At 53.4% G+C, this 128,547-nt stretch overlaps 44 protein-coding genes across 44 annotated transcripts; 23 read left to right on the top strand and 21 right to left on the bottom strand.

Moving 5' to 3' along the window:
• Window positions 1–6,059: 6,059 nt before the first annotated feature.
• Window positions 6,060–7,231, bottom strand: BDZ83DRAFT_652584 (uncharacterized protein; the record flags this gene model as incomplete). Its single annotated transcript, XM_060510537.1, has 2 exons — window positions 6,060–6,331; window positions 6,394–7,231. The coding sequence occupies 2 exons, from the start codon at window positions 7,229–7,231 to the stop codon at window positions 6,060–6,062; spliced, it is 1,110 nt and encodes a 369-aa protein (XP_060364073.1).
• BDZ83DRAFT_364980 (uncharacterized protein) lies at window positions 6,906–8,406 on the bottom strand. The gene has a single exon (XM_060502607.1). The coding sequence runs from the start codon at window positions 8,240–8,242 to the stop codon at window positions 7,349–7,351; it is 894 nt and encodes a 297-aa protein (XP_060364072.1). The 5' UTR covers window positions 8,243–8,406; the 3' UTR covers window positions 6,906–7,348.
• A 1,459-nt stretch (window positions 8,407–9,865) lies between these two features.
• Window positions 9,866–12,534, bottom strand: BDZ83DRAFT_579587 (cora-like Mg2+ transporter; the record flags this gene model as incomplete). The annotated part of the gene is made up of 3 exons (XM_060505260.1): window positions 9,866–10,142; window positions 10,202–12,130; window positions 12,188–12,534. The coding sequence occupies 3 exons, from the start codon at window positions 12,532–12,534 to the stop codon at window positions 9,866–9,868; spliced, it is 2,553 nt and encodes an 850-aa protein (XP_060364071.1).
• Window positions 12,535–14,582: 2,048 nt separating this feature from the next.
• BDZ83DRAFT_624401 (CBF/Mak21 family protein) lies at window positions 14,583–16,735 on the bottom strand. The gene is made up of 3 exons (XM_060508442.1): window positions 15,944–16,735; window positions 15,014–15,887; window positions 14,583–14,945 (listed from the first exon to the last, which is right to left on the bottom strand). The coding sequence occupies exons 1-3, from the start codon at window positions 16,567–16,569 to the stop codon at window positions 14,805–14,807; spliced, it is 1,641 nt and encodes a 546-aa protein (XP_060364070.1). The 5' UTR covers window positions 16,570–16,735; the 3' UTR covers window positions 14,583–14,804.
• A 212-nt stretch (window positions 16,736–16,947) lies between these two features.
• On the top strand, window positions 16,948–18,055 carry BDZ83DRAFT_652580 (ATP synthase subunit 4; the record flags this gene model as incomplete). The annotated part of the gene is made up of 4 exons (XM_060510536.1): window positions 16,948–16,978; window positions 17,094–17,548; window positions 17,688–17,910; window positions 18,030–18,055. The coding sequence occupies 4 exons, from the start codon at window positions 16,948–16,950 to the stop codon at window positions 18,053–18,055; spliced, it is 735 nt and encodes a 244-aa protein (XP_060364069.1).
• Window positions 18,056–18,792: 737 nt separating this feature from the next.
• BDZ83DRAFT_752999 (Man1-Src1p-C-terminal domain-containing protein) lies at window positions 18,793–20,992 on the bottom strand (the record flags this gene model as incomplete). Its single annotated transcript, XM_060514288.1, has 2 exons — window positions 18,793–19,390; window positions 19,515–20,992. 2 exons carry the CDS (start codon window positions 20,990–20,992, stop codon window positions 18,793–18,795), a joined length of 2,076 nt encoding a protein of 691 aa, XP_060364068.1.
• A 738-nt stretch (window positions 20,993–21,730) lies between these two features.
• BDZ83DRAFT_579586 (ubiquinone biosynthesis mono0xygenase COQ6) lies at window positions 21,731–23,269 on the top strand (the record flags this gene model as incomplete). Its single annotated transcript, XM_060505259.1, has 2 exons — window positions 21,731–21,920; window positions 21,975–23,269. The coding sequence occupies 2 exons, from the start codon at window positions 21,731–21,733 to the stop codon at window positions 23,267–23,269; spliced, it is 1,485 nt and encodes a 494-aa protein (XP_060364067.1).
• A 323-nt stretch (window positions 23,270–23,592) lies between these two features.
• BDZ83DRAFT_652577 (NADH dehydrogenase) lies at window positions 23,593–25,129 on the bottom strand (the record flags this gene model as incomplete). Its single annotated transcript, XM_060510535.1, has 3 exons — window positions 23,593–23,609; window positions 23,669–24,410; window positions 24,473–25,129. The coding sequence occupies 3 exons, from the start codon at window positions 25,127–25,129 to the stop codon at window positions 23,593–23,595; spliced, it is 1,416 nt and encodes a 471-aa protein (XP_060364066.1).
• Window positions 25,130–25,472: 343 nt separating this feature from the next.
• BDZ83DRAFT_624386 (uncharacterized protein) lies at window positions 25,473–26,865 on the top strand. The gene is made up of 2 exons (XM_060508441.1): window positions 25,473–26,109; window positions 26,159–26,865. Exons 1-2 carry the CDS (start codon window positions 25,720–25,722, stop codon window positions 26,624–26,626), a joined length of 858 nt encoding a protein of 285 aa, XP_060364065.1. The 5' UTR covers window positions 25,473–25,719; the 3' UTR covers window positions 26,627–26,865.
• Window positions 26,866–27,177: 312 nt separating this feature from the next.
• On the top strand, window positions 27,178–29,805 carry BDZ83DRAFT_579506 (kinase-like domain-containing protein; the record flags this gene model as incomplete). Its single annotated transcript, XM_060505245.1, has 1 exon — window positions 27,178–29,805. One exon carries the CDS (start codon window positions 27,178–27,180, stop codon window positions 29,803–29,805), a length of 2,628 nt encoding a protein of 875 aa, XP_060364064.1.
• Window positions 29,806–30,066: 261 nt separating this feature from the next.
• Window positions 30,067–33,160, bottom strand: BDZ83DRAFT_579584 (telomere length regulation protein; the record flags this gene model as incomplete). The annotated part of the gene is made up of 3 exons (XM_060505258.1): window positions 30,067–31,757; window positions 31,810–32,252; window positions 32,307–33,160. 3 exons carry the CDS (start codon window positions 33,158–33,160, stop codon window positions 30,067–30,069), a joined length of 2,988 nt encoding a protein of 995 aa, XP_060364063.1.
• Window positions 33,161–33,517: 357 nt separating this feature from the next.
• Window positions 33,518–35,362, top strand: BDZ83DRAFT_624380 (NEDD8-activating enzyme E1 catalytic subunit). The gene is made up of 5 exons (XM_060508440.1): window positions 33,518–33,710; window positions 33,775–33,876; window positions 33,931–33,936; window positions 33,988–34,067; window positions 34,121–35,362. The coding sequence occupies exons 1-5, from the start codon at window positions 33,652–33,654 to the stop codon at window positions 35,191–35,193; spliced, it is 1,320 nt and encodes a 439-aa protein (XP_060364062.1). The 5' UTR covers window positions 33,518–33,651; the 3' UTR covers window positions 35,194–35,362.
• Window positions 35,363–36,693, bottom strand: BDZ83DRAFT_624377 (RNA polymerase Rpb3/RpoA insert domain-containing protein). The gene is made up of 2 exons (XM_060508439.1): window positions 36,597–36,693; window positions 35,363–36,532 (listed from the first exon to the last, which is right to left on the bottom strand). Exons 1-2 carry the CDS (start codon window positions 36,642–36,644, stop codon window positions 35,462–35,464), a joined length of 1,119 nt encoding a protein of 372 aa, XP_060364061.1. The 5' UTR covers window positions 36,645–36,693; the 3' UTR covers window positions 35,363–35,461.
• Window positions 36,694–37,888: 1,195 nt separating this feature from the next.
• On the top strand, window positions 37,889–40,857 carry BDZ83DRAFT_624373 (uncharacterized protein). Its single transcript, XM_060508438.1, has 3 exons — window positions 37,889–38,248; window positions 38,333–38,786; window positions 38,835–40,857. Exons 1-3 carry the CDS (start codon window positions 38,108–38,110, stop codon window positions 40,559–40,561), a joined length of 2,322 nt encoding a protein of 773 aa, XP_060364060.1. The 5' UTR covers window positions 37,889–38,107; the 3' UTR covers window positions 40,562–40,857.
• On the top strand, window positions 40,705–41,215 carry BDZ83DRAFT_364644 (uncharacterized protein). The gene has a single exon (XM_060502606.1). It carries the CDS (start codon window positions 40,848–40,850, stop codon window positions 41,142–41,144), a length of 297 nt encoding a protein of 98 aa, XP_060364059.1. The 5' UTR covers window positions 40,705–40,847; the 3' UTR covers window positions 41,145–41,215.
• A 306-nt stretch (window positions 41,216–41,521) lies between these two features.
• On the bottom strand, window positions 41,522–43,124 carry BDZ83DRAFT_552937 (uncharacterized protein; the record flags this gene model as incomplete). The annotated part of the gene is made up of 2 exons (XM_060503502.1): window positions 41,522–42,563; window positions 42,775–43,124. Coding segments are annotated over 2 exons (1,392 nt in total), but the record flags the coding sequence as incomplete, so codon positions are not given.
• Window positions 43,125–44,462: 1,338 nt separating this feature from the next.
• Window positions 44,463–44,969, top strand: BDZ83DRAFT_720236 (uncharacterized protein; the record flags this gene model as incomplete). The annotated part of the gene is made up of 1 exon (XM_060512258.1): window positions 44,463–44,969. The coding sequence occupies one exon, from the start codon at window positions 44,463–44,465 to the stop codon at window positions 44,967–44,969; it is 507 nt and encodes a 168-aa protein (XP_060364057.1).
• Window positions 44,970–45,146: 177 nt separating this feature from the next.
• On the bottom strand, window positions 45,147–48,838 carry BDZ83DRAFT_579518 (ATPase; the record flags this gene model as incomplete). Its single annotated transcript, XM_060505248.1, has 2 exons — window positions 45,147–48,665; window positions 48,722–48,838. 2 exons carry the CDS (start codon window positions 48,836–48,838, stop codon window positions 45,147–45,149), a joined length of 3,636 nt encoding a protein of 1,211 aa, XP_060364056.1.
• Window positions 48,839–49,268: 430 nt separating this feature from the next.
• Window positions 49,269–52,484, top strand: BDZ83DRAFT_701057 (DNA replication licensing factor MCM7). Its single transcript, XM_060511440.1, has 5 exons — window positions 49,269–49,549; window positions 49,619–49,863; window positions 49,919–50,043; window positions 50,097–52,044; window positions 52,116–52,484. Exons 1-5 carry the CDS (start codon window positions 49,501–49,503, stop codon window positions 52,185–52,187), a joined length of 2,439 nt encoding a protein of 812 aa, XP_060364055.1. The 5' UTR covers window positions 49,269–49,500; the 3' UTR covers window positions 52,188–52,484.
• A 212-nt stretch (window positions 52,485–52,696) lies between these two features.
• BDZ83DRAFT_652568 (mitochondrial ribosomal death-associated protein 3-domain-containing protein) lies at window positions 52,697–54,202 on the bottom strand (the record flags this gene model as incomplete). Its single annotated transcript, XM_060510534.1, has 2 exons — window positions 52,697–53,487; window positions 53,557–54,202. 2 exons carry the CDS (start codon window positions 54,200–54,202, stop codon window positions 52,697–52,699), a joined length of 1,437 nt encoding a protein of 478 aa, XP_060364054.1.
• Window positions 54,203–54,731: 529 nt separating this feature from the next.
• BDZ83DRAFT_579603 (ribosome biogenesis regulatory protein) lies at window positions 54,732–55,325 on the top strand (the record flags this gene model as incomplete). The annotated part of the gene is made up of 1 exon (XM_060505261.1): window positions 54,732–55,325. One exon carries the CDS (start codon window positions 54,732–54,734, stop codon window positions 55,323–55,325), a length of 594 nt encoding a protein of 197 aa, XP_060364053.1.
• Window positions 55,326–56,249: 924 nt separating this feature from the next.
• On the bottom strand, window positions 56,250–58,603 carry BDZ83DRAFT_579569 (RhoGAP domain-containing protein; the record flags this gene model as incomplete). Its single annotated transcript, XM_060505255.1, has 3 exons — window positions 56,250–57,016; window positions 57,075–57,851; window positions 57,991–58,603. The coding sequence occupies 3 exons, from the start codon at window positions 58,601–58,603 to the stop codon at window positions 56,250–56,252; spliced, it is 2,157 nt and encodes a 718-aa protein (XP_060364052.1).
• A 6,079-nt stretch (window positions 58,604–64,682) lies between these two features.
• Window positions 64,683–65,739, top strand: BDZ83DRAFT_579564 (prenyltransferase and squalene oxidase; the record flags this gene model as incomplete). Its single annotated transcript, XM_060505254.1, has 2 exons — window positions 64,683–65,055; window positions 65,111–65,739. The coding sequence occupies 2 exons, from the start codon at window positions 64,683–64,685 to the stop codon at window positions 65,737–65,739; spliced, it is 1,002 nt and encodes a 333-aa protein (XP_060364051.1).
• A 3,061-nt stretch (window positions 65,740–68,800) lies between these two features.
• Window positions 68,801–70,637, top strand: BDZ83DRAFT_364530 (uncharacterized protein). The gene is made up of 3 exons (XM_060502605.1): window positions 68,801–68,962; window positions 69,358–69,807; window positions 69,856–70,637. Exons 1-3 carry the CDS (start codon window positions 68,924–68,926, stop codon window positions 70,303–70,305), a joined length of 939 nt encoding a protein of 312 aa, XP_060364050.1. The 5' UTR covers window positions 68,801–68,923; the 3' UTR covers window positions 70,306–70,637.
• A 1,327-nt stretch (window positions 70,638–71,964) lies between these two features.
• Window positions 71,965–75,336, bottom strand: BDZ83DRAFT_579510 (muts domain V; the record flags this gene model as incomplete). The annotated part of the gene is made up of 1 exon (XM_060505246.1): window positions 71,965–75,336. The coding sequence occupies one exon, from the start codon at window positions 75,334–75,336 to the stop codon at window positions 71,965–71,967; it is 3,372 nt and encodes a 1,123-aa protein (XP_060364049.1).
• Window positions 75,337–75,780: 444 nt separating this feature from the next.
• Window positions 75,781–76,964, bottom strand: BDZ83DRAFT_752981 (Alpha/Beta hydrolase protein; the record flags this gene model as incomplete). The annotated part of the gene is made up of 4 exons (XM_060514287.1): window positions 75,781–76,070; window positions 76,130–76,397; window positions 76,459–76,857; window positions 76,908–76,964. 4 exons carry the CDS (start codon window positions 76,962–76,964, stop codon window positions 75,781–75,783), a joined length of 1,014 nt encoding a protein of 337 aa, XP_060364048.1.
• Window positions 76,965–77,778: 814 nt separating this feature from the next.
• On the top strand, window positions 77,779–78,153 carry BDZ83DRAFT_752980 (cysteine alpha-hairpin motif superfamily; the record flags this gene model as incomplete). Its single annotated transcript, XM_060514286.1, has 3 exons — window positions 77,779–77,803; window positions 77,862–77,920; window positions 78,013–78,153. 3 exons carry the CDS (start codon window positions 77,779–77,781, stop codon window positions 78,151–78,153), a joined length of 225 nt encoding a protein of 74 aa, XP_060364047.1.
• Window positions 78,154–79,353: 1,200 nt separating this feature from the next.
• BDZ83DRAFT_624334 (uncharacterized protein) lies at window positions 79,354–80,671 on the top strand. Its single transcript, XM_060508437.1, has 3 exons — window positions 79,354–79,461; window positions 79,533–80,541; window positions 80,601–80,671. Exons 1-3 carry the CDS (start codon window positions 79,439–79,441, stop codon window positions 80,625–80,627), a joined length of 1,059 nt encoding a protein of 352 aa, XP_060364046.1. The 5' UTR covers window positions 79,354–79,438; the 3' UTR covers window positions 80,628–80,671.
• Window positions 80,672–81,183: 512 nt separating this feature from the next.
• Window positions 81,184–81,816, top strand: BDZ83DRAFT_752978 (uncharacterized protein; the record flags this gene model as incomplete). The annotated part of the gene is made up of 1 exon (XM_060514285.1): window positions 81,184–81,816. The coding sequence occupies one exon, from the start codon at window positions 81,184–81,186 to the stop codon at window positions 81,814–81,816; it is 633 nt and encodes a 210-aa protein (XP_060364045.1).
• Window positions 81,817–84,320: 2,504 nt separating this feature from the next.
• On the top strand, window positions 84,321–85,664 carry BDZ83DRAFT_779880 (uncharacterized protein; the record flags this gene model as incomplete). Its single annotated transcript, XM_060515524.1, has 1 exon — window positions 84,321–85,664. A coding segment is annotated over one exon (1,344 nt), but the record flags the coding sequence as incomplete, so codon positions are not given.
• A 213-nt stretch (window positions 85,665–85,877) lies between these two features.
• Window positions 85,878–87,205, bottom strand: BDZ83DRAFT_624329 (uncharacterized protein). The gene has a single exon (XM_060508436.1). The coding sequence runs from the start codon at window positions 87,035–87,037 to the stop codon at window positions 86,051–86,053; it is 987 nt and encodes a 328-aa protein (XP_060364043.1). The 5' UTR covers window positions 87,038–87,205; the 3' UTR covers window positions 85,878–86,050.
• Window positions 87,206–89,941: 2,736 nt separating this feature from the next.
• BDZ83DRAFT_624326 (thioredoxin) lies at window positions 89,942–91,423 on the bottom strand. Its single transcript, XM_060508435.1, has 3 exons — window positions 91,290–91,423; window positions 90,517–91,064; window positions 89,942–90,461 (listed from the first exon to the last, which is right to left on the bottom strand). Exons 1-3 carry the CDS (start codon window positions 91,363–91,365, stop codon window positions 90,111–90,113), a joined length of 975 nt encoding a protein of 324 aa, XP_060364042.1. The 5' UTR covers window positions 91,366–91,423; the 3' UTR covers window positions 89,942–90,110.
• A 702-nt stretch (window positions 91,424–92,125) lies between these two features.
• BDZ83DRAFT_752974 (uncharacterized protein) lies at window positions 92,126–92,884 on the bottom strand (the record flags this gene model as incomplete). The annotated part of the gene is made up of 2 exons (XM_060514284.1): window positions 92,126–92,232; window positions 92,311–92,884. The coding sequence occupies 2 exons, from the start codon at window positions 92,882–92,884 to the stop codon at window positions 92,126–92,128; spliced, it is 681 nt and encodes a 226-aa protein (XP_060364041.1).
• A 1,060-nt stretch (window positions 92,885–93,944) lies between these two features.
• Window positions 93,945–95,056, bottom strand: BDZ83DRAFT_752973 (uncharacterized protein; the record flags this gene model as incomplete). Its single annotated transcript, XM_060514283.1, has 3 exons — window positions 93,945–94,621; window positions 94,701–94,832; window positions 94,897–95,056. The coding sequence occupies 3 exons, from the start codon at window positions 95,054–95,056 to the stop codon at window positions 93,945–93,947; spliced, it is 969 nt and encodes a 322-aa protein (XP_060364040.1).
• An 858-nt stretch (window positions 95,057–95,914) lies between these two features.
• BDZ83DRAFT_752972 (uncharacterized protein) lies at window positions 95,915–97,092 on the top strand (the record flags this gene model as incomplete). The annotated part of the gene is made up of 2 exons (XM_060514282.1): window positions 95,915–96,290; window positions 96,344–97,092. The coding sequence occupies 2 exons, from the start codon at window positions 95,915–95,917 to the stop codon at window positions 97,090–97,092; spliced, it is 1,125 nt and encodes a 374-aa protein (XP_060364039.1).
• Window positions 97,093–98,294: 1,202 nt separating this feature from the next.
• On the top strand, window positions 98,295–99,044 carry BDZ83DRAFT_752971 (uncharacterized protein; the record flags this gene model as incomplete). The annotated part of the gene is made up of 1 exon (XM_060514281.1): window positions 98,295–99,044. One exon carries the CDS (start codon window positions 98,295–98,297, stop codon window positions 99,042–99,044), a length of 750 nt encoding a protein of 249 aa, XP_060364038.1.
• A 588-nt stretch (window positions 99,045–99,632) lies between these two features.
• On the bottom strand, window positions 99,633–101,475 carry BDZ83DRAFT_624321 (uncharacterized protein). Its single transcript, XM_060508434.1, has 3 exons — window positions 101,062–101,475; window positions 100,738–100,996; window positions 99,633–100,682 (listed from the first exon to the last, which is right to left on the bottom strand). The coding sequence occupies exons 2-3, from the start codon at window positions 100,982–100,984 to the stop codon at window positions 99,811–99,813; spliced, it is 1,119 nt and encodes a 372-aa protein (XP_060364037.1). The 5' UTR covers window positions 100,985–100,996; window positions 101,062–101,475; the 3' UTR covers window positions 99,633–99,810.
• Window positions 101,476–102,434: 959 nt separating this feature from the next.
• On the top strand, window positions 102,435–102,883 carry BDZ83DRAFT_364301 (uncharacterized protein). Its single transcript, XM_060502602.1, has one exon. It carries the CDS (start codon window positions 102,581–102,583, stop codon window positions 102,842–102,844), a length of 264 nt encoding a protein of 87 aa, XP_060364036.1. The 5' UTR covers window positions 102,435–102,580; the 3' UTR covers window positions 102,845–102,883.
• Window positions 102,884–102,921: 38 nt separating this feature from the next.
• On the bottom strand, window positions 102,922–104,058 carry BDZ83DRAFT_579554 (chaperonin 10-like protein; the record flags this gene model as incomplete). The annotated part of the gene is made up of 1 exon (XM_060505253.1): window positions 102,922–104,058. The coding sequence occupies one exon, from the start codon at window positions 104,056–104,058 to the stop codon at window positions 102,922–102,924; it is 1,137 nt and encodes a 378-aa protein (XP_060364035.1).
• Window positions 104,059–104,165: 107 nt separating this feature from the next.
• On the top strand, window positions 104,166–104,996 carry BDZ83DRAFT_364307 (uncharacterized protein). Its single transcript, XM_060502603.1, has one exon. The coding sequence runs from the start codon at window positions 104,274–104,276 to the stop codon at window positions 104,895–104,897; it is 624 nt and encodes a 207-aa protein (XP_060364034.1). The 5' UTR covers window positions 104,166–104,273; the 3' UTR covers window positions 104,898–104,996.
• Window positions 104,997–106,000: 1,004 nt separating this feature from the next.
• Window positions 106,001–107,956, top strand: BDZ83DRAFT_779877 (uncharacterized protein; the record flags this gene model as incomplete). Its single annotated transcript, XM_060515523.1, has 4 exons — window positions 106,001–106,719; window positions 106,792–106,921; window positions 106,985–107,063; window positions 107,120–107,956. The coding sequence occupies 4 exons, from the start codon at window positions 106,001–106,003 to the stop codon at window positions 107,776–107,778; spliced, it is 1,587 nt and encodes a 528-aa protein (XP_060364033.1). The 3' UTR covers window positions 107,779–107,956.
• A 1,452-nt stretch (window positions 107,957–109,408) lies between these two features.
• Window positions 109,409–113,358, top strand: BDZ83DRAFT_579540 (uncharacterized protein; the record flags this gene model as incomplete). The annotated part of the gene is made up of 7 exons (XM_060505252.1): window positions 109,409–110,319; window positions 110,369–110,408; window positions 110,467–111,206; window positions 111,260–111,776; window positions 111,831–112,295; window positions 112,364–112,831; window positions 112,906–113,358. The coding sequence occupies 7 exons, from the start codon at window positions 109,409–109,411 to the stop codon at window positions 113,356–113,358; spliced, it is 3,594 nt and encodes a 1,197-aa protein (XP_060364032.1).
• Window positions 113,359–116,270: 2,912 nt separating this feature from the next.
• On the top strand, window positions 116,271–117,488 carry BDZ83DRAFT_364270 (uncharacterized protein). The gene is made up of 2 exons (XM_060502601.1): window positions 116,271–116,364; window positions 116,460–117,488. The coding sequence occupies exons 1-2, from the start codon at window positions 116,361–116,363 to the stop codon at window positions 117,098–117,100; spliced, it is 645 nt and encodes a 214-aa protein (XP_060364031.1). The 5' UTR covers window positions 116,271–116,360; the 3' UTR covers window positions 117,101–117,488.
• Window positions 117,489–127,460: 9,972 nt separating this feature from the next.
• BDZ83DRAFT_364184 (uncharacterized protein) lies at window positions 127,461–128,086 on the bottom strand. The gene has a single exon (XM_060502600.1). The coding sequence runs from the start codon at window positions 127,958–127,960 to the stop codon at window positions 127,628–127,630; it is 333 nt and encodes a 110-aa protein (XP_060364030.1). The 5' UTR covers window positions 127,961–128,086; the 3' UTR covers window positions 127,461–127,627.
• Window positions 128,087–128,547: the final 461 nt, after the last annotated feature.

The raw sequence follows: 128,547 nt of genomic DNA, 5'->3' as shown, positions 1-128,547 counted from the left end.
ATTGCCTTATTATAGATGGTGCTCCGGAAATTGGAAGGGCGTCGATAGCGTCCAAAGCCAGGTCGACTCAATGACAACGACTGATTAGCGATAAAAGGTCGAGGTGTCAAGTGATAAGGTATAGCGAGATGCCGGTGTGCGTGGTCTTAGGCAGCGAGTGTAAAAAGGTGATTCACTGTAACCCTGCAGGTGTTGAGGCAACGAGGTGGATTAATACGTCGTCAAGTGTAGACGTGAGTGAATTGGGCGAGACCTTTTGGCGGTGCAACAAGGCCGAAAACATACAAATGAATAGAGTCCAACGCAAAAGCGTGGCGGGAGACCTAGGGTATCTATACGAGCCTCCAACTCAGACGGGCCAACGAAGAAAGAGCCGGCGACAGAGTGTGTGAGTGCGCGTGTGCGTGACTGGAGGGAAGACCAGCTGAACAAGGTGGTGTGCAGTGACAAGTCGATGATGATCTCGACGACTAAAACGTAAAGGTGTGGCCTGTCCTGGTCTGGCCTGTCACGACATGGCATGGCAATAATAAGAAGAAGAAGAAGAAGCTCCGGTGGTACCTATCGTACCTTATGGCCCTTCTCTCACGGATACCCGTAGCTTCCTGCCATCAGGTATCCGTACCTCAGGTACTTAGTAGGGAAGGTACTTCATAGTCGTACGAAGCTTTAGAGAAGGTCGGCGCCGATGGGTCCCGCACTTACTGGACGGTAAGGGAAGGAAAGAGTGAGGAAATTTTTTTGAGTTCGGGGATCTTTCTTTCCCAAGGTCCGTTTATGGCGTGGCCTCATGAAAATACCTAAGAAAGGTAGCCATGTACCTTTAGTACCGTACGTAGGTAGGCATACAGGGAATGCCTATCAAGGGATGCGGCCTAGCAACTAACACAACCACACAACGTACCTACGACACTCCCTTCTCAATGTTCTCTCCGAGCATGGGATAGAAGCTGTACTTCGAACAGATACACGGCTCCGTACAGCCCTGCCTGCCTCGGCCGCACCCTGTTCGCAAATGCCGAGCTTTCCATCGAATGACAGGTGACCGCGGGCAGCGATATCAAACCTTTCTGACCTGTCTTCCAGTTGACAAGGGGCCAGGATCTATGGAGTCAGAAGATGGCACCTAGAAAGATGGCCGGTATCGAGCACTGCTCGGATGCAATGCGCCAACGTCGCCAACATTCGAAAAAGTCCCTCCCCCGCCGTGCCGGTCTTGCTGGGAACACAGCAGCCCGCCTGGCACAAGTTGCAATTGCAACTGGCCGCGAATCGACGCAGAGGAAATCAAAGGCCTGGCCTTGCATTCCATCTCAAGTTCCAATCATTATTGCCCGCCTCTCGTCGACCTCCACCAGTCTTTTCCACCTTTGCCGTCTCACGCCCACCTCCCACAACCTGTCACAACCTCCCCAAGCACGTTCCTGGCCTGGAACTCGAGCTTGACATGTGTTGCCCTAAGACTCCAAACCGCGTGCGTGTACCTTTTAGGATCAGACGCAAGACAAGCACAGGTCAATCAACGGACTCTCAACCATTGGCAATAAGAGGGTTGCTCAGGTGGAGGGGAATTCCTCAAGCCCGCGCCATTACGCGTTTCGCCCCTCATCAACCATCCCACCCGTCCAACCCGTCCAACCCCAGCACAGTTACGAGGTTCCATCCAAGAAAACCTTAGCCTTAGTCCTGCAAGCTTGTAGACGGACGACAAGACCCGATCAGCCACCACTGCCACTGCGCCCAACCAGGATCGACACCCGGCCAGCCATTACTCTGCTGTCACTATTGAAGACAACCGCACACCTTCGACTACCTACGTAGCACGGTACACGGTATCTGTACCTACTGTACGCGCCTGTTTGGGACTTCGTACATGCAAATCAGCGAGGTCGCTACCAGCCGGGCACGACGGGCTTTCGTCATCCCCATTCCGCCGCTTTGTTTCTCTGGCTTTAAATCGATGCTACTACAAGCTCCCACCTTCGCCGTACGACATACACGGCCTTCCTTCCCACTGGCCAGCGATTTTGCTGAGCAAGATGCGGCCGCATGGGAGGCGTGCGTCGAGGAAGCGGAACAGTGGTTCAGTCTGAAACTTGACTGCCTCTCATCATTCAAGCAGGCAGTCAATCATGACTGCCCTTTCCGATCCCGAACGTCGATTCCCTCGGTCAGTACCTCATGTGGTTTGTCTGTCTCGCGGGAGCGGGACTGCGCTGCGACTCATGGAAATTCTGGCACAGCGCCTCAAACACAGTCAGACAGCATCTTTCATCTGATCCTCGATCCTCAAAAGCCATGAGGACCGAACAGCATCTCGACAATGGACCCTGAAGGCCGAGACACACAGTCACTTGGGTTGGACGCCAAAGGGCAGCGAGGATCATGCCCGTCCCACCGCCTCTTCCTCTTCAGTGCTCCACGTTGTCAACTTTTGCCCAGCCCGACCTTGGGGTGGGCCGTCACAGTACTGCGAGCCTGCAAGGTCCACTTACAACCGAGAGTCCGGAATATCAACTTGGCTGCCAGACTGCCGCATAAAGCGTTAGTCTTCAGCTCTAGTCGTCAACTCCCGCGGATTCCATATTGCATCGTTGTGCTGCGCCTCAATCACAGCTGCACACATGACGCGGATCGATGGCTTACGGTACGCGCACAACAGATACGTGGACGTGTGTACGAAGTACGGATACTCGACGGGGCCAAGTTGCCTCCACAAGGCCGTGAAGTCTTATCCGCTCACTCTTGTACAATCCGTGCCCCGTTCCACGACACCGCATACCAGCCTGTAAATCGGGTTTGATTCGCCTGCACTGAGTCTCACAATCAACGGTCAAGGGACCCCAATTGTATCTTTCTGGGAACTCTTCTATTCCTTTCAGATTTTTCTGTTCATCTCCAACGTTCTCTAATATCTTCTGCCTCCCCGTATCAAAAACGTTGCGCCTATCTTGGTGGAAGACTATGAAGGCACAAGGTTGCACCAGCTTTGTATTCCTTCAAACTGGCGCGGGGTTGCTACTTTCTTTCGATACCATGTCTGATATCTCCATGCTTGCCGGGTTAGCAATACCAGTACCAGCCTGCACTTGGGGTCGACAAGTCACACTCGCCTTTTACACACGCGCGCGCGCACACACACACACACACACACACACACCACCACCACCAGACGGTGACAAGCGCATCGAAGGAAGGAAGGGTCTTGGGGCCCGAGCTTTTGGGTAACTCTCTCCATGTTTCTACTGATCGGCCAACAGCCTTCCAATTTCACCGCAGAACACCTAGGTTTCCCCGTCAAACCTGAAATTAAAATAGAACAACGCTTGCCAGCCAGTCAGTGACGCTTGCTGGTTTTGCCTCGAAGCATTCTCTGATATCAAAATGCTTGGAACAGATACGTCAAGGAGGAGATTCATTACCCTATTCGTCTCATCCTAGTCACCTTGTATCTTCACGGATGTTGAGTAGTGTTGCGGCCTCGAAAACCGGAATCTACGATTGATACCATGCTCACGCCGACATCCTACACCAAATAACAGGAAAAGCAGAAAATAGACCAGAAGTCGAAGGCCAATGGCATTGCGCCGAGCTAAGACGGCCGGGGCTTCCGACGGCTGGTACGGTGAGAGTTTGTAACCCTCTCCAAGCTCGCGCAATCGAGCTACAAGACATGCCAGCAACTGCGTCTATGCTGCAGCTGGGCGGGCTTGAGCAACAGCCCCCTCCCACCATATGTGCGAGACCAATTGACTGGCCGCAGAATGCAGGCTCAGCCAGGTTCTATCAAGATCCCGTCGTTCTTGGAGGCGCAAGTTTGGTCTTTACTGCACGCTATTCAGACAAGGTCGGGACGGGTTTACTTCCGTTGCACACCACATCCCTGGCTCTGCACCCTCCTCGGCCTGGTTCGCACACCACGCCTATCGTGGATTTTGAAAGCCCCGATTGTTGGTCGGGAAATCCCTCCTCTCACTGCTGGGTAGGTTGTGTCCTTTCCCCATCTCCTCCCACCTCCATGATTCGACTCCATCGTCGCCCTGTCCTTGGCGTTTCGCCCAATCTCCAAACTTTCGCCTTGCCTGGGAATACTTTTCAGCGTGCCCGGTTATCAACTTGTCTTATCGCCCTCGTCGATAGCCATCCCCGCGCGAGTGTAACCTCGACGACTGTCAAGTGATTGAGTTTCCAGACTTCCCGAATCAACTTGTTGATGCCCGCGATCCCTCTCTCAGAATGGCACGCGCAAGGCACTGATCTCGATCATCCGAAGCCTCAATGGCGCAGGGCAGTGGAGGGCGGTAGTTGAGCCCCAACAGAGACTGGAAGTGGTTGCGTCCCCGAGTGGGGTGTGGAGGGACAAAGTGCCTGGGCAGAGAGAGACCGGGGGTTCCCACGGACAGAGCAGAAACCAAAACCTTGGCGTCCGACGTTTCCCAGATGGGCGGGCTGCTTCAGCCCGACGGGTCTTTTTTTTTTTTCTCAATCCCATCTGTTTAGTACTTTTCACTTTTTCTTCTTCTTTCTCTTTTCCTTCCATGACTTCTTCCTGAAACTCGGGGCTCTGTCAGTCGAAGCGCCGCTCAAAAAACATGGGACCGTCATCCTAGCAGACCGTTGGCCCTCAGATCGCGAGGCTGTCGCGGTCGGTCTCTTCTCTTTCCTCGCTCTTTGACTTTACACGATACCATTGTCGCGTACACATGAGTCCTTTTCTCCATCTTCTGCTGTTTGAGAAGACTTCAGACGATATCGGTCCTTCCGGGGTTGGCCCTATGTGGTTGTAATGACACAATCTCAGGGTTAACTTTCTGGCCCTTTCCCCTTTCCCGCAAATCGCCTTACTTTTTCCGGATCCTTGCCAAGAACTCTATAGTCGAGTGAATTGAGTTTTGATCTGATAGTAATTTTGACTTGATTCCCAAGGGGGAGCGGGGGAAAAGGGAGGTGACGGTGACCTGACTAGATGACTTCATTCTAACTTTGAAGCGTGCGTGTAAGTGTTAAAATTTTCTGCCCCTCGTCGGATCAGAGTGCTGCGGAAAAGGTTGATGGAAGTTAATTTCCTGTCTGTTGCTCCAGCCGGATTCACTGTCGAGAGTCTCGAAAATTGCGTGACCTCCTTTTTTTCCCCCCGTGAACGTCTCATAATGAGGTCTGATATGGGAGCCGAGGCATCTCTGGTAGGCAGGTAAATTAATTCAGATGAGCAGCTGCCGGTTTCCGATCACCGCGTACGTAGCTGGCTTGCTGCCTATGTGCAACTTCTGCCTGTAGAATTTCTGGTGCCTGCCCGTCTGTCTGCGCTCAAGAGCATTGCCTTCAAAGATATCATGAGTTGTAAATCAGTAAAGCAACTTTGGATGCTTCCTCTCTATGATAATCCCCGAACGTAACTCACCAAGCCTATTGCAGTTTATAGAGATTATATCTCGCGGTCAAGCCAAGATAAGGAGACACGCATTGTATATGATGGAGGCAGCTTGACATCTTGAAGACCTTTTCTTGATCAATCCTACAAGAATTTCACAGTCTGTAACAACATACCGGCAACTGAACTTGTGCCAAAGTACAAAGCATAATTCGTTCAAGTTATTTAGCACAACCGTAAAGCGTAGTATGTCATTTGACATAGTTGATGATAGTCATTCCATTCTTGTGACATGGAGTCATCACTGTATTGCCGGACTACCTTACATGGATGTATGATGGATGCATAGTCCAAGTCTTTTCCGAAACTCAGTTTCATTTCGCTTCGTCCGAGGAATTCCGATATTACAGACAAGAGCCACCAACTTCTAGAAACATTAGGAGAAGAACTATCAAAATCATGGGAAGAGTGAGAAAATCAATAGCATCACTTCTAGGTCAAAGTCACCATGTCCTGTATTCCACGATTGACCCCGTCTGACTCTTTGGCTCTTTGCTACGCGTCCACATGGCTTTGCCATGAGATTACTGTCGTAGTAAGGGTACTATCTGTTGGGGAGGGCTGTTAGTTGTTGTGGTATTTCTAGGGTTTCCAAGTCACTTTCGACAGACACACCTCGAATTGTTTCTCAAGTAGGAGGATCACCATGGAAGAACGGGCCACTCGCGGGGAACTGATCCCAACCATAAGCATCATCACTAGACGAAAACCCCCATTGCCCGTCCGTTTCCCCCATGGCCACTGAATAGTCGGCGATAAGCGGACCGTCGTCTACCATGACATGGTCGCTGGCGGCACCACTCATGACGGAAAGCAGGTCGCGAAAAGATTCGAATAAGGTCCTTTGACTTCTGCTTGGTGATGTGATAGCCGGCAACCTCCTAGAGGAAAATGCTGTTCCTGTAGATCCGCGTAAGTCTCTTATCTAGAGAAAGGCCTCGACATCTTTGGAACCGGATTACCTGGGCTACCATCCGAGGATGAATCCGAAACTTGCTCTCCCTCGGCACCTGAGCTGTGTTCCTCGATGAACCGATTGAAGAAGGTTTCCATGAACGTATTCAAACCGCTAATCATCTGTTCCCTGGCAATGCCCGGCATGCCATCAGCATGGTCGACAAGCATCTCCGCTTTGGTTTCCTGCCAGTAGTTTCGCATATTTGTTGCCACCTCACGGGTAGGGCTGTAAACATAGGGTGAGTCTGGTGGAGGTATACCGGGGAATACGATGGCCCAGACAGCGAACCACTGCTCCTTCACGGCGAGCTTGCGGTCTACCCTCTCCTTGAGCTCCTTCTGCTGGTCATGAGTGATGCCGTCGGGCGGTTGGTTGGCTCGCTTGCTGCAGTCTTGTTGTCTTGTGTGACACCTCTCCTCAGTCTGTGTCTCGAATTGTCGACCGCACCTAGAGCAGTAGTGAGGCTGCATGTGTTTCCGATACAGATGCTGCTTCACATCTCTGATCCTATTCAGCTGTAGTAAAGAGCACCGGTTGTGGGTACGTTTGTCTGCCTTGTAGAATGGACAGGCCAAGCTGAGACCATTATCATTCTTGTCAATCGTTGAACTTTGGATTCGCGATTTCTTCCTTCTGGACTCATCCGGGACTTCGTCGTCGTCACTATGATCCTGGCCATTGGTTTCATGCTGGCAAACGCCTCTTTTGCGATGACTTGGCGAGCTTCTGTTTCCACTCTGGCGTTCTGAGGGCTTTTCCTCGCTGGTTTCGCGACTATATTGGCATGTATTGCAGGTCGGGCCTGTCTTTGTTTCTTGTCGTGAAGGCGATGGGCAAGACATGTTTTCCATATCTGAGCCAAGTTTCCAGCGACCAGACCAGTTAAAAGGCTGAGCATCAGACTCAAGTAACCACTGCAGATAGAATACCAGGCCTCTGCAGGTTTCAAGAGACTTCGCTTAGAGCCATTGATATCCTGTCGACAATGTGCTCAAAGCCCTTCTTTGGAAGTCAGTCCTGTCTGCAACTTGAGAAAAGGCCAGGCTTATATCCCGATAATAATTCCGAGGTCTGGAAACGTGAAGCCTTCGGGTTCCGATGGGGATCGATGAAGAGGCATCTCGTCGCTTGATGACTATATCTCCCCCGGCCGAGTTCTCTTTGGGAACTCCAACGAAGGGGATGAGTGAGGTCTTCCGACCGGTCTTTCCGGGAACAAATCCAAGATTTCGATCCTGAACGACCAGGTAACGGCGCGTAATTCCAGGCTTTCCGCAAGACCTGATCTCTGGAGGAAAGGCACGCTGGCCCGTAGTTCTGGGGCGGGAGGCCCTCTGGGTAGAGTGCAGCCCACAATGGACAAACTCGAGGAAAGCTTCCGAGTGGAACACCGTGGCAGGAGGCAGCGCTTCCGTTGTATATCTGCCACAGTCAACCAAGCGTTCTGTTCGGAACCTGGGTTCATCAGAACGGGTTATTGACTGGAAGTTCGGTTGTGGTAATAGCCTGGTGCCGGACTTCTCGGAGTTTAGATGAGGTGCGTTGATCTGAAGGCGATCCGCACGGTCAATGTTATCATGGAACTTCGTAATCTTCTTGTCGTGTAACGTATCTCGCGATGGACGCGGAAGTTCTGCTTTTGGACGTATCAAATGATCCATTGGGCTTGTGTGGTTTTGGCCAGGGGTGACAGACCCAAGGTCGCCGAGCTGTCGACTAGCTGCTGCCAGTTTCGTTGCAGAATAACCTAAGAGCACTGCGTCCTGATGTTTGTTAGACGTAGCAGAGTTGGTAAGAACCAGAGTCGCTATTGAATTGGCCAAGGCAGGTGAACAGCTTTTGGTTGAGGGCATAGATCCCGGAAGTTGAGCGAAAGGTAATCCACGATGAGGTAAAAGTCCGAGGCAAACAGAAATGTCTTCTCATAGACTGGTATTATCCGCAGGGCAGCAGTAGATGTGGTACTTCTGGCTGATAATGCGTCCACGAATCGGTAGTCCTCGCCGACCAAAACCTGTGGGAGGTTTAGGGCCACGATGAATTCCACGGCGATTTGTCCGTTCAAAGTACAAATTAGCATGTAGGCAAGTCAACGGACTTGATGAGACCTGAAAAAGGGAGTCCACGATAGGATGAGTCCACGGTAGAAGGAATCCACGATAAGGGTAGTCCACGTTTGAGATTATCCAGACAGAATCCAAGTTTGGGAAATTCCAGGGCATCCAACGGTCATCCACGATTCCCTGTCCAGGGGCACAGGGTCCACGTATACGATCAGGCGTGTAGTGCCTGTAGTGAGTGTTCGTCGGCGGGTCTTTGGTGTTGCTGTCGTCGTCGTCGTCGTTACAGAGAAGGGCGTTGATCTATCGCAAGACATGAACATAGAAAGGATGGGAATAAGAAGTCAAGAAGCAAAGATCATGGATCCCAACTTTCCGGTGCTTAAATATCAAACCCAAAGAGGCAGGCCCATGCGAAACCCAACGGCTCAAACAGAGAGAAAGAGCACAATTGTGCTCCCATCATTCGTTGCAGCTCCTGCTTTCCCCTTCCCTTTCCCCGGGCTTGCTTTGCATCGTGCATCACGATGATTGGCCTTGCCCCCAGTTTAGGTCATCAATCCTTCGACACACACCACCCATCCAGATCCCCTGGACACGCAGCTTTCTTCCACTTCACCATCAGGCTGCGTCTAGCCCAAAGTAAGGTAAGGTAGGTGATAGGTGTCCGCTGACGAACCTGACATCATGGGCGTAAATTTCCAATTCAAATGGTAAACGGGCGCCTTCGTCCCCAGCCAAAAATCCCCTTTCCTTCTCCCCAGGCCCTGCGCCCTGATGCAATGCCATGCAGGCTGCGCCGAGAGATGTGAACACCAACAAATATTGGCTGATTGTATTCTCTCGTCCAGCTGGAGGAAGAAAGTTCTGGCAACAACGTCAGGGGCATCTCCCATGTCTCGGTAGCCTATTGCCATTGACGAGCACCCATGGTGACGTTGTCTAGAGCCGGCATTACAACAGTGGCAGGCAAGGAACTCGATAGTCGCTCCCGGATTCAACTCTTAATCACGGAAAATACCCTGTGAGTTCGTCTGGGGTCTATACGCAAGTGATAAGGCCCAATTGAAGTGTCCGCACTGCCAGCCTTACATGCTTAGCATCAGCTGGCTTCAAGCTCAACCACATAAGTTTCCATCCATCTCATTCAAGTCACCCTCATTTCCCCGTCACCAGATAGATAAACCACTGAAACAAAAAAAACAGAATTTGACATTATCAAAACGACCGGTGTACATTACAAATTGTCCCGTTTACCATCCGTGAATGCACCGATCAATCTAAACCAACAAACGACTCGAAACGTATGCTTTTTCAGTTCAACAAAAGAAAACAACTCCATCAAACGCCATTAACAACGGCCCAATATGTCCCTGAAAGGAGTAGTTCCTTCTTTTCGCTTTTCTTCCTTTCCCCTTAGACAATGTTGTAAACTCGCTTGGCAATCAGGTAACAACCCATGCCGAATGCCAAAAGACCCGCGGTAATCGCCCAGAACCATTTTAAGTCCCCTTCGTACTCCTGGCCGGGAACCCATACGTTCATGCCCCACAGACCAGTGATAATGTTCATGGGCAAAACAATGGTACCCAGTACGGTTAGCTTGCCGAGGACGTCGGCCGTTTGCTCCTGTCTCTCGTTCATGCGAATGTTGATTTGGGCCAGGTAGTTGCCGTGAGATCGCGCAAGGATTCTGGAGATAGGTAGTCGGTTAGCTTGTGTTAAATTGGTCCTCAAGACTGAATGACTTACTTTTCGTAGTGACTGAGATTGGACGTCATGGTCACAATATGATCCTGAATATCGCCCAGGTACAATCCAATATCAGACTTGGGAGCGACATCCCAGCGTTCGTTGCAGCGCTTCGCAAAGCCCTTGATGACGTCTGCCTTGTTGCCGAGCAGACGATACAAGCTCATCACTCGTTTACGGCAGTCGCCGACTCGGCGAAGCATATCGCCTTCAGATCCCACAGTTGTTCCTGTGTTGCTTGCCTTTTCGTCAAAAACATCGCTCTTGGAGTTGCCTGTAGAAGAATGCAGCCTCAAGATTTCATCATCAATGTCGTCGACTTCATCCTCGATGTTTTGAATCAATGGCACAAACACATCAGTAATGTCGTCAATGATTGCGTAGGAAATCCAATCGGAGTTGACGATAAGGTAGTCCTTGAGTTGACGGATACGGCGGCGGACATTGGCGGGATGCGGCGTCATGGAGAAGTGGAAGCTAATAACACCCTCGCGGAAGACAATGACATACATGTTGACGGGTTCCAGGTAGTCCTCGCTGTTCTGATCCTGGTCAAAGGATCGGTAGTTGACAAAATAGTAGTGGCGGAATAGTTCCACCTTTTCTCGTGCCTCCTGGACCATGATATCCTCAGCTGTAAGCGGATGGATACCAAAGGCCTTGGACAGCACCTTCATCTCCGCTTCCGTTGGAGAGAGTACATCGAGCCACCATACAGGTCGCTCGCCAAACCTCGGTGCGTTGACGAGCAGCTCTGGCGTCTGGGTCGTCTGGTTGCCAACAACCGGCGATCTGATGCCGGTAGGCGTGCGATGGATCGAACCGGCACGAGAGCTACCACCCGAAGTTTTATCAGGAGACTTGATGCCTTCTCTTCTCTCTTGTTCAGATTGAGTATTTGCGAGTGATGGCTGTCTTGTGGGAGCTCTAGACTCTCCGTTCTGACCAGTGTGAGAGTGGTGTGTAGATAGGGGTGGCAAACCACCATCGTCTTCACTATCCGTGCTCTCATCGTCGGAGAGAATACGCGGATCCGGGATGAATAACTCTTGGAAGTTACCGCCGGGCTGTACAAGTTCCGAGATTGTCTGACTGTGGATGGTGCTCTGGAATTCCTCGTTGAAATAAGTGAAACGATAGGGAGCATCTTCCTCGGCACGGTACCACTCCCGAGTAATCGGTCGTAGACGGCCGTTGATGAGCTGAGGTTCGGTGATCCGCTTGGCGCGTCTCTCGTCGCTGCGTCCTTCCTTTTCGAAGCGACTCCATTCTTCCAGGATACCAAGGTCGGGCCAGCGGCGGCGACGACGCCTCGGGCGCTGCTTGGCAGCTGGGTCTTGGGAATGACCTTCCTCGTCACCAATTTCCGAGATCCCGCTCGGGAAGCAAACATCCTCCTCAGCCGTCAAGGCAATGGTGTTCCTCCGTGCTAGATCGGGCGACGAGTGGTTATGAACATCCCGGTCGGAGTGCGATCCTATGCTGTTTCTTGGGCTTCCACGCGGCGAGGTACGGATATCAATCTCGTCTTCGTGAATCATTACATCCCCAAAGCTCAGATTCAGCGGGTCGGATGGTCGGAAGGTGGGCGACCCAGGCATGGATGGTGGGTAGTTGACATTATAGTTGCTGTCTTGGAATGGGGTTGCAAGCTTCGTCCTCGAGGATCTGCTGGATCCGCGTCGACTCACTCGCTGGCGAGGATCGCTCGAACCGTAACCAGGGAACATGGGTGCCGTGGAGGAGCGCTGAATGGATCTTGACAAGAGAGGGGCACCCTCATCCCACGAGCCGTCCTCGTCGCCACTGTCTCCCACGTATGCGTTGCGAAGTCTGCTGCCGGTTTGTGGTGTTGTCGTCGTCGCGGGGAAGGGGGCCGAGTTGTTCATGATGGAAGGCCTGCGAGGTCGGAGCGGCTGCGGTTGATCTCTGCATTGTGTAAGTTAGACCGCACCACGCTTGGCAATAAGCACCACGAAGACTCACCTATGATCCAGGAGTTCCTGGCTGTCAATGCTCGTGTTGCTTAAATTCGTGCGCTGGCGGTAAAAGCCGTCTCTCTCGGGTGCCGTTGGCGGAGCTTCGTCATGAGACTCCTCGGCGAGGACGGCGAATGACTTGCGCCGATTGCGCTTCTTCTTGGCACCGCCGCGATGGTTCTTTCGCCGACGAGGCTGCGGTTGCTGTCCGTTCTGATCATTCCCGTTCGCATGGCTCGAGGGTGTTGCTGGCGGGGGCGGTGCTGTCGAGCTCGATCCAGGAGTGTTGGACTGTCTTCGGGACGTCGGTGTCTGTAGATGAGCCGCCAAGGGCTGGAAGGGATTGCCAGACATGTTGAAGGCGATATGTCACACCGTCTCTTGCAGCGCTTGTGCCGACTACTACTAGAGAGACCGGACCAAGGTGGGTGCCGCAGGTCGGCGTCGAGCAGACTGCAGACGGCAGACTACCTTTGGCGTGGGTCGACGACTCCTGGTGTGTTTTGGTGGCGACTGGGGATGGTTTCCACGTGAAGCACGAAACGAACTGCGGGCGAGCTGGGGTAGATTTCAGCTGCTTTCTATTTTGAGTGGGCGTAGGCGTGGTGCGTGGGTCGAGCTCTGTTGGAGAAGTGGCAGCGCGAATATCGGGTCGAATGCACTGTATTGTTTGAACGTGAAGATAAGAGATGGTAGAGGGAGGTCGGGAGATTCAAACTATGCAGCAATTGACAGTAAAGCTGTTAACGAAGGCGATGCAGCGCCGATATCAGGCGGCTGAGACTGAGGAAGAAAAGTCTGCCGATGGTGTTGGAATTGGGGAGAGGGCGAGAAACAGTCTAAGGAACGGCCCAGACTTGAGAGATAGAGCGATGCATCCGTTCCGTTGGTTACTCTCGGTGATGTCAGTGGAAGGTGGAGCAACAGAGACTGAGAGAGAGAGCCTTTTCAAATGCTAAGCCGCTTTGAGGAGATCCGGCCATCCACTGCGTCCAGCACACGCACAGCACAGCAAGACGCACGGCACACCTGGGATGAGACCCCGCCTTGATGCTTCCGTCACTTGTCATTGGTCGCTGCGGGGTCCGAGAGCTTGCCCCCTCCGAAATTTAGCCAACCAGCGGCCACCTCCAAAAGCCTGGAAAGTCTGGCCGATCTCTTTTTCTTCTTTTCTGGGGCTTGTTTCTGGGTACACAGGTACGCGCAGGCATCGGAGCTCCAGGTCCTCACACTCCTCCAAGCCATCAGCCAACACTTGAATACAGGGCATGCAGTCAGCGAGGACAGTGCTGTTCGCTGTCAGCTGGTCGTTGTCCATCCCCACAGTGGACCGAGACCTTTAATGCTCAGCGCGTTGTTCTCCAGGTGTTCTCGACTGCCCACGTCCTTCCCTGACGCATGACACTCCACAAGTCTCCAGGCCGTCGCGCGACGACTGATAGGCAAGTACCTTAGGTGCCTCGACTAAACAAATCCAACGCCTCATAGAGCTCCGACCAGCGCTCGGCTCACCGCTGAGCCTGTCGATCGATTGCGGCAATTGAGCACACGACCTCTTGACTTTTTGGCCTTGTACGTCGGGGCGCCGAGAATTCCTCTCGACATTGGTTGGTCCATTTCCAGGACGGTACCTGATCCTCGAGCCGTATCGGGCCAGACACATGTGTCTTGTGTTTTCATAGGTATTACTGGTACCAAGAGCTGCGATAACGAAGTGGGAGAAATCCTACTTAGGTACATTACACACCACCTCACACTAAGATGAGTAAGTGAGTGTGCCTGAGAACTGAAAATTCGTCTGAAATCGAATGGCTCTTTCAAGGTGTGGCCACATGGATGAAGGAATGGCTGCAGCGGGAGCTAGGTCAATGAGAGATGGAAACAAGGTACTTGGATCGAGATATAATTGCCGTGCTCTAATGGCAAAGTTGAAATGCCAGGACACCCACCTCATCGGAAAGCGGCACGAACATTTATGCTGGAGAAGACCGGAAATTCGGCAAGGCGGACATCTCCAAATGCGCACTTCCACTGCACGACATGACTTTCTGCAAACTCAAATCGTAAATCTCTACCCATCAAATTGTGAAGAGGCCTTCCATGTTTGACTTTGAAATGACGGGTTTGTGCAGTTGTACTATTATCCATTGAGATGAGCGAAGTACTCTACACAGATTCAGGGATAGGCAACCCATGAGCTTTCCAAGGCAACTGAACCAAGTATACCAAACCTCAACTTCGGATGACTTACCATGCTCCTCAACCACCTTTATCGGATCATTTCAACCACGAAATACGCGCTTCCATGCATAATATCGGTAGTAGATCGAACGAGTCAGCTATTGACTCACGATTAGCAATCTCCAAATGCAATCGCTCACCAGCTAGTCGCAAGCAGAATCATTTACATAATGGAAAAGCAATACAGCTCACAGAGCGCCTTGTTTTGATAGCAACAATGTCTACCTGTGATGTCTAAACTTTTCAAGAACCACCCATGCCTCCATGCCGCGCCCGGATATCAAGAATACCAATCTTTTCTTTTTACAAGGAAATACCATCTTTCGGCCTCGATGGCATTTCTCCTGCCACCTCATGCTCATCCATTCTCCTATTACTGGATCTTACTGGAAGTTCCACAGCTTCGCCACAAGGCTATCTTGGACCCCGGACTCTGGCTCATTTGGAAGGAACACCTTCTTGGGGATCTGGAACTCGATCACAGGCGGCTTTCTGACTTGCTTGCCCATTTCGGCTTCGAGCAACTTTACCAATTGTTAGCCGGAGGTTCCTATCATGGTCTACCTATCTCGGTCTCTGGGGGCCAACTTACACTACTGTATGAGTGGTCGAGGAAGTCCTCAATGTTGTAGGACTGCTTGGTGAACTGCTCCGACATGATCTTGGCAATCGTCGCCACGTTGGGGTGGTAGTGCGACTGCAGCTGCACAATCTCCCACAGACAGCTGTCAATGGCGTGCGTCTCCATGGGATCGGCCTCGTCTGCCAGGAATGGGTCTTCCACGCCCTGCGTTTCCATGAGAGCCTTGATCGCCGGGTCTCTCGTTTCCCTGTGCAGCATGAACGTGCACAGAGGGTGCCTCTTGAGAATGTTGTACATCCAGGGCACGATGAAGACGATGGCGCTCGGGGGAGCATTCAGACTGAGCCGCGCCAGCCTCTTGATGAAGCTCGCCACCAGTACTGCGGGCAAATGGGTTGAGTTGAGGAAGGTGTCCATCAACCGGAAGAATTTCGAGCGGTACTTGGAGTGAAGGATGTCCCGGTCCAGGAGCGAGTAGAGCTTGGTGTAGAATGACGGGTAGTCGAGGTTGCGTTCCTGGATGAGGTAAAAAACACCGGAAAGCGCGAGCAGCGAGATGGAGCCGCCCGCATCGTAGGAATCCGTCAGGAAATCGGCAAGCAACTCTGGGCGGATGAACCACGGGGCAATCTCCTTGGACATGACGTCCAGAATCTGCTTCCGCTGCTCCCGCGTCGCCGCCAACTTCAGAACCGCTAGCCAGGCGTCTTGGCCCTGCTTCTTGTGCTGGTGCACAGAGTTGACGTTGTGCGACTTCTTCTTGGGCTTTTCGGCGTAAAAGTTTCCTAATTCTTTCGGCACGTCCCCAATGTATGAGAGTAGCTCGAAAGCATCATCGAACACCTCCTCCTTCGGCAAAGACCCAGGGTTCTCCGCGATAGATCTGTGAGTCGTCAGTTTTGTGAACCTCAAACGTCTCTTATGCTCCAGTATACATACTTGACGGCCTTTAGTGTGAAGAAGCGAATGTCGTCGTATTCTGTCAAGTATTTCTCGACAAACTCGACGCGAACGTCATCACTGTCTGATGCCAACAGGGCCCTCACAATCTGCTCAATGAAGGCGTGAGGGAATGTGTACTCCTCCTTCTCGGTGAAGTACTGAGCCTCGGCCTTGAGACACCTCATAGCCAGCGTCAACGCAGTCGACGCAAGATCTTCCTCCTCGAGAAGCGAAGCGAGAACGCCCTTGTACTCGAGGTACCGCTCCCTCAGCCATTGCACAACCACCTTCTCCTTCTCAGCCTGTCCTGGCCTAAAGGCAAATGCTCCCGCCGAGAGCAATCTCACAAAAACTCTGCATAGGGCCACACAAGCCAGAGTTGGGGCTTCGGGCTCATCCTCTTGAGTTCCGGCGATCTGGATCAGTTTTGTGATGTTGTTGTAGTGTTTCTTGGATTCCAAAATCTCATTTTCGAGCAGCAGGATCTCAGCCTGAGGGTCGTTGCTCTCATCGCTCTCTGCTTCCGACTCAGACTCGGATTCCGATTTCGCGCGCTTCTTTGACTTCTCCTTCGTGGGAACTCGTTTCCTCTTCAGGCCGTCACCCGAAACTTTGGCAGGCATTTTCCCCTTCTTTTTTGGCGTAACTTATAATGTGCTGAGCTTTGGATGTTGATATCAGTCGTCGTCGTGAAAACCGAGTTCAAATTTACAGCGGGTCCCGATGAGATGGGAATTTTCATTGAGGTACCAATGTACTTCCAGGCGCCGGGGTTCCACTTCAACTTGGATGGATGGAACTTGGAAGCCCAAGCGCCAGTCGGTCGTCCTGTCCCAAGTCTTCCCCCCAAATTCCCGCAGCCACTGCATCCGCCACATCACGTGACAAAGTCATAGCCGTCTCGGGAGTAAGCGGTATCCGTAGACAAAATCTAACCTCACCTTGAGCAGCTCCGAATGACCTCAAACCCATAATACCCGCAACCCCCCAATCATCACACAATGGCGTCCCGCTTGGCTCGAAGCGCTGTCGGTATGTCCAGACGCATCCCTCGAAGCTTCGGCGTGTCAATTGGCTTGCCCGACGACAGCAGACAAACGTAAACGTGGTGGCTAACGCGCAGGCTCTCCCCTCCCTTCTCGAACAGGCGCGAACCTCCTCAGGCCGACCCTGGCCCGCCGCACTCTGCCCGCCATCTCGGCGTCGATCGCCGGTGCTCGCAACGCCTCCAACGTTCCCGCCGAGGACCCCAAGAAGAAGGCCCAGTCCATCGTCGACGCCCTCCCCGGCAACTCGCTCCTCTCCAAGACCGCAATCCTCTCCTCGTCCGCCGCCCTCAGCGTCTACGCCATCAGCAACGAGTACTATGTCGTCAACGAGGAGACCGTCGTCGCGTTCTGCCTGCTCGCCGTCTGGGGCGGTCTGATCAAGTACGGAGGCCCGATGTACAGCGAGTGGGCCCAGGGCCAGGCCGACAAGATCAAGGGCATCCTCAACTCCGCCCGTGCCGACCACACCCAGGCCGTCAAGGGACGCATCGAGGACGTCCAGCAAATGTCCGGCGTTGTTGACATCACCAAGTCTCTCTTCGCCGTCTCCAAGGTACGACTCTCTATAATGTAATCGATGGAAGAGGAGGCTATTTCGGAACAAGCTCGGTCGGACGGAATAGTTGGGCACAGCTGGAGAGCACCATCAAAAGAATCATCACAGAACAGCAGCTGACATGTCAATTTAATAGGAGACTGCCCAGCTTGAGGCTCAGGCCTACGAGCACCAGCAGAAGACCGCCCTGGCCGCCGAGGCCAAGGCCGTCCTCGACTCCTGGGTCCGCTACGAGGGCCAGGTCAAGGCTCGCCAGCAGAAGGAGCTCGCCGAGACCATCATCGCTAAGGTCACCAAGGAGCTCGAGAACCCCAAGGTCCTCCAGCAGATCCTCCAGCAGAGCATTGCTGATGTCGAGAGTACGTGCTCAATTTTTCTTCACCAACAACCTCCGTCATCGGATGGCCCTCCTCCCGGGGATCTCCACCCGAGCCATCAATCAAGTCCTTGTTGCTAACATTCATTCCCTTCGCAACAGAGATCGTCTCCTCCAAGGCCCAATAGATTCCCCACCCTTACTAGAGTCTGAGCGAGAAGCTTTTCTTTGTCCAAGGGGTCCTCTTCCCCTTGCGTGTCAATAAACACCCTGTGCATTAGCCAAATTCAAGAACTTGAGATAAGAACGAGACTGGACCACCACCGCCCATGTGTCGCGTAAGTGTTCAATTAGGAAAAAAGCTCATTTTACTCGACAATTGATTCAACGATCTTCAACATTTTATTTAAGGTTTCTACAGAGCTATCTTGGTTGGCATGTTGAACGCCAAGGCTTTTTTTATCCCCCGGGTGTCCTTAACCGTTGTTGTGTTGGCTGCACCACCTCCGCTCGCAGATCCGATCGCTCCGACATTCTCCGCCCGAGTATAGCAACGACTCAAACCAGTGATGACAACGAATGAACCAACCATTTCACGCACGAAATTTGACCAGTGAGTAAAAAATCACAACGCAGCAGAAGAACCATGCAAAAGGTAAGAAGTATGTTCAATCTCGGGGTATGAAAACCATCACCGCGTCATGTTACGAAACCGTGATTCTGTCCCTCATATCCGTGCTCTGTACAGCATTCCTGAACGCCTTTCCGTCCCAGCTCATGGGCAAGGTATCGAGAGAGAACAGCCACCAGAACCTTCCTCATCGCGTCAAATCCGTTCTGACAAAGAAAATATTACGTGTGATGGTGCCTAGGTAAGGTATGATGACTGATTGACAGTGAATCTCCATCGACACACACACACAGCTCAATAGATCGGCCGCGGCTCATCCCACTTTGAATGAGCAGCAGCCTTATCCTCTGACGTCCCCGGGGTATCTTCTGTCTTTACATCCGCTCCATAGGAAATACGTCCGCTCTTGCGCCGTCTGGCACTGTCCCCTGCAATCGGTCCAATCCACTCCCACGCGCGGCCAACTTCGCCGCTCCTTCCCTCTCTTTGACTGGTCCGCACGTTACTGTTCTGCTCCACGACCGCCTTAACCTTGGTCCAGATTCGATCTCGTTCTCCGAGCGAGTGTACCGATCGAAGTACGTCATCGCGGAGATTGGGCAGGAAAAGCCAAGGATCATCAATATCCTCCTCGCCGAGCTCCTTCTGCGTCGCCAATCTCGACAACACAAGGTCGACTAAGGCCGGAACCTGCGCCACAGTCGCCTTGTGAGACCTGTACTTCCGCCGGACGTAGAAGTAGGCCGAGATCAAAAGGATCACAGATCCAATTGAGAGTCGATGTCTTGCCAAGCCGAGTCTGACTGAGCGCTTGAGGGTGCAGCCGATCGGTAGCCGAGCGAGAGAGGTAGACGAGAGGTAGGCGTCTGAAATTGAGGTGGAATTGGCCTTTCTACTTCGGGCACATCCGATCTGGTTAGTACACTGGTCAGAATGGTGATTTGACGATATTGATATAAGAGCGAAAGGGGTTTCTGGAAAGGACCCTGACAAATGAAAGAAGTATGAGTACTTACGGTGCCACTTCGACTTCCTCTCGGCCCTTGACTTCTCCTATCGCGGCGACCCAAAGGTCGTCGAACTCCTGCTTGTTCATCTTCTTGCTCCGCTTTGCACTAATCGCAGCTTTCAGCTCCTCTTCTGCGATGGATGGGGACGCTGGCGCCTGACCAGCATCTACAGTAGAATCTCCACATTCGAATTGCGCGCGGCGCTCCCGAAGTTCCTCAACCGCCTTGTCCGCTACAGCCTTCACTCTTCTGACCTTTTCTCCATCCGGCTCACATGTGGGCGGAAGGGGAACCAAACCACCCAAAGCCAGAGGGTGAGGCTTCAAGATGAAGTCAGGCTCGCAGCGTACAGTGAAATCCTCGTAGCAATAAGCGTGCTGTGGGCAAGGCTCGCACTGGGGCTCCGCAAGCTGCACTGCCCAGTCGGGAACTGCGACCTCAGGAGGGATGATTTGCGTGGCAGGTCGACCGAGTCCGCAATATCCAACAGCAACCTTCTCCTGTCGGTACCACGCACCGTACGCTCCGAACAGGGAGATCGCAAGAGCCCAAAGGGGTTTGGAGAGACTACGTCTCGGGCGTGGAGGCGATGTAGGCCGCGGGGCTAGTGCTCTTTCACCACCAGCAGCCATCTCTTGTTCCATCTCGAACTGTGCATCGGGGGTGAACTCTTCCCCAGCCTCAACCTCAAAATCTTGGAGCTCGGGTGTTTGCTCGCGAAGAAGATCGCTGACAGGAACCTCGAACGCATGAGACTTTCTCGACGATTTGGGGCGATTCTCGGCGTAATGGCCATCCGTTCGTCGGCGAGGGCTACTCTCAAGTTTGCCCTTTGCGAAATCCAGGCCAGTGGTCTTTCTTCGTCCGTTGGGGCTGGTGATGAGCTGCGTTGCTGGGCTCCCACTCTGGAAAGGGTTCTCTGTAGAGAAGCACTGCGACTCTCTACGGTTGAAGAACTCCTCTTCAGACTCTTCCTGTTTGATCTTCGGAATCTTGGGAGTGACAGCTCGCTTGCGAACAGACTTGGGCGGCTCAGGCTCGGTGTAAGGTTCGACATAAGGTTCAGGTTCAGGCTCTGGCAATTGTCGACTTGCAGCTCGGACCTTCCGCTTCGTCGGGCTGACTGGAGCCGGCACTTCTTGCTCATATTCCTCGCTTCTGATCCGAGTAGAAGCTTTGCGCGGCGATCTCGATCTCGTCACCCTTGGCGGGGGAGGAGCAAGGTCGTAGTCGTTATCGAAGTCGTCAGTGTCCTGAGAGCTCCCGGCGTCGACAATGCCGTAGCTTGATCTTTTGGCCTTGGCTTGTTTCGCCAAGATCTTTTTGGCTTGAGGAACAACCTGGTCTTCGAACAGCTGGATGAGCTGAGGCTTTTTGGCTGTCGCGGGGTACTGGATGTCGTGTGCGACGAGGATCGAGCGGAGCCGAGGCACTGTCAGTGATTTGGGGTCGAACCCAGGCTGAAGGTATTCGTAGTCATCCATGTTGAAGCAGTTGGAGATGCCGTCGAAAGTTGGTTGTTTGCAAATGAGAAAGCAGAGAGTATAAGCAGAGAAACTCAGAAGTTGCAATGAAAGAAAGGTTGGTGCTGGATGACGGTATCAGAGCTTGGACACTTTGCGACAAGACGTCAAAGGAAGCTCACAAGGCAGCCTTTGAAGCCCTACAGTATGAAACCTTGAGTGATAGAGCAGGCAAGGAAGGAGTGACTGGCGCGTACAAAATGCAGTCGCACAGAGAATTTGGGCCTTGCTTTCTGCGGCCGTGGCAGGTGCACCAAGGTCTGAGCGATGGGGTGTAAGGTGCAAGTTGTGCAAAGGATGCGCCCAGTGGACAGATGTTGATAACGTCGGACGGGATGGATGAAAGACATGGGCGGGAGCCCACTGACGCAACAAGCAGGAGCATCCGTCGCTCTGGGTGCTGTGGCAACAGCAAAGGTCATGTGGAAAAAAACAACTAGTGTGGGGGGCGACTAGGGAAGTGACAGGGGGTGTGCCTTCCAAAGTTTCCAGTCCTTCCAGACTCCGAGGTAAGAGCAGGGGGGAAGAAGAAGCACGGACTCGAGGGGTCTTCTCAGCCACACTCAAGCTTGTGTAGAAATGTGACTGGGTGTGGCGAATTATTTCGAGCTTGACCATCATTTCGACTGATCGTTCGTTCCATGTGATACCAATCTCAGCGAACTGCTCAGGAACCCGCCTCTTGACGGCTTAAACAAAATGGCGACCACCAGAGTCCTCTTGGCCACAAATCGTTCGGTCTGCAGGTCTTGCACACGTAAAATCCAGACCCAGGCCCGCCGATCCTATGCGAGTGTAGGCGCAACATCCTCAGCCTCCGAGCCAGACATCTATGATGTCGTTTGCGTAGGAGGTGGACCAGCAGGCTTGAGTCTTCTGAGCGCTCTCCGTACGCTACAATCGACTGTATATGGGTACATAGAGAGGGACTAACATACTCCAGGAGCTAATCCAGTCACATCCCGTCTCAGAGTAGCACTCGTCGAAGCTCAAGATCTCTCCAAGATTCGCGCGTGGAACCTCCCGGCCGAAAAGTTCTCGAATCGATGCAGCTCCCTCACGCCGACCTCAGCACAATACCTCAACACAATTGGAGCGTGGAGCCACATCAAGCGCAATCGTGTCCAAGACTACAATGAAATGCAGGTTTGGGACGGTGTTAGTGGCGCGAGAATCGAATTCGACTGGCCGGCGGGATCGGCGCCGGGCAAGACAATTGCATACATGTGCGAGAACCTCAACTTGACCTCTGGTCTGCTGAGTCGTCTGGAGGAGCTTGGTGGGGTCTCGGTATTCGACAACGCCAAGGTCGAGAACATCAGCTTCGGAGAGGAAACGGAGGACTTGGACCTGACGCAGTGGCCTGTCGTTCACTTGTCAGGCGGAAAGCAGCTGCACGCAAGACTGCTGGTCGGAGCTGACGGCGCAAACAGCCCAGTGCGGACCTTTGCTGGTATCAAGGCGCAGGGCTGGGACTATGGTAGGCATGGCGTTGTCGCGACGCTTCAGCTGGAAGGAGAGGGATGGGGCGGGGAACACAACAAGATTGCGTACCAGCGCTTCTTGCCCACTGGTCCTGTGGCAATGTTGCCGATGCCTGGCAACTACTCAACGCTGGTATGGTCAACAACACCTGCCAACGCCGCGCTTTTGAAGAGCCTTTCGCCGAAAGACTTCATCTCCATGGTCAACGCTGCCTTCCGACTGAGCCCCGTCGACCTGGAGTTTATGCACAAGCAGGAGTCTGGTCATTCTGAGGAGCTTGCCTGGAGGCTCGAGCATACTCCTTTTGACCACCGTGCGATACCTCAGCAGGTCGTTGGAGTCCAGGAGGGCACCGTTGCCTCTTTCCCGCTCAAGATGCGGCACGCAGACACTTATACCGCCGAGCGCATTGCCCTCGTTGGCGACGCGGCACACACTATCCACCCCTTGGCTGGGCAAGGCCTGAACCAGGGGCAAGGAGACGTCCAAAGCTTGGTCAAGACCATTGAAACAGCCGTTTCTACTGGCCAGGACTTGGGCACGACACTTTCTCTTGAAGCCTACAATGCAGAGCGCTACGTTGCGAACCACATTGTGTTAGGCGTCTGCGACAAACTTCACAAGCTGTACTCTGTGGAGAGCGGACCTCTTGTCCCATTGCGATCTCTTGGTCTCAGCGCGGTGAATGCTCTCGGCCCCTTGAAGAAGTTCTTCATGGACCAGGCCTCAACTACTGGCGCCAAGCTCTTCTAGAGCTGTACTTCTATGTATTACAACCCCAAAAATGCTGTACTATCAACCCATAAAGCCTGGTCTGCATAATCGGGCCATTTGTATCTTTAGTCTAAATGTCGAATCCATGGCCATTATCAAACACTTGACCGAGATTTTCATAGACAAGCTTATTCAGTGAACGTAGACAGGAGACATTTTGCATGCCATGGTCTGTACGAAATTCTTCTAGAAAAGAGAACAATGCGGTATATACGTCGGCGCTCTGTCTCTTCACTCTACAAGTACACAAAAGGAAAGAAGTTCCTCAAAGTCATTTTGATATCCATCCTCTGATACACCCTTTACCGATCAACCTCACCTGGGGTAATAGTTAGCAATCTGCGCCACGAAAAGCCTCATTGAATGAAATAAACTTACCGAACACCAAATCCATCGTACCGATAACCGCCACAGCGTCAGCAAGCATGTGACCCTTGGAAACATGGTCGAAACCGCCCAAGTGAGCGAAACCAGGAGCTCTGATGTGGACACGGTAGGGTCTCTCGCTGCCATCACTGACGACGAAGACACCCATCTCACCCTTGGGGGCCTCGATGGCGGAGTAGGTCTCACCAGGGGGAACAGTGTAACCCTTGGTGTAGAGAAGGAAGTGGTGGATAAGGGCCTCCATGTTCTCCTTCATGGCAGCACGGGGAGGGGGCGAGATCTTGTAGTCCTCGACACGGACGGGCCCAGCGGGCATCTTGTTGAGGCACTGGTGGATGATGCGCAGGGACTGTCTGAACTCCTCCATGCGGCAAAGGTATCTGTCGTAGCAGTCACCGCGGACACCGACGGGGACGTCGAACTCAACCTCGCCGTAGGCGTCGTAAGGCTGACTCTTGCGGATATCCCAGGGGACACCGGAACCACGCAGCATAACACCGGTGAATGACAGGTTGAGAGCCTCGGCGGCAGAGACCACACCAACACCCTGAAGACGCTGGATCCAGATACGGTTGTCCGTCAACATCTCCTCGGTCTCGTCAATGCGGTCACCGAACTGGGTAGCCCATTGGTAGATGTCGTCGAGAAGACCGACTGGGATGTCCTGGTGGACACCACCGGGGCGGACGTAGGCGGCGTGGAGACGGGCACCGGAGACACGCTCGTAGAATTCCTGACAGACATGCGGGTTAGCCGGAATTCGCACAATTGACTTCGTCATTTCCCCCAACTTACCATGAGCTTCTCACGCTCCTCGAAACCCCACAGGAAAGGCGTCAAAGCACCAACATCCATGGCGTGTGACAGAACGGACATGAGGTGGTTCAGGATACGGGTGATCTCGCCGAACAAGGTACGAATCCACTTAGCGCGGTCGGGAATCTCGACGTTGAGAAGCTTCTCAACGGCAAGGGCGAAACATTGCTCGTTCGTCATCATGGAAACGTAGTCGAGACGGTCGAAGTAGGGGAGGGCCTGGAGGTACGTCTTGTACTCGCAAAGCTTCTCTGTACCTCTGTGAAGCAGACCGACGTGAGGGTCGGCTCTGATGATCTCTTCGCCATTGAGCTCGAGAATCAGACGCAACACACCGTGGGCGGCGGGATGCTGGGGACCGAAGTTGACCGTGTAGTGGCGGATCTTTCGGTCCTCGACAGACTCCTCGGGTGTCGTGTCCTGGTCCTTCGGCGGCGTCAAGCTGTAGTGGTCCTCGGCGCGAGAGAAGTCGGTTGAGACAGGAGTGAGGCGCGTTCCTTGGTATTCGGGGGCGGCATCGGCGTATCGGCGCAGGGAGGTCGTCGAGAACGGGCGGGCGGCGAAGGAGGTGACTGCTGCCGGGCGCAGACATAACCTCTTGGCGCTGTGGCCAGCAAGTCGGTAGAGGCCTGACATGGCGATTGTAGAGTGGAGAGACGGCTGCAAAAGAGGTCAAGGAGATATGCTGCCTCCAATTGAGCCTCCTTTATTATGCCAATGGCTAAGGGCCGGCTAGGTTGGATAGAAGGGATTCGCCTTCGAAAGTGTGTAGTGTGGCCGTCATGTCCCGAAAGCTCGAACGCATCGATTCAAAATGGGCCTTCGCTGATTGGCTCAGCGGAGCACGGTTTTGCCGCAGCCCTTGGAGGTGCACAACAGTACCTTATGTACAGTACGTACTGTATCACATACGGCTTATGCTACATGGATGTTGATTCAATTGAGTTGCAGCTCTCTCACAAACTAGTCTCAAGCTGCAGCCGGTATCAAACGAGGTAAGCAACTGTTTTCTCAATTTCAACTTGCATTGCGTATGCACAGGACATCAATGTCTAGCATAATCGGATTCAATGATGTTGCGACCAAGACCCTCCCTGACTTTGCCCTCTCTTTCATAGGTTGCGCAAACGCAATAAGCTGATGAGAAGCTCTAGACACTCGCTCGGTCTACATCTCACCGCCGGTGAACGTGTGTAGGTTCAGAACTCCACTAGGAGTCCTCGAAAATGCCATGGCCGTTCAGCTCCTCCAGCTCAGGAAGACCGCCCACCCCGAGCAAATCAGAAGATGATGCGCGCGTCTTACCAACATCATGGAACGACCTGCTGCCACAACCTGAGCCGCCATTGCAAGCTGCTAGAGAGTGGGCTCCCGTTTTCCTGACATCCGTCGCATCGCTGGCAGCTTTCATGTTCTGGCAAACCCGGCTGCGGAGGTTTCCCACAACGAACCACATCCAGCCAGAGCTTTTCAGAAGGCGGACTCTTCTGGGCCGAGTGACGAGTGTGGGAGATGGCGATAACTTTCACCTATTCCATACTCCAGGTGGCAGACTGGCAGGCTGGGATTGGCTGAGGAAGGTCCCCAACACCAGAGCCGCACTCAAGGGAAAGACAGTAAGTGCAACCTAAGCGGTTGGAAAACCAGTACTGAGACTCAGTGCAGATACCGGTACGGATGGCTGGAATTGATGCTCCCGAGGGCGCGCACTTTGGCCGGCCGGGGCAGCCAGGTGCGGCCGAAGCGCTGCAATGGCTGAGAGGCTACATACAGAACAAACGAGTCTGGGCTCGGATTCACAGGCGCGATCAATACGAACGCGTTGTTGCGACAGTATACGTCAGACCCTTTCTATTCAAGAAGGACGTTGGGCTAGAGATGCTGAAGCTTGGGTTGGCAACGACATATGAAGCGAAAACGGGAGTCGAATGGGGAGGGGCTGAAGAGGCATACAAAGCTGCCGAGGCTAGGGCTAAGTCGAAGAAGCTTGGGATTTGGAATGGCAAGGCAAGTGACTTCGAGAGTCCAAGGGCATACAAGACCAGAACAAACGATACGGAAGGGAAGCCTGAGGGCAAGCCTGAGGGAAAGACGGAGGGGAAGAAAACTGGCTGGTTGTCACGCTGGTTGTGAGGTGTAAGTCGAGAAAGAAGTTCTACCACTTCGAGGCCAGCCACGTGCAAACACAAGCCATTACCTTACGCAGCGATACCGAATTAGCACTCTTTGTATGAAAAAAAGTGCTGCTTGGGCTTACGAGAGCGACTTGATTATGAAGTGAGAGAACAATGAATCCTCCAGCTCTGAGTGAGTGAGATGGTTACATCGATACACCGCTTTATTGAGTAGGGGCTTAATTGCATATGATGGACTACGGGATGCTAACAGTGATTGGCTGGAAATGACTCCAGTACCTGCCACTTTCACCGTGCTCGCAACCTCACCCCCTGTGTTTGACCCGAACTTGGACGTATCAGATTGCAGTATGCGTACAACCCAACCTCGATGAATACTGTAACTTCTCATAAAATCTGGCCCTAATCGGCAACCTCAGCATTGAATGCGTAGGGGACTGGGCTCTTTCTCTTCGACCGCTGCTTAATCGGATTCTTTTTGTTTTTACCGACCTGAGGAAGAGACATACAGCTTTTCAGGCCGTCCTTAACGGTCACAACTCACCCAAGATGTCACTCCAAGTCAGAGGCCCTGACTTCTCCGTGACGAAGCAGAAGGCCCTCGAAGATGCGAAAAAGATGCAAGCTGCGGTGGACGATGAGGTGGCTAAAGCGGGGCAGGACAAGCCGCCATATCTTCTGAATGAACTGATTGGCAAGGGAAGTTTTGGTCGCGTCTATAAAGCAACCGACATCAACACCAGCATGCTTGTGGCGGTCAAAATCATCGACATTGAAGAGAGCGACACCGTCAACCCCAAACTTGCCGACACCTTTAAGGAATTTTTGGCCGAAGTCAATGCGCTGAAGCTTCTGAGCGACAGCGGCGCAAGGAACATCAATCATGTCATTGATGCATTGCCTGTCGGCCAATCCATGTGGATGATCACGGAGTATTGCGCCGGAGGAAGTGTGGCGACACTCATGAAGCCGACCGCTCCCGGGGGTCTGCAAGAGAAGTGGATCATCCCAATCCTCAGAGAGGTCTCTGAAGCCGTCTTCTGGGTTCATCGGCAAGGCATCATTCACCGCGACATCAAATGCGCCAATGTTCTGGTCACCGAGGCGGGCGGAGTGCAACTTTGCGATTTCGGAGTGGCCGGTGTCATTGAGACGAAATTCGATAAGCGATCAACCTTCATCGGAACCCCTCACTGGATGGCCCCAGAACTTTTCGATCAGTCAACTTCGTACGGAACAGAGGTAGATATTTGGGCATTCGGCTCTATGGTTTTCGAGATTGCCTCCGGCCTACCGCCGAACGTTATGGCTGGCGTCGACGTTTATCAGCTTGGAAATTATATCAAGGCACATACGCCTCGATTGGAGGGCGACCAGTACTCCGACCGACTGAAGCATTTGGTTGCCTACTGTTTAGAAGAAGATCCGACGAAGCGACCAACAATCGAAGAGGTACAGAACCACCCTTACATCGCCAACTCGGCACAAGAATACCCTGCAGCATCACTAGCATTACTAGTGAGGGGATTCAAGCTTTGGGAGTCACAAGGTGGCAGCCGTAAATCACTATTTGCTCCTGGAGGAGCCCAGGGCATGTCCGGCATGGATGAGTCCGACTTTTCATCCACTGCCATGGCCAACGACGAATGGAACTTCAGCACAACGATGGCGTTCGACCAACAGGTCTTCCAAAATACGGATGCTCAGGCAGTCTACGATGTGTATGGCTCAAACGTGGAATTCGACCCTATGCTTCTGGACGATATGTCTCGATCCAAGCCGAAGTCGCGGCGGAGACCGCCACCTCAACAACTTGCTGCCATGAAGGCTCCCTTAGAAAAGGTGTTTGACCCAAACACTATCTCCAACTACGAGGATAACTCTCGAGCATACTATGGCAGGCCAATCCCTCCACCAACTTCAGATCTTCCGTTGCGAGACGACTCGCTCCAGTCAACAGCAGTGAGAGAATCACTCATCGACCTCGACGCTTCACTTCACGGCGGTGATCTATCCAACTTTGTGGATATGAACACCATCAGAGCCGGCGCGCCGCGCGTATCTGTCGATTATCATATGGGCGACGAGCCAGACTTCAGCAAAGCACCTTCGAGCGACCCGGCGGATCTGAATCCGAACAGAAGGACGCAGGACTGGAAGTTCCCTTCCATGGCACCTCCGGCTTCCGCCAACCCGGAGATGTCGAGGTTTCCCTTCAATGAAGACCGCCCTTTCCACGAAGACAGGCCCTCGTGGGATGACCATTCGGGACCTAATTCTGCGTCTCGCCCGCAAATGTTCCACCACCAGACCGATCCTGTCCCCGCCCCTAACTATGGCGGCGACTTAATGGTTCCCCGGCCTGGCTCACAAATGAACAACAGAGAGTCAATGGGGAGCTTGATAGATCTGGATGAACTCATGGTTCCGCCTCCCAGCAACCAGAATAACCGCGTGTCTACCGGCAGCTTGATCGATCTCGACATGGGCTTGGCCGATCCCATGCCGGAGCTCACCCGTCCTTCAACAGCAAACTCGGACGTCGCATCTGTCAGCGGCTCGGAAATGGGAATGGCGAACCCCTTCGACCTGGAGCGTCATGCCTCCCTTTACGTGCCCACGTCAAACCGGGAGCCTTCCATTTATGTCCCGGTATCGAACAGGGAACCATCTCTTTATGTACCATCATCGAACCGAGAACCGTCAATCTACGTTTCGGATGACTCGGATTTCGCCTCGCGCGCTCCCAAAGACGATGATCAACTAAGCCTCGTCGACCTCAACCTAGCCGAGCCTGGTGCTACCGTTCGGCCCAACGGTCAGGGCGGGCTACGACTCAACACCCATCGCTCATTTAACAGCGTCAATAGTGCCGACTACTCTGATCCCGAGTACCTCACTCCACAGCAGGCCGCTCAGCCGGCCCTGCCGCCAGGCATCCCACGCTCGGTAGCGAACCGGGACAGTGGCACTATCCCGCTGCCTCCTCCACCAGCGCCGCCGTCCGTGGAGGTCATGCAAGGCTCAGCGAGTGCAGACGCTGTGAAGGAAGAGTTGAGGAGAATGGCGATGAGCCTGGGTGAGCATTTAAGTCACGCAAACCAGTACCTGTCAACGCTACCTGTTCGTAAGGGCGGAAGACAGGACCTACAGGATCTGATGGGTGAATCCACTTGATCGGTTTGGAACGTTTGGCTTTGTTTTGTACACATGAAAGCAGCATGAAAACACGGAAAGGACCTGCTTATGTATTCACGGAGCATCGGCGTTAGAGGGGTACGGATTGTTGACAAGGGATATGTATAACTACTCTAAGTTGGATGCTAGGTAGGTTGGCATGGGCAATGTTTGTTTCGAGCGAGAAGGCACATGCCAGATATCGTTACTTACAATGACATCCATTCCTTTTGAGAGCGTACCTCCTTTCTCCATCGTACTCTATGAGAATCCTATCATGTCGCCCAGCAGCAGGGCCCGATACTTCTCCGTCGCCTCCTGCAGCTTGATGAGCACCGCGGCAGAGAGCATCTTCACATCATTCTCCTCGCCGCCATCTTCGCCGCGCGTGCCGTTGAATACACTGCTGACCCACTCCTGCGTCTCGACAACCTCGCGCGGATGCGCTTCGCACAAGCGCCGCATGTCAGACGCCTCATTGACCTCGAGCATAGCCGCCAGCGCGACCAGCAGCGCGTGGGTCCCGGGCACGTCGCCGTTGACGTGGGCGCGGACACCTAGCAGAAGATCCCAGAGCTCGGCCGTCATCTGCGGGAGGGCCAGCGTTGCAGGTCCTGCTGCGTGGACGAGCACGGCTAGGGTCTTTAGGTAGAGGGAGAGGAGGTACGGCTGGATGAAGATGCCGGAGCGGGCTGAGTGGGAGCGCAGGGCGTGTTGGAAGCGGGCTGTCAAAGGGAAGAAGAAGGAGGTGGCGAGCAGGGAGGCTGTTGTGTTGGGGATGGAGCGGATGCCGGGTTTTTTGGTGGACTTTGAGGGCAGACGGGAGGTGAAGGTTGAGAGCTTGAGGACGTCTGGTCCCGTTGTTGCGTCTGCTGCGTTTGCGGCTATGGGGGCAAGGAAGGAGGATGTCAAAGAGTTGGCGATGGTATCGAGGGCGTTGGCGGGAATGGCCTTGAGGTTCGACGAGGAGGCGAGGCGGGCCTGGGCGGTGGACGGGTCGAGGTAGAGCGCTTCCATCTTCTCCGGGAGGCGTTTGGAGGGGAACGAGGAGGCGGCGGCGTATTCTGAGGTGTCGAAGCCGGCGAGCTCGCGCGCGCTGAGGCCGAGGACGATGAGGACCGCGGCGCGCTGGGAGATGGAGTAGTCGCCGTCAAAGAAGGTCTTTGCGAACCATTGGCCCATCTTCTGTGGCTGTGCTGCGACGATGGCTATCATGCCCTGAAGACGGAGGTCATTGAAGTTTTCGATCTCGAACTTGTCTTGTAGGCCGACGAGAAGCGTGGCGAGCTCATCTGCATGGGAGGAGACCTCTGTGCCAAAGTTCGCTTTGCGGCGGATCAGGGGCGGAGCCGTGGTGAGGGCCAGTTTCTGCTTGTCGTAGTTGTCAGTGTCGCGGAGGTAGGTTATGAGATCACGGACGTAGACTGGAGCTTTTGGCTTGTCGCGGCGGACGAGCGTGGCATCTTCGTCTGAGTCTTCTGTATCATCGGAGGGCTTGGCATAGGGTATAAGGTTCTCGTCCTCGCTTTCGGAGTCTGAGACTTCTTGTATGATGAACTTTGAGGGCGCGGCTGTTTGCTTGGGTTTGGGTGCTGCCTTTCGGCGGGAGGACGTCAGCGGTTGCGGCTGTCTCTCCTGCTCCACCTTGGGGGTGGTAATCAACGGATCGATGGGCCCTGCACTATCCAGCGTTTTGACGAGATCTTTGTAGAACTGGGCCTCGTCTGTTGCCATTTCCTCCATTTTGAAATCCAGTTTCTTGCCACCGCCGTCGATTAGACTTGAGAGGGCCTCGCCCACTGCCATACCCAAGAACCTAGCCCTCTCTTGTGAGGCGCCGATCCGGTTGGACACGGTGTCGAGGTAGCTTGAAGATCGCATGAGCATCTTGAGCTTCAGGGGTGAGAGCTTGTTGACATAACTAGCGCTTAGGAGAAGAACTTGTGCATGGGCTTTGTCATAGTCAGTCAGTGCTAGAGGGTGACAGAGGTGGTAGAGTCATACCTTGCTGCTGCATGATGGGAGAGTGCTTAATGTACAGCTTATCGCCGAACTGGTGAAGGCTCTTCTCGAATACCTGAGTGACGCATTCTCTGTCCTGTGCAAGCGCCGCTATGGCTGCGCGCCTAATACCTATGCCATCTCCCAGGCCGGCACCAGTTGAGCTAGTCAACCAAGAGATCAAATGCGCCTTTCGGCTTTCTTCTTTGGAGACTATCTTCTCGATGATGCCAGTCGCAGCGGATATAACCGAGTTCAGCTTCAGAGGTTCGACATCGCCCAGCTTATTGAGAAATGTCTCCGACAAGTGCTTGAGAACAGCAAAGATGACACGCTTCTGCTCAAGTTGAGAGAATTGGCCGAAGAGCTTGAAGAAGGCGTTTCGACTTTGCTCGGGGCCTAACAGAAGTTCGCTGATAAATTGCTTCATCAGGGCATCTACAAAACTGTTAGTGACATCTCTCGAGCTACCAAAGGGGATGGCGGAGAGGATGGTGGACTTGCCAGAATAACCCAAGCGAAGTGATCGTATGAAAACCTCTGAACATAGCTTCACATCGTCAGACGAGTTGTCACCCTTCGCCCACGCCCCGATACTTCGACCCAGCCACCTGCTGTATTGTTGCCCATCTGCGATCCAAAGTTGATTCTTGTTGATTCTGTCCGGGTTGGCAATGGCATCTGCCTCGGCTGCAACTGAAATGAGTCGTCCACCAGCTATTAGTGCCATGAATTCATTCGCCATCGGTCGTCTTCTCGCCGCAGACTCCAGCCCAGCGCTGCTCGACGTCCATAGTGCAGCAAGGTAGTCGTCCTCACCCAATACTGCTGAGCTGACCTCGATTAGTACGTTCAGGTTTAGGCTTAAATCTGGACGCTTCACATCCTTGGCGCTCGCCTTGGACTCTTGGATCAAGGCCTTCATACGGGTGATAATGGCGTTGAGACCCGTAACACTCCTAAGGCACCTGAGCAGCAACTCGACGTCTTTTGGGCTATCGACATCTTGTATACCAGATCCTCCGGAAGCATCTTCTTTGAGCAAAGGCCAGTAGTTGGGAACAATCTCCGAGACGAGACACTGAATAATTTGCGCAGCCTCGGGACTGGGCGTCGCAAGCCTGAGTCCTGTTGCAGCAACACTGCCGTCTGTGAGGGACTTGAGGACCCCAATCAGATTATCATAATCTGGCTGATTCTTTAGAGTCTCTAGAGCATTCTCTACAGAGAGAGTTTCGGCAGCAGCGGATTTCGATGATTGAGGCTTGTTGCTTGTGGCTGATTCTTCCAAAAATGGTTCGTCTGGCCTTGCCTTGAGGTAGGTAGTGCTGACTGGGGTGAAGAAGTCGTCCATGCTTGATAATCCCTTCTCTGGTCGTAGACTATGGTCCTTGCATGGTACCGCGAGGAAACGAAAAGGGCTGTCTCAGGTTGTCACCTCAAAGGTCGACAATCCAGAAAGATGTCGAACCAATTTTCGCTGATTGCTCTGAGTTACGATTGCAATATTAGATGCGAGTTCTGTTCGTTTGGAATTATATATCACTGACTGCATCCATGGATGGACAGACACCCAAGCCCAAAGAGTGAAGGACCGTTGGGTAGACACCCCCGTGAAAGGCGCCAAGGTAGGTGCTTAGGTAGGTAGGTATGATTTCCATTGAGGTATCTTATCGATAACAAGCTTACCGATAAGCCTTATCCGGCACGGACATAACGTAGGTATCGTCATGTCGGCCCCTCCACCTCCCGAAGCTCACGCAGATTGAGAATCCAAGGATCAAGCAACAAAGTGATTGCCACCAATATCACCTACAAATCAATCCAATTTGAACGCCCCTCACGATGGCTACCGAAGCACCTTTGCCGGTAGCGACACATCAAGTCGATGAGGCAAAGAGATGGTTCGCCTCTCATGCTCCAATCCGTCAGTTGCCGCATTCAATCGCTGACCATAGCATGGTGTAGGACCTACCTCGACAATATTCGCAAGACCCCAGGACCCTTCAGCGACCCTGATGTGGCCGGAACGGTGGAGGCCTTTGAACAGTTTGACAAGATCAAGGTCTTGTATGATATTGCATGATCCAATGAGTCGATGCTGTCTACTAACACATTGTGTAGGGTAATGTTGGTGATCCCCTCCTCGAACACGATAACATGCGACTGACATTGTACAAGCGGCGCCGGAGGTCTTGGATGCGAGATATTAAAGAACTTGGCGATGTCAAAGTTCAAGGATATTCATGTCATCGACATGGGTAAGCTGTACTCTCCCGCCGCTCTACTCAAGATCTGACATTTGCTTGGCCAGATACTATCGACATCTCGAACCTAAACCGGCAATTCCTCTTCAGAAAGTCCGACGTCGGCAAATACAAGGCTGAAGTCGCGGCTCAGTTCGTCATGCGTCGTGTCAACGGTGTCAACATTATAGCCCACAACTGCGCCATCCAAGATTTTGGTCAAGACTTCTACAAACAATTCCAGTTCGTCATATGTGGATTGGACAGCATCGAGGCCCGCAGGTGGATCAACGCGACCCTTGTACAGATTGCCGAAGAAGGCGAGGATCCGGACTCATTGATTCCCATGATAGATGGAGGCACAGAGGGATTCAAGGGCCAGGCTCGAGTCATCGTACCTTCGATCACATCTTGTATCGAATGCCAACTGGACATGCACGCACCGAGAGCCGCTGTTCCTCTCTGCACAATCGCCTCAATCCCCCGACAACCAGAGCACTGCATTGAGTGGGCGCACGTCATCGCCTGGGACCAGGAGAAGCCGTTCCCAAAGCTGGACAAGGACGACACTACCCATGTGTCGTGGCTGTACCAAAAGGCTCTTACACGTGCCCAAGAGTTCAATATTACAGGCGTCACTTACGCCCTGACCCAGGGAGTCATCAAGAATATCATTCCCGCCATCGCATCCACAAACGCCATCATTGCGGCGGCATGCTGCAACGAAGCCTTTAAGCTCGCCAGCTCGGCCGCGCCAACGCTTGGAATGGAGGAAAACTACATGATGTATTCTGGAAATGACAGCATCTACACTTACACCTTCAAGCACGAGAAGAAAGACGACTGCCCCGTCTGTGGACAAGAATCACGGCCGCTCGAGGTCGACCCTGACAGCACACTCCAAGACCTGGTGGACTCATTTGCCATCCGCCCCGAGGCACAACTTAAGAAGCCTTCATTCAGAGCCGCCAACAAGACCCTGTACATGCAGTTCCCGCCCAGCCTGGAGGAGAAAACACGGGCCAACCTCGGAAAGACCATCAAGGAGCTCGAGCTGGAAGATGGACAAAACGTCATTGTCACGGACCCTGCTTTCCCTCTGGAATTCAACTTCTACCTGCGGTTCAAGAAGGCCGCATAGATAGACACTCAGCATTTACGTGGGATGATGATGATAATAGCATGGATGGTGTCTTTGGGAACGTCAAAAAGGCATGGGTGGTGTCTTTGGGAATGTCAAAAAGGCACGGCATATCAAGTGTACTCGCACCAAAAGAAGCAAAAAGACGAATCTAGAAAACAAAACCGAGTGTCATTATGAACTTTTTTCTTTCTTTCCATTGCCAGCCAGCCCTTGCAAAACCAGAAACACGGGATATCTAAAAGTATGGTACATGTGCAGTGATGCTTCATCTAACCATGTTGATGACCTGCTGCTCAAGACGGATACACCTCGTCTTGAACTGCTTAACCGACTCCAAAAACAATTCGTCGCTGTCCCACTGTCCTGTGCTCTCAATGGAGAAGATGAAGTGATCACGCACCCGGCCCAACTTGACCTTGCCCTCGAATTCGGGGTGGCGCAAGCACTCACGACTGACTGTATCCCTCATGGCGTCCTTGACCACGGCCTTCTTCTCGCCCTCGTGACCCTCGTATCCGCTGCCGGCAACGGCGGCCTCCTTCTTCGTGACCTTTTCGAATCCAATGACGCCTTGGGGGAAGCACTTAGCAAACTTGTCCGCGTCCTGGCCGATGATCGGCCGCGTGATGGTGATGGTGGGCATGAGACGGTACGAGGCGGTAGCGACGGGGGAGAATTTTGCGTGGTCGGAGCCGATGCCCTTGTGCATGTGCATGTCGAGCTCGATGCACTGGCCGGGCCGCAGCTTGGCGATGAGGATGTCGGGGTTGACGGGGCGGATGGCGTCCTCGCCGGAGAAGAACTCGACCTGGCGGCCGGTGGGGACGAACTCAATGTCCTTGGCGTAGACGCTCGCGTGGTGGAAGGCCTTTGCTGGGTCCGTCTCGCCGGGTGCGGCGTCCGGGTTGCGTGTGCACTCGATGCGCAGGCGCAGCTGGACGGTGTTGTAGTCGAAGGAGCCCTTGCCGGCCTGTTCGGGCTTGCGGTACCACTTCAGGAACTTGTGCAGGCCCTCGGGGTTTCCGGTGAAGGGGATGAGACCGAGACGGTGAGCGAGGACCTCGTCCTGGATCACGGAGGTGTTGTTCTCGATGTAGACGTTCTCGATGGCGATGGTGGGGATTTCGGCGATGAGGGTGCGGCGGAAGGCGTTTGCGATGGAGGCGTCGACGCCGATGAGGGAGAAGGAGGCTTCGTGCTGGGCATTGTGGTGGAATTGGACGCGGAAGTTGGAGGCGAAACGGTCGAGGTCCCAGGCGTGGTCCTCGCCGGCGTAGGTGCCCGGGTAGTCGGTCGAAGTCACATCGGTGACAGTTTCCTTGTTGATACCGACTATCTGCGAGGAGCGGTCAGTATGGAGGAATTGCGCCTCGAAGACGAGTTGTACTGGATTGACTTACCCTCCGCCGGTCCAGCTCGGCTTGACTGGGTGTTGAGGAGGGCGCCATGGTTGTGTGTGGTATGGCTGGACTGCGACTGCGAAAAGTTGCGATCGATGGAAATGCAAAATAATTTTTTGGAGGACCCCTCTATCTACACCGAGACTATGCGGCTTACGTACACGCCCCCTGAATCGTTAATACCAACCCCCCTACTCCAAATGCGTTCTGGAAGAAAAAAAATCTGGAGAAGCTATGTGGGGCATTGCACGTCACGACGACAGTACCGATGTACCTTATTCGCGACTCACGAGATCATCACTCAATTCCACGGGACGGTCTGTCGTTCAGGATCACGAGAAATCACAATGCTTGATATACCGGCTCGAGTGTCTGCTGAGACACTTTTTGCGTCTAGCTGTTTTAGGTCTTTCTGATATTCAATTCTCGTCAGTGACATCCAGGTGTCGCTAGATTCTTTTCTTGGTAGTTGCTATTCGTTATTCAAAAGGACCAGACCATGAGGCTATCGCGAATGAAGATGGCATTCACTGAAGATTTACAATGATCACTGCGACCGCGCACCCAACGAATCTTAACTCCCTCTTTGACCTTTGACTAGTACCAGAATTGGTACCTTACGTAGTGAAGGGAAGTTCGATGGCTCTTACGGAGTAAGGTAACTTGTTTGCATATGCTCCCTCCATTGCCATGGTCAATCTCGGCTACATGACGTGGCAGGCATCTCAAAGTTGGTAATGGGAACAGGTCTTGAGTTGATGTGAGTCTAAGAAAACAATGACGGTATTCCGGTAATCTATCGACATTAAAAAGCAATACCAACATAGGTACCATACCATTTGACCTTGGATAAGGTAGGTGGCTGCTTGAAGAGCGCACTGGATGAGGACAATGAGTCTTCTCCTGTCTCCTATTCCGTCTTATAAGTCGAATACGTATCTGGCAGAGGAATACCTGGTGGGAAGGAGCAAGTGTAGCAAAGGTAAGGCAGGTGCTAAGGGAAGTAAAGTTTCGGAGGCAAGAGCGACCTAGACTTGCCGTACCTTCCTCCCGTCAACGACATCTCTCCTCCCGCAGACATATTTCCTGCAAGGCTCGCTACTCTTCTATTTTCCCGCTTCACTTATCCCTCCTCATCGCATCTCAGTTCAAGTTCGTTGCCTTTCATTCTTCCTCCCGATAAGACAAAGCTGGTCTCAAGCTTCTCATCCGCAGGTGTACTATTCTCACCGTTATCGTTGAGATTTGTGTCCCTAACACAAATGAATCATATTCTCCTGTTCGAGGTAAGAGACGAGACTCCCCAGATACTCATCGTCTATTCAACCCCCATCAAAGGCTTCCGTTGACCATTGTTTAGATTCGAGGCTATTTTGCGATTGTCGTGGTCATCACAGACATCACAGACGCCACCACTCGATTCCGCATTACTACTTCCTTTATTTGGGACTGAATGCTTGTACGAGCTTTCTCTCACAATCGACTCACAGACACCGCCCACTCCAGCAGCGATGGTGGTGAATGTAAGTACCAGTGTGTCGCCTTGGCGATGCGATGCCTCGCCGGCAGATGATGTCCATCCTCAATCTGCCGCTCCAGCGTTCCAGCAGCAGCACATGTCGGACCCGCGTTACTCGAGGGAGATTTTCGAGGTCAGTGGAAGCAACAATATCTCTCCTTTTCCTTCCCGTTGTTTTCCTTCTTCCCTTTTCGTACATTGTTTTGACTCCTAGCAGACTTGCTCCATCCCAGTCAAGATCGGAAATCCTCACCTAGCTCCCAAGCCCTCGTTCGCAACCACGATGTCGAAGAAAAAGTTGCCTGGCAAGCAAATTGCCTCCTCTGACTCTGCCGGTCGCAAGAAGAGCCGTAGAGGCCGTCTATCTGCGCTATTCGGCCACAGCCCCGAGCAGGTTGGCGATGCTGCTGACGACAAAAACGCCCCTCAGGATGAAGCTACGCCTACCAAAGCCACCGCAAGCAACCGCCGTGAGAATAGAAATCATCTTCAGAACTCTGCCGCTACTCTCAAGGATGATCGCAAGGACAATGGTACTCGCGACTCTGTCGTTAGCATTGTTACGACTCGTTCTGTGACTACTGAAGACAAGGATGCGCATGAGTCTGGCGCCGCGGCTTCGGCGGACAAGATTGACACCATCGATTTCGCCAATAAGACTCAGATCCGAGGTAAGACCCTCGCAGTGAAGCCTTGTACTAGACTGACCATCGACGAAGCAATTTCGAACCCGTCTCCGAGTCGCATAACAAAATTGCCTATCCATCGCCACAAGAGAGCTTCCAGCTCTTTCAAGATTGTCGACAGGGACTCTGCTGACGCTGTGCTCCTCTCTGCTTCTTCTTACAGTCCATCCCCGGAGAAGAAGAACAGCGCTGTTGCGAAGCCAGGCACTCAGGCGTCTTCTTCTACTCAGCTTCCCCAGTATAACCAGCGCTATGATCAGCAGGCTCCTTTGCTGCCATCGTCTACATACTCCGGCCCTACCATCCACAATAGTGGACCTCGGAACAAGCACAGTCAGAGCAAGCTCAAGGGCAACTCTCATGCCAATCATGCCTGCGCTCTCTCTTCTTACACAGAGCCCGGTCCTGCGATCAAGATTACCGACACCGACGAGGAGATTGCTAGAAAGCTCGAAGCTATGGATTTCACTCCTGCTGTAGTGTCCCCTCCTGCTACTCCTCTACTCAGCGCGCTGAAGACTTACGTCTCCGATAAGTCTCCAGGTGAGAAGAAGGTCCGCTTCGCCGCGGCCTCTTCCATCAAGTCTGGCGATAGCGACATTGAGAGCGGAGTTTCGGACGATTCGGACAAGACCATCAAGCCTGGTATTGGAGGCATGAAAGCGGCCCCGAATTCTATTCTCTCGCCCACAGTCTGGGACAAGAGTGCTGAGCCTAAGATCTGGGTCAAGAACGGCAAGCCCACCCTCTTCCAGCCTCAGAAAGATCCCGGCTACTACACCAACCCGCTTTGGTCCCGCCAGTATCCTGAGATCCTCTCAGATGACCCCCGAGTTAACCCCTATGCTGCGAGCATCGCTGGAAGCACCACGTCCACGGGTGGAAGCCAATATTCCGACACTCCCACAGCCCGCGCCGTCACCGACTTCGAAGTGGGTAACAAGCTCCACTCCAATGGCGAACCCAGCACCAACGTGAACTTCGGCACGGATGCTGCGCCTGCTCGCACTCCCTTCACTAGAACCACTCGAGGCACTATGCCTTCGCCCCCGGGTGCCAACCGGAACTTCGTCGGCCGTGATTTCCCCGAAATACCTTCTGTCCCCGCTGGATTCGGCATGCCACCTCTTTATAGAGGCCAGATCAAGTTGGAGATTGGTGGACGCCGCTTCGTTAGCTCTATGGATGTCCTCGAGAGAAGCCCCTGGTTCAAGTTTATCTTCTCCATCAATTTCCGCGATTGGTACCGCGATGGCGTCTTCCACTTCGACAATGATGGAGATCTCTTTGCTCACATTTTGCGCTTCCTTCGCACCGGCATGTATCCACTCTTCTGGGATGCGCGCAACGGCTTCGACTATGCCATGTATGCGACGATCCAGCAGCAGGCTCGCTACTACATGCTCTACGACCTTGAGGCTTGGATTGCGCAGCAGAAGTACCACGACGTGGTGGAGACTCAGGTCATTCACCAGAAGTTCATCATCTCGAACTCTCAGGGCTGGATTCACGAGCAGAGTCTCACGGGTCTTGACACCTCCGAGATCTCTGGCGTCGCTGAACACCCCAATGTGGCCTTCGGTGGCCAGTCTGAGAGCGAGGCCCCTGTCGCGGACATGTTCTTTTCTGAGAATGGAGTCAACTCGAAGGGAAAGGCCAAGGCTATCGCGCCTCAGCAAGACGGCCCTGAAGGTGCCGTGGCGCTTTTCACCACCGAGAAGGTCGTCAAGGTTCACATGGACCAGCTGCGCCCTTTATAAGGTTTGAGCTCGTCTCACTTGTAACATGTCGGAGTATTCGGAAGATTTGATCATGAGAGGTAACGGAAATTGGCACTGGATTTGTTTTTTGAGAACCTTTGCTGCTTCATATGCAGCTCGTTTGGCCATGGTAATGAGGGGATGGATATGGCCCGACTTTTGTTCTCTAGGAATCCAACTTTTTTCAGTGTGTAGGCCAAGAGTCCTTAGCCAAGGATTGCTTGAGCCGTTCAACGCAGGTCAACGCAGATAGTCTCAACCCAAATGAAAATTGCAATTACAGAAAATGAGGTATCACCGTGCTCATCATACATTGGCCAAGATGTTCATCATAATCCTAATTCTGGCAGGAAGCATTCGCTCCTGTAAGACCTTGTTTCCTTCCCGAGCTAGTGGAAACGTCCGCTTTTTGGTTTCGATCTCGCCGTCATTGGAGTACACAGCTGTCTCCTCAATGCTGTACACCGTATTCTTGATGGATACTCCCTCAGGACAGTATGTCTTTCTGATAACGGCATATGATGTTCTGATCCGAATTGGACGTTGCTTTCTCCTGGGCTTACTTCGCCGATCGGGACTTTGAGACTGAATCCTGGTACCATGGGATATTCGAATGGCAGGACTTATGCGTGGAGTACGGTCTTCTTGGACTGGTGCGGCGTTTCTCCGGCCCGGAGAGGCCTCTGTGGTTCGAGCTTCATCATCTTGGCCAACTACAGTCGTGGCTATGCTGTCTTCAGCGGCCTGTCCCTGTAGGGTTTCCCTCTCTTCTTCTTTCTGTTCAATATGTATCCTGCTCTCTACTGGTTCGTCTGGTTGACTTCCTTTGTTTGGGATCTCTTCGGCGTCGGATACGATCAGCCCTGATGTTGACTCCTGTTGGCCGTTCTGATTCCCTTCCTGCGGCTCCTCTTGGATCATGTTCTTATTTTCAACAAAATCATTCTGTGCTTCGAGATCTTGAGGTACTTCTTGATTCTCTGTTTCTTTCTCAGTAGTCACGATGACGACATTTATCGCACCTGGAACGGTCGTTACTGATGGCTCCTCTGCTTCTGTCGATACCGACCAATTCAACGTCGAAATCGTGCTCTCCGCTGGATCTGCCTTGGGGCAGTTGGCCCTGAACCCAGCCAAGTCACCATAAGCGCTGATTATTCTGCCCTTCAATAACTCATTAAACCTCTGAGCTAGGTCGAGGCGGCTGACGACTCGCGGTAGTTTCCATGACGGGTATAGCCTCCCATGGCACCGGGACGTGTAGAACGTCTTCTCGGCTTTAATGAAAGCGTTGCAGAGGTAGCACGCGTCTTTGCTGGATCGGATGACTCTAGGAGGAAGGTCTGAATGGCGGCTCTTGAGATGATAGTGGTATATTAGCTGAACCTCGGCGTGAACCTTTGCGCTCTTCAATGTGTTGCTAGTCTTGTTCTCGAAGACATGCTTGACGTCCTTGGAAGGCGAATGTGCATTCTTCCAAATGCTTCTGAGTTTCCGGTCGGGCAGGGCCTTGATTTCGTTCCTTGACAAAGCCTTGTTCAATTCTGGGTATCTTGAACCCTCCGAGACTCGTTCGTAAGCCCCTGGTTCTGAGGACGCAAGGTTGACGATCACTACTTCCACACGTCTTGCGATGTGGTATTTCTTGGCGGTCCGATAAATATGTCGAGCTATCTCTCTATAGCGCGCGATCTTGGGGATCATGTTGCAGAGACTCGTTTTCAAGCCTGGATCCATTGTGGTATGAGGAATCATGTGAACAAGTTGCTCAAACTGGCCGACTCGCGAAAGCTGGAAAACTTCCTCGACCAATGGCTGTAATGCAAGTGACTTCTGGTAACTTTTCCACTTCCTTAGTGATTGCGTAACGTTGTGAGCTCTTTTCAAGAGCTCTTTCAATGAATCTCTGAAGGTTCGCAAAGAAGATAAATGCAGTCGGTCTTTGAAGTAGGCATCGAACGTTGTCAGTAGCCTTTCGATAGAATGCCGCTGCCTCGTTGGCCTAAGATGTGCTCTCGGCTTCCCTTCTTCTGTACCTTCTTCAATTCCGCTCTCTTCCGGAATATTGATCCGCATGCGCTTCAGAATCCGCGTATAGCACATCGCCACAACTTCTCTAAAAACCGAATCCTCAATCTCGGACCCTCGGTTCTCGAAGTCTATCAACCATCGAATCAGCTTTTGATTCTGCTCGAAGAAGGCACATTTCTAACTTGCCATCGAGGCCCTCCAACTGCGAAAAGATTTGTTCGAAGCCACGCCTGATTTGCTTCAAAACGCCCTCACCATCTCTCGGGCTTTCTTTGTTCACAGCTACCACAACCTCCAGCTGTTGGGACTTTGTTAGTTCTTCGATGTAAACGGCGGGAATGAAGTCCGGATTTCCATCAATGCTGGCCAAGAACGCGAGTGCGCCGCAGAGACTCCTCTCCCTACAGAATGGGAGCATTCTCTCCTCTTCTTCGGCCGGTTGTGGGACTGGTCTGTTGGGCTCGGACATGTGCTGGAGCTTGTTCAGGAGGAACAAGAGCGATATGTTCTCGGCGCAAGCAACGGCCGCATCATCAGCGTCAGCTTGAGCGTCGTTGGGCCTACTCATCGTGGTTTGAAGGCTTTCTCATTGTGAAGCGATCGCGAGGGGGGTATTAGCTTCAATGACCGGTACCTGACGAGCACGTTATGACTCAAAAGTGTTGAAGTTGCGGCATCCATAATGTAGAGCCTTGCGCACGGCAGGAGCCCAAGGCTTCTTGTATGGGCGAGCAGTGGTAATCTAGAACGGAACCCAGCGTGTGCAGTAAGTCACCTTAGCAACTTAATGGTTATGTATGCTGCATACCAAAATGTATGAGATGAGGTGTTCTGATATGACACAAACGAATCAGCAACAGTTGCATCCCTCCCTTCTTCCAAGATTCTGCAGGAGGCCAACCAGACCGCGGTCCAATGGTGAGGTGTGCTTTCCAATAGACAAACGACCCGAAAACCTTCTGCATCTCGTCATTTTAGATATCTGGAAGGCATGAAAAGATGACATGACACAATCATATAGAAGAACTCATCGACATTCGTATCACGGCGATGAACTAGCATGCCGGAGGTCGCTCAATGAAGAAATCTACTACATCCCCCGTATCCGCATCCGCATCCGGGTCCGAGACCCACTGGTTCGTCCCGCGTGGGACTACGCAGCTCCGCCGAGCCCCATAATGCCCAAGACACACAAGACACTTGGAAAAACACCGATCGTAGTCACAACCATTGGCGCCACTTGAGGGCCGGCTGCATTTCTGTGCATATGGGATTTGGGAATGGCATTCCCCTGAGGTTGAATTTAGCTTCTCACACCCGAGTCGCTAGGCTCATAATCCTTTGTCCTCATCCACCGATTCCGGATCTCCCGCGTCTGCGGGGAACCATCCTCACGGGCGCTGGCTCCATGACTGGCCTGAGGAAACAATACGGGGGAAACAAAAAAAGACTGGATTAAGTAAAGAAAACACCCCATCATGCAGTGGGCACCTGTTCTCCGAACGCCCGTATTCGGGTCCGTGGGACGCAAATGGGAGGCTTCGTCTGATACATCAACTGTATCACATGCAGCTCCTAGAGAGCGGCCTCTCAATTTGACGCATGAGGGCAAGCTCGGGAGGGCGGCATCATCGTCTTCAAATTTGAGTTTCTTTGTCTGGGGCATATACCTTGTCATTTCAGCTGCGGGTTCCTTTCTCACACTACGCATCTTCACCGCGTATTCAGACTTCAATCTCATTCTGACAGAATATACCTCATCGCCCTCATCAGTATACCTAAATCTCAAGACATCGTAGACTGCAAATTCATTTTGACATTCAACCCCAAGACATCAAAACTCCATCACCAAACACAACACCTCGCAAAAATGTTGAACACCACAGTAACCGTAACACACACCTCCCCCATCCCCTCAACCCTCTCTCGCGAAGACGCCCTAGCCCTCATCCACGACGCGGAGCACCACATCAAATGCGACCCCAACATGAAGGACTACACGGCCCGCACGCCCGCCATCCCGCCCACCGTCCCGAAAGACATTGACCCCGTCGCCGCGACGCAGTGCTTCTCCGTCACCGACAGCGTGCCCTCGATGCTGCCCAAGGCCATCTGGAGCGGCGACGCCGTCAGCGACTACGATTTCACGTTTACGAAAGACGGCAGCTTCGTCCGCACGAGCTGCCCTCTCAGCGTGCTGCTCGAGACGCGCTGGCGCGTAAAGGATGCCGAGGGGGCGGAGGGTGAGGGCGCGTTGGAGCTGGAGGAGGTTGTTGAGATTCGGTGCTCGAGGCTCTTGGCTGGGGTTGTCAAGTCGCAGTGCGAGACGAATTGGAAGGATTTCCACAAGAAGATTCTGCAAGGAAAGGCGGCTTGATTTTGTTTCAAAGACGAGCTAGTGTAAGAAAGATGATATGTCCATAAGTAATGCACAGAAGCAACTCGCGGTAGACGGCAGACGTGGATATGTAGCACAGATAGATTCACTTGTGAACAGTGTCTGATTTTGAGAGGTGTACTTTCAATTGTACGGTAATGTGACTTTCTTGATATCTCACATCAAACTGCTTCGCCCACCAATTTCCATGCTTCCCTGGCCATCCTTCATCTCACCACTTCGACCGACAACAAATTCCCGGTAGATTCTCTGCAGTCTGGCCCGCTCTTGCGTGCTGATACTCGATCTGGTGTTTTCCAGGGCCTTCATTAAGTGCTCCAGCTTGACCACGACCTCCTTGTCGTTGACCGGTTTGCCATCCCCTTCTGGGCGTTGAGATTGCTTGACCCTCTTACGGGCAAGTTTGATGCTCTCCAATTTAGCGAGGATTGCGGCGTTTTCCACGAGTTCTTGCTGCCGGCTGATCGGCTTCGCGGCAGGTGCAGCGTCTTGACCGTAACGGAACTGTACGAAGCTGGGGACAGAGCCTTGGGAAGACGACTTGCCATTGACCTTGCCGTTCGTTGTGGGGGCGTGACTGACATCGTCTAGAACATCATGGATCGCCTCTAACTGCGAGTTGGACACAAGAGCCTGGAGATCAGCACCGGAAAAGCCTTCGGTTCTCCGTGCGAGATCAGTCCACGCGTCATCGGACTCTGTCAACTCCTCGCCGAGCTTGACCTTGCTGGAAAGGGATTTTAGAATGTCGACTCTGTCTTCCAGCAGCGGCATGTCGCAGAGCAAAGATTTGTCCAGTCGTCCTGGACGGAGAAGAGCAGGGTCGATCAAGTCTGGCCTGGATGTTGCTGCCAGCACGTAGACACCGGAAAGACCTTCCGCTCCGTCCATCTGCGTAAGAAGCTGGTTCACTACTCTGTCTGTGACACCAGTAGAGTCGTGGCCACGCTTGGGGGCTATAGAGTCAAACTCATCAAAGAATAAAACACACGGCATCGCAGCCGACGCGCGTTCAAAGAGATCGCGGACACTCTTTTCAGACGCTCCGATGTACTTGTTGAGGATCTCAGGTCCCTTGACGCTGATGAAGTTCAGGCCGCATTCTCCAGCAACGGCGCTTGCAAGTAGGGTCTTGCCACAACCTGGGTATCCATACAACAGCAGGCCGGACCGTAATCGCAGGGGGCACTGCTCAAAGATTGGTGCGTACTTCGTTGGGTACTGCAAAGTCTCCAGGAGAACCTTGCGAGTTTCTTGCAGACCGCCGATGGAGCTGAATGTGGTGGTTGAGTGTTGCAGAGACACACTTCTCAGCGAGGCAGGCGTGAACCCCTTGAGAGCATTGTCGAAGTCGACGCGACTCAGATGTACCGCACCTCCCTCGCTATCCGTATCGTTGACAGACCTGATAATGGCTTCATTCCTTGCTCTCGCCACAAGTAAGGTGATGTCTCCTGGCATGTAGCCATCGATGAGACCAGCAACGTCCAAGAAATCCAAGTCGGGGCTGATGACGAACCCTCCACTGGTGCCATTGTGGTTCTCGCGGCTGCCTTGGCTGCCGGCATCCATCCATGCGCTATCCTCCCCTCCGGCGCTTCCGTCAGCCGTGGGTGGACGGCTACCGTTCTGCGGTGGCCGTGGAAAGTCCTCCGCGGAGATAGCATCTCTTCTGACAATGCTTTCCATGACCTTTCGTCTCGCTTCCTTATTCGGCGCCTTCAAATCAACAATTTCGCGGACGACATGGCCCCCAATGATGACACTGTTCAAAGAATCTTTACCCTCCGCAACAGCCAAAAGGACTACTCCAGTATCCACATTGCAGTACTGGCGTACCATGGAACCAATGATTTCGCTAATCTGGCGGCTTCGACCGTTGTCATTGCCCACTTGTAATTCGGTTTCCACAGGGCACAGCTTGTCGAGATCGTCCAAAACTACGAGTGCCTTGCCTCCTAGCCTAGCACCCCAGCTGGCTGACATAAATACTTGGGTCAGGGTATCCTTTATGGTGGCAATTCGAGTCTCGTCATTGACGAGCTTCCGGCATGGGAAGTAAGTCGTATGGAATAAAAGATCTCTCCCAAGTTCCTGCGCCAGAGACCTGGCAACTGCGGTCTTGCCAGAACCCATAGCACCAGTCAGGAGAGTCGAGGAAAGGTGCGAAAGGTGGCTTCGAAGGTCTTGAAGGAGCTTATCAATGCCTACTAGCTGTCCGTCATAGGACGGCTGTAACTCGGCGATGCTGTCATCGTTCATCCATGACGGTCGAGGAACTGGGTCTCGAATATCGACGGGGATTTTCTCGCTTAGGCCCAAGACCCATCTCGTTGATGATCTGAGCGGATCACTGTTAATGGCTGGCGGATCGAACTTGATTACTCCTCCTTCCCATCCTTGAGGAGCCTCGAGGCCTTCGAAAAGGCCAATTACTGATCCATCTGTCAAAGGTCCAGTGATAAGAGGGGCGACGTCCTTGCGAGCGTACAATTGCCTAAATTGCTTGGCTGCCTCCTCTTTACCGGCCTTGGACTCGCCCCCGAACTTCAAGCCATCCGAAGACCTTTTGGAAGCGGCAAATGGTTGGACTATCAACTTTGTAACAGCATCCAGCGGCCATTGTTGCGGCGCCGGCTCGATCTTGACAATCCCTCCAACGGATCCTGTAAAGCCCAAAGTTGCACACAAAGCCGGGGACAGGGCAGTAGTCTTGCTGTCGGGTGGATCGTCCCAAGCGCGTAGATGTGCGACAACCTTTGTAGCTACTTTCGATGTGCTTGCTGATTGTTCGGCATCTTGCGGTTTCTGGGTAGAACTTGCTTGTGGTGTAGGTCGCAGAATATTGACCGAAACATAGTTCACCCCTCGGAAGTCTTTAGTGTATAGAATGTCGCGGTCTACCCAAACGCTGAAATCCTGGGTAGTCAAGTCCTCGTCGAACCACTCCCCGCAAGCCGAATGGGCGATACCACGCAGACAGAGGGCAGGCTTGCGATCTTCCCGCGCACTACGCCGCCTGACTGTGCTTGCGCCGCTGCGCTTGGACTTGGAAGTGCTCGCCACACTACGATTCTCTCCTAGGGAGTGTGCTGTCTTGGCCCGAACCTTTGGCGCAACAATAACTTCAGCGTCGGGGGATATTTTGACAAAAGGGACTTCGGCGCCAGGGGCGGGATCGAGAGAAACTACTTTGACGTTTGCTGTCGATGTTGGCGAGAGGTGTAGGGTCAAGGCATGAGGAGCGACCAATGAGCCAGAGCTGGAAGTAAACGCGGGGTTCGGCAAAGCTCGTACTTGGGAGAGGAGGTTGAGTTCGAGGAAGGTCGCATGCAGCTCAATCATTTCCCAGTCTTCCGGAGTCAGTGGCTCAATGTTGATCGTGTGCGCAACGGGCGGATCGACGTGTATTGAAGCCGTCACCTTTTGTCCGTCGGTAAGGCCAAGGGTGTTGGCCAACGTCGCGTCGATTTCGACCTGCGCCACTTCCTGGTCGCGCCCCGAAGCGCCTGGTCTACCTCCATTGATGCCATCGCGCCCGACTATGGGTGCAACCTTGCGCTTACTCGGCATGCCCGTCCATCCGACGAAGACGGATCTTTGTTGTGATGCGCCGGACCCGGAGGTGCCCGCAGGGGGTCGGTAACTGAGTTCAACAACGACATTTTGTGCAGGCTGTAGGAGATTCTATCAGAAGAAGACCCATTGACAATGGGTGACTAGAGACCTACTGTGTTGACGTTCACGAGGAGTGAGACCAGCGATGCGGGGAGATTGACAAGACAGTTCTTGAGGTGGGCGAGGGAGATCTCCGCCGAAGTCGACTGCGCATTGCGCCGGGACGACATGACTGCTGCAATTGAGTGTCTAGAGGTCCATGTGAAGAGGCAGAGGAAGAGAGCGACAGACTCTGCGACGAGAGCACTAGGCAATGACTACAGATATCGTTGCGGAGAGTCACCGGAGCTGGAGCTATTGGAGCTGGAGATGGGAGTTCAGCCGAAAGTGACCCTGGCATGTGCCGACGCCGAGGCATTCCCGGCATGGGAAAGCCACCTCCACCCCCATTGGGTCCGAACACGGGGTAGCTGCAGGCGGTACGTACTCTGAGATTACTGCAGGTGCATCCAAACACCTCAGCTTGCGCCTCAGGAAGCAGCTAAAAGTACGACAGTCAGGTACCTGCAATGTGTGGCTAGAAATCAATTAAACCCTGTGGCTCAACGCGTCCCCCTTTCCTGACCGCGACGCGTTTCCTGCGTGTCGCCCGGCCAATTTCTGAACCCCTGGTCGCATTGATCTCACATTCGATTCTTCCCAGCCCCCCACCCGGCGCCAAATAATCTTCAATCCGATAGTAGCAGAACCACACAGTCCACACTCCCCGCGGTTGTCGCAGAGACCAAGCGAAGCAATCTCATCACCGCATCATTGCTGTCGAACACACGATTCGTACCGCAAGACTGAAGGAAACCAACCCCACAGCCGAGATCGCACAGATTCTGTCAAGATGGCGCTCCGTCAGTTCAAGGCGCCAGTAGCGTACGAAGCGCAGCAGAGTATGCTCAACCCTTTGATGATCTTGGCTGCTCGCGCACCGCCAACATGACCGTGCTGACCTGCAATAGATGCACTTGAATCCTTCCTCACAGACTTCAAGGCGTCCCCCGAGCAAACGATTTCGCATGCCCTGGGAAATATCACGATAGACGAGGATGACTTTAGCGACGATGAGGTGATGGAGGATGACGAGACACGCGGCACCCGTCGCCAGGCCAGGAGTCCGCCTGGCCCAAAATACAAGGTCATGATGCAGAAGCTGGCAGACCGCAAAATTGATGAGGTCTTGATTGACCTGGACGACTTGGCGAGTGTGAGTTGCACTGGCTCTCCATATGAAGCCCATGGATTGAGACTGACTTCCGCAGTTCGAATCATCCCTCGGCGATGAACTCCAGCTTGTAAACTCTATCGAGATCAACACCAAACACTATGTCGAGCTTATGTCCAGAGCGGTCGACAAGCTTATGCCTCAACCCAGCGAAGATGTCACGTACGTTTCCCCGTCACCTGTCGCCCAGGGGCAACATGGCTAACAATCTATAGTTTCAAGGATGATGTGCTGGATGTTCTCATGGAGCGGAGAAAACAGAGAAACGACATCCTGCAAAGGCAGGCTACTGAGCCTGTTGACGGCCAGCTGCCCGACCCCAGCATTGCCGAGGACAAGTTCCCCGCCGAGCTCACGCGCCGGTATACCCTCGCTTTCAAGCCCCGATCCGAGACTCCCTCCCACCCCGCCAAGGCACTCGCCGTCCGAGAGGTCAAGGGCGAGCAATTGGGCCATCTCATCACCATCCGAGCCATTGCCACACGAGTTTCCGACGTCAAGCCCATCGTACAAGTCAGCGCATACACGTGCGATCGCTGCGGTTGTGAAATCTTCCAGCCCGTTAACGACAAGTCATATGGTCCCCTGACCGTATGCCCGTCCGAGGACTGTAAGACAAATCAAGCCAAGGGCCAACTGCACCCTTCTTCAAGAGCATCAAAGTTTTTGCCATTCCAGGAGGTCAAGGTCCAGGAGCTGGCTGAACAGGTGCCCATTGGCCAGATCCCTAGAACTCTGACCGTTTTGTGTTACGGCACCTCCGTTCGCAAGGTGAACCCCGGTGACGTTGTCGACATTTCTGGCATCTTCCTCCCCACACCCTACACCGGCTTCAAGGCAATGAAGGCCGGTCTCTTGACCGATACTTACGTGGAGGCACACCATATCGTTCAGCACAAGAAGGCCTACTCTGAGATGATTGTCGACCCTGCTCTGGTTCGTCGCATCGACCAGTACAGACAGTCTGGCCAAGTCTACGAACTTCTCGCCAAGTCCATCGCCCCCGAAATCTTCGGTCACCTTGACGTCAAGAAGGCTCTCCTTCTTCTACTCATTGGTGGTGTGACAAAGGAGGTCAAGGACGGCATGAAGATTCGTGGTGACCTGAACATTTGCCTCATGGGTGACCCTGGTGTGGCCAAGTCGCAATTGCTCAAGTACATCTCAAAGGTCGCCCCTCGTGGTGTCTACACCTCTGGTCGTGGTTCAAGTGGTGTCGGTTTGACGGCTGCTGTTATGCGAGACCCTGTCACTGATGAGATGGTCCTTGAAGGCGGTGCCCTCGTCCTGGCCGACAACGGTATCTGCTGTATCGATGAATTCGACAAGATGGATGACAACGACCGCACCGCCATCCACGAGGTCATGGAACAGCAGACCATCTCCATCTCCAAGGCCGGCATCTCCACCACCCTCAACGCCCGCACCTCGATTCTCGCCGCCGCTAACCCTATCTACGGCCGCTACAACCCCCGCATCTCCCCCGTTGAGAACATTAACCTTCCCGCCGCCCTTCTGTCTCGTTTCGATATCATCTTCCTTCTCCTCGACTCACCGACACGCGAATCCGATGCCCAGCTCGCCAAGCACGTCACCTACGTCCACATGCACCAGCGCCACCCGGACATCGGCACCGACTCGGTTGTCTTCTCTCCCCACGAAGTCCGCTCCTACGTCGCTCAGGCCCGCACGTACCGACCCGTCGTCCCCGCCTCCGTCTCCGAGTACATTGGCAAGACGTATGTTCGCATGCGTGGCCAGCAAAAGCGCGCCGAGAAGAAGGGCGAGCAATTCACCCACACCACCCCACGTACCCTCCTCGGTGTTGTCCGTCTCGCGCAGGCTCTCGCTCGCCTGCGCTTCAGCAACGAGGTCACCCACGACGACGTCGACGAAGCCCTGCGCCTCGTCGAGGCCTCCAAGGAGAGTCTCGCGGCCGAGCAGGCCGCCAACGGACGCCAGCGCCTCAACGCCAGTAGCAGGATCTACAACCTCGTCAAGACTCTTGCCGACAGCGGCGCCTGCCGCGCCGACGACGCCGAGGATGACGACGAGGAGCTCGGTGTCGAGCTCAGTCTTCGCAAGGTCAAGGAGCGTGTCATTGCAAAGGGGTTCACTGAGGACCAGTGGCTTGCGGCTCTGGAGGAGTACAATGAGCTTGATGTAAGTTTCTTGCGCCAATTATTATTATCCCCTTTCATTTTTGGAAACAATGCTAACAATGTATCACATAGGTCTGGCAAACGGCTGGAAATGGTACGAGGCTGGTCTTCATCACCTCCAACGGCGCAGAGAGGGACGAATGAGAATTTTGAGTGGGCATGTGGGGGCAGTAGTCTTGTCGCGCGGCGGTGGTTAGCTCAAATCTTGTGTTGTTTTCTCATAGCTTGCTTCGTAAAAAAGAAGCATTTGGGACTTGGCGTTTGGTTTCACATGATTGAAGAAGAAGAAGAAGAGCGTAAAGGAGAGACATTCTGGCGGAGCACTCTCGAGTGGACTAGCTGTCCAGTCCCGTACGAAATGAAAACAAAAGATAATGAACAATCAGCATCACATGTGTCTCTCGTTTCCACATGGGACTGATACTGGCTTGATTTCGCACTTTCTCTGGTATTGCAAACATTGTTGTGATAGATTGGAATTCCCATGAACTTTGGATGATATGGTTGTATAATACAAAATTTTGTTATCCCCCCCTTCTACAGGCAGGCATCTCTTGGTACACTAGTACATGGATACACGTTCTCTCTCTTTACACCAGTTTCCTCTCTTCCCCTCAGACTGCTCCCCTTGGACAGAACAAAGAATCTCGTTTTTAGTACTGCAACACGCGCGTGTTGAGCAAGCTAGCCCGCTCCAGCTCGCCGAGGACACCACCGCCAGCAAGAGTCCACTTCTCCGCGACGGACGACTCGTCGATGCGCGAGCGCATGAGGCCGCTGGCGGCCCAGTACTCCATGACGGCGCGGGCCTCCTGGCGGCTGATGCCGCTGACGTCAAGGGTCTCGACGCCGCGGACGGCCTCGTAGACGCGGTCGTCGTAGCCCTTGAGGTAAGGGTCGGGCGTGGGGACGAACTGGTCCGCGGCGGCGGCGGCGGACTGCGCGAGGGCGAGCTCCATGGACGGGGAGCGGGGCGCGTTGCTGCGCGAGGTGGCGGCGATGACGGCGCCGCCGTTGGCGAGCGGGGTCTTGCCGGCGAGGGCGTCGGCGAAGAGGCGGACGAGGGTGAGGTCGTGGGCGTGGACGAGGTTGTAGGCCGGGTCGCGGTAGGCCGAGATCTTCATGATGTGGGAGAGGCCGTCGAGGGCGAGGAGGACGGGGGGGCCCGTGGGGTTGGTGGTGAGCTCGTGCCAGAGGGTCTGGAAGGCGGGCCAGGCGAACTCGGGCTCCTTTGCGGCAGTGGCGATGTCGAGGAGGGTGCCGTCCTTGGGGACGTGGAGGAGCTCGGGGTACTCCTTTGAGATCTTGTACTGCTCCAGAACGGGGCCGCTGGTCTTGACGATGGTCTGGAGGAGGTTGAAGGTGTAGGTGGGCTGGTAGAACTGGAGGGGCTTGGTGTTGGGCACGGGGCTGTAATCCGCGTTGGAGTTGGTGAGATCTTGGCCTGGTTTACTTGGTTAGTGACGGACGCTTTTCAAGAAGTCCTCGAGTTGTTGGAGGAGAGGGTAAGTACCTTCGGGGATGTTAATGACCACCCAGTTGTTCATCAGTGAGTGAGCCATGGCCTGCAGCAATAGCATGCTCTTTCCTGCAATCTTGCCGCCCGTCAACGCCAATCTCAACGTCTGCTTCTCCTTGACGGCAGCATCCAGCCGGCTCGCGAGCTTGACAGTCTCCTCCCTAACCAGCATATGCGGTCTCCTGAACAGGCCCCAGTTCTGCGTCGTCTTGAACGCCTCGAGCGTCCGGAGCTGGTCGACCAGCTTATCCGGCAGGCCGACGACGGACCCCTTGCTCTCCGCCGCGGCGAGCGTCTCGTTGGTGATCTCCTTGAGGCCCTCGACGGCCAGGGCGTTGTTGTTGCTCAGCGTGATGCGCTTGCGGAACGCCTTTCTCTCGCCAGGAGCCGGCTTCTTGACCCTGACGTTGTCCCTCTTCTTCTTGGAGTTCTGGTTGATCTTGCCGCGACGGATGTGCTTTCCGATCATCTTGAGGGTGCGCGGGGCGGCGTCGGCCGATGATGTCGAAAAGAGGGCCGCAGAGGCGCCGGCATATGCGGTGATAACGGGGACGATGCGCTGCGAGAGGATTCGGGGGGCTGTTGCTGCGGCGATCGTGGGCCTGGTGAGGCACCGCGCGCAGTTCGCTGCGGAGGCCATTGTGTGCGATTGCCGGTGGAAGGAAAGGACGCCGGTTTCCTGGGTGGATTATTGGTAGGGTGGGTATCCGCTCTGGTTTATTTTGATGCCATTCGAATGGGTGCCGGCTAGCGTTTTCGTTTTCCGTCCGACGCAGCTTCGCCCTTGGAGTCTTGCTGCTTCGTCGTGCGATTGGAAAGCTCTCCCCAAAAAATTCGATGGTAAATTCTCGGGACGTTAAAGCCACACCCCCTGGTAGCACACAACGAACGGGGGAACAAGGTGTAGCGGCCAATTTGCAGTGTTGATTGGCTGCATCAATCCCCGGCGTGGCGGTGTCAGTTGTTCCGATTCTTATCGCTATCGCCCGTCGAAATTTCCTAAACCCAGCCAGCCAAAGGAAAAAAAAGTTCTAGAGTATCCCACCCTACCTAATTGCGCAACCGCCCGGACAAGACAACTACCACGTTTAACCCATTCGAAGGAGGGAACCAAGCGCAAAACACTGAAAGAATTTCATCCCGATTTTGCGACACAACACACACAAAAAATGGCGCTCCCCATCTCGCGCCCCAAGCTGCCCGTCGCAGTGAACAAGCCGACGCCCTACAACTTCGACCTCGGCCTGCTCCTGGCCAACGACCCCAACCCCCTCGAGCTCGACAAGTCCGCCATCGAAGACTCCCTCGCCGCCACCGCCCGCGACGGCGCCCAGGCCCTCATCAACCAGCTCCTCACCACCTGCCCCCTCCAGAGCACCCCCGAGGGCGTCCTCCTCTCCCTCCCGGACCCCTCGACCCCTCTCCCGCGCGAGAAGCCCGTGCCGGTGGCCAAGGAGCCCACCAAATGGGAGCGCTTCGCCGCCAAGCGCGGCATCAAGCCCAAGACGCGCGAGCAGCGCCGCAACCTCGTCTTTGACGAGGACACCAAGGAGTGGCGCGCCAAGTGGGGGTACAAGGGCATGAACAAGAAGGGCGAGGACGACTGGCTCGTCGAGGTCGATCCCAAGGAGGAGGCGAAGCGCAAGGAGGGCACCACCTGGCAGGGCGACAAGCGGAGGGAAAGAAAGGAGAGGATCAAGCGCAACGAGAGAAAAATGAGAAAGAACCAGCGCGAGGCCGGCGAGAAGCGGGAGAAGCGGTAAAGCAGAGGAGTGAGAGGAAAGGCTTGGGATGCGGAATATGTAATGCTTCGGGTTTCGGCACATGGTTACGGCGTTCATATGGTGGTAAAAATCATTCTTGGCATCTTTTTGTCCAAAGGAAGAGGGCACTGGTATCTCAAAAGCAAATGGAAGCGCTTTGTGGCCCACGATTCGGCCCGCTACAACTCACGTTACCACGAGCCGTCAGTTTTGCTGTGAACTCGCCCTCCGATTTTATTTTGCAAAATGGGGGAGCATATGACGTGGCTGTCGCCGCGCGCATCCCCTTTGTCCTACATACAAGAGTCCTATATTGTACAGAGATTCCACCAACCCCTGCAGTCATGTTGTTCGTGGCCCTATGAATCGTCGCCCGTCCCCCATTTAGCATCTCGTGAATGCTCCTCGCTCGCCCAATTCCTACGATGCTACTAAAGACCAAACCACGCTATATCCGCGGCACCTCACCAAAGCAAATGAAGGAAGAAAAAATTAGGTACCCAAACCTAGAGCTACTACTGGTGATTGCCACTCTTAATGTAGCTCTGGTTGACAAGAACCTGCATGTCGATGAGAGCTCGGCCATTGCAGTTTCCTGAAAACAGTAAAATCGACGGCTTTTGTGATACGGTTCGATGCCCTGGGGGTATACCAAATAGCATAATGCTGTGTCGCAAATGAAGAGGCACCCGGTCTGTGGTTCAAAGTCATCCGTTCATGCCATGACTTTTGGTGGCATCCGATGTAGGCTTGGCACAGGACCGGGGCTGGGAGAGACGCTCGGAGGAGGAAGAACGGAAGTCGTCAGTGGCGTGATGTCGTCAGTGATGTTGTTGTTGGTGATGCTGAAGTGTTCCCTATACACACGAGTTCCGCCTGGGTATTCGAGGAAGAAAGAAACTAAAGGAGACTCAAAATGGTGTTTTAGAAACCGAGTGGTGAAAGAGGTTTGATGGGTGACAAGGGCCGCAAGTCATTCGAGCCCCGCGGCTCACGGCCACTGTCAATCGTCAGCGTCGTACCCATTGTCGAGTTGGATGCGACGCTGCCGTTTGACTCAGAAAGTTGGAGGGGCTTTTTTTTTAGCCGTCTGTCTTTCTCCTTGGTCTGCTGCTCGGTGACAGCGCTGGACTGCTTACTGCTTTCCGAAGACGATCCCGCCCGGTCGTCCAATGTAGTAGGAGTGTGCTCTTCCTGCGCTACGGGGGCTGCAGGCTCCTCGCTCGTCTCACGAGAGGGCTTGCGCGGTTCCGAGAGGCCTTTTGGGGGTGGCTGATCGAACAGTTGATATTCCTGCTCAATGAACTTTGCCTCGTTCTTGCAGCCCTTCCAGCAGTCGCGCCAGTCACAGACCAAGAATCTGAAACAGAATGCGTCAATCTTCATGCATGGCTGGAAGCAAATGCAGAGGTTCCTGAAGTCCATCTTGTTCTTGTCGGAGTGCGCCAGGAGCAAACTGAGGTGGCAGGTGATTGCGAAAAGAAGGTAGTAGTTGAATGGCGAGAGGTTCGACAGCTCTTCGACCAATAGTGGGGGCACAGTTTCGTAACCGGCGCATTCTCTCGCAACTCGTTCCTGAGCCGCCTTCGGAAATAGCTCATCGGGAAGCTCTCTTAGCCAAGCCTTGAGCATGGAGCCTATAATATTGATATCGTAGAGGTCCGGCTGCTCGAAGAGGTTTACATCGTACTCTAGAGAGAGACGGTTAGCTAGGCACTAGCTTTGCGTGCGCATTTATAATGAACAAACCTTCGTCAAACTTCCTCTGCCATTTCTTGATTTGCGGTCCGCTGCCAGGCACACGGTACAAGCCTTCCACATCACAGCCCTTATAGTTCAAGTAGTCGATCGCGCGCCATGGGAATGCGGGCATCCAAAACTCTGTCTTGTCTCTTGAATCCTCCAAGCGCTTCGAGATGCGCGTGCGACGCGTCTGCTCGACGAGAGGCAGATTGATTGTCTTGAGCGTATAGTGCTCATCGTCGATGACAGGCTCCCTCTCTGTCGTGCTTCCACTACGGCCACCCTTGCCGAATAACCGGTTGCTGATAATGTCTCTGCCACTCTTCAGTCCTCCGAAAAAGCCACCATTTTGTGAAGACGAGTTTTGCCGAGGATGGTGGTCTTTCTCCCTATGGTTGTCCCTGTGGCTCATTTCCCGGGGCGACGCGCGGTCTTCCGAGCGATTCCGCCCGGTAGAGTTCACCATCTCTCTGGCAGACCTTTCGGGTCCAGTGCTGGCGTTGTTGAGCGAGTGGTTACGGCTCGTCGAGGTATGCGACGGTTCGGGTTCGACAATTGTTACGGGCACCGGGCTAGGTTGCTTGTCTCGAGAGCTTGAGCCGTCTTTGTCGCGAAGCGACTTGCTGCGGCTCAGAAGACCAAATGGCTTCGATTTGGACTTCTTAGACGAGGAGGGTTGGGCGGGAGAAGTATCGTAGTCGGCAGCAGAGGCTAAAGACACGTCGGAGCGGGACGGCAGGGTGGGTGCGGGCTTTTGGACGGAGTGTTCAGCATAGGACGGATCTGCTGGTGAAATGGCATACGGGTCAGCGACTGAAGAAATGGTCTCACGATAGGCGAAACGGGGGATGGATCAGGTAGTGGGCCCCAGCTGCACAGGCAGTGGACACTGCGGTCTCAAGAAGGAAAGTTATCCTCGTACCTAAAGGTTGGGTGGGTTGGCTGCTCATGGGAGGAGCATTGTCGGGACCCCTCGACATACTTTCGCCTCTCGAGTCAGGGTACTGGATCGGGCTCTGTTGATGTTGCTGGTGCTGGCGCTGAGGGTGTGAGGGCGACTGCGCGGGGGAGACGAGAGAATGGGACGATTTGTTGGCAGACTTTGTGAAATTGAAGAAGAAGCCGGCGGCCTTGGAGGGTCTTCGGGATGGCTCGTTGGGGCGGTGCTGTTGTTGACGAGGGCTGATTGGGTTGTGCTGATGATGCTGGCGAGGGGGCGTGTCTTCGGAGGCGCGATGGAGGGCGGAGGAGATGGCTTGATACTGCTCGAGGTCGTCGTCGTCGTCGTCTTGGTCTTGAAAGTTTCGATGCTCGTCGGTCAACTGAAGAGACTGCTTGCCACTTGCGCTGGGCCTTTTCGGAGTGAACCTAAAGGGAGAGCGCGGAGATCTGGGAGAGGATTGCGATTTAGAGCCAGCGCTTGGAGGAACGGCAGAGGCGAGGGTTTCAGCAGAGCGTGGCACGTCTTCAGGCTGGTCGGAGGAGGCTTGAGATTCAGACAGCGTCAGCGGCTGTGGTGCATGCTTCCGACCCATGGTAGGAAATTAATAATGTGCCTCTCTCTTTTTTTTTTTTTTTTAATTCCCCGGGTAGCTGAATGAAATAGGAGATTTTGGGGGCCCGGTCAAGGATGATACCCAGAGGGCGCGGCGACACAGACAAGGCGGTGGTGGGCGGGCGGTTGATGGGTAGTGGCAGAGAGGCAGCGTAGGAGCTCCTCAATCAGGTCAGGGCCACCCAGCTTGGGGATCCGTACGGTACGAATCCAACAGCCCAGGGTAAGTAAGGTGGTGTACCGGTATCCGTGAGGTGAGGTAGATGAGGTGAGGCAGACTCCAGAGAGAGAGCACCAGGCCTGCATGGGCTACCTCAGGGCTCAAGCTGTATGAAGTGTTCGTAGTGGTACCCGTAGAGAGACTGTGTGTATGTACTGGTGCGGCGAGGAGAGAGAGTAGTGCGACGGGGGAGACAGGCACACACAGGGCACAGGACAGGATCAGAATCAGGATCGGGATGAGATGGGATAGGTTGAGATGGGACGGGCAAGGAGGCCCAGAAACGGTCCCTATCCTGATTCGTTCTCTGCCGCAGGAGGGCCAACTGTTTCGGTGCGCGCACTGGGACCAGATGGATCACGCATCTGTCGGGGATACCTATGAGGAGGTGGAAGGGGGTAAGTGCCAGATGGAGGAGACAGGCTAAGGAATGGAAATCTGTAGTAAGGTAGATGGGCGATTGGGGGAATAGAGATAGATCACCTAACCTAACATAACCTAAGGTGCGGGCGGGTGATGAAAGTGCGCAAAGTAGTGTAGAGAGGAAGAGGGATATGAAGGGTGAGAGAGTGAGTGACTGTGTGTGAGTGAATGAAAGGAGGGGTTGAGATGGTACCTGAGTGAGAGAGAGAGAGAGAGAGAGAGAGAGAGAGAGAGAGAGGGTGTGTGAGAGTGAAGGTAGGGAAGAAGGGGGGTAAGGTAAGGTGAGGTAAGGCTCCTTGAGATAAGTACAGTATGGCTACAAGGTGAAAGTAGCCCGTGTTGGAGAGACTGGGGCGTGTAAAAGGAGGATGATGCAACTATGGGATGGGCGTTGCAAGATGGGGGACGATTGAATCAAAGATACTGGCTTTGGCTTGACTTGCTCTGAGTTGTTCCCTATTGTGTTCTTGTATAAGAACGGCCAGGTGGCTGAAAAATGCTGGATGTGAAGGAAGTTTCAATCACTAGGTATTGAACATACCTTCAACAACGGGCAGAATGACTGAGGGGAAAGAAAGAAAGAAAGGAAGATAGAAGTTCGTACCTTGGCCAAGGATTGTTTGATGGGTACAAAGTTGCAAACTACCTACTCACAATTCCCCTACAGAGTGCCCGAGGTGAGGGGGAAGACCCTACCAACCTCAGAGGAAAGGCACGGCGCTTGCTTTCGTCGAGTTCCTGCCTGCAAGGAAAAGAGAGGAGACTCTGTGGAGTCACCAGGTGTTACCTCAGACAGTGGTGAGAGACGTCCGAAAAGAGGCGTATTTCCGCTGCCTCTGAGTGGATGGGAGAAGAGTAAGTACGGAGAACACAGCCAGAGGGGTGACTCGGGAAATCTGTCACTGGCAGGAAGGAGCCATGACCCGGTGTGGATCCGACCCTGAACGGGACCTGGCGGAGGAAGGCAAGAGGGCCGGGGTGGTGGTAACTGGTGACAGGCATCGCCTTCCATTCGAGTCTCGACACCCGGCGGAGAGCTTGGAGGCAAGAATGGGGGGTACGACGCGGCACGACAGGGAGAGAAGGCGCTCCGGTCGCAGTTGCCAGCTTGCCAATTGGTCTGTTGGTGTCAATCCCGACAGGCACCGGGTGAGAACGTTGGGCAGTTCGCTGTGGGGGGCCTCGGGCTGTGCTGAATGCTGATTCCTGAATGCCCTGGCCTTCTTGGGTTGGTTCTCTCTCCCAATGGCCTGACACCGCATCACACTTCATTTGCGGCTTACCTTGCTCCAACTAAACACTAACATCATTTGCGGCGCTAGTCACCGCCTCGTGTTGGCCATCCGCTACCTTACCTTGCCATATTCAACACGACATATCGGAATACCCTCATCTTGTTGCTCAACTCTCTTTGATTACCATGTCGCTCATGTCGGCCTCTACGGATACGGCGTGCGTGTCTACCCTGGTGCATGGATGCCGTAGGTACAGTGCCGGTTAGGCCTCATTTTGGCTCTGGCGATTGAAACCGATACATTCTTCAGTCTGCCTCCTTGCTCTATCCATTATCCCTCAGCACTGCAATTACCTCAAGCGGTCTTCTACCACCAAAGAGGTCCAAAGGCCCGTGGCTGCTTGCGGCCTAGTTGCGTCGACAGCCTTAGTCGACCGACAACGAACAAGGCCAACGGCTTGCCGCTTGCCAGTCTCATCCGCCAGTCGCTGCGCACAGATCGGAGTCCGGTTCTCCTGTAGTGTCGATTTGGGCAGCGCACGTCTGTTTGACATTGACATTGCTCAAGCTATTGGGAAGCCATACCTGCCAAGCACCATTCTGGATGAGCCGTCTGGGATCGCAGAGTCAGCCATGCACGCCTCGCCATCAGGTTACCTTCACAAGTGCCGTCTTTGTGGATTCGCGACAACCAACAAGTCGTTCATCAATAGCGGCCACCAGCTTGGGCGCATCGGTTGTACCAAAAAGGGAATACATATCCCAAATCTATCAGTGGTGTCTTCGTCCGTGTCACGATTCGTATTCGCAAGCGGTATACTAAGACTCAGCAACCAACACGACCTAGGCCAATGAAGTAAATTTATTCCGATAGCGATGACAGCGTCTGTTCTCTGCCTTTTGCAGATGATTCAAAAACATCAAGCGAAAAGGCATATCGCTGGGAGTCGGCTCCGTCGGTGTCCCATGCCAAGGCATTGAATTAATACCCTATTCAACTCGACCTTTCGAGGACATTGCCTACTGGACTGCCAGGCAGCCAGACTCTTGAAACACAGTCGTTTCTAGGATTGCCACGTTTTGTATCGCCTGCAATGTGAGCGACGCCAGGGGTGCTCACTGCTTGCAGCCGCCCATGTAAGCTTCAAGCGTTGCATTACCTCATGACACAGCTTGCGGACACCCCTTAGAAACGGCCGTCTTTCCAGTCGTCTATCTCGGGATACGTTGATTGGCAATACCAAGACGGTCAGTGCCTCCGCAGCAGTACGGCCGTCTGTGGTCCCGCCGCTCGGGCATCAAGCTGTGCGCCGTTATATGTCGTGATGACGGCACCTCCGAACTCCGATAGGCGCTCCGCAAGTTCAGGTGACTGACCACGAGCGGATTACCTCAAAGGTGAGGGAGGGGATGAAGCCTGAAGCAACCCGTACTATGGAGCACGACGTGGTCAGAACACCAGAAAGTGCACTCGCAAGACGAGGCTAGGCGTTGCCGACAGAAAACGGAGCAACAGACTGATCTGGCATGATGTGACAAGTCGCGACACAGCCAGCACGCTACCGATGCACTCTATGCGGTTCTTCTGCACGTTTAGACCCTTCCAGAGTGTTTGGAAGCCCGAGTCGAAGATCCCCTTACTCCGTCCAACGGTGAGCTCAGCTCGACTCGCTCGACTTACCTCCCTGGCCCGACAAAAAGACAAGAAGCTTGCCGGCTGCCCACTGATCTGACGGCAAGGAGTCGCGCTACTGCGCGTCCATCTGCAAAGCACAGGCAACACGAAGCCATCTAGCATATCATCGCCTCCCAAGTCGTAAGCCTCGGACTGGTTGGCAACCAACCAATGCACGTATCCTGGCTTTCGTTTCGAACCGAGCACGTCAAGTGTTGCCGCAACGTGCCGGCTCAAGCCTTATCTCAAAAGATTGTGCCGAAAACGTGCACTCTCTTTGGTCAGAGGGCTATTTTTGAGCAAAGTTATCCAGAGGGACGAGACGACGGGTCATGGCGCAGAAGAAGTAGAAACTCTGCCGAACTTTACGCTGGAGCTGTCGTCATTCTCACTCGTACCAAGTCGCGCAATGCCAATGAAGGTGGTCAGAGATCGTGAGAAAGGAAGCGTGTGCAAGGATTTAAGTATCATTCTCAGCCAGTATTCGGAAGTCGTTGTTCGCTATATGGCTTCTCGTGGAGAAGTGGCCTCGGCATCAACAACTGAAGACGGTTGGGATTACTTACGTTCGATACTAGGTACTCGCAGATTCACTTACCCAATGTGTCTTTGGCTCTACTTCCGCGGCACTATAATCAACTCCGAGCCCACGTCGTGTCGTCAACGGTCAAGTGCCTCGCGAACGGATAGCGGGTTCGGTATCTAAATATCAACGATGGGTTACCCACTTGCCGCGGCGATCTCTCTCGGTTACGAGTTGACAGACTCAAGCCTAGTTGAGGATACAGCTAGCTTGAGCCTTGTCGCAAAGCAGCTTTACAGCCATTACTTCCGTACACCAGTTCTGGAAACATGAGTGACAGGACATGAACGAAGTCTCCCAGAGCCTTACCATGGAAAGAATATAGCACTCTGCGTTCAGGGCCTACGAAGTAAGGTACTTGATCTCCGTCAACGGTGTCAAGGTTCGCACCGGCCTGACTTCTGATGTACACCAACGTGGTCCGAAAGGAGTTTAGTCCAGGCACACAACCGATCACTCTGAAACTCGGTAGTGTTTCTTCGACAAACGCTGGGAAAAGCCCCGCAAGTGTGGGCACAATGTGTAAATGTCACCAACGCCCCGAACGGTGTCCGGACGGGAAAGACCCAGAAAAGAGGGTTGGTACGCGCACATGGCAGCGTGGCAGCGTGGCAGCGTGGCTTCGCCTCCGTTGCTCCTGGCCGGGCACAAGCCTGGATGATGGCTCCAGGTCTCAATATGGAAGTGGCACGTATTTTGTACGGATACTGTGTTATGCCCGCGAGGACCCGTCTTTAGAGTCTGGATGCGCAGATTCGGGCCCAACAACGCTGCGTTCTTCCTCGGGAGAGCTGACTCTGGCCCACGCCATCTCAAAAGGGAGGGTGCCCGATATGTCATAGTTCGCCCGCCGGGCGTGAGGTTATTCGCAGGATCAAGCCTGCACCATTTTCTTCCCACTGCCCAGTCTCGGGCCCCCTTCCTACCTTTCTATGTATGTACCGTAACCCTTCTGAGCGGCGCTGGGTAATCCCGTCTGTACCTGCCATTTTTTTGATGATGGGTCTTGCGTAATCCTCATTCATCCAAGACGATATCGGGAAAGAGCGCTGTATTTATTCTTCCTTGTCGTCGATCCTAAAACTCAAAGTACGTTACTTCTCCGCCATCTCGCTACCTATCCAGGACAAGTACAAGATTTTACATTGATTGGACGGCAAGTTTCTGCAAGACGGAGTTTCAGCCACTATCAATAGCCGTCCCAAGCATCACTCTCCTCATTTTGTTATTCTTTACCACCACTCCTATTAGATGAGCTGCCATGAATGGATTCGAGAAGATGATGGGATCATGAAGAACAATCTGATCTACCTGCGGTGCTTTGCGACTTGTAAGTCTGCCTGGTAGACATGTAGTATGGTGCCAAGGATCCGGCCTAGTCCTATCTCATGATCACAAGTCGAAGACGAGCTTGGTTCTTGATTCTACCTCTCGGTTACCTACTAAGTTTCTACAACCTTTAAATCAAACTCCTGGTTGACATTTCAGCTAGCTGCATTGCAAATGGAGTACTCACCTGGATAAAGTGATGCTGTATCAATACATACAGTGAGCAAAGTTATCACTGAGCACCTCAGAGGGCGACCATAAATTTTCGGACTATCAAGACGTCACGGACGTCACCTTCGGCTCCGTTAGCATGGCGTTGGGTTACACACCTCGGTGAGGGCGGCGAGACCACCCCACACTGGATGGACTTCACGGCCCGGCAGTCGGCGGAACCTTGCGTAGCGGCCCTGCACCACCATTACCTAAGCGGACAACCTCACCTCTTCCATCCTCCCACGCCTGCCTAGGTATTACTGAAAAGGCCTGGTTCTGTTTGAATGTTTATGAAATTTTTACGATTTCTCATCGGCTAGGCAAACCGGGTGATCAGCTACCAAGAAAGGGATCAACACCGGAAAAAAAAAATCGCGGCGTCATGGCGGCCCAATTTGAGAACCTGCCAGACGAGCTCAAGCTGGCGACGGCGGCGCACGTCAAATACGTCCAGAGCCTGGACACCCGCAAAGACGAGTACGACTACTGGCTGACGGAGCACCTGCGCCTCAACGGCCTCTATTGGGGCCTGGTCGCGCTGCACCTGCTCGGCCACCCGGAGGCGCTCCCGCGGGACGAGACGATTGATTTCGTGCTCTCGTGTCAGCATGAGAGCGGGGGGTTCGGGGCCGCGCCGGGCCACGATGTGCATATGTTGTACACTGTTAGTGCTGTGCAGATTCTGGTCATGATTGATGCGCTGGATGAGTTGGAGGCGAGGGGTAAGGGTCAAGGGAAGGCGCAAGTTGGCAAGTGTAAGTTATTTAAACCACTCTCATCACTTCGCAGGTCTAACATATGTCATCTCAGTCATTGCGGATCTCCAGAACCGTGAAAGCGGTACATTTGTGGGAGACGAATGGGGCGAGGAGGACACGCGCTTCTTGTACGGCGCCTTCAACGCTCTCTCCCTCCTGGGCCTGCTCTCCCTCGTGGATGTCGACAAGGCCGTCGCGCACATTGTCGCCTGCACCAACTTTGACGGCGGCTACGGCGTCAGCCCGGGTGATGAGTCGCACTCGGGCCAAATCTTCACGTGCGTGGCGGCGCTCGCCATCGCGGGGCGTCTGGACCTCGTGGAGGCGGATAAGCTGGGCCGGTGGCTCAGCGAGCGGCAGGTTGCGGGCGGAGGCCTGAATGGCAGGCCGGAGAAGGACGAGGACGTGTGTTATAGCTGGTGGGTGCTGAGTAGTCTCGAGATCATCGGGCGGACGCACTGGATTGATCGGGGTAAGCTTGTTGCGTTTATTTTGAAGTGTCAGGATCAGGAGTTGGGGGGCATTTCGGATCGGCCGGGGAATACGGTCGATGTGTGGCATACGTGCTTTGGAATGACGGGGTTGAGTTTGTTGGGGTATCCGGGGACGGTGGAGGTTGATCCGGTGTATTGTATGCCGAAGCCGACGATTGATCGGGTGCTGGGGAGGAAGTCGTCGTGAGCTGTTGAGAGGGGATACAGGAAGGGTCAGTGGATGAAGCACGGCTTTTGGTCGAAGAACGCCTGGTTGTTTGATACAAACGTCCAATTACGGCTTGTGGACTTTCAACCTGCAATGGTAGTAGATATGGGGATACAGGGCGAGAGGGAAGCAATAGTGTCGGCTTCTTCCAGTCTGCGTGGTCTCATTCACGACTTGCTGTGAGATAATCCCTAGGACACTCCGAAGGCTCAGATACCCATGAGAACAACTTAATGATATATGAAGTAATCCATCATCAGCTTTCACATCGCAGTCAGGTTCTTTCCTGATGCATGTCTATCGTGCCTCTCGTGAAGCCATGAGCAGCTACTTTGTCCATGCTGCTTTAGTCCACACATTCTAGGGCTTGGTCACTTATCTGCTCCTCCTATTGAGCTATCCTTCTTGAACACACTCCCATTACTTCAAACAACGCAGCTTATTCTGTTCTACTATCACGGAGCATATGATTTGATCTCGCCAAACCCCCACGCACGAAAACCGAAGCTGGGTGCCCGGCCCGCTTCACTGGCTAGCCTAAGGTACTAAACCTTCATCTTGAAGCTTTGTAAGGTACCAGGACTTCTCTCACCGCCCGACCCTCATCCCATATCCTATTTCGGCATGAAAACACCCAGTCACGTGCACCGCGGTCGGTGTAGGCTTAGCTCCGTGGTGATGCCCTCCACTGCGGAAGACCACCCACCCGCTCACCGACCGGCCGCCCCACCACACGCGTCTGTCTGCCTTTCTCTCGTCTCTCACACTTCGCCCTCCACCACCATCACAACAAACCCAACGTTCTACCTCCACATCGTCGGAAGTCTCGATATCTTCAATCTCTTGGAGATTTCACCAACAACCACAACAATCCCTTGGACTTTGATCGTCTCATTTGGTCGCCGGTCCAGGCTTCCATTCCTCTCTGCTTTCGATTACAACACTGTCACAACACCTCCACCTCTCTCGAAATACACCCGTCTGTACAACACCGTCGCATCTGTATTTTTCTTCCCGTCCCAGAGTCGTCTGTACGACCATCATCAGATCGCCTTTGCCCTTTGCGAAATCCCTGTTCCAAGAACTGCTACTGGATCAACATCCTCATCCTTCGCTATTCATCAGGAGGATTTCATCAATCAACACATTCGCGTCGACAAGAAGCACTTGGACTACCCGGTTCTTCTTCTACACCCTTTTTCTTAAGGGAATTCGGGAACTAGGTACGTGGTGTTGTTTATCTTCTCGTCATAATCATCACCGACACCTTCTTTGGCTTTATTTTTAGCTTTCCCGTCTTTGTTTTCCCTTCACGCAATGCTTTTCAAATTGGTCACTCTTTTTGTCTCCTTCTGCTTCGAATCATTGTCTTTTGTCTTGGTTTCACTGCTATTGTTCTCCTGGGCAAGCCTCACCATCGAATATCATCCTCGTCACAGTCTACTTTTCATCAAGCAATTGCTTTCATCGCACTGCTTTCATCGTCCCAACCGTTCATTCCTCAGATGCTCCGTCCGTCCGAATAAGGCTCTCATCGCAAGTTTTCTGTTCTATTACTAGTCTTCATATACCATTTCCGTCTCTACACTTGAGCATCAGAAGATTCTTCACGACCTGGGAGAGACTGTCCATTCTGAGTGGTGCGTTCAGACACACTTGCAAGTGCACGTGCTTGAATCACATTCCCTGATTTTCTTTTGTTCATGTTGTGTCGAGTTCAAGAAGCGAGAGACACCTTCAAGTGTGCTCTAAGTTTGGCCTCTTTTCTTCAATACAGAGACAGCGAGTGCTCGTCTCTGCTCCTGCTTCAGGAGCTATGCTTGGGTCAAAAAACTCCCTCCAGTCCTGTTCAACCCAGAATGGCGAGAGCTGGCCTTTGATTTTGCTACTGTTATTCAAGTTGAGACGGCGAGTGCTAGTCATGTCCAAGGTCAGACGATGAGAGCCAGCCTCTGATCCCGTCAGTCTTGTTCAAGTTGAGACGGCAAGTGCCAGTCTTTGATCCCGCCTGTCTTGTTAAAGTTTGGACGGCGAGAGCTAGTCTCTGATCCAGCTTGAAATGAGACGGTGAGAACTGGCTTCTGATCCCGCCAGTCTTGTCCGACTTGGGACGGCGAGAGCTAGAATCTGATTCTGCCGTTCTTCTTGGACTTGAGACGGCGGGAGCTGCTCTTTGCTCTCGCCTATCCTGTCGACTTACAATGGCGAGAGCTATTCTCTGCTCCCGCCAGTTCTGTTCAATCAGGAATGGCGAGAGCCAGTCTCTGCTCTTGCCCTATTATTCCTATAGCTGAGGAAGGGCAACAGCCCTGGGATTTTTGTACTCGCACCAGTCTCCTCTTTTCTCTTCTCTTCTCTCTTCTCTGGAGCTCAAATCTTCCTCCATTCCTCTACAAACACACCGACAGCCTTGATCCACTCTTACTTACTTTTCAATACAGAAGCAATCTAGTTCCTTGGATTGGTGATACGATCTATTTACCAGAGCAGCAAGTCAGCAACATACGCCACTCCAGAGAGTCTTTTTTAGCTGTATTCAGGACACACGGTGAGCCATTGCCTGAAAAGCCGCAAGTTCTTGGAGAGAAGCCCTTACTAACGAAGCCAACCTCATAGGACCCAAAAACACACAATAACCCGTCTCTTCCCCGTGGTCTTCAGCATCAACAGCTGATCTCTCAATCTGAGCTCAATCCGTGGTACTTGGTAAGTCATTCACCCTCATCCAGCGAGTGAGGCTTGTCCGTTGCGAAAGGATCGGGGTCGCAAATCGGACGGGAGTCTCAGCATCAAATTGCCGCCGTTCTCCCGGGCCGATGGGCAGTTGGTCGGCGACGACATGTTCAGGCCGGAGGCTTGGGGGTCCGAATTGCCGGTGCCTTCCTCAAAGCAACATTACCTCTTTCCGTCAGGTGACAAGACCGGAACTTGCCTCTGCTCTCTCCACAGGTTTCCTAGCTGTTGAGAAAGTGCCGATATCATAGCTTCCATCATTTATGAAGTTTCTGTCACTGACGAATTCATTTCGCAGGAAAGAGTACCTAAACCTCAAGAACCACCTCTTGCCGGATTTCGATCTCATACCAACGTACCTTCTCCGTTCATTTTGGGACGGCAGGCTTGTTGTTACTATGGATAACATCATTCTTCCCGTCTTTCCGAAATGGCTCCCAGACGTCAGGCAGCTCTTGCTGCTCAAGCCGTGAGTACATCCCCTTTCCTATCTGGAGTCTATGCCCACTCCCTTGGATGGCACAACAGTCGTTGTCGATGCATCCGTTCTTTCGTCGGATGTCCCGAATCATCGACATTCCTCCTCCCATCACAGCCACCCTTTGCTTCCACTGTCCTCCCTTTTGCACTGAGCATTTCGACTTCACTCGTTGGCTTTCATTGCTGGGTGTTGCCCTTCCTCTGTCTGCTGATATTCGAAATATCCGTCGCTCTCTTCCTCCCCTCGTTTTGTGTTTTGGTTACTACGAGCAGACAAGCCTGTCTTCCGTCACACTCGCTCTGTTAAGACCATGGAAAGACGGCTAGTCAGTAACGACTGGCTCTATACATTAATTAGGGGCTACAAATGCTGACTCTGGACAGAACATGGCCGCCGTTGCAGCCCACGAGGCCGACGATGTCATGCCAGTCAAGATCCTCAAAGCATCCAAGACCAAGCAGCTCAAGCCCATCAAGATCGAGAAGTCGTCCACTGTCAAGACCAGCGGCAAGGCCCCTGGCTCCAAGAATCCACCCGACGACCTCAAGCCCTCGGGCAGTCCTGGAATTCCCCTCGTCTGCCTTGTCTGCATGAACGCCCCGCGCTTCTCCGACCTCTCCCATCTTCTGACCCACCTCAGTTCCAAGGGCCACCTTCAGACTCACAACGATGTGAGAATCCGCGCCACTCAGGATCTCGTCGCCGCGGAGAAAGTTGCCACCTACGATAAGTGGTACAAGGACTATGGCATCGAGCGTATGCTTGCAGAGCGCCTCAAGGCCAAGGATGAGAAGGCGAGAGGTATCCCGCGACCTGGACAGGGAGCTTCTCAGGTAGACACCCTATCAAGCAAACAACTTCTCATGTGCTGACTGTGACAGACACTCAAGAGAAAGAAGGCTCGTTCAACCCTAGTCAAGCGTGAGGCTGATGACTCCATGTTTACGCCTCCGCCCACCGGTCGACTTCTTGGCCAGCAGCAGGCCATCACATACTATGGTGACAACGATGATCTGGCCTCGGCCTCGACTCCCACCGATGATGCCATTGAGTGGGGTCCCGATGACTTGGAGTCTGCTCGACTTAAGGGAACTGTCTGGCCGGGCATGGGCATCTTTGATGCCGCCACCCCTGACCAGAAGAAGCAGCGCAACCAGCGCAAGGACGCCTCTGTACTCCGCAAGATGGAGCTTTCGTCCCAGGCGATCACCACCTTGGAGATTGTGGCCAATCTGGACTTGGAGTTCGAGAGAGCTCGTGATGTCTATGATGCACCTTCCGTCGAGGGAAGTCCGGTTAGTCAAAACATATGCCATCAAGTAGAGAAGTAATCCACTGATCATTCAAATCTCTCAAACAGGTCGCCAAGAAGTCTAAACGTCGTCAGAGACGTAGCGGTGCCGCAGAGGAGAATGGCAATGCCTCGGGAGTTGTCGTCAAGGAGGAGCTCGCTGACGAAGCCGCTCATCGTGCAGCTTCTGCATTGGCTATGCAGTTCCAGAATGGTCTCTATAAGCAGGAAGAAGCCTCGGAGGTCGACAGCGAGTCTCTCCCAGAGAAGTTCGATGTCACGAGCGACATCGCTAGCACCGCTGATGGTGACAGCGATACTCTTGGCTACGCTGGTATGGTCGAGCTTGATGAATCTCACAAGGATGTGGAAGGCCCCGACCAGGGTCCTAGCGAGAAGTTCTTCACCGTTACTGGTCACGTTCACGACGTGTTCCAAGGTGGCAGCGGCGCCGGTAAGTTCCTGTAATACATCCGTCTTCCTGCCCACCCACTGACTCCAATTACAGGCACAAAGGTTTCGAGTGCGGTGAAGGATGAGCCTAGGTCCATCCCCGAAAACTCTCATCATGTTAGTAATGTTGTGTATTAACCCTCATGTGCGCAGATTCGACGTCCGCAATCGTATACCCCTCCGGTCGATGAACGCGAACTCGAATCTGAGCATGGCCTCTCCTACTCCGGCTGCAAAGCAGCTTTTACGTCGAATGTTCACAGGAAAGGAAAATAACAATGGTGTACAGGAACACAATATGGCCGGCGCTGACTTCTATGGTGTCAACAACAATAACTTGAACCAGGCCGGAATGACCACTGCCATCAGCATGGACCCCAATATCTACAACACATACCCGATGCCTGACATGTATCACCTCAACCAGGTCTGGGGTAACCCGATGTTGCGCGCCGCCCACCATGGATTCAACCCCATCAATGCCAATCACAACCATCAGCAGATGATGTTTTCTCAGCAGATGCCCATGATGAACACACTCGGCACCGGCCACCATGACCACGCTCAGGGCTCGGGCGTGTACCAGAATGGACATGGGGCCTAGTTGTGCAACTCGATGACATTCCTGTTGGTGACCTGGGTTCATCACAAGCCACCACGGCGGGAAAGTTGGGTATGCGGATCTGGGTGTTCAAAAGACTCTTCATCTGGGTTTCGTTCTTCAGTTTCTTTCTTTTCAAGTAAGTCTGACTTTCTGGCGAAGGCGGAATTGGGCAATGCTGATACCCCACAGTTGTTCGAGTAGATACGCAATCTTCTCCTGCGTTCCTTTACATCGCCAGACCACTTTGGGGCTTGGGGTGACGTGTGGTGAGCTTTCCTCTGGGAACGACTAACTCGCTTGCGGATCCTCGCTCAATGGAGTCAGGGAGGAACACAGGGTAGTTAAGAGGGCGAGGATAGGACACATGCTGCTAGGCTTGCTTGATACTTGCAAGCAAGAAACCATGGGGAATGTGGTGGAACATCCATACGCGGTGGCACTGCAAAGAGCTCCGTCAGGTTTCTAGGACTTTACCCATCGACTTTTTTTTTGTTTCGGGAGGCAAAGAAGGCTATAGATAACGCAGTTTTCGGTCATTCGCAGTCATACCGCGTCAACTAGGCACACCAGACGCACTTTCGAGAAATAACACAAGGATTCATAGTACAGATGTTTACTTTTAATTGTCCATGAGGTGTTTGCTCACAACTGCTCAATGTTTGAGATCAAATGATCAAGCTGATCGGGATTTGTCTCCAGCACTTCTGTGAGAAGACGAGCGGTGCCCCTTAACCTCCGAACCCTTACATCCTGCTCCATCTCGCGCGACCTCTGCGAGGCAACATCAATAACCTTGCGGGGTATACGAGCCAGACGAGCCACATTCAATCCATACGATCTATGCGCAACACCCTCTCCGACTTCGTACAGGAACGTAATCTCTTCATCAGCACCTGCGTCATCATCATCCGCATCGGCGTCGCCCTCCTCCGCCCCGGCTCTGCGGGTAGCGGTGAAGCGCATGTGGACATTCTTGACGAGGCCTTCGCCGATTCCCTCGGCCAGGCGGGCGAGATTCTGGTAGTGCGTGATGAAGAGGGTGAGACACCTATTCTCGCGGACAACGTGGTCGAGGACGGCGTGGGCGATGGCGGCGCCGTCGTGGGTGGAGGTACCTCTGCCCAGCTCGTCGAGGATGACGAGGGAGCGTGGGGTCGCGGCGCGGAGGATGCGCGCCGTCTCCGAGACCTCGACCATGAAGGTCGATTCGCCGGCGGCGAGGTTGTCGCGGGCGCCCATGCGGACGTGGATTGCGTCGGTGAGGGTTAGTGATAAGGCGTCGGCGGGTACGAAGGAGCCTATTTGGGCTAGGAGGACGAGGAGGGCGACGGCGCGGACGAAGGAGGATTTGCCGCCCATGTTGGGGCCCGTGATGAGGTGGGCTAGCGGAGACGGGGAGGCGAGGGTTGTGGTGAAGGGGATGTAGGGGTCTGAGAGGGTGTGTTCTGCGATGGGGTGGCGGCCTTGGGCGATGGAGATCGTGGGTTTGTTTGTGGTGGAGGGGAGGAAGGTTGGTTTGCTGTAGCCCGGGAGGGCGGCGACGCGGGAGAGGGAGAGTAGGCAGTCGAGGGTTGCGAGGGAGGAGACGGCGTCGCGGAGGGGTTGATAGGCGTCTGCTATTGTGCGGAGGAGGGCGGAGAAGGCGGCGTCGCAGGCGGCAGCAAGGGCCTCGCGGTGTTGGTCGCGCTCGGCGATGAGGCGGACGACGACCGGGGTGTGGAAGCGGGAGAGCTTCTTGGTGCCCGAGATTTTGATCCACGAGGCCGGTACGGATTTGAGGTCCGTGTTGGGCACCTCGATGAGGAACTCGATGCCCGAGACAGTGACGTAGTCGACAGGTTTCTTGCGTTTGAGGGAGGCGGCGGCATCGGCGCGGTGCTCGTCGAGGGATTGTTCGACCGAGACGATGCCCATTTTGTGGTCTTCAATGTCTTCTGTTTGTTCTGATTCGCGGAAGAAGTTGTACTTGTCGTCCTTGCGGGCTGCCTCGGGGTTGATCTTGTCGAGGTGGGAGACGACGAGGTCGAGGATCTGGGGAAGGGAGAGGACGGCGGATGCGATAAGGGGGGAGGTAAAGCCCGTTGCCTCGGCTGATTTGACGGTTGGGTATTGCATGGCGATGCGTTGGAGGGTCTGGAGGACGGATAAGAGTTCAGGGCGGGTGCATTTGCCATAGTAGATACGGATGAGGCTGCGCTCGAGATCCGTCTTTGTGCCGGCGAGGAGGGTCTCCAGACGGTCGACCTTTGCAGAGGACTGCTCATCGACGAGCTCCTGGACGGCAGCGACACGTTCCTCGAGGCGGGCGACGTCAAGTAGAGGCCGGCCAACCCATTTGCGGAGGAGACGCTGGCCGAAGCGAGTGGTGGTCTTGTCCAGGGCCCAGAAGAGGGAGCCGCGCTCCGAGTGGTCGGTGGCGTTGCGGTAGACCTCGAGGGCCTCGAGGGTCGTTCCGTTGAGGAGCATGTGCTGGCGCGCGGAGAAACTGGTGAAGTTCTTTGTGAGGTCAAACACGTGCTCGAGGCCATATTCCTTGAGGTGGCTGATCATGGCAGAAAGGCAAATGGTAACAGGCTCGGGGAGGTGGAGGATCCGCTCCAGGAGAGCCGAGGCGTCGGCGTCGGGAGTCTGCTGTAGCTTGTCGGCGTAAAACTGCGTGACGTGAGAATAGGCCTCGGCGGCCATAGTCTTTGTTCGGGGCACGCGCTCGACGCGGCTCCGGTCGCCAAAGACGTTTGTGCTGCTCCCCGAGAGGTGCTGGATGAGCTTGTCCGACCCCTTTGTAAGGTCGCCGACGATGACGAACTCACAAGGCGAGATATGCAGCAGCCGAGTTTCGATTTCGCTGCGCATGAAGCCGTCCTCGAATGTGTCGTAGATGATGTCTCCCGTGGTCGGCTGCACGGCTACTATGCCGACGTCAACCTTCTCGTCAGTGCCTTGCCCCTTGGTGGGAGTCTCGGTGATGCAGAGCAGATAACCGCCCGAAGGAGCGCCACCGTCACCACCCGTCTCGAGTTCGCCATTCTCGTCAATGTAGGTGCCCTTTGTGTAGACGTTGGTCAACTTCCGGACGAACGGTGCGTTGCGGTTGTCGCCCGCCTTCTTCAACGCGGCGGTCTCAATCTGGCGGACCACGCCAACCTTGTGGCCAGCAGCAACGAGGCGCTTGGCGTGGACGGGCAGACGATGTACTGGGATGCTCGCAGAGGCGAACTTTTCCAGATGTGCTTCAGAGGGGTGCTCGTCGTAGCGGTACTTTCCAGGTATGCACACGATGCTGAGCTCTTTGGCGGCGATGCGGGCATCTTCTCCAAAGAATCGGAACTTGTAGCCCACCTCTACGATGAGGACTGTATCCAGATGCTTCCGCTTGATATCGAGGAATTGGATCTCCATGGGAGTGAGCTTCTTGTTTGCTCTTGCACCGCCCTTCTTTGCCTTGGGCGGCGGCGGAGCTTCGTCCTCGTCTTCTTCTCCTTCGCCCTCCTCCTCCTCGGCGGCTTCGTTGTCGTCTTGCCTCCGGCGCCGCCATAGCATGCTGTCCGGATGGCCCAGCTTCTTGACAAACTTCTTGTGTAGCTCCTCCTTGCGCTGCTTCGTGGACGGGTCTTGGTCCTCTTCGTCTTCCTCCTCGTTCACGTCTGAAGCCTGGCTGTAGGCAAAGCGTCCCGTCCTAGAGGAAGCTGCAGATGCCTTGGACTTGGGTTCGGACTCGGCGGCCGGCTTGGCCCCTGGTGTGAAGAAGGAGCTCTTGCCCTGATCCGCAGCAGTCGTCTTGTCGCCCTTGTCACCCTTTACTCTCTTGGTGTTCTTGTCGGGTCCATTGTTGCCCCTATCCGTGTCCTCCTCCAAGGGTCGCTTGCGCGAGGAATCCGGCGACTCGGGCGGGCTCGTTCGTGCTTCGGACTGCGACTTTTGGAAGGCGGCGGCGAGGCCATTGACGGTCTTTGGCTGGAAGAAGTTTGTGAGCGACTGCTGCTTCTTTTCAGGCGGTTTCGATTTGGGCGCCATGTAGAGCCAGAGGTGCTCGTGGGAGCTGGCAGCCTCTTTTGGGGTGTTGGGAGACGATGCGAATGATAGATGGAGAGGTTCGAACGTCGTTGGTGATGTCAATGGGAGGCGACCACCCCCAGATTTCCTTCCATTTGGTCGTCGCGTCTGCCGGGCGAGAGCGCGTTGAGAGGTTGCAGGGGTGCTCCACTCGAGTTTGGAGCTTACAAGGGTCAAAGCCACTACATTTCCAGGGATGGCGCCCCTATCGCTATTTAAACTTTCTTTTTCTCAACGACGCGTTTTCGTTTCAACGGCATTCATTGGCGCGGTTTGTGATCAGTCTACGGACTTATGGTGATATGGGAACTTTCTCGATAAGAGACTATGATTATGTATGAAAAGGTTATAATTTGGGGAGGGGAGTGTGATGAGCTGAGTCATGTTGGCGCCCGTGTAAGTCAACTATGCCGAGTCCTTATGCAATAACCACTCCAGACCAGCCTTTTGATCTCTTTGGTGTTTCTTGCTGAAGTCTGCCTGAGGAAACAGTGCCCAAAAGCCATGAGGTAGACCAGGGTAGACATCCAGTTTGGTTGGTATTCCCGCATCCTTCCAAACCTGCTCCATGATAAGCGTGCAGTCTCGCACCGGATCCAGCCCACAAGCCTGGAAGTAAGTTTTGGGAATGCCACTTAGGTCCGGCGAGATGACAGGATACGCCACCGGGCTTCTCGGGTCCGGCTTGTACATGTCTGGCGCGATGTTATTCTGAGCCTCTAGAGCGCTGATGTCGTATTGTGATGGTTCTTACCTCTGATGAACTCGATCGAGTCTGCGGTCACAACTGGGGCACTGGCATTCTGCTTCAGGCTCAAGAAACGATTTCGGTACGTTTCGGGAACGGTGTCTTCGGCGAGAGCCCCGGAGATGGACGAGAATATGCCCGTCAGCTTTGGCGTCTGTTTCTCGTCGATCCAAAGGCGGTTAACGCCCAAAGCCAAGTCGGCGCCTGCGCTCTCGCCGCCGACAAGAAAGCCTTTCGATAGGTTGATTCCAATGGTCTTCGCGTTATCAACGGTCTGCCCCATGTCAGTCTCATATCTCGGCACAGCCGGGCTTTGCTAGCTGGGTTAGGTCTACCCATTTCACAACATCGAAGCAATCCTGCACGGGGACAGGGAAGGGGTGCTCTGGAGCCAAGCGATAGTCTACATTCACCGCAATGCCACCGAGTGTTGTAAAGAGCTGGCAGAGGGAACCCACGCCCTCCAAGTCGCCAATGACGAACCCGCCACCATGGAACGCTACAAGGACAGGGCAGCCATCGTCAGCGACGACTCTGGGTTTGTGGATGCGAACGGCAATCGATGCCCCGTCTCCCACGGTGATGTGGACGTCTTCTTCCACGTAGGGCAGAGTAGATGGGTCGGGTTTGGCGGCGAGTTTGGCTTCGAGGACGTTGGCCATGATACCTCGAATCTGTTGGATATCCGTGTCCTTGTTCCATGCGCCGACCCTGATTGGGCTCTCGCTTTGAAGCTACGAGAACGGTCAATATTGTGACGCGATGAGCTCGTTTGATGAAGCACCTCTATGAACTCAGCGTTGGGCTCAGCGAGAGCCAGTATTTCCTCAATGGACAACATTGCTGCGGCTTCTAGTTGGCTATGACAGGTAACTCGTTGGCAGCGTAATGCTTTGGTGAAGTTTCCTAAGGGGACAACTACTTTTATGTTTGTTTAGTTTAAAGTTGAGGAAACTCAGTCAAGTCCAACAGTTTCCTAGCCTGCCATACAAATGTCGTAGTGCGTGGAAGTCAGAACGGCGTAAATTCACGCCGACAACCTGCAGATCATTTTCAGCTTCGGCTGTCTTCCTCACTTGTTAATGTACTAATAAGCGAGGATGCGAACAATCCTCCTCATACTAAGGTAGGTGCAGTCACTAGCGGTGGTTAGCGTCACAAAAGCTCCCTTGGTCTGGTGACTATCCGGTGTCCGATATCTCCACTTTCCGGACGGGATCGGAGCCCCGCAACGCGGAACGGTCCCCGTGAAAACGGTACCACGCCGATGGGATTCGCTGACGTCTTTGGTTTCTTTGGATATCACAGCATGCATCGTCTCAAACCTCAGGGAAAAACAAGTAGGCCGTGCCGCCGTACGTAGAAATACACGAGATTATGAGATATATTTGATCTTGATGAGAAAACTCACGAATTAAAGGATGCGCGAGATGACCACCAACACACGTGACTATTTGAAGGCGTGATTGGGGTCATGGCGCCGAAGTCTCCCGAAAATTAGAGTGACTGACAAATGCGACAGCTGTGGTGAGGTCAGTCAGCGAAAAAAAAAAAGTGGTTCGATCAAGACCACGTCAATAGCCATCCTTTCCGCCCATCCAAACCTTTGTCGCAAACCACCCACCGAACAGCTCGACACTCGCTTCGTTTTCAAAATGGCATCCCAAGCTGCTGCTCTTCGTAAGGAATAAAGCCCTTCATTTTGTATTGCGCAATGGCTAACAATTCCCGCCCGCAGCCTCAATCGCCACCCCGGCCGCTGCGCCGGCTGCTAGCCAGGAAACTTCCAAGCCGAAGGTGCGCAAAGAACCCTCTCTCTTAACATGGCCACTACGATGACCGTCATACGACGAACGTTGAATACTGACGAGCCAACCCGGTTATTGTAGCCCTGCTGCGTGTGCAAGGACGAGAAGGCCAAGCGCGACGAGTGCATGCTCTTCTCCAACGCCGCCGACCCGTCCAAGGACTGCCTTTCCACGATCGACCAGTACCGAGCTTGCATGAAGGGATTCGGCTTCACTGTATAAGCACCACGACGAGGGAGGAAGAAAAGGGCATAATAGGACGAATCCATGCGACGATAGTTGTGTGTACAGTAACGAAACAAGCATACTTCATCTGGCGTTGGGGAATAGAGAAATCATTTCGACTCTTCTAAGCCTTGTTTGCCTGCGATCCTGGTCCTTGGAGCATCTGCGTAGAAGCCTAGACGGGTTCTAGGGGTTGAACGCTGCATATCTCGGTTACTCAATTCGCAGGGTCTTTCGTACACTTTGCTTCATTACACTCTTTCACGGGAGAAGTATGGAGATAATGCCCAGAGAAAGGGATTAGCTTACTTGTCAACAGCATTATCCCGAACTGTTGTCGCTGTTGCACAAGAAGAAGAACCTTGGCCGCTGTGCTCGTCGTGCACATGTAATGTCAGCGAAGTTGCGACAGACTCAGCGACAGACTTAGCAGGTTGAGTCGGCTGGAAGATGGAGGGGAGAGGGGGAAGCTATCATTTGGTTGCGATTGGTGCGGCGATCATATGGCATTATGGCACTGGCTGTGGGCTCTGGGTGCGCGAGAATTGCTCAGCCAATGTACTCACCCTCAAGGTTCGAAAGGGGTGGGAGGCTTGGAGGGTAGGTAAGGTGCCTCACTGAGGGCTGTGGATGGATATGAATGGCGCCACATGCGGTACGCCATCGCTGTCTCCCATGGTTATCTACGATTCCGTGCGATTGAAGGCTTGACCCCATATAGGGGGGTCCAGGACCATTCCTGTCACCAACGGAGGCAGGCGCCTCACAGGCTTGTGAGGTCAGGTCAAAGTCCCGTTTGGCGGGATGGTTAGAAGCGAGCCTTATCGGCGGTAGGCTCGTCCTCACCAGGGTCAAGGTTCGATTCCCAGCATGTGCACCAGAGATGTAGCCCCCAGTTCAGCACCGGGGGGGGTGAACTCTTTTGTCATTTTGTAGCTTTTTTCCAATATACGATTACGATCTTCAGAAATATGATTTCTTCTGAAAGAGACCTCCAAAAAATGCGTATAAGCAATTGATTTGGGCGTGCGTTTTGTAAACCATCATCAACGGATTGGAAATGGTGATATTGGGACTGCTCACCTTGGTCGGATCGGTGAGTGTCGGTGGGTCGGGTCTACCTCGGATGCAGATTGCAGATTGCAGGGATGAGCCACATTCCACACCAGGGACCCCACCAGATTTTTTTCTCTGCGATAATGGCTTTGGCCTGCAACTCTTATCGCATCTCAAAAATTCCCATTTTCCATCACCACCGGTCGGCACCCGTCACAACGCAAAGATGGGTCTGGCACAGGCGAAGACGTGAGGCTCACTGTTTCCGTGCGACTTTTTCTCTCCTCTCTGAGTAACTAACAAAAAATCCTAATTTCTAGTCGCCGGAAAATCGGCAAGGATCCCAATAACACGAAATGGACCAAGGACCTCGACTCCTTTGGCCAGAAGATCCTGCGATCACAGGGTTGGGAGCCCGGCCAGTACCTCGGTGCAAAAGACGCCGCGCACGCGGTGCACCACACAGCGGCCAATGCCTCCTTCATCCGCGTCGCCCTCAAGGACGACATGCTCGGTCTCGGTTTCAAGCAGGCAAGGGATGACAGGGTCACCGGCATGGACGTCTTCTCCGACCTCCTGGGACGCCTGAACGGCAAGTCCACCGAGGTCATAGCCAAGGAGCAGGAGGCCCGCACGGCGCTGAAGAGCACGCTGTACTGCGACAACAAGTTTGGACCCATGCGCTTCGTCAGCGGCGGGTTCCTCGTCGGCGACAAGATCAAGGAGGAACCCACGGCCGAGGCGAAGGAGAAGGACGACAGCGACAGTGACGACGTCAAGATGGAGGATGCCCCCGCGACTGCCGAATCGAGCAAAAAGTCAAAGAAACGCAAGGCCGAGGAGACGAGCGAAGACGATTCATCCTCTTCTGAGGACGAGAAGGCGAAGAAGAAGCGGAGGAAGGAAGAAAAGAAGGAAAAGAAGGAGAAGAAGCGCAGCAAATCAAAGTCTGCGGCTAAGGAGGATGCTTCCGAAGATACCCAGGACGAGACGGCGGAGAAGAAGGCGAAAAAGGACAAGAAGAAGAGCAAAAAGGCCAAGAAAGAGGCCGCCGACAACAGCGACGAAGACGAATCGTCCGACGACAAGTCTTCAAAGAAGAAGCGCAAGGGCGAGACGGATGCCGAGAAGGCTGCGAGGAAAGAGGAGAAGAAGCGTCGCAAGGAAGAGAAGCGCGCGAAGAAGGCGGCGGCAGCGTCAGCATCAGCGTCAACGACACCGACGGCCAGTGGTACGTCGACGCCGGTGCTCAGAGGCCACCACGCCGTGAGGTCACGGTGGATTGCACAGAAGAGGATGGCGACTATGGATGACAAAGCATTGAATGCGGTACGTTTTGGTGTTGCTTGAACGTTCTTGGTGCGAATGTTTACTGACGTGTGTTACAGATTTTTATGGTCAAATCGCAATCTTGATAGAGTAGCAAGTATTAGACAGTTAATGACACTTTTCGGGCGCTTTTCTTCCCTTCGCATTTGCATTTTCCTTATGCGATCTCAGTACTTGAGCTACTTACTAAACTACTTGGTCAAGCTGCGCCCCTCTGTCGCTTCCGATAGCATTGGCTGTTTTTCGATCTATTCGCCTACACAGCAACATATCACGGTTATTTTGTGTTGCACAAAAGACGTCGCATAATTTATTCGAATCAACCCAGCCGAATGGCGCAAACTTGGCTTCTGGGCAAAATGAAGTCAATGAGTCCAACCAAGGACCAAGGCCCGCTTCATCGTCGCCCGGCTTATGAAGGATTCGGAGGCCGCCGAGCCAAGTTACCGGCACGAAGTTGCCGCTTCGCATTCGAATCTCACATAAGTACCTTTGAACCATATGCTCCTGGTGCTCCACCACCAACTTCTTCATTACATATAAATTGTTCACAAAAAAGCATCCATTCGAAAGCTTTAGCCAGCGAAGAACTTGAAACAAAAGTCGTTTACTTACAACGAAGTGGGGAGCTCGATTAGAGATATGACTTCAACTCCAACGCCAATTCAACAACCAGAGCCTGTAGCAAGCAGCCATGGACCTAAATCGAGTACCGCAGCGCCCCCGACAACGAAGCCAGACACTCCCAATACTGCCCGAAGACAATACGTCGATGACCTCATGCCGTCCGAAAACTATTTCGCAACCTGGTACTGTCTCAACCTGGCAGCACTAGCGACAATCGGTAGCCTCTCTGTGAGGCCATCACCGTCCGGCGACGAAGACGCCAAGCTCCTCCTCGCCATCCCCGCCACGTTCTTCTTCTTCATCACAGGGGCCGGCGTGTTCATTATGACGTACGGCGTCTGGCCCCGTACGGGCCATCAGCGAATCCTGAGCAGTATCCTGGGCTTCACTGCCACGCTCATCTACGGGATCACGGTCCCGAGCTGGACTGTTGGCGTCGGGCAGACTCTGGGACGGGCGTTCTGCCTGCTGAGCGGGTTCCACGTCGGGTTCTGGATTGAGGGGTTGACGGGGCTCATGGGACTGGTTCTCAAGGCCCTCAGGAACTCGAGGGAGGAGCCTCTGCCGAGGAAGACTCGTACTGTTGGTGGCGAGGATGCGGCCAAGGCTGAGCCCTCCTCTTCGTCCGGCGCGGCTCAGAACCTTTGAGATCTCAAGGTTGGACGAACCATCCAGGCGTCTTCAGGCTCACGCAAGGTTGGGATGCGGCTGGATTAAGTTTGTGGAAGAGACCATCGCGGTTACCCGTACGTATAATGCAGGTTTCCTCTCGGTTGTAGAGCGAGTCAAAGCGGGATGGCCTACATCATCTTTCTCCACAACCATTCTGGCGAGCACAATATATCCAAGCAGGTCTTGCTGTTCGTGTACCAGAGTCCACCAATTCATATCACTTCACTACAAATCTTTGGATGCTAGACTCAGGGCTCACGCTGCGTATCAGCCCTTTGAGCGTAACAATGCCTCAAGAGCGATACGCCACGACTCCACGCCCCACTTCAAACATGGGAGATAATAAATCCCCCTACCCACCTCCCTTGACAATGAAGGAACCACCCAAACCTTCGACCGAGCAAGTCGAGTCAAAGAAGGAAATAGCCTAACGATTGTTATGCGCGCTCGCTATCAACATCTCGAGCTGGGTCGTCTTGGCGGCCCTCGGCAGCGAGCACTGCACGCTTACGCCGGGCGAGATCTCTTGTATCTGCGGTATTTTCACGATTATCGCATTCGTCATCTCGTACATTGTTCTCTTGTCATTTTGGACGAAAGAACAGGAAGAAAAACCCAGCGTCGTGACAGCTAGCGTGTTGGGTTACGGTATCGCGACAGCCTACTCCTTCATCACCGGGCCTTGGCACAACGACCTGTCCAGGTTTTCCTACCAGTTCTCCGGTCTTTATCTCGGTGTTCTCGTCGAATCGGCCACGGGAGTGTGCAACAAACTATCGTCGGCCATGGCAAAGAACTCTGGTACATCGAAGCCTATATTTCAACAGAAGGCTGCCTGAAGGTTCGGTGGTTGAATGCACCGTCTTCGTCTTGGAGAACCTTTGGGAACGAAGCATAGCTTTCCGGTTGCGGAGGGACTCTGGAACAACACCGGGCTCTAATGGAAGTTGACAAAGAGGCAACTTGAATGAATCTCGGAAATTTGAGAGGCTTGCGCGTCACGAGCAGGTTTCGGACAACAAAAAACGACCGACTGTCATCATCTGCCCTGATTTGTCTGGCTGTCTATCTCGGCGTACCCTGATATAAACACATCGATACATCTTCCAACGAATTATTCTTTCCAAGGGCTTGGAGGTGGTTTTAAAAACATGGCTATGTTGTTGCCGAGGTGCCTGCTTGCCCGACCAACCTCACTTAATCCCGGCATCACGTTCTTCATGTGGTTGACAACAAGCTCTTAAGCAGTTAGTTCTCTTGAACTAGGTACATCACGGCTTTGAATTTCCCAAGGTCGGACGAAATAGTGTGGTATTTCTAGTCTTAGTCCTCAATCAAGAAGCAAGTTTACTAAAATGATGGTATTTCGTGGCTAGTATCTACGGACGAATGTGAACTTTGTGATGTCAGCCTAATGATTCATCCTTGACACCCATACCTCTCACCGCCCAGCCTCACGCACACCGCTCACCACCCACCACCTCACCCTCTATAATTATCAAAAGGAAGGCATTCTATCACCAAGGCCTGTGACGTAGCGGGGAATGTCACTTAAATGGGAATGGCCCCGCACTCATAGGTCCCGGGTTCGAGTCCCGTCTGTTTCTTGTAAAAATCCTTGCATCGTTACACCTGAGGCTGGTAAGAGTCTCCTCGGATCTTTCGTAGGCTCCCTATTATTAGGGAGCCGAGCTTTTTGCATTTGTTTTTGCAAGTTAATAGTCCAATGGAATGGATAGCCGGCCTTCGCCCTCAAGGTCGTTGTGGATGATAAATAGCCCAGATAATCACTTGGTAGTGTATGACTGGAGTCTACACGGATGTTCAACTTTCTCATGACCTATTGTCCATATTCCAAATACATGGCCGCGAAGAAGATCGAGTCAACGTCCCATAGCGAATCACTTTCGAGTCTACCGAGTCCATTGAAAAGTTAAGTTGAACCCTTTGGCACCTGTGCTTTGTTTTTGACCGCGCCTCTTCGGGCCATCTTGAATTCGAGATTCTTGGAGTAGACTGGACCGCGAAGATTTATCTTCGAACACATCTTCCAGGCTGTACTCTTAATCATACCTTAGATCTCATCCTGTAAGCGTTATATCAGGGTCTGGCATACTACGTCGTAAGCAACTGATCAGGAGGCTGAAGCTCCCAACATCCCAGACAGAAGAGTCATCACGTACAAGCCACCCATTGTCAAAGACGCAAAACTGAAGAGTCCAAATTGGCCCAAGATTCTATTATCCCAAAGACACCTGTGTGGCATGGCATATCTCCGCTGGACTCTAGTTGAGCGCAGAATCGTGGTACGACCAAAGTCTAAAGGCAGAGTAGAGAGCATCATGGTCCGGTAATGACGGTATCTCCGACAAAAAGGAAAAGCTGCAAAAACTCAAAGAGACGAGGTATCTCCGGTAGCACGATGTATGTAGTATACGAAGCAGGCTTCTAACAGCAATATTAATCATTCTTCATTCATCCCACATCCCATACATCTTCTTCACAATTCTGATAATTACTTCGGCATACACTCATCACTCTCTCAAGTTAACTTATACCCAAGTATTCAATCACGTATACCCTCAGTATCAAAGATGGCTGCTACCCGTACCTACTTCGCAAGATACCCTCACGTCTGGCATGACCGTTCCACTCGTCCGAGACTCACAACCATGAGTCTCGAGACGATAGAAGAGTCTCTTGGAGAAGTCAGCGAGGCCCCTGCCCCTAACGAGGTCAAGAACATGCTCCAATCAGCCTCCAGGGCGGAAGCCATCACCAAGGCCCTATTCGAGCAGGTATACGCTCCCAACAAGCCTGGAGAGAAGGAAAAGGGCCCCTCTACCACCTGGACACCTACTACAGCCGGCTGCATAGACTGCAACACCTCCCCTTCCCCCAGCCACAACCACAACAACAACATCGGCTGGACCTCCTTTGAAGACATCACCCTAGACGCCCGCACCCTTGCAAAATACGGCATCCGCAGCCCCCGCGTCAAATCCCGACGGTCCCGCTTCCACTACGCCTACCACGAAGAGGAGCCACTCACCCGCAACGAGCCCTGGGTCAAGAGGTTCTCGTACCTCGAAGACGGAATCGAGGCCTCGAGGAGATTTCAGAGACGTGAGGACATGGTTGTTGATCTCGACAACGTCGACGTCAACGGCCTTCCAGTTGAAGGGGAAATTGAGGAGTTGGTTCTCCCGCCGCCTGTGCTGCCACTGCCGCAGACACCAGCGCCGGTGGTTGCCCCACGCCTTGAGGAGGAGTTCAAGCAGTGGCCTATGGACGTCAGCACCGCCACGAATGAGGGTGAGGATGAGAGTGAGGTTGAGTGTGAGATTACTTCGGAGGATCATCTCTGCCTCTTCTGTCCCTCCGTCATTGAGTCTGAAAGAGATGAAGACTCAGAGTACAGCGAGGCGGACGAGCAAATTCGGCGGGAGCTGGATGCGGTTAATTGGAATTTCGAGAAGTGGGCTCTCGGCGATAGTGATTCCGACGCGGACGGCGAGGAGCTTCGGCGAGAATTGGATGCGGTGAATTGGGATTTCGAGAAGTGGGCTTTCGGCGATTACAGTTCCGATACAGACAGCGAGGAGTCTCCCACCTCTCCTGCCGCTGCTCCCGACACTCCTGCCGAGCGGTGCAGAGGAGTAGTCGCTGGAGTGGAGATGGAGGGAAGAGAGCAGGTGGAGGAGGAGGAGGAGGAGGAGGAGGAATCGCTCCTCAGTGAGGTTCTAGTGGCGAATCTTGTGGGAATCTCCATTTCCTTGCTGCTCATGTCCATCGTGTTCGGACTCTTGCCGGGATCGCAGTGAGCGTAAGGCTTGAGCAAGGGAAGGTGGGAGGGAGGGTGGTGTGTGGATAATGAAAGACGACAACGATGACGATAATGATAATGAGGCATGAATAATGGTAGGAATTCGTGTTGAGCCCACTCGCGTGGGATCAAACTATATCAAGTCTGCCTCTAGAGGCGGATCGAACATTAATGGAATACTGTGGTCCGCAAGATGCATTTTGAACATTGTGATTGATCATTTGCTTTCTATGCAGTCTTTATATTGAGACTGGCAGTGCAAGCCCAGATGCCGCTTGTTGCGCCTAACCAAGACCCTTCAAGTCAAGATCTAAAGAGGGTATAGATAATGCATGCAAGCCCCTAAACTCCACATCCAAGAGAACGCCAACCCAAAAGCATGCATCAATAATGCTGTGCCTTGCTATACTTCCATAATAAACTCGCCCCCTCCAGCTTGGGCATGACCTTTGGCCGCTGGCATCCCGGCGAACCCTTCCCAACGAGATGGATAGATCTCTGGAACCTCCGCCTGAATCGCCGCCAGTCATCATTCGTGGGCCACGACTCAAACAGGTCGCCTTCATTTTCCAAGTCGTCCTTGTCGAAGCAGTCGTCCTTGTCGTCGTCGACGTCCAGCGGGTAGTAGAGAAACTGATTAGAGTGCGGGTGTCGCGGCTGTGTATAGTTGAGCTGTGACTCAATATCGAACTTGAAGCGGTACCCTTGGTGCACCAGTTGTGGGCGTTGCGGATCTGGGTAGTTCATATGAGATGTGGCATACGGAGGCCGAATGTCAAAGTCGAACTGGAACTCTTGGTGGACGACGAATACGAGCTTCCTTAACCTGGGGAACTTTGACAAACGGGCCAGAAGCGTCGTCATGTTGGACTTAGAGACTTTCCAACTAAGCACCGGGTGGCAGATGCCAGTGTAGAGCCCGTATGACGTTCCAAACGCAAGCCGACTGAGGTTGTCTCGCACAAGAGGGATCTGGCTGAAGAACTGCAATGTCCGGAGTAACCGCTTGACCAGCAAGTACGGCTCGAGCAATAAGACATCGCGCGATAGGTCGACGTATTTCGTCGTGGCCGAGAGAGCAAGAGGTCTGTAGCGTTGTAGTACATATAACCTCGTCTCATGGCATACCGCGCCCAGCGCTGGTGGTGGTTCATCTCGAACATTGGCGAACATGAGTCCGGCTGCCGCAGGCGTTTTCTGGCTTGCATTCGGCGAGTCCATGACCTCGTACACGCGCGACTCTGGGAGAGCGTACTCCCAAATCATTAATCGAATCTCCACCGGCAACTTCATCATCGGGAACGCCTCGCCGAGGGTGACTGTGGGGCTCGAAAACTCCTTCGAGAAGGACGGAAATAATGTTGAAGGCATGATGATCTCTGTGTGACGCTGAGGCCGGGTTGCATCGCAGCAAAGAGATCTTCAGAGACACACAATGCGGGCGGTTTGGGAACCTGGCGGTCGATCTTCTTTAAGGCCAGATGATCTCTGGCTGGGGGGGGGGGGGGCAACAACTTTAATGATCGACGTGACCCAACCACTCGGACAGCGACCGCACAACACGCAACGGTCGGGCAGATACTTCGTAGGCACGCAGCAGCCAGCAGGCACGCAATGGGACGGGACGAACGTCCCCGACGGGGAGGTTGGCGTTGAAATATAGGACCGCGATACCCACTCGTTTAACGTTTCGACTAGCGGCCCGAGAGATCTCGCATAGATGAGGGTAGGAGTTTGTTTCGAGGATCGCACCGGGGTGTAGTGTGGGTGAGGGGAGTTTATCTTGGAGACCTGGCACTAGCAGCTTTCGCAGGTTGATGAGGTTTGCTGATGGGACGACACCAATGAGACGGGGCTGCTCGGGAGCGGAGCGAGATGTATGTTCGAATCTTGTCCGAAGGAAGAAGGAGAGACGACTCAAGGAGCTTCTTGACAGGGAAGAAAGTGAAACGTGAGGAAGCGCAACCGGACTTGTTGCTTGCAAACGGCGGATGTAAGCTGGGTTTTGTGAGCCGTCCGGAGAGTCCCCATCACACTGGTGAAACTGGGGCTAGACCGGATCATCTGATGGCTGTCAGTTTTGACTAGACTAAGGTAAGGTATGGTCATCTACCGTCCCTGCGGTGTCGTTAGTGGGCAAAAGCAACGTGGGATGTCACGACCGGTACGCCGCAACAAATGGACTATTGGCCGCCATGACTGCCACATCAGGTAATCGTGCCGGCAGTTAATGACGCACCGATGTCAGAGCGGGCGAATGCACGTCGATATTCGGGCCTCTTAAGGTCTTAAGGATGGCGAAAGCGATATGTGAAAATGGGTCCGCGGTGCCGATTTGGCGAGGCGGAGTTGCGAAAAAGCGCACCGATAGACTAAGGTAGTAAGAAACTCGATCCGCCGCCGCCGCCGGAAGCCCGCGATGAACATGGCGCGAATTCTAAATTTGGCGGTCAACGAGAGAATGCTTGCCCTTCGTAATCCGGTGACGAGTCGTGATGCCATAAGCTGGCGGTTAATAGCTAGCAACTCGAGCTTGCGTGGGCGCGCGCGCAAGAGACAAAGAAAGAGAGGGCGGTCCAGATTAGACAGATTGGAACCATCGGTGTGCCGTCATTCGAACCATGCCACGGCGTAGCACGGCGCTGGACTGCCACGGCGCTGCAAGGTGACCGCAGGGTTCCAACGAGATGGCAGACGGCTAGCCATGCCAAGACGTTGGCCGGGGCCAGTTCGGGGAAGTGGTGGCATCGGAAGAGGGGCGGACGTGGTAAGGAGCTTGCCGAGAGCGACAGACGACGAGGGAAGGGAGGGGCTCCGAAGGGCTCGGTCGGTTGGGTGGGTACGGGGTTCAAAGGTCGTTTGCTTGAGGCTTTGGGATCGGGCGAACGATACGAAAGCGGACAAGGTTGGTTGGTTAAGCATATTGCGTTGCCTCCTGGCACCTCCTCAAGTCGGGTATTCGCTGCCTCATCACGGGCCCAGGCTCAATCAATCTGAAGGGGACTTGATAGGGCACTTGACGACGTTGCGTGACCGTTTGGTTGAAGTATCCGGCTCATCATCTGTCGTATCCAGGTATCCTAGGACCTAGCCCCCCTGCGCGGACGACACCCCTTGGCCTCCTCTCGTCCTTCGGCACAACTTGGCTTTGCCTAGTACGATTAGAACCGTGCATGGTAGCAGCTTTCTTTCAGCCCTGGTCGACATGGCTTATTGGGGGTGGGTATGTTGCGTTGCGCAAGCCGGAATCCCCCCATTGTTTCGTTCGATGAAGCGGGCGAGTCAAGTAGGATAGTAAGCTCGGCGCATACGATGGCTTGAGTAAGACGAAGAAAGAGGGTGTCTTCATTTGTTGCTGGCTCGACGTTCGCAGTTGTTTTGATGGACTTTGGATGACGACTGGGGTGGGTGTCATCTAGTTGGCTCAAATCCGATATGCTGCTCGTCGCACACTGAGTGCAAACTGTGGGGACCGGGCGTTTGAGTGGACTTCAGGCGCACTGACCAGGTCCGGCAGCAGGACGGGACGTCCAGTGGGGCCTCCCTCTCTTGGGATCTTACCTAAGCGTGCTAAGGTACGTGGGTACCTCGCCAGGCTCGCAGTCACGTCCGCAACCAGCGCATCCAATCAGCCAGCGGAACGCCGCGACCACCCAGAGCCCGCGGAGCCTGCCGCGGCTATTATCCGTTCCTCCGCGAAAAGGTTCCTCCGGTGCCCTTAGTGGGATTGGATTCGGACCCACTCCGGGCGGACGCGCAGGGACCCATCTCACGATATAAAAAAGAGTTTTTGGTCGCGGTTCTTTCGAAGGCTTCTCTTTTTTTCTTCTTTTTTTCTTCGTGCGGCTGGCACGATTCGTTACAGTTTCCCCTGTTGCTGGAATTCCTAAGTCGGTGAATTCATGGCGTCAATCGTGCCCCAGATCGAATTTTAATTGCAGCCGGCCTCGTCCATCATAGATCCTGTTCTTGCTCTTGTAGCGAGTTGGGTCGCGATCGATGGGCCGGACATATCCACTCCTTCAAGCCAAAGTATTTTGGCTAGACCTCGCAAAGTGAATGCGACGACCCAGGCGGGAGCAGTGCGCCTTATGCGGCTATGCACCGATGTTCTGCCTCGCGGTTGAGCTCAAGGCATCATATCGTCGCACACCCGTGAACGCTTCCTAATTTGGAGCATCACGCGCGCTCCAACATCGTCTCATGCATGACCGTCTAAATGCGTAACTCTGCATGGCAAATCAATCATCAATGATGCGCAGCCATGCAGTCTGTGTGGTTCAGTGGTTGTGGATTTTGAGCCTCCGGCACAAAACTGTTACCGGAGGCGTCTATGACTATTGCTCTATTCATGATTCTCGTCACATGGGGTCTCGAGTGCAGACTTTTCTTCCTCTTTCTTGTCTCTTCACCGGACCGATTTTCAGTGCCCCACCAGCCCGCTCTATTCGCCAGCCTCATCGCCAATCTTCTCCAACTTGCCCATTTCTCTCTTCTCGCCCGACTCGCCGATGAGACGCACGCGGTCGAGACGTACCTTTTCACCGTCGCCGTCACCCTTGGTCACGTAGATGATCAAGCTGTTGATGTTCTGGAACTTGACGAAACGAAGGCCAATGTTGGCGGTGCCGTCAGCGTTCCAGTCCTTCTCCGTGAGCTCGATAGCTTGCGTGGGAGGGGTATCATCGGCTTCGCCAAAGTCGAGGTTGTGAGGCTTGTTCGTGTAAAGGTGAATCGTGCCGGGGCGCATGGGAGCCTCATCGTCGTCATCGTCGGTAGGAGGCAGAGAGGTGAGCTACATGACGGGTTAGCAACTGACGCGGTGCTTGACAACGATCTTCCAATCATACCTGAAGGGTGTGCAGCTTGATCATGGACTGGAATGGCATGAACAGCAAGAGCTGGTCATCGGCACCACTCTCAACCCAATCCTTTACGCCCTCCTTCTTCGCGAGCGCGCTAGGCTTGGACGGGTCGAACAAGACCTTGACAGGACCAAAGTCCTCGTCGGCGTTCAGCAGCTCGCAGCCCTTGGGCTCGATCTGACCGGTGACGTCGCCGTAGCCACGAGGGAACTCTGCGCCTCTCCAGTTGCCTCCGCTTGAACTGCCGGACGCCTCGCCAGAGCCTGAAGCGCCCTCGGAAACCTCCTTCGCCAGCCTCTTGACCACCTCTTGGAGCTTGCGGGGGTCGGCGCCCTGGACCTTCTCAATGGTCTTGCCTTCGCGGAAGATCATGAAAGTCGGGAGGGAAGTGACGCTGTAGGCGGAGGCAATCTCCTTCTGGGACTCGACATCGATCTTGACAAAGGTGACGACATTCTTGCGGGACAGCGACGAGGAAAGCTGCTCGTAGAGGGGTGCGATGGCTTTGCAGGGACCGCACCAGTCGGCGTAAACTGGAATCCATTTGTCAGCACGTCAAGTCAATCGTGTGTGCATTTCGCGAGCAGCTGAATGGTCTCCTGGTCGACGCAGTAGAAACTTCGCCGGCGCGATACCGAAAAGCAATGAGGCCGCTACCACAGCGCGTTGGGGCTGTCGCGACCGTCTATGGCCTCACTGGCGTCATCCAGGATGGAGAGGCAGGGGTGCAGTGACCTCGGCGGTCAGGTAGTACTCACAATCAGCAACGACGATACGGGAGCTCGACAGGAGTTTCTGGAACTCCGCTGCCGACTTGATGTGAACCGTAGACATCTTTGCGGCTCCAAAGACTGCAGGGTTCGTGTCGGTAGGTAGGATGTGAAGGTTGATGTTGATGATGGAATTCAGAAGAAAGCTGCCCCGCGACGACGCATTGGCATGAGTGCCTGGCAGGCCGACCAACCTCCAAAGGTACTTAGCTCGACTACCCCGCACCATGCCCTTTTAGGACTAGTCACGCCTTCCCGTGATGCACGGTTCAGGGCAAACAAATCGCCATTGTCCAACGTCGGCTTACCTCTCTGTACCTCAACTCATCGCAACCTTACCAGAGTTGATTGTCTCTCACTAAACTAAAGTTTCCTTTCAATCATGTGACTTACTTTTTCTACTTGTTTGCAATTGTTTGGCTTGATCTCAAAGCCTACGTTTTGTGAAACCTGCTCACTCAGAAACTCAGTCTCGACGTAGTCAATCAACCATACAAGCCGTTTGCTGTGGCTCTGTTTCCTGAAATGCTTCCAAGAGCCCGCCTGTTTGGAAATCTAATTTCTGCCTCTGTCGGTAACCGCCACACGCTTTCCTGACACCTGCCGCTGCTTCGCTTGTTGTTCCATGCTGATCTTTTAACTCCACGCAAAGTTCCGTTTCTGGTGTGTTGGGTTGATACTCCTATCTAATGGTGTGCTATTGGAAGAATAGGTGACAGAGAACTTTACGTTACTATATATGAGAGTCAAAGAAAGGGCTGCACCTCTTTCGCACTCGCGTACTGCAAGTCTCGGCGGGACAATCAGTGATTTCGATCAACCGCTCACCACAGTCCAATGGATTCATAATCCCTCCCCGCGACGGTTCCTCCATTGTAAGCGTAGACGAGGCATCCCACCTGGACCCTACCCCCAACGCCACCGTTGTTACCTAGAGCAGTACCGCATCAGCAACAACATCTCTTCATCAGAGGGTAATTCGACAAGGCAGGTGGTGCCAAAGACTCACATTGTAGGTAGTTATCCCTCATCAAGTCGTTGCAGCTCGGGTTGGTGTTGGAAAGACCATTGGGATATTTGACATGCTGTCTGTCTCCGTCGGTGACACATCCCTCAGCCCAAGAGACCTTGTACTGATGGCGACCCTTAAACTCGTCGTGCCACTCGACGCGAAGGGACTTCATGCCCGACTCCATGAAGCCGGCGTAGTTGTTGCAAAAGTAGTCTGCTCCCTTGAGCTGCTTGTCGGAGTGGATGGGCGGGTGCGGGTTGAAGTCGGCTTCCTTGTTGCAGTTTCTGGGCTGCTGGTTGATGACGACATTGATTCTCTTCTCGAGGGGAGGGATCTCGTCAAAGATCTCTTGGGCGTACCAGACCCGGTTGTCGAAGGAAGAACCGCCGGGCTTGCTGGTGAAGCGGGGAGCGATGAAGGAGGTGGTCCATGAAGCTGCGGCGCCTTTGGTCGACGACGGGATTTGGATCTCGCTAGCTGGGATTGTTCCGTAGAATGTGGCTTCTCCGGCTACGAGGTTTGCAGCCAAGGTCATGAATGCAAGGTAGAGCGTGAGGGTGTTGGCGAACATGATGACCGAGGAAGATTGTTGTAAAAGAATGATAGTGACAGTGATTTGATTGGAAGGAACCGTAGGAGGAAAGTTGGATGTAACGAATGTTGAGCTGGCGGATACCTTCTCAAGTGTTTCTGCCAGAGGATGGAATCACAACTCTTATAACAACTGCTTGTGTCGTAATGTTTGTCCAACAACCAGTAAACATGCCAAAGGAAGAGGCGCCTAGACTAACAATGCTGGAGATTCTCGGATTGCCCCGAACTAGGAAATTACAGGCTCAAGCATCGGTTCTCTTCTTCTTCTCAGTAGCCAATGCCTTCAACTTTTTCAATATCCCAAGGAACATCGTATGCATGGATGCCATTTCCAAGATCGATTCATCCGATGCGACCACGTGAGCATTGTCCATCATGCCCAAACAAACGAGGACCAGAAACGCAAACTGCCTCTCTCCCTACCTCAGGGAGACTATGGATAGTCTCGTCTATGGTTTTGTTTGGCCTGGGCGTCCCGATTTGGGTATCTGACCTCGACACACAAAGAACCGGAAGGCAGAATATAGGTGTTTGTAGATTGTGTCACAACATCAAGACTCACGGTGCTCGCCTTAGACGCAATCCCTTGAGGTTCACAGCATTCTTTTTGTACAATCAGTTTGGGAGGGGGGGGGGGAGGTCTCTGAGCACAATTAGCACATAGAAACTCCGAACGATCAGATTGAGATGGCAGATATCGCGGTCGTCACAAGAGGTAAGGTCTACAGGCGCTCTCATAAAATGAAGCCATTGGACCTCTCGCCTCTCGTTACTGGATGTCTGAAATCTTCTTCACTATGCCCACGTCATTCAATATAACACAGGCTGACAAGGTTGACAGTGCTTCCAGGCTGCCATGTCTACTTTAGTCATGTATGAGGGGGCAAGCAGTACTGCTCATAACAAAAACTCGAAAAACTATGGTGATTCAAGAACGTGTCAATCAGACATGTGTTGTAAGCGAAAGTTTCTCTTGAACTTTTGCAGAGGTTTTTGAACTTCCGCATCTCTGGTGGCGCCTTCTATCTGAGAAATTTCTAATCCTCCTTGCACATGATCAGTTCCATCCCCTCGAGAGACGGAAATGTCTCGTCCTCGTCCTCATCCTCGTCATGATTAACGCGCCACAAATACTCCATTTTGTCCTTGACTTCCTGCCATGTGATTTCCTCTTGAAAAGGAAGATAGAACGGGCCATTCATCATGCCGCTTCCCCAGATAGCATCGCTGGGCTGGAGAGCGAAGAGCTTTGGCGACTTGCCTTTTCTATATGCGTAATTAGACGGTGAACGGTAGAGAATCATGACTCTTCGGCAGCTCTCGACGTCCCTCACACAATGCCAGAAGTGCTCCAATTCTTCATCACTTCGGAAGTAATCCCAGTTGAACGCGAGGATCTCAGCCTGGCATTGATCAAAAGTCGGTTCAAGCTCTCCGTAAATTTCGGGGTCATCGATGATGACGACGTCCTTCTTGGGGTTAAACCAGGTGCTTCCACCAATCGTGTTTCCCCAGCCGAAAGCGAAGGATCCGTGTTCGTTCGCAACCTCCCGAGATTCTTTGCATACAGCTAGAATCGCCGGAGGTCTGAAGGGTTTGCGGAGCATCAGAACTTCGCCAATGTCATATGGCTCGAAGACACGGGAATCTGGCAGAGCCATTTCCCAGATAATTCTCCGAATTTCCGGGGGAAATCGACGGAATTTTGGGAAACCTTCGACCCTCAATTGAATCAGCATATTTTCAGGTCTTCTAATACAAATGAAACCGCAAAGGGCTGGACAGGAGCTTACCGCAGGCAGACTTCTGCTCCTGCTGCTTGGGGGGCATCGCCACAGCTTGCTGTCTCGAGAGCACTTTCGCCGCATGCTGTTTCATGATCTTGATCTGCAGGCTCACGACATTCGCCAAAGTCTCCTGAGTCTCTGTTGCCAATTCTCCTGGTCAGAACTTTGGTGGCACATGTTGTTTATGACGGAAAGCACTGACCTTGAAGATCCCTCTGTCGGGAGACATCTGCTGCAGGGGCATCCTTTGTGATGCGAAGCTTTGCCAGTGCAGAAAAGGCCTTCGACTGTTGGGCCTGGACTTTGTTGATAGCATCAAGGGTGTCGGTCAAGCTCTTGATAAGCTCCGCCGACTCGTCCATACTAGTTGGCTTATAGCTGACTCTGAGATTGAGAATTGAGTTATGTGTTTGGCAGCGTGAGGAACAGGATTTCGGTTTAGTTGGCCTGAAAGAACAGAGTTGTGTTGAGGAAGTTAAGAGGGAGAAGTTCGGCCGAGGAAATTAGTCGTAGAGGACGACGAGTGTGAGTATATCAGAGCGAAGAGGGCAAGAGTGTACAGAGAAGATTAGGATGGCGGAGTGTGGGAAAGTCTAAGTTTAAAGTGAAGAAGTCGAGGGCAATATATAAGTGAGTGGGAAAGGGCCCTGAAGTTCCACCGCAAGGCAGGAACACCTCAGATCTTGCTCTTTCAACTCCCAATGGGTAGCTACGACTTTTTTTTGAAAGTAAATTCACTTTCTATGCATGAATAAACTATGTCTTGTAATTCAAGACTCAAGGGGCTACTAACTAACATAGAGAACCCCTCAAAGGCAGCCTACTTCACAGAGTAACAAAAACTGCTGACCTCATTCTTCTTGTCAGCAGATAAGACTTTGCAATCCCGTTCACCTCAGAAGCCTTAATGGTGGCATCTGGTAAAGACTAGACAGCCATAGCCATGGTGGCCCACAATCTAGGGGACAAACGTCGACTGTCCCCGCATGATGCTAATCCTTCTCACCATGCGTGCTCACTCATATTGACGATCAAGCCAAGCCCCGCCGCTTCACAGAAAGAACTTTCTTTTCTAAGCTGGCCGGCGGAAACGATTTTAAGGGATGCAAGACCTAATTCCTTTCTTTTGAACACATTCGAATTTTGACAGAACCACCACCATCGAGGTGGGTAGAAGAAATCGCATCAACCACCCCGACTCGGAGGGCAAGGCTATCAAAATGGCCTCAAACTCGCAACCCGAGCCTGATGAGCAGATAGAGCTTCTCCGACATGAGAATGATCCAATCTCCAGCATCCTGAATTCCACCGGTATGATCATTTCTTCCTTCCAGCAGCTCAACAAACAACAGGAGGCCATTGCCAGCCTGCTGAACACAGCAAGCAAGGTGTATTCCAAACTTGACGAGTCTGAAAAACTCTCAATTGGAAACACGCATTCTTCGTTGTTGATGGCCTTAGCCGGAATCACGCATGCCGACGGCCAGCAGGACCAAGAATTCCGTCAAGGTGCAATCACCCTCCTTTTGAAGGCAGCAAGCAAAGTTGTCGAGTCTATCCAGAGAACCAAAAAACCCCCTCAGACTCGCAGTCAAGGTATTTAAGCTTCCCTCGATCGTCAATGAGAGGCTTTCTAACTATTGCGATAGACGGTCAGTGCTATTTCAATCGACTCCCCAACGAGCTGAAGGACAAGATCTGGAAGTCATGCCTTCCGCCTGGTAGAATCTACGAGCCGATCACATACTACAACCACCAGGAACACGACCCAAGAAACATTCTGTTCTATCAGCACTGGGCACCTCCGACTTTCAGAGAGATCAACAGAGAGGCTCGCGAGTACTGCATGAAGGCTGGCCAATTTCGCTTTGGCCACTTTGAGGACGAATCGGGCTACGGCACCATGAGATCGATCTGGTACAACAATGATCTGGATGCCATCTATCTCTCCGGTCCTGAGCAGTACTGGTACAACAACCACCTTCAGGTGAAGAACCTCATCATCGGAGACGCCATCGTCCTTGACCGGAACGAACGCAGAGAAGTGCTCACGAGCGACTGCTACGGCTGCGACAACCTCACAATCGCCTACCAGCCCCGCGGAGCTCCCATTGATGAGAACAAAGGACCTACTCGCGAGGCAATGGAAGCTACTGAGCCAGTCTTCTACGCCGTCGATGATGATGAGCGCGTCTGCGCTGAGATAGTGGACGTGGAAGATTGGGGTGAAGGCCTGCTAAAGACCTGGGCTGAACACAGAGATGAGCTCAAGGAGATCTTCTACGAGGATGGATCCAAGACGAGAGATGTCACTTTCCGTGCTGTGGAAGTTTTCCGGAAGCCTCGCATCGAGAAGAAAGGTTATCATTTCAGGCGATACCACACAAACGGGGCATAAGTCAAGGACCCCATACATTCCTGCCTTGGCACGATCGCTTTCTGTTATCACCTTCGTTAGATAGATAGACGGCCGGAAACGCCCTGCCCAACGGTACTGAGGGGGCGAAAGGTTATAGCTATCAACTCAAAGACAGTTCCCACTCCGATTTTTATTCTATCAACGTGGCCTGACTGTGCCCCTTTTGATGTGAAATGTAATCCTATACGGCTGGATAATTCTCGAGATAAGAGGATAGGCGTGTATACCACCGAAGATACCGAAGATCTCAGTCTAGACGACTGACCCTATCAAGACCGTCAAGCCCGCCTAGCATCAGTTGACAAGATGCCTTCTGCTCATGCACCCATGTCGGGGCTCGTAAACAGAATTATAGAGACTATCAATCCCCTTTTGAGGGCCCTTCCGGTTCTTATCATGATTTGAGCAAAGGAATTCCCGGGGTTTTGGCAATAATCTCTTGAACAGCATCACTGTGATGCGAATACAAGCGGTCTTTGACGTCTCCCTTCAACTGGTCCTCGTTTAAGGCTCTGTTTCGCGGCCGAACTGCTACTACTGAAATTCAGACACGGGAGACAGTTATTAAGCTATAAAACGTCAGAAAAGGCCTTTCCCATGGTCGGAATCAAGTTCTCATACTTCATTTCATGACTTTGGTGAAGAGGTCACAACGGCCATCTCCTCAGGACTCAGCAGGATCCTCGATGAGATCCTTGACGTTGCACATTATTTCTAGTGATAGCGCAACTACGGCAATTTTATTCCAATTTTCAACTCACCCCTCAGAAAATCTTCTCTCTTTCACACCGTCTCACCAAGGCGTGGTGCTGAAAGTAAGCTGAAATTTTATCTTTTAACCTCCAACAACAGACTAAGGGAAGCCAGGAAAATAACGCCTCTTTACTCCCATCGGTTCTCCCCTGGGGCCTGTACCATCCTCGGGTCTTGAGATCAGCTAGATCAGTCAGATCAACAGCACTCAAAGCAAGGTTCAACAAATAGAATCTATTCACTCTCCAATCACAAAGCTAACGTCTTCAAAGTGCAGTTCAATAGGGTCTACAAAGAATACATCTCGGGTGAGTCTACTTACCCCAGTCCGTTGGACAGTCACTTCTGCTTTATTTTCTCTGTCAGAACTCAAGCCTGTTTGCTAACTACCCATGAAGTCCCATCACCAGCAACGTAACGGTGAAACCATGTCTTTCCCGCAGTTCAAGAAACTGCCTCCCGAGATCCGCCGCAAGATCTGGGTCGAAGCTCTCCCAGCCCCCCAAATCTACGAACCGGACTCCCATGAAGGAAACTGGTACTCGGACAAGGGTACTCGCTTCTTTCACGAGTACTATTACACTCGCGTCAGAGAGGCGTGCAAAGAAGCATACGAGGCCTGTATGTCATTCGGTCGCTTCACCTTTGGATGCTTTGGCAACTCCAACATTCGCGGCCTGTGGTACAACGATGCCCGGGACGCTATTTACTATGCGACCTTAGGCCAGTGGCATGGAACGAACTTGAAGGCATCTCGGAAGATGATCATATCCGTTGAAATCGCCTTAGATGAGTTCCTGAAGACTGGTTTCGAGGATGAGAAGTTTGCTGCCTGTCGCCACCTCGTTGTCGCGCTGTTCATCGACAGGTACCTTCCCATCGGGTCCATTATGACGGATGATCTTGCTAGGATGGAGCCGTTGCTTCGAGCCATGAAGGACGATGCTAACATCGCCCAAACGGCTAGTTGTTCGGGCATCATAGCCAATAGATTTCCAGAGCTGGCCGGGAAGGACTACCTCACCTGGGCTGAGGTCAGAGGCATGCTTTTGAAGACGAGAGAGGAGAGGATTCTCGCAAACGCCGGGAAGCCAAAGATGTACAAGAGACCCTTGCTCCTTGAAGCTGTGGAGGTCTTCAAAAATGAGAACGCTCAGGATCCCGAACGAATCTTTTAGGTCTTGAGGATTGGGGTGGATCGTAAGGATTATCGACGACTACTTCAGTCACTCATCTCTTCTTTCCTTTAAACTGGTACACGCAGAGTAGTGTAGATGGGAGATTGCTGGCAAATAGAAAGAATGCTAGGTCTTTGAATACGACTTTGCTTCATAGATATCGACCTGAAGTTTCTCAACATTTGATGAGCGCGCAACTAGTAAAGGCCCTCATAAACCTTCATAAACATGATGCTAAATATTACAAACGGGGACTCTGAAAAAAAATGCTAATCGCGTCGTTGATCGCCCTTGGCGAGGTTTAGCCCCGAGAAATACAGATTTACACCTACCTCAACTGCCATACTGGGATAGTCACGTACGCATTGGCAAGTCATGATGGGTCTTGGATTCATTTCATTTTGAGGACGGAAGCTTGTGACATGAAGCATGAGCCTGAGTGGTGAGTGAAAGCGAGGTCCCATGGTCTATAATGTCGCTCTACAAAGTGATGTGTAAGAAGGCCCGTGGTGTGCAGAACATTGACAGCATTGCCTCATTCGTCAGGTCTGTTGGCTGGTGAAATGGCAATAGGCACGAACAGTGTACGTTTTGAAAAACCTTGTGGATATCAATTGGTGCTTGACTAGCTATCGTACGATGGAGAAACCAAACCAAACGCCCCTTCTCCCAATGAAAAGTGTACCGGAATATGGTACATGTCAAATCCTGCGTGAATCATCAAGGACCAACCCGAAAATCATCCAAGCTACCTTCTCCATCTTATCTAGTCAAAGTAGCTCGGGCGAGCTTTAAGGACCTCGATACCGGAGAACTTCGGAACGCGGCCGGGACTGAGATGCTTCACGTTGACAACGTGGTCATCCCAGATGTGGACAACAATGCGCTTGACATCGCCCCAGGTTGCGACGCTACCGACGTTGTCAGAGAGCTCCTTCGGGTAGTCGTGGGTGCTAATAGGATCGGCTTCCTGCAGCGGGAAAAGCTTAGCAGGCAGGCGAGGGCTTGCAAGGCAGGAGCGGATATCCCATTCCATGGTCTGCATGAGGATGACCTCCTTGCAGGAGGTGAAGTGATCGAGAATAGTGTCCATCTTGGCGGTAGCGTCGGCCTTGCACATAAATCTATTATGCGGGAAGGCGACACGGACGATGCGAGACATGTCGAGGTTAGTCCAGGTACGCGGCTCCTCGCGGACAAAGACGATATCCTCTGAATAGTTGTACCAAAGGCCTTTGTATGGACCACCAAACAAGCCAAACTCGAAGCCACCTGCCTCAAGGAATGCCTTGTTGGCCTCTTTGCAAGCGAGTCGGAGCTTGGGCGTCTTGTGGGCGGTCACACTCATTTCAGTGAGCCCCGAGGCCTGGCGCAAGACCAAAGCCGGATTAGGCGCGCCGTTGTTGGCGGCAATCGGGGCTCGGAGAACACGAGAGAAGTGGGCATCGACATTTGAGAGGTCAAAAATGCGTCCGGCAGGGAGAGCAAGCTTCCAGATCTTCATACGAATTTCGACGGGGAACTTCTGGAACTGGGGGAACTTGCTGCTCTTGCTGTGGGAATGGCGGGAAAGCTTCGAGTCTGGAAGAGGAAAGCCCAGGTAAGAGGAGAAGGCCGCCTTGACGGTGTCTCGCTCGCCTGCTTGATCGATGTCAGCGCTGTGCTAAAGACAAAGAGAAGAGAAAAAACGTGCGCTTGTGACTGTGGCGAGTGGACTTCTTACTCTCAATCTGCTTGATCTTCTCCTTCAATTCAGAGTTCTCCTGGTTGGCAGTCTCGAGACGACTCTGAAGGGCCGCCAATTGGGCGGGCTGGGTTGCGTTCGGGAGATTTGCAACCTCTGTGGTGACGGCGGTGCGAATGTAGTCCTGAATTGAGGCCATCATGGCATTCGAGGCTGCGGCCATCGGGTCGGCGGGGGTGGATGTGTTGTTCGCCATGGTGAGTTTCAGCTACTAAGATGAGATGAGATGAGCAAACGGGGTCCGACGAGGCCGAGTCTAGATAGGTCGCTTACCAAAGCAATGGAGAGGGATGAGTTATTTTGATGGGTAACTTCTGTAGCGATAGCAAAGTAAAATGCTCATGCGATACCGATGATGTACCAAGCGAATGCAAATTGTGCCAAGGCCAGTGAAAGCCGTCGCAATATGACGGCTCCTGGACGATGAGACTCGGGGCCGTGTCGCGTACGCAGATGTTGGAAGAGAAGCCGCAGTGGTGCAGTAAGGTAATAATTGCCAAAAGTCAGCAAACCGTCGTCTCCTTGTCCCTTCCGTTGTCGTGCGGCGGAGACTGGACGTGATGCCGTCCAAAAAGCCCACGACGGTCGGCCTGGGAAAGAGATGTAGTTGAAAAAAGGCGAGATGAGTGTGGGAGATATCCAGGAAGGTTACCTAAGGTTGGAATTAAGGTGCTTGCCACCCTTCGGTTGGCTGGTTGGGGAAGGAAGGATCGCTTCCTGTGGTTCGCCCCTTCCTCCCGCCCAATTTAGAAGGTTCAGAGGCACTGGCAGGGACCTTTGTGGCGGTACCTTGATACTTAGGTACCTCTATTTTCCGAAGCACCAGTGATTCAGCAGGTGCGGGCCAACGTTCCTGTACCCCAAGTCCACCTACCTCAAGCAGCGTGGCAGCCCAGTAAGGCCCCTCAAGAAACTGCCCCTCTCCTTGTCACGCTGGAGCGGGAGCAGGGATCTTCACCCAGGTACACGCGTTAGTGACCGGCCGGGAGCCATCACTGCGGGCTCAATCTCACTTCCCGCGGCCAACGCACTGACCTTCAGTTCGGTTGAATCTCACCTCACTCTGACTGAGATGTGATGAGTGACAAGCGTGACTTAACGGGCTGTATCCGTAGATAAACTCATCATAGATTATGTGTATGAAAACGCAAGCTTCGACAATGCCGTGAAGCTGGTTGTAGGATGAGATCCGAACAAGAAGGTCACGACGAGGACCTTGCCGCAAATGCACTAACATGAGAGACAAGCGGAAGGCAGGAAACGACACAAGTATCTATCTACACTTGATCGCCTGTAACAAATTTACGAGAACACCATCCTGAACCAACGCAATAAGAGATGGGTAAACGGAAGCAACAGGTCAGTGTGAGCCCATGCAGAATCGATGAGCCGCACTTTTAGTTCGTCTTATCTCCAGCACTTCCTACATGAAGAACAAGTCGGTCACGCCGGTTAAACTGAAACCCTACACGCAAGTGGCCGCAACGTCCGCGCGTGGGGGAAGACGTTCCAACTCTAACCCATGGACAAATAGACCGGGGATGGTTGACCAATCATGAAGAGACGGGGTTGACGCCTCGCAATTGTCCAATCCTGTCACGTCCCAGTGCCTTGCTGACGGTCGGGGGAATCCTAAGGACTGAGATGTCTAGGTATCCTACTGGACAGGCATTCATGAAATTTCCCCGGTCTTGGACACAAGCGGGTGGTGAAGCCTTGTTCGTGATGGATATGCGTTATCTCCACGAATTTACGCGGCAGCTATTCAAGTAGCCAGGAACCAGCTCATGTCATGACATCGGACGTTGGATCGAGGAAAATTTATGATCTATCTACTCAACAGATCTTAACCACATGTCATCTCGCCAGCCATCTCCCTGGAGGGAAAATTTGGGTGTTCACTCCTTTCCTTCTGTCATACAGCGTAATGGGGATGGTGTTCAAGTGGGATAAGGTATTGACGGGAGCTACTGCGTCGGTATCAGTCCTGTCGGCTGGCCTTAACCATTCATCACTTTTCTTTTCCCTTCCAAACGATAAAATGAGTATGAAATGAGGACTTGGCTATACTGACCGATCCCAAACAGTGAATCACAGATCGAAGCTGGGTGACCATCGTTCAAAAGACAAGCTTTACTCCACGTTGGGAGCAATGACAGTATAGTTCCTCCATCCACCATTATCCCTCGCAAACTCCGTCGCCTCATGATGCTCATCCAAGGAAAAGACCTTGATCTCCGCGCCGCTCTCCCTCCCGATCCTCAGCTGACCTCCCTCAACCATGCGAACTAGCTGCAGCAGCGTCGGCCGCTCACACATCCACTTGCCAATCAGCTTCAGATTCTTGAGCTCAAATACGGCATACGGTAGAGTCAGCGTCTCGCTTGCGCCGCCGCTGAGAATCACCCTTCCCTCGCGCTTCAGCGTGCGCACAGCGGCCTCGAGGTACGGCGGGTTCTTGAGCTCGCCCGGCGTCCAGTCGTTGAATACATCCGCTCCGGCGCCGTTTGGCGTAGCTGCGAGGATCGCCTGCGCGTCGACGGCGGCGTCGCCAGTCATCACCACCGTCTTGAGACGCGGGTTGTCACCGAGCTTGGCGCGCATTGCTGCGGGCTTGGATTCGCTTCGGCCCAGGGCAATGACGTTTGCGCCGACGGTGAGGGCGACTTCGACGGCTAGACCGCCAAAGGAGCCGCCTGAGGGACCGATGACTACGGTCTCTGCTACTTTGATATCCGCTGCCTCGAGGAGAGCGCCCGCTGCGACGGAGTAATGCGCGATAGAGCTCAGCGCTGCAAAGTCGTAGCCAAGTTCACCGATGAGGCGCTTCTCGTCGAGAGGGTAGACGTTCTCGAGAGGCACTTTTTGATACTGCTGCAGCGAGCCATCACGCCACTCCTTCATCAACTTCTGCCCCGCATCACCCACGCCGCCGAGGTGACCGATCATGACCATGACGTTGACGGGGTCATCGCGGCCGCGGGTGGTGGCGTCAACGTAGACGAGGTCACCCGGCTTGACGCGCACGGCGTCCGGGCCGACGGCGTGGACGCGGCCGATGGCGTTGGGGTTCGGGACGAAGGGTGGGTGGACGTTGAGCTGCGGGAGCTTGCCGGTGTGGACGAGGTGCGCGTAGGGCACGATGGGTGCCGCGAGGATCTTGACGACGACTGTGCCTGTGGGAGCGTCTGGGATGGGGAGGTCGATTACCTCGAGGGGTTTGGAATAGGACGAGATCCAGAGGGCTCTGTTGCCTTGTGCGGAGCTCATTTTTGATAGATCGGGCTGAGTATGAGATGGTTTCGTGTAAGTGGACTTTTGGGAGAATTGAAAGGTTGTAGCTCTAGGTGATTGATGTAGTCGTTCGTCTCGTCTTTCTTATACGCCGATACATTTCGAATGGATGTGGTATGTTGCTGGGTTTTATGATTCGTTTGATCATGGTCGAAATCTAGGGGCTGAAGCTACGTTTCTCGGACCTGTTGATGATGCCGCGTTCTCCATTTATTTCAAATGAGGAAACCCGTGGCCGAAGCTTTCGGCCCATGGAGAGAGCTGTGATCCGACAGTGGGCCCCCATATCAAGGCACCGCGCGAGAGGGGCTTTCAGTGGTGACGGAATTGACTGCCGTGGAGATCGGCGGGCCGTTGGAGGACTGTGGCATAGAACTCAATTGCCAGCTAGCACGACTCGGGTTTGGGACAAGACCAGGGGGGCTTGGTTAGTTCCATTGTCATTTTTGACCTTATATCGACTATGCCCCAGAGATTTTTGGGCCAGCGAGCTTTGCATTCTTACAGCTATGCGTTGTTGTACGCAGCGGGAGCGGACGAGTGGGAGTGGACCTGCATTAAGGTATCCGTGGATAAGGTACTTCGGTTTCGGCCGGACAATGTGCGTCAATGTCCTTGTCATGGCCGCTTATGTAAGACGACCAACGACATGGCAACTTGCTCAACGTCGATTTGACCTTAATGACGTTTATTCTACCTTAATCCATTCCCAGCTTGTCCTCGGCGTCATATTCCACTCAGTTTTCCCATTAGTCATACGAATCTTGGTGCTCGTCAAACGGAAGGAAGGAAACATCGCTGTCTCTGAGCGTTAACACCTTCGAGGAATCTTGAACATACCTTGGCATCATCGGAGAAATACCTTACCCCTTGCAGCGGGAACGGAACCGCTTAAGTTAGCCTCATGCAGGCACTAAGAAGCTATTGATTTGGGGGGGATATATTTCCAGCGGTCGTTCTTTGCTTGAGTTCAATCTTCGAGTATCTCACGGGTCGAACATATAGAATGCCACCTCAAATTGACAAAGGCCCTAGACATTTATGCCGGTTTGTCTTGAACAAACAAACAGCCACGAAAGACTCCAAGCCTTTGTCCGATAACGGGAAAACCTTCAACGACTGTTCTCTTGTGCGAAGTTGCTGCCTAGTGGCCCACATTTCAGCAATACTTCTGTCTACATCGCGCCTTCCAAGAGATAGGAGGACCAAGTTCCTCTCATGATCTGTAGTCTGTCGAATACGGCCCTGTGACATGTTGGATGCTGAGAGTCTGAAACTTCCCACAATAGGTTTTCATTTCAACTTCCTCAGTTGAGGTTTGGATGATATTGGCATGGAGATCCTCTCAGAGGAAGAAACTGTTGTGGTACAAACAAGCTCTTGTTAACTCTAGAGAATAACAGTTCCTCATAACAAATCTATTGTTCGCTTGATCCAATCCTCTTTGTAACATCCGGAGTCTTCTTTTCCTGTTCACATCTCTTAAGGTGGGTGCAGCTCATTTCATCAGTGCCTCAACTGGACACCTGAGTGAGATGAAGTGAAGGATGAATAACCGAGATGGAATACACACCTTACCATAACCTGAATACTCTCAAACCGCAACCAAGTGACCTCATGGGCGGCGTGAGAGGAGGCATCTTCCGCTTCACTGAAAGAAAAATGAAAAAAAGGTTTGCTCTTGACCCTGGGCCCTTTCCCTTTACCTTTTCCTTTCACCTCTGTTTGGTCTTTTTTTCTCCCCCTCTCCCGCGCAACAACATCACCACCATCCATCCATCACATTTTATGCCCGTAAGACTTTGATCCTCGATTTCCGTCTCGCCTGATCTTTCAGATTATTAACACTTATCTAGTTGCTTTGGCTTCTGCGCGCTTTTCATAAACAGTCACCATCACCACTACCGCCACCACCACAATGGCTCCTCGCTCGTGGGCCCAGATCGCTGCCACGGGCACAACGCCCAAGCCCAGTCCTCTGCGCCGAGAGGTCTTGGTAGACCAGCAATCCTCCCGCCCAGTCCCCCCTCCGCCCTCTGCCGCCGACTTCCCATCCCTCATGGGATACACAGGGGAGGAGGTGAAGGAGGGGGAGGGGCAGAATATCGCAGCCTCACGGGCTGAAAGCCCTTGTCCTTCTTCCCCTTCTGGCCCCGTCTCGGTGGTGGGAGGAGCGGAGGAATTTGGTGTTGCCTCTTCCCTTTTGAGGGGGAGCAACTACCCATCTTCCTCTTCTCCTCCAACTATCACGATCCTCAAACGTGATACCACCACCTCCTCATCCCCCATCGCCGACAACACCGCCGAGATGGTCAACCAGAAGCGACAGGAGAAGCTTGCTGCGAAGAAGGCGGCGGAGGACGCAGCTCGTCAGTGGCTGCTACCGGAGATTCCGGCCATTTCGGTGGTCGGAGGGTCTTCAACCGCAGCTCTTGACGTGGCTGCTGATCCTGCCGCCATCGACGCGGCTAACGTTCCTCTCCCGGCGGACGAGGAGATGGAAGACAAGGGGGAGGGACCGGCAATCCCGACCCCGACCGAAGAAGAGGTGACTGTCGCCTCGTCCGAGGCTTCGGCTAAGGACGAGGCGCTCAGAAGAACCATGATCGCCTCGCTCGAGCGAGACCACCGCGCTGGGTAAGTCTGAGGCTCATCGCGAAGCGGAAATAAATAACGTTACTGACTTCTCTTTTCTTCTTCCTACTCCAGGCTTCTCCTGAAGAGAGAGACCCATAACTTGTTCCTCCATGTCCGTGAGGGCACGATGATCGGATGTCATCGCGACATCGTTACCTCCGAGGCCACCAAGCTGACGGAGCTCCTTCCCCCTTCCGACGAGGTAAGTCTACTATCGGTTTTGATGGAAGATTGCAATTTTCTCATTTTTTTGGTTGATGAACAGGACGGCAAGACCCACCTCGACCTGAGCGATTGCACGATGGCATACCTTAGCCCGGTCATCTTCTTCATCTATAATGGTGGTAAGCAACTATCGGGATGTCTTGCCTTAATTCTTCTCTAATCTGGATATTGGCAGATCTCCCTGGCCACCGAATGAACCGGGATTGTATCTGGGACACCCGTCCTCTCATCAACAACGTCATGTTCTATGGCCCAGCGTATCGCTTCGGCGTCTCGACAATGCTCAAGAGCCAGCTCGACAACATGGAGGAGGCGTACGAGATGTACCGCGTCACGTTCGGCGGCCGGTACTTCTACTACCAGATCAAGGATTTCAACAAGATGGCTGGATTCGAGGTTCCCTTCCGGATGGCGCTGATTCATCTGTACCTCGACAACCCCTTCGACGAGGAGCTCAAGCCCATGAAGGTGGCTTTTGCCAAGTTGGCGACCGTCGTGCTCCCCTTCCTGCGCCGTCAGCCTACCTTCAATCCGCTGACTCAGAGTCTCTGGGAGGGCCTTCCGTTCCCCTGGCGTTCCGAGTGGGAGGAGTTCTACTACGAGGGTCTGCTTCCCGACTTCCCCAAGATCTTTGACGAGAACATGGAGTGGGTTGAGGAGAAGATTGACGAGAGCCGCTTCTTCTACGAAGAGCCTATCGACCCCGCTGGTCCTTCTTCGCGTCCTGCCTTGTCTGGTCCCGCGATGGTTTCGTTCTACCAGGAGTCAGTTGACGAGATGTGCCGTCGTCTTTCCGGCTTTGGTATCGTTCCCGGCTATCCGTTCACTGGCTAAGATTGCAGTCTTGACCAACTAAGCACCGAGCTTTGAGTTTCTCCCCACCTGGATCGTACAGCCCTTTCTTGCCTTTGCTGAATACTCATCAACCTTTGGGATTCACTTGGGATATCGTCATTCTCGCTATCGTGCTTCAACTCGGACTACTTCATTTTGGCATCGCGGACGCGGACATTTTGTATCTCGGTATCGGCTACCAACTCTTCTCTTGTTACGATTACGACTCTGCATCATTGCGGCTTTCGACCTTCTTGTTTCTCCGTGGCAGGGGCTAGTACATGGACGGATAACTTCACTTGCTCAACCCATCTCGCAGATTGGACCTTCCGGACCGATGCTTTCACGCGAATGCACGAAAAGGCATGAGTCCTCCGGCACCTGACGACTTTTGTTTCTTTTTCTATCATGTTTGGAGGTGTGTGGATGTGACGGAACCTCGGAGGAGGTACTCATTTACTGGAGGACACTACGGACTGATGATTTTGCTTGCTTGTTCCATTTTCATTTTCTGTCTTTTGGCATGGTCGGCCACAGTTACGGTTACGGTTATGGAAAAGAAGATACCCATTCGGTTTTCGGTTCTAGGACAGGTTCATTTTACGATACCCCCTGGTTTATGAGTCTGGAGTCAAAGGTTCACGGTTTACGGATACTCGGATGGATTAAAAGAACTCGGATACTCTCGTCTTCAAAAGAAGGCACTTATAACAAGAGATCTGAGCACAGGATGCAGCAGTCCCATGACATGACGTAAATGTCCTTATTTTTGCCATGGACAGTGCCCGTGGGTGCCCGTGGTGAGTGAAGAGTGAGATGAGGTTCAATCTGAGCCACAGGGAAGCCACCTGCATCGTCGCCCCGGCAGTGGCTGGGCCCAGAGCGTTTAGTGCTGATTAGCCTTACTTTGCAAGCTGGGGCCTCCCGGGCCTGTGTCTTCACCGCTGAAGATGGCGGGGCAAGGCAAGAACCACCGCCGCTAACGTGTTCTACTGTCTCCATCCTCTGTGCGGCGTGGGTGGGAACCTGCCGTGGTTGACGGTTCCTGGCGTTTGCTTGGCCCTTCACAGGCCCACGGCCCTCTGTACCTGCCGTGGTATCCTCCTACAAGGCACAAAAAGCCGCCAGCGGCCCAGCGCTCAGACTGGCGCCATGGCAGTAACGGCAGTAACTGAGGTGATGGGCAACGGCGCTTGCGGTCCCCGTGTTTAGTGTCGGCCCTGCCCTGCCCCCTCTCAGTTCCATTGCAACAACCGGGTGGCTGGTGGTTTTTTCGGCCGGGCTGGGTAGGTTGCGTTTTGTCATGGTGATTTGCTGCCATTACATAGTACTGGGTAGTCATGGCAAGCATTCTATTTAATAAGTGGTGCATCATGTTTCGGGGGCGCCGCCGATCTAAAGAGGCGTTCGCTTATTTCGCAATCTATCGATAATTAAAGGATATCCAATACCACCTTGCCGTTTGGAGAAGGAGAAAATATTATCACCACTCGATTAATACCAGGGTCCAAGGGAAAACCCACCAAACGGCACTTACACCAAGACGACAGACTTTACATGGTGCTACGGCACAGAAACAGCAAGGCCACCCACATCATTATACCCGGCTCTTGCGAGGGAAACCTTCACGATGTCACAGTACGAACCTTCACCCCAACCTCGCCGACGGGGAGGCCAGTCCCTCTTCCCCTACAGCAACAGCAGCAGAGCCTCAGCCCAGAGCCTCAGGAGCCAGTACAGTAGCAGAGAAGCCCAGACGGCGCACCTCGTCCAACTGATTGAGGAGTTTCGCAAGGGGGATCCCATCTACGAACCTGTACCACCCACCCCGCCACCCAGAGCCCCGGGACGACAGGGGAGTCAACGGAGTCAGAGGAGCCGGAGGGTCGTTTCGCCCTTTGTGCGATTCCAGTCACCTTTGGAGAGGCTCACATCGCCACTGGAACGTTTTGCATCACCTTTGGAGTCGTATGCTCCCAGAAGACGGGCCAAGACGCCGCTTTCTGTTCCCGTTGTGTATGATATGCCCACTACCACCGCCACCACCCAGCAGCAGAACATTATCTTCCCCGCGGCGATACCAGAAGAGGCGCAGATGCAGACGAGGCACCAGTCACCACCGCAAGAACCTGAAATCGTGCCCGTGCCGTCCATCATCGCCAACGAGGAGACGGAGTCGGACGAGCAGAGCTTCGACCTAGACGGATTCCCGATGCCGCCAGACTTTACGGGCCAGGAGTACCTCACTCCCGTCGAGGAGGTTGAGGACTGGGTCGATTTAGAGGAGACGTCAGGCAAGGTGTATGCCTTTGACCCGGCGCGCTCGTCGTCTGACCCGACTAGGGACGATGATGGGTCGGATTTGGATATTCCATTCTCGGATGACTCTACGTTGAGAGGGGAGGAACCGCCGTTGAGTAGGGCGCTTCATGTGTATCAGTCAATGTACACTGGTGAGGGTGTTCTGGGCGGTGTGCATTCCGCTGCTTTGGATGTTGTATATGATACCAAGAGAAGACGGCAATCGCTGTTTAGATGGCTGTAAGTGGACTGTGTTTTTGGTGTTGTCGGATTGCTAATCCTCTTATAGGCATGTACAGCAAGACATGATGAACTTTGACGAGTTCACTGTTAGTCTTCATTCCCAGAACAGCCCTTCTTGGTAGATAAACGCTAACTTTTGGCCAGAATGAGATTTCTCGTGCACTCTCCGAATCGGAGCAAAATGACATCCGCAAGCTTCTCTCTGATGTGAGGAAGAACTTCTCCAAAACCATCCGCACCTCACGCGACACAACGGTCAAACACATGGAGCCCAGCCATCTCGAACTAGCCCTACAACGCGGAGGAGATCAAGCCAAAGGCTCAACGACAAGGAAACGTTCCGTGACTTGGCTCTGCATCCCGTACTTTTCACTTGAAGAGTACTCTGGAATCCTGGCCACGGGGAACCCGGGAGCATACCCACCCCTAACGCTGCTGCAATTAGCGTTCTCGCGGAACTCGCAGAAGCGGGATATGCTTCAGGCAACGCGACAAATTGGCAATGGAGGGGAAAATATGTGCTTCCATATTCGACAGCTGTGGTGTATCGTCCTGGATAACTCGCTGCTCATCACCTGCGGGTCCATGTACGAAGAGGCCCTGCGCGGCGAGACTGTCACAATGACATCTGAGCCGGCGAGAGACACTGCCCTAGGCGCGGATACAGGGCGGATACTTATCCAGCACGGCGAGTCGGTGATGTGGTCGTTTCCTCTAGAGGAGTGCCGGACCTGGTTCGCTTTTATTGCGCACTTTGCCGATTTCTGGCCAAAGGCGGTCCGCTTCCATTTCAACGGTCGTCTTTTGACAGAAGCGCGCTGGTGGAAGGTGCTTCAATTCGCCAGGACTTCGCGCAGGAATGTAGTGATTAATATGGAAACATGGTAAGTCTACGTGAGTTCGTGTCGAAAAGAACCTCGTATTGATAACCCTACAGCGCACCACCGCAATTACCGCCAAGCGGCATCCTGAGACCCATCAAACAAGGTCTAAGCAGTAGCGCTGGGCATTCGTCCAGTGGCCTACAGCTGCCCAGATCTTCAGCTGGAAACCGGATGAGCTTCCCACCGGGACAATCCAACAAGACCAACGAGATGTTTCACGTATTCAGCTGGGCCGAAGCAAGACCGCCCAGCCCAATGGAAGGTCCCAACTTCATTGTCCTTCAGAAACAGCTGTCCGAAGTTGAGGAGTTCCTGACGGCCGAGACCAACGGGCCGGACCGGCGGGCGTATCTAGAGGCTGAGATGTCGACGAGAAATGAAGTGTTTGAGTACCTCGAGCAGCAGGGAGCGCGGATGCAGGATACCAAGAAATCGTGGAAGAAGCAGGACTACGAGGAGCGCGTAGACATTTTCAACGCGGCTGACTCTTTGTTCCGCTTCTTCTTGCCTCCATTGTTTGACGGACCGACGACAGAGAGGTTCTGGGGTGCTGTGATGAACCTAGTCAGAGTAAGTCTATTTGCTGGTCTTATGAGCCCCTACTAGATGCTAATAGCTCTTCAGATCCCTCAGCCCGAGGCCACCGAGGGTGAGTCTCATCCGAACAACCTCGACAAGACACGTCGCGAAGCCGTCTACGCAAACGCCCCAACGGTCAGAAAAGCACTGCGCCAAATGGCTCTCCCCGTCATCGCATTCAAGAGCATCCTGTCCCACGCCGAACCCACGGACCGGGTGGATATCGACGTTCCGCTGGAGTTGATCCGAGCCTGGCTTCATCTGGTCATGGGCCTGATCTACGCGAGTCACGAAACGCACATGTGGGAGGACCATCTGGAGGTGGCGGACACGCTGGTCAAGAACGGCATGAAGCACATGATGGAACGGCTGTCAAGTCTCAACCTGCTGGAACGGTCTTCCGTCCTCCCGCTCGAGGTGGTGTCCTTGATCAGCTACGGCCTCTTGTCCAATACTTCCGGAAAGTATGCGGGAATTTCAGACACTTATTCAGAGTATCTCAGATCATTGGTAAGTTTGAAGTGACTCGTGGTTTGTGGACTCTTTACTTTTGTATCATGCACTGACATTGCGGACAGGAAAACGAGATTGCAAACGGGCAGTCGGACATCTCGTACCAGCAACGGATCAACTTTTTGCGCCAGGAAGTAAGCGTGATTGACCGCACAATCGCTGCGCAAAACAGTGTCTTTAGCTCTATCCTAGCCTCTCGTCAAGAAGGTTCATCCGCAGCAGCGAAGCTTCAGCGTTCGGCTCGAACTCAGGTCGCCGCAGCCAACTACCACGAAGCAGCTTCCCTCAAGCCTCATTTGCGGATGGGCAGAAGCAGCGGCAGACATGGCGCCGGCGATGACGAAGACGTGCAGGTTCTGCTGGAGCCCATGGTCATGGCTGCTAGTGCAGAGGTGTCCGACTTTTACAAGCTTCCGTCCACGGACGCGGCCGGCTTCAGGGATCTCCTCGCGGCGGAGTGCACGCAGCTCCTAGAGCGGCGGAGCAGGGATTTTGAAGAGTATGCTGAACAGGCTGACGTTTTGGAACAGACGGTGAGTACCTTGGTGTTCGAGACCGCTTGTGACATGTTAGATTCTGGGATGGAGACGCTAACGGGTTGAACTAGAACCTCAATAATGCCGCGGTGACCAAGGACCGGCAAGAGCAGGCGATTTATGCCTTTACTATTGTCACCATTATCTTTTTGCCTCTGAGCGCCGTCTCGAGCGTCTTCGGGATGAACTCTAGCGACATCCGAGACATGGAGGCCGGGCAGTGGTTGTACTGGGCCACCGCGATACCCGTCACTATCCTGACGATTGTGCTTGGTCTGTGGTGGATGGGCGAGATGGGACACCTCGTCGACTGGGTGCTTAGAAAAGTGCGAGGCGACGACAGACTGGGCCCAAAGTTTCCTGCTTCGCTGTATGGTGGCGGAGACATGTCCGAGAAGCCTGGCTACCAGCAGCATGCCGGTATCGAAGTCATCAATGCTCCACGGGCCGTGTACAGTCGGCCAATGTCGGCCAAGCAGAGCTTCACGAGGCGGCTGGATAGACGACGAAGCCAACGGACGTGAGTTTGCGGGACGCATACCGCGGTACGCCTCTGGCGACAGTACGACACCATTACTTACCTTACACTACATGACGGCCCTTGTCTGGCAAGTGCAACTGCCTTGGATCGAAGCCAGGAAGCTCGGGGGCAGCCGAGCCGGAGCCAGGACCCCGGGTGCAAGGGTCTTCTTTGCGGAAGTGGCTGGGCCTAGAATTTTTTCTTGACTACCGACTGCTTCACGAATCACCAAACACACTCACCTAAGGCGCGTCAAAGATTGGGCTGCCAGTCTGCGCCGGCAGGACGGAGACGATCGATGGATTGGGGATGGGTGTTGGTTCATCGGCTTGGCATCGTGGGATGGGCGCCCAACGGAGATTTGAGGCCAGCTAGCCCTTCCGCTACTTGTCTACCGGCATACACGCATCGAAAGGTGCTTCTTTCTCCTGCAGAAGGGGAGTAGACAGAGGGAATATTGTCTCCTTTGCAGCCCAACGAACAGAGCCGGACACAGACGCTACGCTTGGGCGAGAAAAGGGAAAAAGAAGGTTGGGACGAGTAGGAAATGGAGCGGAGACGTGCGACTGCCAGCTCACCACCACACAGAACCCAATCTGACAAGCTCAGCCCTGCAAACCCCATGATCAGGGGTGGCCCCAGATGGCCCAGATATGGCCGAGATGGGGGGAGAGGAACTCAAAGGATGGAAGCGTTTTGGAAGATTCCCCGGTTGTGGTCTGGCATCCCCAGCCTGTTGGGTTCGGTGCGCAGGCTATTCGTATGGGCGATAGGGCCATGGAGAGACGACAGTTACGAACTTATGACAACAACCTTGGAATTTTTTGAATTTTCCGTCTGAAGGACAGGACCAGGTGCCGGACGCGGTCAAGCAGTGCAGAGCGCGCAGAGTGCAGATGCAGGGCGGCTACAGCGACTTGGGCGAATGAGTGGCCTGGAAGCTCTGCCCTTCTCTTTTGGTGATTGCTGGTGCGGCGCTTTACGATCAAGGAGGAGGCATGTCGCGCAGCTTAGCTCTTTGGAAGGTTTGGATAGAAAGCTCTCTGTTCTCTCTGTTCTGAGCATCTGAGTGGTTGGGAACTTGGGGCCGAGGCCGGGAAGGTGGACTGGACGTGCCGCGTGCCCAGTGACCCCGGTCAATGTACCGCAGTAGGTGCCTTACCTAGTGTACACTGTAGGTAAGGTACCTTAGGTACGCTGTGTACGCGAGTACGTACCGATGGTCGACCGCCTCGGAATTTTACAACTTGATTTTTCCATTTTTTGGCGTGACGTGCCCGCTGGCGTCATAAGGCCTCAATTGCCCAATGGCGCACCCTTGTCTGCCACACGATGGGAAGGAAGGTGCCAGGTGACAGCCGACCACCTCCCCTCCCGAGTGAGAGGACGGAGGGCGGGAGAACTTCCCATGGCAGGTACATCTGTGGTACGGTACGGAGTACTAAGGAACAGGAAAAAGGAGGGAGGGGAGCGGAAGAGGGAAGGAAGGGATGGGATGTTTTGGTTGGGTTGGGTTGAACTTGACACTGGCGTGAAAAGGTTGGAATTGTATGAGGCGGTCCATGATCCATCCATCTGGGGTTTTGGAATTGGAGTTGCTGCTGCACAGTACCTGTTAGATACCGTGGCTTTAGATACCGTTCACCCAATGATTGATTGTACTCTGTACCCATCTGCATGTCAAGCAAGACCCGTCCAGGCTGTGTTTTGCGTGCGCCTCTCTCTCACTTTCTCGAACCTCGAGTCTTTGAAAGTTTGGGGGCAATAGTTCTCCATCCTGGTGCATACTCACATCCACTCTTGCGCGCCCATACGTGCGTCCATCTGGCATCTCGGCGCTCCCGTCCCGGATCTGCTGTGGGCTTTTACGGAGTGCTGTAGTGTAATTCGTAGCTTCGTCGTCCATGTGCTTGTTAGGCGGGTTTGCTTCTCTGGCTTGGTTGTGGCTTGGTACGGATAGCTGAACCCGAGTGGACGGAGTTGAAGGGGACGATAGATGCAAGGCAGCCTGGCCTGCGTGGATGTCCCCTTCCCGCTGGGCAGTGGGCGAGATTGGCCTTGGGCTGACACACACACACCCAATTTGAGAAGCGTGAGAGGTGGTGCATGATAATACCGCAGCGCAACTCTCTCACAGGCCAATTTCTTGGTGTTTTCCCATTAGTTGGTTTGCGGAAGGAGGGGCAACTACCAGGCAGGTAGGCAGGTAGGTAGGCAGGCCCAGTCACCCCTCCCCCTCCTGCGGAAGCGACGAGGACCTTGATTCAACCTGCCATCTGCCAACTCCCCGTCCCCTTCCCTTCCCCTTCCTTCCCACCCCCGTGCATGCCTTCCTTGCAACCGAGCCAAAGAGCCTAGACTCTTCGTCGTTGGTGTCCCCTCGTTGGTGTGGGATGAGTGTTATATGAATAGCGCATCTCCCGCCCACCAACACTCCAGGCGAAAGGGTCCGGTCCTGTTCTTCTCACTCCCACCACAACCATCCATAACTACAACCCGCCGCCGCCGCTGGCTTACCGACATTTGACACTGCGACACCTTTACTTAGCTCCAACGCTTTCCTCTCTCCCACCCGTTCGTTCGCCACTGGCTCCCTTTTTGCACCTACCGACCTTGGGTAGAGTAAAAGGCCAGCCCACCCCGCGCCAGGTGATCAACATCTGATTTTCCCTCACCCGGTCTTTGCGCTCTGCACATCACTTTTGGTCGCAACAAAAACGGTCGTCTAGCGGATCGCATTCCCGCATATCGCATCTCGGACATCCCTCGGGTCGCGACACGCAAACACACGCAACACCTCGTCCCATCCTCGGGTTCACGACGCATCCTGCATCTACCCGCCCGTCCGCAACCTAAAACCAACCCTAAATAACCAAACTCCAACCAAATTCTCCTCTCGACATCGCGATAGTCGCACCGAAAAAAGTGTAGGCCACCGAAAAGGCGCACAGTCAAGAAACATCTATACGTTCAAAAATCCCCTTGGCACGAATCCAGCCGTCCAAAATGGGTACGAGTAAGCCCCAAAATACCTGACGTCAACCGTTGTCGCAACGTTCGCGCCAGGTCCACATAAGCACAAATAACTAACCATGCATCGTACAGCCTCGTCAAAGGAATACTACGAGTATCACCACCACCACCGCCACCACCATCACCACGGCGCAAAGAAGCGCCTCTATCTCGAACCCCCCACCAACGGCGCCGTCACCGTCCGCACCAAGAAGACTACCTTCATCCCGGCCCGCGAGCCTACCCCGCCTCCCATCATCGTCAAGCCCGCCCCGCCGCCGCCCGTGGTTGTCAAGCCTCCTCCGCCTCCCCCACCGCCCGTCGTTTTGCCCCTCCCGCCTCCCCCACCGCCGCCACCAGTCGTCGTTCCGGAGCCCCTGCCCCCTATCGAGGTCATCGCGGTCGATGTCGAGCCTTCGGTGAAGAGCAGCAAGTCGAGCAGGAGCAGCCGGTCAAGGAGCCACAGCCACTCGCGGAGAGGCAGCCGCGACAGGGAGAGAGATATCAGAGAGGTGTACGTTGAGCGGGAGAAGCTCGTGCCCGTCCGGGTGCCATACCCCGTCCCTGTCCCCGTTGAGCCGCGGTACGAGACCTTCCGGTATGTCGAGGGCCGGAGGTACTCGCCGCCCAGGATGCTGCCGCCGCCCCCGCCACCTGAAGAGGAGAGGATGAGGGTCACCATTTCCGACCGGAGGAGGGAGAGAGAGTACAACGACTACAGCTACAGGCGGTGAAGCCTTTGTCGTTGTGCTTTGACTCGGGCCTTGTTTTCAGGTGCAAGGTGTTTGGATTGAATGTTTGGAATATTCTTTTTTGGGAGGTTATTTGTTTGATTTGAGACATGTCTGGCGATGATTTAAGCGATTTTGATCTCGCGGCGTTACAGGTTTCTTGATACGATGAGACGGTGCGACGCCGCTGGGATGGAAACTTTCTGATATTTATGAGTTCATATTTGGGATTCAGTTTGGGACAGCGTTGACTAGCGAAAGCGGTGCTTGGATATATGTCATGATAGAGAGATACGTGTGATGATATTCTAAAATGACGGCCGCTTTTACAATTGCATATTCCAGTCCCGCCCTCCTGAGCAGTTCCTTTGATGCACTCGAACTGAGGTTATGGCGGTAGTTCAAGACTGGCCTTGTGTCTGTCTGTATGCTGCCAACTCGCTCATCCCCATGTGATGTGATGCGTAGCGTTCATAGCTCGCGCGGCGCTTGCTTCCATAAGTACCAACAGTGCAGGCGAGGCGTCTCTTCGTCATGTTTATCCTCCGTGGTTGAGACTGCTTGTGAGATATCAATTCGTGTGATCAAGACGATGCTTCGAGCCTGGCCTTGAATCAGACTGGAAGCTTCGGACTCGCTCTGAGAAGGGGGTATAAAGTTCATGGACTAGCTTGTACGGAGTGAGCTCCGTCTCAGTTTACTGGTCACCAACGGTTGGGCGAGGCGTCTATTCATCGTAGTGAGCTGTAGAAGGCCAGAGCTTACATCTAATGACAACCATCTCGCACAAAATCACGGCTAGAATATGATATGGGATGTAGGGCGGTGCCCGCCGGTTCCCCCATCCGTCCAGGGATCGCGTGAGATGGGACAGGTTTCTGCTTCCCATCTCAACAATGTAGTGTCCATGTTACAGAGACTGGTGCACATCATGTTGAAATCACTTTGAGAATCCATGCGGCGGAGAGGGTAAGGTGACCTTTCGTTCTCTACGGCGATGTAGGCATGCCGTGTCATCATCTCAATAACATACGTGTCACGAGGAATCTAGCCAACCAGGCCGAATCATCTAAGAACTGCGATAACTCACGAATGGGCAGAAGAGGGTTACGCGACCTGAACCCCTTCGTCCTCTCCTCAAACCTCTGGGTGAAAAATAGAACCCCGTGCTTTCTTTCCACCCTGCATCACGGAGTCGAAGCTATCACCAAAGCTAACCAGACTTGAGGTTTAGAAAACTCGAATTTTCCCACCTCCGGGGGAAAAGCCGTGCAAAGGAATAGGGACAAATGTTTGGAGATTCTCAAAGGCTTGCTTGCTTGCCTTCGGGTGTCGCGTACCAAGCCTTGAGAGATTAGTTCACCATTCAAAGCTCGCATTCGATCCACTGTTCCATTCTCCATCTAAAGGGACCTACGGGGCACTAGGCAGTGGGCAGAATAGAATGATTTAGCAGCGATATATCGAGATGGACGGGGTGGACCTGCATGCGTGATAGATTGGGTTTGGCAGGGTAGATGAGTAAGTCAATACACGATAACGATCTGAGAGAGAGAAAGAAAAAAACTTTACTCCCAATGATAGCTGGCACGTGGCTAGATAGAACCACATCACCACACTGAAAGTATGAATAGATTACAGAGTACTATAGGATACAACAAGGCGGGTTTGAATAATTAATATACAGACAGGTAATTCAAATACTATATTGATACGAAGTGCAAGGCCTTGAAAAAATATGCGTATCAAAAGCCGCGCGATTCGAAAAAAGGATGAGGCAAGAAGGAAAGTGATTTGAGATGATATCGATAGATTATATGCAGCTTGAGAACTCTCAGCAGGGTAAATGAGTAAGTCGTCCTCCTTCGAGTCTCGACATCTCTCTATCAGTCGCGCACTTCCTCTATTTTCAGAAGGCCCCGAAACGCACTGTTTCGAGTATCCAGATCAACTCCTGAGACGACGCCAAACCGCAAGCAGCCGGACAGCCCCGTCTCACTCGGGCCCGTGAGGTTACATTTCTCTCTCGCCTTGTCACGATTCTCGATTTTTCCAGGCCCGTCCGCCTTTGGCAGGGCTGAAGCTATATATAACGGCTTGGCTTTGTTTCCGCGCAATCGCATCGAAATCTTTCTGAGGCGTTTCCTCCCCCTTCCTTCACGGTGCAACACTGCAGCTTGCTCAAGGGGTCTGGTCATAGTCGCAGACAAGCTGTCATTGCCTCTCGCCAATCGATAGGCGACGATAAACATCAAACTTGACTCGATTGAAAAGACCCAGTCCGTTGTCTCGGAACCCCAGGAGGGCCAAGAACCTCACGATCGTCTCTGATCGCGTGCTCCCTTGCCAAACCTTCCCGCAAACCCTGCAGCGAACGTGTTCGCGACTTCAATAGAGTGTGGAACTTCGCCGCTCCAGCTCGAGTAGATGATTCCTCCTGGGATGAGAAAGCTTGCTATTTGGAACAACGCGGCCCCCACTCCGGTCATCCTGTAGTGCTGTTCGCTATCGGCCACAGCAACGCATCGCAACGTTTCCAGGCCCCAGATAGGCTCGGCCCTGGGATCTCCATGTGTTCGTGAACAATGACACCGCGGGGGCTCGCTTCAAAATTGACTTGGCGTCACAGTGTCGAGTTCGGAGTTCGGCTGGCTTCCTAACTTTCAGTGAGAGTTCATGTGCTGTATCGTAGATGGTTCATTCGTCTGGTCACGTAAACGCGCACTTACCTCGGGAGTCAGCCGTCAACAGGCAGCTTCGCAGTCGATGCCACAGACTCAAGATTTAAACACCACTGCGTTAATCCTGAGACCTTCTATATGTGACGTGCCAGACCGAGATCATTGGGATCATGCGCGTGCCTTCAATGACGGGTACCCCGTCAGCTTCAGATACCCCGCAAGTCCCAGGCGGAACTCAATATAAACGGTTCGCGATGGCCCAAGGCAAGAACAGCTCGGACAACGCCGGCCAAGACCGAGACGTTGAGGCTCTCTCTTTCTCCTCTTTGGCTGCTTGAAAGAATGGCTCTCCACTATTGAGCAGGTAGGAAGATTGGGAGCAGACGAACGAGAACGAATGCGCCACCCCCCCAAAGAAGAGTGTGGAAATTTCTCGGTGAACGCGGGCTCCGTAGCACTGCAGCGGCGGCCCCGAAGATTGCTGCGTAAAAGGCGGAGACCAAAGCGGGACTCGTGGCTTGGTTGAACTGACCGTGGGAGGATCACTTGATCTGGCCTGGTCTGTATATACGACGTACTGATCATGTGGTTTTCGATACCTGGCATCGCTCAACAGCAGTGTGGCACTATAGGATTTCCCTACTTGGGGTACTTTTGGAAGTGTGCTGGACGATAGATGCAGAGTGCCAAGTAGGCTGGCGCCAACGTCAACGGAGAGCGATGTAGCATCTGAAAAACAACCTGCCGAACAAATCGGGGGTTGACAGGCGTCCCTACAAGTCATGCCGGCGCGAGTTGATAGCGGGCACATCTTCCGGGAGACCGTCGTTGAACGGCATTGGCGCCGCCTGCTCGGCCCCGTCCCGGAACCTCTTATTATCCGCAGGACTGAACCCGATCCGGAATCCCACGGCCCCCGACTAGCCCAACGTGGTGCACCCAGGTAAGCAGCAAGTTTGGTTGAGGATCTAGGCGGCCTGGGTAACTATCATCCAGCCGTACCTCGATGGGCTGATGAGCCGCATCTTGAGACGGCATGATCAGATGCGCTCAAGTGGCATGGAGGCCATCATCGAACGAGACATCTCACTCGTAACATGGCGAGACAGGCAAGCTCGTCGCGGTTGTCAGATGAACATTGTGGATCGCTCCTATTGTTGAAACGGCATGGGGCTCCGCGTCTCATATCGGGGGTCGTCTCCTTCTTCCTTTCAAGGGACGATATGGGAAGACGAAAGCTTGCACTGTAGACCATTTCCTTGCCGATAAATTCGATCATGACTCGAGGGGTTCACCTTGACCATCAAGTTCGGGTTGTTTAATCGTGTGCATCGCGAGTGGCGAACGTCGCTTCGCATGGCGATAGCGGGCATAGCGAGCAAACCACAATGCACAACAACAACGGCTGACCGGCATGTCCCTGGGGCATTTTGTCTGCGACAAGTGACAATTCGTGACAACGTCAACCAGCAGGAGAATGACAGGCTCAGTCTGGGGACGTCCTGCGCCCAATGACGCCGGCCCATCCATCTCACCGACGGAAGCTGGGAGCCGGGGACTGGAGGACCGTCCGATTGCCAGGCCCGTCATCTCAACTTCCGCAACGTGTCCGACGGCGGTGGTCCTACGATGTTTGCCTTGAGTCGCTCCCTTCTCTTTCCCGAGAGAACGAGAAAGGAGGAGTGCGCATGAACCGGGATCAGCAAGCTCACGTGAGGTTTCCTAGTAGTCGTGCTGCGTGTCTTCGTCTAGTCTAGCTGAAGCGGTCGTGGTGGTGAAGCGAGAAAATCTGCGACGAGAAACTTTCTCTCCCCCTCAGATTGATGGCGCATCTGAAACATGCCCGCGACGCCGGCTAGACTTCAGGCTGAAGATGGCGGGTGGTCATGGGAGCGACTGATTTGGTGTTTCACCGCACTTTGAGAGATAATACCGAGTCGTCATTGGATGGGACGGCAATAGCCCGAATTGCAGGACGAGGTTGATGAATTGATCTGCTGCACAGCTGACGGAATTCCGACCTTCCTTCCATCGGAATTCGTCCCAAGTTAGTTCGACCCCGGGAAGTCGAGGGTGCGGGATGTCAACCGAATCCGTATTGCTTTGGGTACAGTAATCCCGGCTTAGTCCATAGCAGTTGCTTGGGACTTGTCTTTTGAAGATATGAAAAGGCAATGATCCAACTTGAGTTCTTGACGATACGACTGGTCCACACATGAGTTTTCCCGTCTCTTTACTGGGTCGTCGACTGAATATGATGTTAGAAACTTTTCCTATAGACTGGTGGTGGAGTTGATGGAAACCCATCGAGGTACGGATAGACGGTCCAGAGTTGCTTCAGTGTAAGCATAGCCGACGCGACTGCGCGACCCCATCACATACATCCGCAGAGTAAGCCAACTGTGAGTTAATTGGCTTGTCCCAGGTATAGAGAGTATTGGTCAATCATGCCTACCTGAAGCCAACAGGCTTGATCCAGGGGCGAAAATGTCTAAAGCCAATGCAATATGACTTATCAGAAAGTCAGAACCTTGAAGCAGAGAAGCTTACCTGTTCCCATCACTTCTTAAAGTCCGGGTGAGTTACAAGGCCTGAAGGAATCTAAATGTTCTTGGTGCGAACAGAGGTGAACAACTTGCGTGCCAAAAGTCCCATGTAGTTTGAAGTCATCAAACACGAGGCCGCAAATGGCACGCTAAGATTTCGGACGAAGGGCCTCTCTGAGCTTGGTGATTGCAGTTGATGAAGGAACAAAGTAGTCTCGCACTCTCGCTAGAACAAATGTCACCAGAACCTCTCCATTTCCAAATCATCTTCAGTCATTACGGCGCTTGGCGTAGTAGTCTGAGGCGTCAAAGCCCTCGCATGCAGCTGACTGTTTGTCATACAAACGAAACAATTGCTTGCTGTGTTCTGCAGCAATGAACGACCATGACAAAAAGTGAGCTGCAGCTGTTGAGGTGCAGTAGTGGGCAGCTTCATCAGCGGAACTGGAGCTTCCCGATGCTTGGCCAGGCCGTCTTGGACATGGGCTGCAATGCAGCAGATCTGAACCACACAATGGTTGGCCCAGAGCTGCCGTCTGGCGTGGTATCAAGATGACCCCGTATGCTGGGTGTTCGACGCTCTGGCTGCTTCCTATAGTCGTCTGCAGTGACCTCAAAACCGGCATCATAATTCCTGAGTCCTGACGGCATTTCGCCTTGGTCGCATATGGGACGAGGGGCTGCGGATATTCCAGTTTGCAATGCAATGAGCTCCCAAGTTCCCACCTGTCTTTCTCAGGGTCCAAGTCCTCTGGTCCTCCCGCCATGCTTGATTGGCTGGCTTTGTCGATCCTAACGCTTGGCTTCCGAGGCGGCTGGCACAGGCCACCAATGGTGTTTCCCATTCAGAGCGGCTTCTGGCTCATGAGTTCGTTCAGGCGTCTCAAGGCGTTCGCGAGTACTAGCCGGGCATGTCAAGACGAGCGCAATGCATGCTCCTTTTCCCACTGTTGTCTCGTCGTACTCAACATGGATCTCATGGCGGTTCAGACTTCACGGGATCGTAGTGTGGGATTCCATTGCGCGCCTTGAGCGGCTCCCGGGCTTTCGCGCCTATGGCTCGAATGCGCTCATGGAAATGGATTAAAATTGCTGGATCCACCAGCCATCAGAATCCAGGAACACCGGCCGCCCAGGCGCTACGGGAAAAAGCGACGCTGGAGAGGGGGTTTCCTGGTACTCGCATCTGGTTCGCGCCCACAGCACCAGCCGGGAATAGCTGCACTGCCGCCAGAGGCTTTTCGTAGGCCATACTCCGTAGTCTACACCGCTGCAGCAGTTTAAATTGGCATCGACTTCTGATACTTTTGATCAGAACCTGCTTGGTCTTTTCAAGGACCCGCTTTCTTCACTGCCATCTGCTGCTTGTTCCATGCCACTCCAAGCTCTCTCGTTGGCTGACTGAGGGCCGTAATGTCGACTTTATCAACACGACCGGGGACGATTCTCCGGATCTGGAAAAGAACTGACGGCTTGCGCCCGCGAGCCTCAGGGGCCGGACGAGATTTATCTTGCTATTTTGCTTCGGAATACCGGTTCCAAGCGGGTCTGCCGATTCGCCGTATTTGCCCCTCGAGCACCGGTTCATTTGCCCCTGCGGATGCACATTGAGCCTCTCCAGATCAAAGAAAACTGCCGACCTGACTGAGTACTCTGCGGCCCCGGCTCCCAATAGGCTCACGGGTACCCGTGCATGTAAAATTCCACGGGTACCCGTGAATATGACTAAGCAAGCGGGCGGCACAGATTGACAAACGCGTCTCGCGTCAGTCTACACGTTTCTCTGCACATGGCATGGCAACTCGGCCACACGTTTCTGAGAAGGATGGAATTAGCCCCGGACAACCCAGCACTCAATTTCCTAGACGACTGTCTACCTCCTGAAAGCGAATATGAATCGCGCGATGACCTCATATTGGCAATTAACAACTGGGCGGCAACAAGGGGATACGCCTTCACGACTGGGAGATCGACCAAAGAGAAGAGTGGGCGGCGGACAATTACGTATTCGTGCGATCGGTCGTGTCATCCCCCAAGCAAAGCAATAGCGCGCCAAAGACGAACTACGAGCAGAGGAACGGGCTGTCAATTTTCCGTGCTTGCCAAGGAATCCTTGGATAAAAGCACCTGGAGCTTGAGACACCGGCCCGACAAACGGTTTTCTTCTCATAATCACCCCCCAAGCCAGCATCCGTCTGCTCACCCAACACACCGCAAGCTGACAGAGGAGGATTTTGCGAAAGTAGCCGGCCTATCAAATGCTGGCGTCGCGCCCAGAGATATCCGGACATACATACGACAAACCACAAACTCTGTAGCAACCCAACAGGATATCTACAATCATATTGCAGCCATCAAACGAGATGTTCGTGGAGGGCAGACCTCGATCCACGCACTTGCCAATCAGCTTGACGAGGAAGGCTTCTGGAGTCGAATGCAATTCGCACCAGATGGCCGCGTTACAGCTGTCTTGTTCGCCCATCCAGATTCCCTAGCCCTCCTACAAGCTTACCCAGACGTAATGTTGCTGGACTGCACTTACAAGACCAACAAGTACGGTATGCCGCTTCTTGACATAGTTGGCGTCGATGCTTGTCAGCGGTCCTTCTGTATCGCGTTCGCATTTCTCAGTGGCGAAACGGAAGATGATTATACCTGGGCTCTGGAGCGGGTCAGGTCCTTGTATGACCAGTGCAACGCTAGCCTACCTGCGGTTGTCCTCACAGATCGCTGCTTAGCATGCATCAATGCTGTAGCCGCTGTCTTTCCATCTTCGGCATCTTTGCTTTGCCTCTGGCATGCGAACAAGGCGGTGCTTCAGCATTGCTACTCTGCGTTCGACCTTGTCAAGACGAAGACAACCAGTAGCCCTGCAGCGCCGAAGTCATCGACTGACAACTGGGGAGAGTTCTACAAGTCCTGGCATTTGATTGTTAGCTCGCCGTCTGAGATGACCTTTCAGGAGCGTGTTTCTCACTTCGAGGAACGCTATCTTACGGACCATCTTGAAGAAGTCGGCTACATTACGTCCTTTTGGCTCCATCCGTACAAGGAGAAGCTAGTGAAAGCCTGGGTTGATCAGCACACGCACTTTGGCAACGTGGCTACCTCGCGGGTTGAAGGCATCCATGCTCTGCTCAAATCGCACCTAAAGAGATCCACGTTAGATCTGTTCGAGGCTTGGCGAGCGATGAAGCACGCGTTACTCAATCAGCTCTCGGATCTGAGATCTAATCAAGCCAAGCAACAGACACGAATACCGGTCGAGCTTTCGGGAACAATATATGGCGCAGTACTTGGCTGGGTATCGCATGAAGCCCTCCGGAAAGTAGAAGAGCAGCGGAAGCTGCTCAGTAAGAATGGCACAGACCATTCCTCAGTCTGTACGGGGGCCTTCTCTCGTGTGTACGGTTTGCCATGTCTACACAAATTAAAGGCTTTACAGGAACAAAATCTTGTTCTGCTACGTGAGCACTTTCATGCGCATTGGCACCTGAGGCGTGAAGGGGCGCCGCAGCTGTTACTAGAGCCTCGCCAGCGCATCGAGCCCAGGTTGCAATCGGAGAACCCCCGAATTCCGGTTTCAAGCACTAGGCGAGACCCAAGCAGCTTTGAAATCGTTGAACTCGCGTCACGGGCCCCAAGCACATGTAGTAGGTGTCATGCGGTTGGCCATATTATGACCTCAAAGGCGTGCCCTCAGCGATATTCACATTTGTTGCCTGAGCCAATTCCTACTCCAGGCCTAGCCCCAACACCGAGTGCAGTCTGTGCCACTACACGGAAAGTCACGGAAAGCCTTCCGTCGAACGCCGTACAGTCCATAATAGCCTTGACTCAATCGACTACAGATGAAGCAGTGGATGCCAGGATGTCACCACCTGAGATGCAACCACCGTCTCGGCGTTCGCGTTCGCCCTCGGTTCTAAAATACGATTCACCTCAGGCAATATACGGACGGTACTGTGCAGCGAGAACCGCCTGGTATGCCGCCCAGCCTCGTGGAAGTGTCAAAACAAACCAGGAGTATCGGAGGGCAATGGGACTTCCGCTGCGTTATGGGAAGAAATGTTATGAGTGGTGTCTTGACTACAAGCAGATGAACAAACGCTGCACCACCTCCAAGGGGTCAAGAGATTGGCTTAAGGAAGAGATGATGGCTTATCTAGACTGGGACAGAGCTGAAGAGGAACGGGTTGATGAGCTTGTCATCGCTGAGGAGGGAGAAAACCCTTTTCGAAATAGCAGGAGAGGTATGGGCGACATCTGGAAACGAGTTGAGAGAGACAACGCCGAACAGGAGGCGTTGTATGCTGAGAATCTGCCCGAAGAGTGTATTGTGGTTAAATCGTAAATTATAGGGTAATTGGAACCCAAGCCGCGGCCCCGATTGGCTCAAGACCCGTGCAGCGAACGTGCTTAGTCATATTCACGGGTACCCGTGGAATTTTACATGCACGGGTACCCGTGAGCCTATTGGGAGCCTGCGGCCCCCTTCTGATTAATCAGCCTTTTAGTGACATCGGTGGAAGTAGAGGCCGCAGCAAAGACACTGCTCTTCACTCATCAACCTTGACTGCCCAACCTGGTCACGCTGTGTAGGCTGGAAAGCTCTCAGTTGCCCATCATGCCAGTGTCTTCTTTGAAAGATGCTTGCACACGAGGATCAATAACCGCTTGTTCCGGAGTTCAACGGCGTCTCAACTTTGGTAACGTCCAAAGCCTAGACTCTTCTATGAGATGTAGTCGAAAGGTCCTGATGGGAGGCTCGAGCGATTGCCCAAGTACGTTGTGTGACCTCATGACTTGGTTGGGAACTGTTCCCGAGTCATCGAAGGCATGGTGTGTGATGTAGCGGGCAGTCTCCGCAGATTTCCGTGTTTCCTCTCAGGCGCTCGGGTTCGGACTTGCGCAATAGTCTAGCATCACATCGAACTCCCAAAGAGTGCAATTGGCGACGAAAGCTGGAAGAGATTGGAGATTAAGGGTTCGACAAGATTCCTGTCTTGTAACACTAAACAACGGATCCGTCCGAGAAGTGATTTACCCGCGAGTATTCCTGAAAGCTAGCCCGTCGATTCGAGGGATGTTGGGTTGACAACTGTCCCTCAACGTTGTTTGTGTCGAAGTTGAGGCAACGCCCTAATGCTGTTCTTGTAAAGCATGTTTATACTGGAGACACGGTGCACTCATGCGACGGCGCAAGTGACGGCTGAGCAGAAGACATTGCGGCATATGTCCTGCCATAGTCAGTTAATCCAACCCAAGGTGACCGCCTGGACGAAGTACGGGCGCCTTAGCTCCTAACCCAGCGAGCGAATTGCACGATTCCTGCTGGCGGAGGATGTGCCTGTAGTCTGTACCTGCAGAAGCGGTGCTACCTCCTGCATGACACATAAACATGCTAGACCAAGTCTGGCAAGATACCTAGCAAGCCTAGCCACTCTCTGTTGTAATGTAGGATTCCACAGGCCAGAGGGGGCAAAACCAGACCACGGCGAAAGCTCAGTGCACACATTCCCAATGGGTGCGACAGCGTGCGACGTGGCAGACAGCGTTTGAATCAACAGGATCAGGACAAAATCCAGCCGACAGCTGCTCGCGCATGAAGCCGCTGTGGAGTTTGTCATTCCCATGAAGGCGTGACACGTCGAGTGAATGCTGTAGACGCGCCGCGAATAGCATGTCAAATGTGACAGCAAACGGAGGACGTGGTTAGCATTTGCTGGACGATCGTGACTGGCGAGGATCCCAGTTTCGAATGGATCCCATTCCAAGTGCCCACAATTCTCTTTTTCTTTCTATTGACATGACGGGCATTCGATCCTGGCTGGCCCAGACTCAGAACACCGCTTGGGCCACTTTCCCGTCCCCGGTCTTAGGAGTTGAAGTGCTGATTTTGGAGTGGAGGCATCAAATGTCTGGGACTTGAGGACCTCAAAGAGGGACGAGGACCAAGGAGACGAGGAACGCAGGGGTATGATTGGAGCAAACCGAGCAGAGACCCCTGGCCCTGAGATTAATTAAGGCCTTGGGTCGTGGCGTTAGGAATCTGGGGTGTGTAAGAATGGTCCACAGTGCTACGGCACCCGTGCCATGCATGCATGGATGTGGTGGAGGAAGCATGTCCGTGGGAGAACTGTAGACGTCCTGATTGTGTATTCCGGAGGGGACAACTTATTATCCCGTGAGTGAGTGTCGTTGGCCAGCTCAAAGACTCAAG

This window comes from Colletotrichum acutatum, assembly GCF_030867785.1.
Source record: "Colletotrichum acutatum strain CBS 112980 chromosome Unknown BDZ83scaffold_57, whole genome shotgun sequence".
Lineage (NCBI taxonomy): Eukaryota > Fungi > Ascomycota > Sordariomycetes > Glomerellales > Glomerellaceae > Colletotrichum > Colletotrichum acutatum.
This window is presented reverse-complemented; position numbering and strand designations above follow the sequence as displayed.

Bases quoted from the DNA above. Each gene is read 5' to 3' on its own strand.
- BDZ83DRAFT_364184 (XM_060502600.1), bottom strand. From the start codon at position 127,960: ATGGGAATGACAAACTCCACAGCGGCTTCATGCGCGAGCAGCTGTCGG.
- BDZ83DRAFT_364301 (XM_060502602.1), top strand. From the start codon at position 102,581: ATGACATCGGACGTTGGATCGAGGAAAATTTATGATCTATCTACTCAA.
- BDZ83DRAFT_624386 (XM_060508441.1), top strand. From the start codon at position 25,720: ATGCCATGGCCGTTCAGCTCCTCCAGCTCAGGAAGACCGCCCACCCCG. The intron at 26,110-26,158 runs GTAAGTGCAACC...GACTCAGTGCAG, and splicing joins CCGCACTCAAGGGAAAGACA to ATACCGGTACGGATGGCTGG.
- BDZ83DRAFT_624329 (XM_060508436.1), bottom strand. From the start codon at position 87,037: ATGCCTTCAACATTATTTCCGTCCTTCTCGAAGGAGTTTTCGAGCCCC.
- BDZ83DRAFT_624377 (XM_060508439.1), bottom strand. From the start codon at position 36,644: ATGGCGCCCTCCTCAACACCCAGTCAAGCCGAGCTGGACCGGCGGAGG. The intron at 36,533-36,596 runs GTAAGTCAATCC...CGCTCCTCGCAG, and splicing joins CCGAGCTGGACCGGCGGAGG to ATAGTCGGTATCAACAAGGA.
- BDZ83DRAFT_624380 (XM_060508440.1), top strand. From the start codon at position 33,652: ATGGCTACCGAAGCACCTTTGCCGGTAGCGACACATCAAGTCGATGAG. The intron at 33,711-33,774 runs GTTCGCCTCTCA...AGCATGGTGTAG, and splicing joins GTCGATGAGGCAAAGAGATG to GACCTACCTCGACAATATTC. The intron at 34,068-34,120 runs GTAAGCTGTACT...TTGCTTGGCCAG, and splicing joins TATTCATGTCATCGACATGG to ATACTATCGACATCTCGAAC.
- BDZ83DRAFT_624401 (XM_060508442.1), bottom strand. From the start codon at position 16,569: ATGCCTGCCAAAGTTTCGGGTGACGGCCTGAAGAGGAAACGAGTTCCC. The intron at 15,888-15,943 runs GTATGTATACTG...GACGACTCACAG, and splicing joins TTCACACTAAAGGCCGTCAA to ATCTATCGCGGAGAACCCTG. The intron at 14,946-15,013 runs GTAAGTTGGCCC...CAATTGGTAAAG, and splicing joins TCGACCACTCATACAGTAGT to TTGCTCGAAGCCGAAATGGG.
- BDZ83DRAFT_624321 (XM_060508434.1), bottom strand. From the start codon at position 100,984: ATGGCGAACAACACATCCACCCCCGCCGACCCGATGGCCGCAGCCTCG. The intron at 100,683-100,737 runs GCACGTTTTTTC...TCGATCAAGCAG, and splicing joins CACTCGCCACAGTCACAAGC to GCGAGCGAGACACCGTCAAG.
- BDZ83DRAFT_624326 (XM_060508435.1), bottom strand. From the start codon at position 91,365: ATGTCTACGGTTCACATCAAGTCGGCAGCGGAGTTCCAGAAACTCCTG. The intron at 91,065-91,289 runs GTGAGTACTACC...AATGGATTCCAG, and splicing joins CCGTATCGTCGTTGCTGATT to TTTACGCCGACTGGTGCGGT. The intron at 90,462-90,516 runs GTATGATTGGAA...CCCGTCATGTAG, and splicing joins TCAAGCTGCACACCCTTCAG to CTCACCTCTCTGCCTCCTAC.
- BDZ83DRAFT_624334 (XM_060508437.1), top strand. From the start codon at position 79,439: ATGGGTCTGGCACAGGCGAAGAC. The intron at 79,462-79,532 runs GTGAGGCTCACT...CCTAATTTCTAG, and splicing joins GGTCTGGCACAGGCGAAGAC to TCGCCGGAAAATCGGCAAGG. The intron at 80,542-80,600 runs GTACGTTTTGGT...CGTGTGTTACAG, and splicing joins ATGACAAAGCATTGAATGCG to ATTTTTATGGTCAAATCGCA.
- BDZ83DRAFT_364307 (XM_060502603.1), top strand. From the start codon at position 104,274: ATGATGCCGCGTTCTCCATTTATTTCAAATGAGGAAACCCGTGGCCGA.
- BDZ83DRAFT_364530 (XM_060502605.1), top strand. From the start codon at position 68,924: ATGGCTCCCAGACGTCAGGCAGCTCTTGCTGCTCAAGCC. The intron at 68,963-69,357 runs GTGAGTACATCC...GACTCTGGACAG, and splicing joins CAGCTCTTGCTGCTCAAGCC to AACATGGCCGCCGTTGCAGC. The intron at 69,808-69,855 runs GTAGACACCCTA...TGACTGTGACAG, and splicing joins CTGGACAGGGAGCTTCTCAG to ACACTCAAGAGAAAGAAGGC.
- BDZ83DRAFT_701057 (XM_060511440.1), top strand. From the start codon at position 49,501: ATGGCGCTCCGTCAGTTCAAGGCGCCAGTAGCGTACGAAGCGCAGCAG. The intron at 49,864-49,918 runs GTGAGTTGCACT...TGACTTCCGCAG, and splicing joins ACCTGGACGACTTGGCGAGT to TTCGAATCATCCCTCGGCGA. The intron at 50,044-50,096 runs GTACGTTTCCCC...AACAATCTATAG, and splicing joins CAACCCAGCGAAGATGTCAC to TTTCAAGGATGATGTGCTGG.
- BDZ83DRAFT_364644 (XM_060502606.1), top strand. From the start codon at position 40,848: ATGAGGTATCACCGTGCTCATCATACATTGGCCAAGATGTTCATCATA.
- BDZ83DRAFT_364980 (XM_060502607.1), bottom strand. From the start codon at position 8,242: ATGCCCTCAACCAAAAGCTGTTCACCTGCCTTGGCCAATTCAATAGCG.
- BDZ83DRAFT_624373 (XM_060508438.1), top strand. From the start codon at position 38,108: ATGGTGGTGAATGTAAGTACCAGTGTGTCGCCTTGGCGATGCGATGCC. The intron at 38,249-38,332 runs GTCAGTGGAAGC...GACTCCTAGCAG, and splicing joins ACTCGAGGGAGATTTTCGAG to ACTTGCTCCATCCCAGTCAA. The intron at 38,787-38,834 runs GTAAGACCCTCG...CCATCGACGAAG, and splicing joins CAATAAGACTCAGATCCGAG to CAATTTCGAACCCGTCTCCG.